Below are 118,336 nucleotides of genomic sequence, written 5' to 3'. Positions count from 1 at the left end.
TTCCTTTCCTCCTTCATCCCCTGGCCTCCCGTAGTGCCCCTCTTTCTGAAGCAGCGGCCGTGGATTACACTGTGTGATAAGCTTCCTATTGCTTCCAACTGTCCAGATTATCTCACCCCATATCCTACGAATCGGATTTTATAAAAGCTTTATTTAAGAGATTTTTTTTCTTATCCGAAATAATTAGCATTTAACATTGAGCGTTTTTGTCCATAGAGGCTCACTTTTAGCACTCACTTAAGAGTAGCAAACAACAAAACAAGCTTAAATTTGAAATGATTTAATGACATGATAAGTAAAGTTACATTTTGTACATCATTGAAAAAGTGCTTAAGCTTCATTCAATTACTGAAGACAATTCACCACACACCATAAATTACAAACTGGATCGTGAAGCTCATTTGATGCTGTTGTAGTGTTTTTTCAATCACCTAATTACAAAATCATTACCAAATGAAACACATTACAGAAGCTTTTTTGTATCTATTAAAAATAAATCATTAAAAAAGACAGGCATTTATGATGTAGAAGTGTGGACAAGTGGGTACATCCCAACTTGAGGCAGCAAATGGGGCCAGGGCCAATAAAGTCTGGTGGGCAAACAGGTAACAGTGCGACTTTGTGGGCAGCACCAACAAACTGGTCGGCGTGGTCCAAACAGATGATGGTAGGGTGCGCTAAGAGGCACCTGTCCCTCCAGTCTCCGCACCCTTCGCCTGGCCCGCCTGCACTGGTAGTTTCCCTTAGAGAAGTCGTGGTAGTTAGATGGATGGATGGCCCAGAAGTGACCTTTGCCATTGTCGCTGCGGCCAGCTTTGATGAAACAGTCATTCAGGGACAAGTTGTGACGCACGCTGTTCCTCCAGTTTTTGTCCTGTAGAAATAATATAAAAATGGTAAGAACATTTTGAAGAATTGCTCGATTTCAGATGACATCCCAACATTCAATAATATTTAATACAGATGGGGACAGCTAAAATTAGTATTGTAATTCAGTGAGGTCTTGAGTAGGCCCGTAACAGAAATGACCAGGTTCAACTTCTGTGCATTTACCTTTTGGATATTTCATGGCAAAGTACAACAACTTGCCCTCATTTGGGAGGATAACGTCATCACGCTGTAGAATTTGAAAACCACCAATGTCTACCTGTGGACAACTGTGAACAAAAAATATTGCAAGGATTTGGGGAGCGCATATCTGCAAGGTCTGAACCCCGACTCAAATTTTTCTCCTGGGTGAGACAATGTACTTAAGCACATCACCAGTCAGTCTATGATCGCTGTTTGGCACAACACCATCGGTACCTTTTTAGTGTGTCAAACCTGATCGTGAGTAATCCATCAATCTGTTTTTGCACCTGGCGAAGTAAGTGGCAGTTTGCAACCCTAGCAACCGGATTATCTTATTTAGTTGAATTGGCCAACAAGATCATCCAGTGTCCTTAGAAGAACCCAATTGTCTTAGGACCGGACGTATAACCTTTATATACTAAGTAAATTTAAATTAACGGCCAATTTACCAACAACTGCATGTAAGCAAAGTGTTCTGTTACTGGGAAATTGAAAGTTTAAAGACCTACCTTGCTTTTGAAGTAGGGGTAATGGTCCATGATCCACTGGTAGATGTCACATAGAAGGAGTTTCTTTTGTTCAGATGCCAGAATTGCATTTGATATGAGTGCAATATAGGATTGATTAGGCTTTTCTTCAGACTTGTTTTGTGAGTAACTTGAGGTGGTTGTGGCCAGCTCCTCCTCTTCTTCTTCTTTGGTGTTGTTTTCTTCTTTGGTGTTTCTTTTTACAATCTCAAGATCAGAACTTTGAATCATCTCATTTTGTCCACTCGTCCTTACCTCTTTGGGTTTGGGATTTTGATGAGTTGACAGATTGTTCAGCGTTGCTTGTTCTATGGTGGGACGTCCCGGTGGCTCTTCTTCAGACCCTTTGACTCCTTTGTTGAAGAGAAGATAGTCAATAGTGAAGCTCAGTCCAAGTCTTTCTCTGCTGTTGTCCTCTTTCATTTCCGATTACAATTTTAACTGAGAATGAGAAAAATGTAAGATCTCAAAATATAGTTGCGATTCCTTGTTGTATTTCAAATCATGTTCAAGATTCTAGGACCCTTCATTGGCAAAGTACTCTATGTCCAAGTCATTTGACAAGATCAGAGATAATGATGAGCCTCTCAACTGTTGTTAACCTTGATGCTCAACATCGACACTATCTCAATGCTTGGAAATTACGTCAACTTATTGGACTAAATGTGTTGCTAAGAGTAAAGCCTAAAACTTTGAGGCATGCAAATGTACTGTCAGCCTCTCTGAATGTCAGCTTTTTGATCTTCAATTCAGTATAGGCGCTGCACTTGACTCCTTATATATGAGTGTGGTGCTATCCCTCACAGAAGGCTGTCGTGAAGGCACAGTGGTGGTCCAGGTAGGGGGTCTGAAATCAGGCGGATTATTTTTATTAACTTCAGCAAATCTTTGTAATTACGAGAGATTAAACACTCAAGATTTAAAATGACATTGTGTAGAACGAGTGGACACACTGACCTCTTCTGTTTCACCCTTAGACATAAAAATATGCTGTATTTCTTTTGTGCAGGTATTATTTGCACCACACAGCCTGCTGATTACATGTATTTTCAAGATTTTCAAAGATTTTATTTTGAAAATGTGCACTTGTAAGCCCAAGGTAAATTTATTCAAAACTAAATTCTCAATAGATATTATTCCCTGTCAAGGTTCCATAAAATGAGTATTAGCAGAAAAGATGTCTGTTAGAAATGCCGAAATGCCACAGGTACTTTGATACATGCTTTATGGGACTGCACTTTGATTTTTATGAAGGAAAGTGTGAACTTTAGGGGGTAATGATACTTAGTTTTGTTTTTATTTTATTTAATTTATTTTTTTATGTTTTGTTCTCTCTTTGTTTTATATCAACAAAACAATTAAGTAATATTTAAAAACAAAACAACAAAAAAACAACAACAAAAAAACCCCACATTTTTTAAAAGCCATTGAAGATCCCACAGAAACTCTGTTAGCAGCAGTAGACTTCATTGGAAATCTTTTTTTGTACATGTAACAAGTAAAATCACATGCACTAACCCTCATTACAGATAACAATGCAAATAAATAATTTTATTCATTTATTTATTTTCACAATTCATAAAGTTATGTGCAAATGTCATGTATAAGGTGGACCATATGATAAATAGCACCTAACCTGGGAAGAATAGTGGCTGCTGACTGTGTTCCTAATAATACATAAATGATACATGCTAATAATAATAATAATAATAATAATAATAATAATAATAGTAATAATAATAATAATAATAATAATAATAATAATAATAATAATAATAATAATAATAATAATAATAATAATAATAATAATAATAATAATAATAATAATATACAAGTAAGCCTGTAGGTCTACCTGAGGATGCTTGTTTATACAATTTTGATGACATACAAAATTTCCAATATTTTCTCTTGTATTATATGGGCATTATGCCTCCCACAACATTCCTCTGAACAAAAAGAAAATACTTTTAAATGTTTTATTTTATGTGTGTATTTTTTCAGCTGTTAACAGCAGTAGTTACAGAATCATGCACATGATTACATATTTCTGCAATGATAGTAGGGTGAAAATAAGTGAAAGTCAATGGGACCTAAAATGGGATTATGAAGAAGAATGTGTTTTCACCCAGTGTCTCTGCCATACAGAAATGTGGACAATGTGAGAGGCATTGCAATGAATGAGGTTCAGTTTATGGGTATTGAAAGAGTTCAGTGCACTCATGTTCCTACAAGGTTTCAGTGATGTATCTATAGCTGTGTTCAAACTTTCCAGATGTAGCCTTAAACACGTTTGAGTAAACATGTTAGCCCAGGATTATAATAACATACTGCTAGGCCTAATTCTGTTACCACTTTACTGGAGGCTTATCAGTGATATTTTGTTATGGTCTTAATTGTCTTCAGTGGAGAAAAGATGGAAAAGCAGAACTGGATTCTCACAGCATCTGCTTGAATCTTATTTAAGTTCCATATTTTTTTTATCTTTTAATGAATTTGCATCGAGCAAATTGTCTTTATGCCCGTGTTGATCCATATCCAACTTAAGTCAATTAAAGACAACATCGCTGTTTACTTAAAAAGGATACACATGCATTTTTAGACACCATCTAGAGACAAAGCACACGCTCCTCATCCTCCGGCTGGACACAAACTGTGGAGTGGAGTAAATTGCTGGATGGGGTCTGAGAGGACCATGCGAGCCTGTCCACTTGGCGCTCAATGTTTGGCTTGTACGTTCAAATGAAGCGAGATTTAAAGTTACCTTTCAACATGCCCCCCTATTATCAAGGAAAATCACAATGGATTCAGAGACTTTTTGACGTGTAGTTTTGTTGACATAGACTGAGGCCTATTTTGGTTTTTAGACCTGCCTCTGAGTGTTTTTAAAAAGTTATACTGTAACTTTAAATGGTCATGACACCGCCCATTTTGTTTGCATCGCTTTGGGCGCTGGGAAAAGTCGTGCTGTGATTGGACAAACAGAGCTGTCCATAAAGACTCCCTTTTCCCCTCATTGGAGAAAGACGAGCCTCTGCCCGGCTCTCGCGGTACTGATGCACGAAGATGGCGGCCGAACTGGTGGAAGCGATGGCAAGTACAGCTCTGCCTGCTTTGATTTGACCAGACACACACTCTACGGGAGTATTTTTACGTTTCTGCGTGGTTAAGAGAGCAGGGGGTTCACTTTAATCTTCGCAGAAAGAGTCCACTTTCACTTGCATATCTTGAAGCCGAAACAAATTAGCTCGTGTGGCTAACATTAGCTTGCTTGAAAATGTTACCTCGCAAAAGTGCGCTGGTTTCGATGGCATTCCGGCGGCACAGAGGGAACACAACAAAATACTGAAAGTTTAAATGAACACGATTAGTTTATCTAACGAGCCTTTCTGTTATTTTCCAATGTTGTACTGTCAAACAATGAGGTGACAGTGAGGTGCACCTGTCAAAATGCACACTAGATTTGATCGAGAGCCTGTAACATACAGTGATTAGAATAGTCCTTTATTCATTATTGTTTACTTCAACAAATACTTGGTACTCTTAATACACCAAATGTTAGTTCTTTTCTCACTAAAGTCAGACATGTTTATAAATGGAGATCTAAACAAATGCACAGAAAGATGTAATAACACGTATCAATGTTGTGTGTTATACATTCTGAGCGTTCTCAATGACAATATGAGTATAGTTATACCTAGAGATCAGACCTACAATATAAATGTAAATAAGGTTGTCCAATCATTTCACTGTACTTTTCACACTGTGCTAATCCTATGCTTACACTGTCCCCATTTTGATTCTAATGTTATTCTTTCCTTTAGAACATGGTGAAGAGTTTTCGGGTCTCAGACCTGCAGACGCTCCTCTCCTCAATGGGGCGCAGTAAAAGTGGTTTGAAGCAAGACTTGGTGGGGCGTGCGCTGAAGTTGGTGCAGACTGAGTACAGTCCAGAGCTCCTCAAGAACGTGAGGCAGCTGTATGAGTCACGGTTCCCCAAATCATCTGGGTGGCTGGCAGCGCGGCGTCCCGAGGGTGTTCCAGTTGCCTACTCTTCTATCAATTCCTCCAGCAATCTCACCTCTCAGGGTGCAGACTACCTCAATGGCATCTCCAAACCATTGCCCACACCTGCGGCAGAAGTAAAGCTTGTGCCACTGCCCTTTTACCGCACTTTGGACACATTACTACCACCAACAGAGCTGAGTGAGTGAAAACGGTCTTACTTTGTCAGTTCCACTAAAAAAATACTTACTTAATTTGTTAATTACTGTTTCAATAGTTGCCCATAATAATGAAAAACTGCAGGACAGTCCACACATATTTGAGTTATCGCCCAAACAAGCTGACCAGATTAGAAATGCCAGGTAAGGAAATTGCATATATATTTTTTTTCTTGACAGTAACGTGTGTAATTGAAAGTTTTTCTCCTCTTCCGCAGTGAAATTCGTCCTGGAATTGGATCGATCCAAGTTGTTCTAAGGTAATTTATTTTGAGTGAATCTAGGAATAACTTGTAATGGGGAAATTATGAAATGCCAGACCTAAATTCTTAGCTTTTATATGCAAACTGAAAGTTGACCTGCATTCATAACATTGTGCTGTCAACATTTGTTCTGTCACAGAATCTGCTACACAGACTCCATTGGTGTTCAAGAGGACCAATACCCCCCTAACATTGCAGTCAAAGTGAATCAGTCCTATTGTCATGTGCCGGTAAGATATTTTTATTTGAAACATTTTATTTACAAAATGATCTAATTTCAGTGTTTTTATGAATGATCTACATTCTAGAATAATTTAATGCTGTTTGCTGTCAAAATAATGAAAAATAATCACTGACCATGGTTTCTATGTTGTTTTGTTCCAGGGTTATTATCCATCAAATAAACCAGGAGTGGAGCCCCGTCGGCCCTGTCGCCCTGTAAATATCACTCCCTGGTTGCACCTTTCCAGTGTACCCAACAGAATCACCGTCACCTGGGGAAACTTTGGCAAGGTCAGAGTCTAATGCAGAGTCCCACTAATCCTCCTTAACTTTGTGCCATCAGGCTGACTGGACATGTGGAAAAGTCAGTTGTCTTGTGATGTTCAACTAAGTAGAGCCTACAAAAAGAATATTGCATAAAACCTAATGTGGACTACATTTTAAAAGATTACGACACAAATGTCATAAACCTTTTTTTTCCTCCATTAATACTTTAAAAAAATTTTTACAATACATATAGGCAACAAACAAATTGCGCTGAGAAGCTAAAATATGTGTGTGAAGCTTAATTAAATCACTCACTCTTTATTAGGATGAAGTTGAACATTGGCCACTATTACAATGTATCGGCAAGCTGTGTTGATCAGGACGATACAAGGAGATTCTATAGTTAACAGTAACTTGACTAGGGAGACTTGAACACTTCTTCCAATTCATTTCCTGAATTGTTCAGAGTCATTTATGGATTAATTTATGTACCTTTAATTCATGTTGTGATTCTGTATAAACTGTCCCATATAACGGTGTACCAACACATTTGTGTTGTCGCAGAACCATGTGGTGCGTACAATTAGTTGGTTTGCGAAATCCTAATACGATGTTGCCCCAATCTGTTTTTCAGCGATACTCTGTGGCTGTGTATTTGGTAAGAGTCTTCACTGCGGCTGACCTCTTCAACCAACTCAAACTCTGCTCTGTTGAAAGGGCAGAACGCTGCCGTGAACGCAGTAAGTTCAATGTGGTTAAAAGAACTTGCTTTAACTTAAAGAAGATTTGCAATTGTATAATGCTTTTGTCATTTTCATCAAAGTTCAAGATAAACTAAGGTTTGACCCGGAGAGTGAAATTGCTACCACAGGTCTCCGTGTTTCACTTATCTGCCCAGTAAGTAGCAATGTTAAAGTTGATCAATCTGGTTTTCTTTTGTATATTGTAAATGTAACATTGGTTTTATTTTACAGTTGGTGAAGATGCGTCTTGGTGTGCCATGTCGAGTCCTAACCTGTGCTCATCTTCAGTGTTTTGATGCCGTCTTCTTCCTGCAGATGAATGAGAAAAAACCCACCTGGACATGTCCAGTGTGTGACAAACCTGCTCCTTATGAGTTGCTTACTATTGATGGGTAAGTGACTGCCTTTTATTAAATTTGTAAATCTAATTAATTAAATTAGTAAATTTGATTATTTTGCCTCTGGAATTACTTGGTTATGCTTGGTTTACATGTAAGCATGCCAAAATCAAAATTATTTGTGTGATTTTTGCCTTAAGAAAAGATTTATACTGTTTTTTGTGACTTAACATTTTTGTCTGTTTGTTTCAGGCTGCTATCAGAGATTCTAAAAGAGACAAGTGAGGATATTGAGGAAATTGAGTATTTAACCGATGGCTCTTGGCGACCAATAAGAGATGACAAGGAGAGGGAACGAGAACGAGAGCGCAGCAACACGCCAGAGTATCCTGTCGTTGATATATGTAGGTACCAGATCAATAATTATCTTTCCCATCAATCCTTAGCTACTGTTCTTATACTTGTTTTCTGTGTGTCTAGGCATTCCTGAGGCTAACGGGCACTCCCCTGCCCACAGCAGCACAAGTCTGACGGGCAAGTCCAGCAGTGGTTCGGTGGGAGGGGCAGGTGTCGCAGGAGCAGCTGTCCCACCGGGAGGAGGTGCAGTGGTAGATCTAACTCTGGACTCCTCCTCAGAGGAGGAAGGGGGAGGGGCTGGAGGGGACAGTGAGGACACAGAGGACAGTGCTGACAGTCCAGCCCCAAAGAGGGGTCGCTATAACTACGACAAAGACCTGGTCACTGCGTACTGACCTGCTCACGAGTGCCCTCAAAGACTGACCCGCTTACAGAGACGGGGCGACAAGACAGGATCACAGTAATCCACTAGATGCAAATATGCCCTCCCTTTTGACACTTCATCAGAGTTTTTTGGGTAACTCTGATTTCTATCCAGACAGCCAATCATGCACTGTATGGTGTGAGTAGGATACTTATTTGTACTGTACACCACTCATCTCTTAAGTGAGTTCAGCGTTCCCTTACAGTGAATATGTGTAATGTCCAAGGAGACTGAATGGATCAAGCACCCTCCTGCCCAGACTCCTCCGGTTTGACCACATCACTCCCTGTATTTGGATGAACAGGTTAATTTAGCTGTGGGCATGCTTTTATTGTCACATTTGTGATGGACAGGCATGAAAAACAAAGGGTTATCTCAGCTGTGTGTGGTTGAAGAGCATATTTAAAACCATTGGCAAAATGTCTGAAAGAATTATTTTCTGTTTTCTTCAGGAAATTAGTTGATAGCATGAAAGAGATTTTCAGGAACCTGTACGTTGAGAGGACAAATGCTTTCCACTTTTATTTTGTCCTTTTCAGAAGAAAAACCTACCTCAGTCATAAAAAATATTAGACTGACCAGGGAGATGCTTAGAAATGTGATCTGAAGAATTGTTGAGTCTCTTTCAATTTTACACTGGACAATTATTTTATCATTTGTTTATTTGATGGTTTTAATGCAGCTTGGTGCCCTCTCAAGATATAGCTTCATCCAACAATGTTTTAGTTTGACAAAGTAAAAATGCATGCAACTCTTCAAAATCACTGTATGGCAGCTGTGCCAAAGCTGTCTGTATTTGGGAACAGGCTAAAATGGTTCAACTCAATGGTTGTAGTGTTGGTGCCTTGGTTTCTTTGTAGGAACTAGACTTTTTGCTTTGAAGCTGGCTGTGCTGGCGAGCAGTTTTGGACCCCAGTTTTGTTGGTTATGAAGTTGATAGGCTCTTTTTCTTGATGAGAAATAACTTGCTTTTAGCTTCACAATCTCCTTGCTTGTATTCAGTTGAGTTTTCATAATGGTTGTTTAGGTCAAGTCTGCTTTAACAGACGCTTGTTCAGTGTCAGGGAGCAGTAAACTTGCTTATGTTTTAGGTATTGCAGGTCTGGACTTGAGGCTGTGTATGTTGTAGTTGCTTTTTCATGACAACACAAAGCACTACACTCTATTTCACTGTGTTGGTTTCAGCGAGTCTGATACTATGAAAGATACTGAAGACTCGATACGTACACAACCTCAGTCTGTCTTAAGTCCTTATTGGACGTTGGGTTGTCCTGTCTTGAGACAAGTGGAGGCCCCTTTAGTTCCTGTGTGTGCTTTCAAAGTAGAAACTGTTTATTTTATCTGCTGCATACAAAGATACATGCTGAATATTGACTACTAGGACACCCTAGCACTAGTGTTTTCAGTAGGCCATGCAGTGCCAGAAGTAATGTCTGGGTGTGCTGCTCTCTGAATAGTTTTGATTGGACATGTGTTATTAGAGCTCTTCACACTTCTACCTGCTTCTTCATCCCAAATTTCCACTTCTTTTCATCCATCTTCTGCATGTTTTGAAAATGTGAAAGTCAATGTTTTTTTCCTCAATCATAAACACGGTTTCAACATCGCTTTATTTTCTTTATTATCACACAGGCTTGATGATTGAAAAACTAGGCCATGAGAAATCTGGTCTTCCATTTTTGCTCCACATTGTTGAAAAAATAAAATCAATATAGGAATAAAATATATTCAGTACTCTTCAGAGCTTTGATTGATGGTACTTTGCCTATAAGACATCAGTCTCCATCTGAAACAACTGATCTATATAAAATGCAATTGTGGAAAAAATACACTTCCCATTTGTGGAATATTTTTATCTGTAAGTAACTGTAAAGAACAGCACCAACAATTAAGTGTCCCAAGTTGTAGATCGTCATTATTTGTACTTAAAATTATAATTTTTTTGTTAATGAAAGGCTGCCTCTGTGGACTTGAGCTTTGCCATACTGCATTCTTTGGTTACAAGAACTAAATCTGGTATTTTCGGGGGACATATTTAATATTACATACAGTAGCATGGGCAGAGGCTTATAATCCATGATGTAAATGTTTTGTTTGTGTTTTTATATGTTCATATTATGACAATAAAATTTAAATAATATTTTATGAAGTGTTGAATTGCCTCTAGTTGTTCGCTAGACAAATGGACAATAAAAACCTCATGAGGACACCAGCACATAGCCAATACCACAAGAGAAAAGGGAGGACTGGTGAAACTGATCATTTCCTGAATCCACAGCTCACATCTGGGGAGATTTTAATGCCTGTTAAGGGTTACATGTAAAAAATCTGAAATGCTCATTATCTAACAGCTGTTATTAATGTGTGAAATAATTAAAAGTCTCTTCTTAACTTGTCTAATATGGTTGTAATTTTTGGTCTATTATGTTTGTTTTGTGTAAAATGCAGATGGCATGCATAGGCCGATAGTGATTTTATGATTAATCTGTTAATCCAGTACATAAAATATTTCTATTTCAAAATATTATTGCATTATATGAGTTACAGGTTAAATTAACATGTAGCCTACTTGATGCGATGCATGCAATATCAGTTTAAGTACTGCTAACACTGGTAAAAAAAAAAACCAACTTAATATAGTCTATGATTTGGGCATACACCTAATCATAATACAAGTTTATGTACATTGCTTCTCACATACATGGGCTATAAGTAAATGTAAACTTATAAGAACACATGTAGACTTTTATTATTTACTGTGTCTTTCCATTGTGTCAGTGCAGTCTCTGGTGTTACCACTGGATGTCAGTAATATCGCTCTTGTATCATTTTGATGTACTGGACCTAAGGTTAGCTGTGAGAAAATCTTTGACTTTTTGGGGAAATCCATTAGGTACCACTCAGTCGATATTATATGTATTATTTAATCCGAATAATCACACTTTTTTCACTTTTAACTCTAATCTCGCGTTATGTGGAGGTCTCAGGCACTTGTGATGCTGCACTGCTGCTTCCTGTATTGAGGCTACACTCAGCCCCACACCCCGCACAGTACATACGGAGAAGAGGGCTCCTGGGATCCGCTCTTTTTTTACAAGGAAAACAGACCAGTTATTTGTCCGGAATAGAAGACTGTTGTCCAGTCAAATCTGGAAAGGCAAAGGACCATATATTCAAGAGGACGCAGTGAGGCGCTATTTAAAGGACTGGGGCTAGCTAGTGTATGCTAAAGTGGCTAATGACTTGTAGCAGCAGGTAGATTGCCTCATAGACCACGCTAAAAGATATGTGTTCTTTGCTGTGCTTTTAGGTACACCGGGAAATATTTAAGCTTATACAGAGCACCACGGCATGGTCTAAATTTAAAAATAGTGGTCTGACATGCTCCGGAAAGTATACTTTTTTGCTAACGTGTGCTAGCCAAGTTACTAGCAGAAGAACGGTTCCTGTTGCTCTTTAAGATTTTTCAACAGGGACACCATCACATCTCCTGCTGCCTTGTATCGTGTATTTATGTTAGAAGGGTTGTCTGAGAAAGTGCTTGAACACATCTGAATATGGCTCCGAAAAGAAGACCCGTTCCCCTAAACATAACGCCCATTGGGGAGGGACAGACCACTTCTATTACCTGTGATGCTGCATCCGAGTAAGTCCTGCTTACATCACATTGTCATTCACGTTGATTGAAGGGCTGATTTCTGTAGATTTTGGTGAATGCCAGAAAATATTGATAATAGACTGAGATTTGAAATACTTATTGGAGTAAAACACCGGTGTATTGTCATTGCAGAGCAAACCTCGAGGCCTTACAAAAGAAACTGGGTGAGTTGGATTTGGATGAACAACAGAAAAAACGCCTAGAAGCTTTTCTCACCCAGAAAGCCCAGGTTGGCGAGCTGAAAGATGAGGATTTTGATCCTATATGTGAGCTGGGTGCTGGAAATGGAGGAGTGGTCAACAAAGTCCGCCACAAACCCTCAAGTCTAGTCATGGCAAGAAAGGTGCATATTTACACACATGCTGACAATGACAACAAAATTTCTATTGCATTGTTAAAGGGTACATAAAATGTAAAATCAACTTTTATTGGCTTTTAACCATGTTGGGAACCTCATTATGAGCTTTCCCAGAATTATATTTGAATTTGTGTATGTTTGAGTAATCCTCTATTGTCCTGCATTTAATGCTCAAAAATCATTTTTCTGTCCCTGCCTACAACCTTATACATACTTGCAATTATTTTTACAAATTCTGACTCCATGACATGTTTTTAAGTAATGAAGTAATTTTCAAATGAAAAAAATGTGTCAATGAAAATCTACTGCTTGCTACACTGAAAGGCCACTGTGACTGAAATGGGGCTGTTTACAAAGTGTAATCATCTATGTATGTTATAGTTTAGTACAAAATACCAGTCTAATGGACTAAAAGCTCAAACATAACCAACAGAATTTAGTCATTATTTAAATTTAGATTCATCATATTTAGTTGTGTTTTTTCTGTCTGGATCAAACTCATTGTGGTGTATTTTGGTTCCTCAGCTCATCCATTTGGAAATTAAGCCTGCCATCAGGAACCAGATCATCAGAGAGCTGCAGGTGCTGCATGAGTGCAACTCTCCCTACATTGTGGGCTTCTATGGGGCCTTTTACAGCGATGGGGAAATCAGCATCTGTATGGAGCATATGGTAATGTAGTAAACACTGTTGAGTAAATTGAATATTGAATATATAACATTTATTTTATTGTTTTATTCCATCTTTGCAGGATGGGGGATCCTTGGACCAGGTCCTAAAGGAAGCTAGACGAATCCCAGAAGATATTCTAGGAAAAGTTAGCATAGCTGTAAGCAACAAAAACACTTTTAGCCCAAACTGTTAATTAAGTATGGTGGCAATTGTCAATTAGTATTTGTACAAATTCTTAGGTGTGTCTTTGTGGTATTTCTTTTTAAGGAATGTTTTCTTTTATCATGCATGTGTCAGAATCAACAAACAGCACAATATTTAATGTTCAATTCTCAAGCACCCTTATCATTTGCTTTTAACAGGTATTAAGAGGACTGGCCTACCTGCGCGAGAAACACCAAATCATGCACAGAGGTGAAGTTACATACATGCATTGTCCAGCAATGTGGTCTATTGTTATTCAGAAAAGCTGTATGAACATTGCATATTAACAAGTGTCCCACTTTTATGCCCATTTTTTGTCTGACTTTCTCATTTTATTCTGAAAAGAAAGACAGTAGCCCCATAAACCAGAGAAATATTATAGCTGTTTATCTGTTTCTTCACCAAGGTTAGGGGGTAGTGGCTCATATATACATCATTTAATGTATTTTGTGTGACAGATGGAGAGGAGTGTAGATTCTCCAGTCACCCCAACAGTTCACCTATAAATAATGTCTTAATCTTGTTAACTCATACCCTTATTGTTTGAACAACTTGTTAGAGAGAATTTGACAGTATACATGGGCATATTTTTAAAATTGGTATTTTCATGCATTGCTAAAGATGTCAAGCCCTCCAACATCCTGGTAAACTCACGTGGTGAGATCAAGCTCTGTGACTTCGGTGTAAGCGGCCAGCTCATAGATTCCATGGCCAACTCCTTTGTTGGGACCCGTTCGTACATGTCGGTGAGTCAGCTCAACCCTCCTGTGCCCCCACCCCGTTTGCCCTGGCCCTATCCCCACTTTCCTTCTGTTTTCACATTTCTCTTGTTTATTGGCCCCACCCTCCGCTATCCCCTCCCTCAGTCCCCTGCCAGCACCTGCACATTGTGCCCAGAAAAGGGCCCTTTGGCAAACATATGAAGACAACTGTGCATACTCCCACTCTTTCTGTATTTTCCATTCACACGTAAAGGTTGAGGGATAAAATGCTGCTACATCTACGCTCTCCCTTTTGACTTTTGTCTGTCCTTTTGTACACTAACATTGTATGAACACATGATTCTTTGTCCCCATTCCCTATCAATGTGCTTTATATATGTCTACCCTTCTGGCTTCTTGGCTCTACCCGCACCCTCTGACGCAGTTGTCCTGTGTATGTGTTTGTCAACAGCCGGAGAGACTGCAGGGTACTCACTACTCTGTCCAGTCGGACGTGTGGAGCATGGGTCTGTCACTGGTGGAGTTGGCCATTGGCCGTTACCCTATCCCCCCACCAGACGCTAAAGAGCTGGAGGCCATCTTTGGACGAGCTGTTCTGGATGGGGCAGAGGGAGAGATTCACACCAACATTCCGAGGCCTAGACCACCAGGCAGGCCAGTCAGCGGTATGAAAAAGCAGAGAAATCAAAAACAAGGATATTGAATTTGATTTGTATTGCCAAATATTAGAATTATTTTTTTAATTTACTGATCTTTGCCTTTCAAACAGGGCATGGGATGGATAGCAGACCGGCTATGGCCATATTTGAACTTCTGGATTACATTGTGAATGAGGTTCGTGCAAAATATACATATATTAATATGCATAACTTGCATTAAAAATTGCTTATAATTTATTACTTCCTCAGCCACCACCAAAACTACCGCATGGGGTGTTTACGAATGATTTCCAGGATTTTGTAACAAAGTGGTAAGCACTTATTATTAGATGCTGTTTGTGGTTTGTGACCAACTTTAATATACATCTATACAGTAATTGTTTTCCCCCTTTGTGCTTAGTTTAATCAAAAACCCAGCTGAAAGGGCTGACCTGAAAATGCTTATGGTGAGTAATTATTCCTCAATAGGTGAAATAGTTTTGTATTGTCTGTACAATTAATTTTTACCTCTGGTCTGTTCTCAGAGTCACACCTTCATCAAGCGGTCAGAAGTGGAGGAAGTAGATTTTGCCGGCTGGTTGTGCCGCACCATGAGCCTGAACCAGCCCAGCACTCCAACACGTGGCACTGAGTGAACAAATAACACTGCCCTAAACACACTGGGTCTTGCTTTTATACATAAGCATCTGCCGACATAAGCCTTCACTCACATTGGCTCTTTTTAAAAGTCTAATTATGGGTTAAAATTGCTTTGGTTTCCCTTCTGTTTGTCACCTATAGGGCCCATCTATCTGTTGTACTGTAAGACCACAGCTTCACCATGCCAGTGTCAGAGTAGTCACTGCTCATGTTTCCACATTGCTAAGGATGTAAAGCACTTAAGGGCTGTCAGTGTGTCAGCTGATTTGCATTTATTGACAAAGATCTTTTTGTATTGTTGAATATTCTGTATTGATCTTTTCTATGGCTACCATTGATTACTTGTTATTTTAATAAATTACGTGCTACAGAGAAATGTTTGGCTGAGAATGACAACAAATCAAAACAAAATTGGATTACAAATTGGAAATTATTTTTACTGATCTTATCTACTTACCTTTTTAGGTTTCAATCCCCTTAACTAGTGTCAATAAATTTCACAAATTGGCAAATGCTTGATAATGTTTAAAGATCATGTTGTAGACTATTCTCAAACCAAAGAGGGTACTAATATGTCTGACTAATGCAGCTTTGCCATTCACATTTCTGAACAGTATCGCTGTACTTTGAATGTTGTCATTGGAGTCTTTTATAATGCTTAATGCTCATTCGTTTTCTTTGACATGCAATTGATTTCAGCATAGCATACATGTGGCAAATGCTGTGCAGGCCTGTGTTGGTCTGAATGTTAACACTCATAAAACCAAGTCGGATTCATTCAAGAGAAGATCTAGCATGGCTTATTATATTTGTATGTGTATTTTTTGATTTTTCAGATCACAATAGAGATGATCCGAAGCCCAAGTCTCTGCAATTTCAATGTCAATTTGAAATTTCTTTAATTATTATTTTATTGTGATGTTTGTTATTTTTATTTACTGTAAAGCTACTTGTTGCTCTCCAAGCTTTCTTTTGGGATCTTACCTGGAAAGATCTGCTCTTTAAAAGGATTTGGGTTGAAATACAGTTGAAGACATTGATAATACAATATTGAGTCTATAAAAATAACAGACATTTAAAAGACTGGCTTAAGTAAATGTCCTAAACTGTGCAAAGGGTTTTACTAAGCATTTAGCCCAGATCAGTGTAGGTCACATGATGGTGTTATTTGCTAGCCTGCCTTCTTGCTAGAGCTCTTGTATTCTGTTTATGGCTGCCCTTTCTTATTACCCAAAATGTGCATTCGTTCTTAGCAAAATGGATGCATTGTCACTTGTATGTGTAAAAAGCTATATACAAAAATGACAGGAGTACTATTTTGCAGTCTTAATATACAATTTTGATTTATGTAAATGACAAGGGAGAAGAGTCATTTTATTATAATATAAAAATGTGTTGGATATGGTTATAATGTATAAAAAAGATTAAAATAAATCTTATTTGTGAATGTATTCCAGGCATCTTCATAATTCATTTAAAATTGCGCGATATTATAAAAAAAAGCGCGTGATTTGACAGAATATGGCGTTTGGAGTGTTTTTTAAGTGTACATCATGTAGGCCTACTTCATGGTGCACATGGTTATCTTTGGCATCAATCATCTAAGGTATGTATGTTATATCTTTACATTATAATTATTTAAAGTTGGGCTGAATTTACCAATTATTAGATGCTCTTGTAAACCTCCAAGATTTGACTGTTAAGATCTAAAAGACAATGCTTGAAAATGTAAAAAAAAGAAAAACTTATTGTCTGTTGACATGGTTGGCCTACATAGTTAAATAAAACTAATTGCTGGCGGACACGTAAATAATGAAAATGTTTTATTTTCTAGTAGGAGGAGGCATTGATGGTGCTTTATAGTGCCCTCTGCAGGGAGTGTTTGTTAGTGTCTGCTCTTCAGCCTACTTTCAATTTAGCCTGTGTGGTTCATTTAATGCCTAGAGAGTAAACCTGTTAATAGAATACATCTTATATCATCTCAGCTTTTATTGCCAAGGATGGCCTTTTATGTTGCCTGTGCTTAATTATTATTATTACAATGATAAAATTACACCACCTTTCATCTTGCCCCTAAAGCATAAACACATTTTCATTACATTCCTGCTTTATTCTTGGTGTGGGCGGGTGAAAGTGTCAAGTGCACAAGCTGTAAATCCACAAAAGTTAACATGCAATTCCTGACTGCAGATAAGACACTGGCTCTTCAGCTTTCTAACGTCTTCTGTGACGTCTCACCTGTTGAAGCTTGGCAGGTTGGTGTGTATTGCAGAGGTGAGGGGGGGCAGCCCCTACTGTACGTACTGGAATGTGCCATGGCTTGTTTTTGGGGTGGGACACAATGACCTCAGGCAGTAGGATGGGTGGGTGCAAGTCCCATAAGGAAAGGAGTTATAGAAGATGAGGCAAAAAAAAAAAAAAAACTGCCAAAATGGTTTACCTGAAATGTGGGGGGTGGCGTTCCGACAGTCAACATGCTGCTGTCAGTCTGCAAATAAAAATGACATGGTTAATCATTTGTATCCTATCTAATTCAGTTTATGACTTCGACAACAGCCCATTTATTTTGCACCAATAATTTTCCACTTTGCTTCACAGAGAATGGAGATGATGGTGAATACTGTGTCTTTAAGAGAGACAGAGCGAGTGTGAGAGAGAGAGAGAGAAAGGGAGGGACCTCTTTGCCCTCCAGAAACCAGGAAGGGAAGTGAGTTGATCTGCTGCTGCTGCTGCCTGGTTAGCGCATACGGGGCTTTAAGCTGCACAACATTGTGGGAGAGAGAGAGCTCCGGAGAGAGGAGGAGAGGGCAGAGCTAAACCCCACAACAAGCAGCACCACGGCCATCGCAGGTGAGCAAAAAGGGACCCTGACATCCCATAGCTGGCTGCCCTGGGCCTGTCAAACCAGAGGGGAGTAGGGCAAAGGAGGAGAGCACAGAGACAGGAGTGAAGGAGGGGGAGAGAAGAGCAGAGTGGGGGGGCAGACCGGACAGGAGAGGTGGGTCTCTGCTACTATAAGGTTCCTCTTTTAATCTTTCTAAAGTACTTCCTCTGTACTGGCGTGTCCCTCTGGGGAGTCCTGAGATAAAGTTTATAGGATGTGTTCAAGGCATTAACTTTTCAGGCAGGTGGAAGCACTTAGAAGAGGAGAGGAGGGGGGGTTCTTGAGAGAGGGTGGGGGGTACTGTGCAAGAGAGAAAGGAGATGCAAAAATAATTATTTTGAAGTAGTAATAACTTTTAGAACATTGACATGCACGCAGCATGGTGAATTTACATTGACATAAGGTTGTTGTGGTGACAGAAAATTATTTAGTGTTTGTCGTAATTAAAGAATTGCAGTCATTAAAATTAAAGTTGTAAGCATGAAATGTCATCTGGCATGTCTGATGTAATCTACAGTGATGAAATGAAAATATACTTGAGCTTGAGTTATCAATGTGTTTTTAGCATGTAAGACTGTGCCCTGGCTGATGGCTGCTCTGTACTTTAATACCTGGCAGACTGTTAGCAACATACTGTAGTGTATAATTCAGCCCAGAGTGCTTACGTTAGAGCAGGCTTGGAGACTAAAGGGGCGGTGAGGACATCCAGTGCAGGGAACTGTAGTTCACAACAAGAGACTTAAAGCAGGTCAAATGAGGTTTTGGAACTCTATATCCCAGAGTGCCTTGCCTATGGCCATCCAGGAAAGGGAACTGCTGCCAGCCTATCCCAACAAGGAGGTGTGGTGATCGAGGAGCTGTCAGGCCAATGAGAGCAGAGGATGCAAAGCCCAGTTGTGGGACGAAAATAAAGGGGGGTGGTGTGGTGTTTGGATGGGAGGGGGTAGGTGTCTGTTTGTGTGGGATCAGGCAAGGGCTTGCCTGTATGACTAGGGCCACTCGCAAGTTTCCTGTCTGGTAAAGCTGTCGTCCTGCCCAGAGACGAGGTAACAGGGCTGGCCAGCAGGCAAGGGAGGCACACAGGGCTAGAGCAACACTTTCTTCCTATTCGGTAAGCACTCCAGACACTGTATTGCCAGAAAAAAACTTACAGAGAATGAGAAAGGGAACTTAATAATTTTTAATGTCATGTGTTTTTAAAAATTCTGTTTGAGTTCAGAGTTCTTGACCCACTTGCAGATAATGAAAGGAATGGCAAATGGGTCAATGCAGAGTGTAAGATGCTGCATACAACACAGTGAGAAAAGTTTTTACTGACATCATAATATTTTTTCTATTTGTTTTATTGCCTTTGGTTTATGATCATTGTATTCTTGAAATGTTTGTAACTAGTATTTTGGACTAAATAGCTGGTAATGTGGTGTTCAGGTAATTCTGTGAAAACTGCCGCATTTATTGTTCCCCTGCCAGTTTAGTCGTGCCCATAGCTCTGACTTAGTCCAGGTAGGTTTTGAGTAACAGCTATATGTGTTAAGAAACCTCAGTAACTCAGTGTGACACATTTATTGTTGGCTTAAAATGATGCATATGTCATTTTAAAGTGTGAATAAATTATCATCTACCTTCAGAGACTCAGACACTTGTTGGTTGAAGCTATAGTCAATCTCATGACATCTTTCTCCGGTTCACTCCCCTCTTCCTTACCAGCATCTTGTTTAAGTTCGATCCTAATCTCCACTGTCATGTCTTTTTAGCCTGTGGCACATGGCGTAGCGACTTCACCTCCTCAGCCTTTCTTTTCTAATATAACCTGATGCATATTTTTTTGTTTTGCATACTTGACGGACTTGTTTTTAATCAGTACATTATGAACACAGACCACAATGACGCCCTGTTCCCAGGAAAGTGTCTGAAAAGCCTCTTAAAACTTTGCTGTCTTATTGACGTGATTTCTGTTACTATGGTACACATTGTTCTAACGTAGTCTTCTGGCTTCAGGTATAGAAAGAATATAGTTTGTAAATTCCAGCATGGGGTTAAACTAGGACGCCATATGTGTTTTTGAATCGACTCACTCGCCATGCATGTGTGTCTGTGTTACCAACAATAGACTGTGGGGGAATTGCAGGGGACTTCAGTGCCTGTGGGCTGGTCCAAGACACCACCCATCAATTTGGCGGTGAGGCTGAATACAGTTTGATATTCCTCTATGTTTGTGCCTCACCACGCTGGTCCAAACGAGCAGGTTCAGGCAGACAGAGGAGACAGGTTGCGTGATGTCTCCGTGGCAGTTTGAGGCTTCATTTGAGAGTGAAATGCTGGCTCTGTAGTACGGAACTCCACATGTTACAGCACTGCATACATCATTGTTTGTTTAGAACTAAATTTAGGTGGTTCATGTCATGTGTTTTGCCCACATGGATCAAATATTTATCTTGATAAGTAGCCTGTAACTTGCTTTAACTGATTCACTTAACATTTAATGTTCCCACATAATTTTTTAGATGAAAAATTAGACTAAAACGAAAGCGTGATTTTTGTCTTTTTTATTTTGAAAAATATTTTGCACTGAAAGACATAGAAAAACATGTGTCCTTATAGTGAGTGGGCTTGCATCTCCACAAACCTGACTCTGACCCTGGAGGAGGACTGCCAACTGTTTATGTCCATAGAACTGTTTATTTTGGCTATAATATTCTACAATATGGCATAAAACAATGTTCCAAGTTTTATGCCATGAAAGTATGGTTTTAACTTTTTATTTCCATGTAATCATGCATGTGACGTGCCACCTCCAGAAAGTTACACAGTGTTACTTTAATATATAAATAATATATTAAAATAACACTGTGTAACTTTCTTGGAATTCATCTAAACTGCATTTTCTTCCAGTTACACATGCATATGCTTATAATCATGGTTGAGTAAAGTGCCCACACATAAGCAGCATGTTGGCTTCACTTCCCACTTATATTCAGTTCCCCTGGTCAGCTGGTCTATATACCACAGCTTCCAGACTGGTTAAACAGGCAGACAGACCCCTCTCTGTTGTTTTTCTGTTGTTTTGCTCAAGTTTAGGGGCAGTAAAGGGGCTTCTTCTGTTCTCTTCTGGGGCATTTATTATGGAGAGGCCAACACAACCTGATCGAATTAGACTAGGGAGGAGGAGACCAAGATGTGTTTTTCTAGGAAGCTAAGCCTTACATTTAACACGTAGCTATGTGCTGATTTAACAGATCAATAATATGTAAAAATGTGTTTCAGTTGTAATTGACACGCGATAGAAGCCTGTGTTAATTAAGGAGAAAGGCCAGTGTGGGGTAAGGTGACCAATCTGACACTGTCCGCTTGTCGATTTGGCTTGGGCAGACACTTAAAAGAACATGAGTGGGTTGTATTGGAGGATATTGAGACGCAGGGTGGGACTGCCATGATTTGCCATCTCAGCAGTGGAAAGGGGAAGTGGGTGAAGCGGGTGAAGCGGTGGGTACAGTGCAGTTCAGAGTTGGAGGCAGAGATAGAGCAATGATGAGATGTGAGGGACAGATGAGAGGAAGAGAGGAGGAGTGAGAGAGGGAGAGGGGGTCAGACAGTTGGGACAGCGTGCATAGAGCTGGTCATCTGATAACACAGTGGGTTCTGTTACACGGCTGCCACACACTCACAGGAAGTCTCCTTGTGGGTTTGCGCATGCACACAGCTGTACGTGGACATGTTGGGCCACCCCATTAGTAGGCATGTTGAGATTAATCAGTTAATTGTGATAATGGATGCACAATAAAATAATTCAAAAAATTTGGAGCAATTAATATCTAGTAAACAATGCAAATGCAAAATGACTTGAGGATTTAATTGTTTCTAATAGTATTGTCATGTTTCTACTCATAATAATTGTAACACTACAGGTTTTTTTTTATAACATTGTGACATCCCTACCCACAACCAACCATCTTGCATTGGTCCTGCCTGTGCAGCGGCTAAAGATATGCTCACACTTCCTGGTTGGCAGCGAACCGGTGATAGAGCCTGTTACTCAAGTTAGAAGGAACTGTTGATGTGGTTTTATGACAGAGCTACTGTTCTGAAATCACATGCAATACCAAACACTTTCGAACAACCATTTGAGACTGACAACTTTATTGTATTTAAGTTGAAAGTGTTGAAAATTGTGTTTTTGTGTGATAATTGTTATACATATTATAGTGGCTTGGTGACATTTAGTTGCCCACGGCTGGAGGAGTGGTCTTGTATGAGAGGAACAAACACGACAAGCTAATGAAGTATCGGTAATAATCACTTTCGATTTCATTTTTTTATGTGCAGTGTGTTATAAAACCCCCACTAGTTCTGTCACATCAAACTTTGCCCCACTTGTGTGTGGTCAGCTCCCTCTCCTCTTATTGACTGAGGTTACTCCAGGTAACTCAATGAAAGCTGAGTTTATCATTGACATCTGAGCCAGATTCCTAAGCCACCATAGGCTAAGGACTTATGAGTGTGATTTTAACGCCCTGCCTCGCCCACTACCTTTTCACTTGCTTTGTGTCAGTATCTTGGCACTGCTTCCTGGTTCGTTTTTTTAGATCAGCTCTTACAACTAGAGTTTTATCAGCCTCTTATTCTCTTCCTGCTTTGATGCCAAAATGACCAGTCTAGTTTCCTTCCACTACTGGTATCACTGAGTCACTTGGCCATGATGCTTGCACAAAATCCACTTTTCATAGGAACGTTGACCCCTCCCCATTCTGATTATCTTGCAATATCCTTTTGGTTCAACCTTGAACCCTCTTCATCTGAATGAAGTAGATCCCTCGCACAGGGGCGTGTTACAAACAACTGTTGCCATAGAAGCAGTAGAGATAGGGAGTGAAATGAGGACACAAGACCAATAGACAACCATGATAGGAACATTGTCAAGGGCTAAACATCTTGCACTGTGCTTACATGACAGTCACTTTATCTGCCTCCTTACCTAAGAAACATCAGAGGTTGCATGGGGTTAACAGCTGCCTTTGTATTAAGGAATGAGTGGTATGTAACAGTGAAGCTATAACGTACTGATGGAAAAGGTGCTCAAGACTACTATTTCTACTTTTGTTTTTTAGGTTAAATTATAAGTAGATTGAGGGTATCAGAAATTGGTATGCATATGATGAACACAAACCAATACAGAGTCAAAGTGAAAGTGCTGTCTGCTACAGAAGGCCGTTGCTTGTGGTGTCCCTGCAGTCTCATTGTAATATCTCTTAGCAGATATATATGGTAAGGGGTAGAGGTACGTTAAGGACAAGGTGGAGGTAATAAGGGCGGGACGAGTTGAACTGAAGCGATGGTTTGACTTGCAAAGCAGGCTCAAACGCCCATAGCCCAGGCGTGAGAGGAGGGCCCTACATGAAGTCCAGTGTCAGGGACACAGACAGCTGGGAGCTGTATTGTGCTGGGGCCTTGTCACCCATAGGCATGAATTAGTGATAAGAAATGTTTCAAGCCATGAGGAGGAGGTGTCAGGATCAGGTTTGTTGCACTGTTTCCTTTTCTTGGTCGTCTTTGCAGGTTATTCGGGGACAAGTGGCTCCTCCTTGCAGAGATGTCGTCCCATGCTCTGCTGGCAGTGAGTGTGTGCGTGTTTTATCTCAGCTCAGCGTCTTTACCCTACAAAGCCGTGACCCAGGGTCAGCTGCGTATGTAAGGGGGATAACACACACACAGCATTCAGTGCAGGTGCTCTGTTAGAGAGAGAAAAGGAGGTTGCCTCTGGACTGGATGGGCTCACACAGATCTATTTCCACCTGCAGAGGACATGACCGGTCGCCATGCGCTTGCCCTTTCTGCTGCTCTCCATTGCCTTTCTCTGCCTATCTCTCACTCGTCACACCATGTTTCTTTGTCTTTGCCCTTGGTCTACTCGCCACATATTCAGATGAGGAGAGGATGGTAACGTTTGCTTGTGTCACTGCCACGTTTCACCTTCTATTTGAATTAGTTTTATCTTTATTAGGTCATAAAGTCATCTCCCTATCAAGCTGAAACTGGACACAAAAATCTTGTGGTAATTCCACTACAGACAATAAAAAGAAATTAAAAAAAAGTTCCATGGTATAAAATCTCTGTTAAAATAGTTACACAAAGTAATTGGGGTAATGAAAAGTATTAGGTACTAATTAATAAACTTTTTGGATAATGCTCTTTTTGATATTAATGTTTTGCGTAAATGTAAACAATATTGGTGGCCTACTTAAAGGATCTTAATCAGGAGGTTCTTTGAGATACCCCCTTCCACCTGAAGTCTTTTTAAAGACTTTACCTAACGCTGACCTGCTGGCAGAGCTGCCTCTGTGCCAATTCTAAAGTAGTGGAGGTGTTTAGGCGTTTTACACAAATAAACCAAAGACAGCAGTGTGATACTAGAAAAAGGTGGTGTTCAGCAACAGCAACTGGCAGCCAGGTTAGGCAGGTTTGGTACAGGGGTGTAGCCTACAAACATACCAGGGCAGAACTGAAGGAATGCCATTGGAACGGCTCATCTGTTCAGAGCAACATGCACTGCACCACCTGCTGGGTCTAACAGCAGATGAAGCTGGCGGTCCTGTACATGGACTTCTGTGCGCTGCGATGCTATTGACATCTCTGTGATGTTGCTGTATTTGCTTATGTGATTGTTAATGGAGAAATTGCTGTGCTGAAACCCCCCTCCCACTGCGTAGGCTTCAGACGATCATTTTAATCTCCCCCCACACGTGAGCAAGGGGACAGCCTTTCCTGAAACTTGGCACACAGTACAGGGTGGGGTAACCAGCTCAGACCGGATTGACAACCTCCCTTTTTAATACGGTTCCCTCGCAGCTTGTTGCGTGTCCTCTTCCTCTGTTAGTTTTTACCACAGGGTCTGTTCTGGCACTGGCAGCCCCCTCCCTTCTTTACTTCAACTCGCACACCTCCCTCTCTGGCTCTAACCAACACACAGTGTACAAGCTGTACTGCCCAACTCCCAGCATGCACGGTAACCCCCCCTGCCCTCTGCCTATCTGTCCTCCATGACCTCTTCCTTGGTTTCTTGCCTAAGTGCATGCACACACCCCTAGAAGAAGGTGTGTATACAAGGAAATAGGCTATAGTCACCTGTGCAGGCAAGTGACAAATGGCTGTGTCTTGAGGAGGGGTTCTAACTTAACCTGCTGGGTAACAAGATAAATAGTTTGAAATTTACAGGAGCAATGTGACACTTATTATAATCTCAAAGTCGACAAACCTTTTTGTTAGCCCATTGCCCTTTGGTGCCAGTGAATTCCTGGAAGAGACCCCTCCCAATTGTATTTACCCTTATGTCACATCTTTACCCATGCAATTAATTTTTCGATGCTGAATATAACTATGACATGATATTGCAATTATTTCTTATAACGCTTTTTTAAAAATATTGACAATCCAGAACATTTACAATTGCACATGTAATGTATTATACCATGGGCTGTGACTATTCCAATGCACATGTTATCTGGCAAGTTAAATCATGTCCTATATCACTGCACAGCGGACATCATCATAGTAAGGGATATGAAATGACTCGAGTGGTAGGCTTCAAGTAAAACAAACTTCAATGAAAAAACTCAGTTTGTAGGGATATAAACAAATCTTGGATCCGTGCATTACGCAGTTTTAAGGCACTTTGCTGAGACTCCAGATCATGCGTTATAACACTCTTTGTTGTTTAATCTTTACTTGTACTTCTGTTGTTATAGTGACGTATGTACTTGATATATTATCTCCTCTGCAATACATTATATGGACTATATATATTAATGTTCTTTTGTCTCTCTCTCCCTCTCTGTTGTGAGTGCAGACAGGCAGAAGCACAGACGGCAGGACGGATACGCGGGCGGGGGCTGTGCTGGGCGGCTCGGCGGCAGGCTGGTGGAAGATGTCGTCCGGAGCCGGAGGGAGGGGGGGGCAGGCGGCTCAGGGGCACGGTGAGCGGCTGTGGAGGAAGCCGAAGTGGGTGTGGAGAGGCTGAGGAGGGCTCGGGTGGGGATCCCTTTCCCTGAGCACAGCGCAGACATCCTGGGCAGCCTCAACAAGCAGCGCCTCACTGGGCTGCTGTGTGACGTGCTCCTGTCGCAAAAAGACCGTGAGTTTCCCGCCCACCGTTCCGTTCTGGCCTCCTGCAGCTCCTACTTTCATAAGCTCTTCACTTCGGGGGCCGCTGCTGACCAACAAAACATCTACAACATTGACTTTGTGGCTGCTGAGGCCCTGGGCGCACTGCTAGAGTTTGCCTACACAGCCACACTGACGGTCAGTCACAACAGTGTGGCTGACATCCTCGAGGCCGCACGCCTTCTGGAAATCCCTCCGGTCCAGGATGTCTGTACTCACCTACTAGACACGAAAGTGCTCTCCCCATCGGTAGGAGACAATTCCTAACAATTATTAGAACAAGTAATTGACACACATAATTACTAGCATGTTTTCACCTGAAACTTATCAAAACACCATTTTCTTTAATATGTCAACACATTGTATTTAATTTAAATGTAAAGAATAGACAGGTTAGTCCTACTTTAAGCAGTTAAACATGAAGATGAAAATAGATTGTAGACATTCATGTGCAAAAGCTGTAGTTTAGTGACTTTAACCTCTATGGTCATGAGGCGTCTGCCTGGTGTTTACACCAACCCTGTATTAGTCAAGCAGAGGAGAGCTTATATCATCATTAGTTTTTCTCACTAGGCCTGAAACACGCCCCCAGCTTTAGGGTTACTTTAACACTTACTCATGCTGAACCAGTAATGTGTTGGAGTGTGTAAGGACACTCTGCTCTTCAGCGAACTGCAGACATATCAGGGCCATACTCACTATCATATCTGAATAAAAACACCACTTTGTAATAATAAAGACTTTAATGCCTGACCTTCAGTGGCACCACTGTAGTAAATACTGTATCTTTGGTTTGTACATGTCTGTACAGATACAGATATACCTCTTTATACAATAATCAGATGTTTGGTGGTTTGATCCTCTAGACTCTTTGCTACTAGTGACATAAGCAAAGGGATGTCAAAGAGCTAGATCGTAAACATTACTCTTTATTGACATGTTCCTTATTTGTCTTTTTTATATATATATATATTTACACAGATGGATTGTGATCTGAAGGATGGTGATGAGGGCAAAGGCTGTGGTGGCCAGGACAAGGGAAACCATGTGCGTGCCCGAGAATATTTAGAGTCTTTCCAGAGAGTGGTTCACTGGAGCAGTAGCTGCAGCACGCCGGAGCTCAGGGACGTGCCCACACACCTGCACTTTAATCATGGTAACGGGGGAATACCTAGTAACGGGGTATTCAGTGGTCCGGGGGAGTACTGCTCACCCCTCGCCTTGGCCCTGGCCCCTGCCCCCACACAAGAGCCAGAAGACGAAGATGACGATGAAGAGGATGATGATGATGGCAATACAATTCAGGGCAATGGAGCAAGCCTCACTTCAACATACTACCCTCCACCTCAAAATGGTCACTACTATCTTCCTGCTGAGTCCAGGCTGGGGCAGGAGGCAGAAATGGAAGATGGGAGCAAAGAGTTGATGGTGAGAGAGAGGGGTCCAGCCAGTGCCCTCCTGCAGCAGATGATGGACTCCATAGAGAGGCAGAAGAAGCGCGTACTGGCCGGCGAAGACCTGGGGGACGGGGATGAAGCTGATGTGGAATTTTACTTGAATTACTTTAACAGCACGCAGCATGAGGATCCTGCTTCTTCTGCTGTGACACAGGGACAGCAGCCGCTCTGGTTGTCAAGGAGCAGCACAGGTCCTGATCGAGTAGAGAAAGCCACAGGGGAGAGAGGTGGCACGACTGGAGGGGCAGGGGGTGAACGAAAGATGCGCTCTAAGGCCTTCCAGAAGTGCCCCATTTGCTCCAAGGTCATCCAGGGAGCAGGCAAACTACCCCGTCATATCCGAACACACACAGGAGAAAAACCTTATGAATGCACCATCTGCAAAGTGCGCTTTACCAGGTAAGGCCAATTAATGAAGGGACTACCCCATGTCACATGTACTTATAGTCTTGAACCTGGCACAAATCACCCAGCAGTGGCAAACACAACAAAGCCAACAAGAGGGATTATTAGCACTAACCAACTTAACTTTGCATTAAGGAGGCATTAAGGTAGTGTAGCCATAGAAAGCTTTTTAAACAGTGTTAAATGGGAGCGGGACATGGGTAGTTCAATATTTAAATGCTGTAGTTATAATTATGTTCTATTTTATTATCAGAGTTCTTTGCAACGTCCTGGGACAAGGCAGGGCCTCTGTAATTTTATCTAGAGGAGGGCAGCTATAAAGCATTGTGCCCTGATATAGAGGGGACTACTGGCCCTGGATGGTTCATGTTCTCTATTGAAGTCATTTGAACTTTTGATCTCTGGTTATGTTGATTATTGCCCATAGGCAGAGCAAGTTGACACACGCCCCTCTCTGTCATTCCTTTACCTCACTAATGTAATCTGCCATGTGCCTCTCAGATAAATGTGGCCACTTTCAGCAAGGGAATTGAACAGCTTCCATTTATTTATTGTGTTTTCCTAGAAATGATTCCTTTAATTAATTAATCAGTAGACTTGTGCTGGAAATAGATGTGGTTGGCTACAAATACTTAGAAGTTGAACACGTGAGGGAGGGCCAGTCGTGTATCTGAATCGACTGGCGGTGGGAAGGGGGTATTGTAATCTTAATCCTGTTTGATCAGGGTTAAGAGTGTGCCTCACACGGTAATAAATCACTCCTGTCCTTTAAATAATTCACCTCTGTCAGTGTGCCACATCGTTCCTAAGCTTCTGTGTGTGTCCATGCCTCCAGTAATGTTTTCTTTCTGATTTCTCCTATTGTTTTGCAGTCATGTGAGCAGCAGAATCTGCTCACTGTCATGTGTGTTAGATCTAAATGAACTTGTCTGGGTACTTTTAAAACCTACTTGCACTAAAACATACTCTTTTTACTTGTATTAATATTATCAATTTGAAATATAGTATGGATGACATGCTCCTAATGATGTTGGAATACTACAGTTACTGCAGATATTATATTAATATGCAAGTCTGAAAATGTACAGTATTTTGCTAGGTCATTAAGTTGTGAGATGTTGACATTAAAAGTAAATGTAGAAATGACTTTCAGATATATTTGTACTTAGACTGTCTTTATGTTGTTTAGTGAATCATCTTCTTATCTGCTCTTCTCAGGCAGGACAAGCTCAAGGTCCACATGAGGAAACATACGGGAGAGAAGCCTTACCTGTGTACGCAGTGTGGAGCCGCATTCGCTCACAACTATGACCTGAAGAATCACATGCGCGTGCACACTGGCCTGCGGCCTTACCAGTGCTCCAGCTGCTTTAAGACTTTTGTTCGCTCCGATCACCTTCATCGCCACCTCAAGAAAGACGGCTGTAATGGCATCCCCTCCCGCCGCGGCAGAAAGCCCCGGGTGCGAGAGCCTGATCTCCTGGATGCCCCTATGAGCCTGCTGAGCCCCAGTTTGGACTCTGGAGCAGTGCCTCGTGTTGCCCGGGGGCGGCGGCGCTCTGAAGCTAGCTCTGTGGTGGAGCGAGAAGGGGGAGCTGAGCCCCACGCACACAGTCCTTTGCTTCAGCCGCCAGGACGGGACACAGGGCCCTGACTGAAACAAGGACGTACTGCTGGACACCAGTCACTCTGCCCCCTGTGAGACAGGACAGAGTGAACAGAGGAGAAACATGTTCGAAGACAAACTGAAACAAAAAAACAAAATATTCCTCTATAAACCAAATCAGGGTGTCGGAAAATCTAATCTTTATAGTTTTTTTTTTTGTCTTTACTAGGAAATGGAGTAGATTTGCAAGCACTTGAGTTTTCTTTTGAAGAGCAAAAGAACGCTTCAGAGCTCAAACCCATGACGTCCACTTTCTGGGTCATTGTGTAGACTTTATGATATTTGGGGTTTTATACATTGGCACTTATATGCTTAGGCAAATGTATATTCATTACAAAAAACTCAGCAACTATGCAGTTGATTTAGATTTTATTGGTTTTGTCCTCAAAGCCTTCAAAGCTCTAAGCAAGGTGTCAGGCACCTTCTGGCTGCTGTACGGGTGAAACGAGGACAAATCCGTGAAAACTCTTTTCTATTCTTTTGCAGGTCTGAAATGTACAGTTACCATAGAAACTACATTGCCACAATATGGCATATGCAAGAAAAAAAATCTGATGCAACAGTTCACTTAAAATGTTCCAGAAAGAATCAGAAAAGGGTATGATTATGAAGTGTTACTTACTCCATAAAATCTGTTAAGAAATTGATCATAATTGCGAAACAAATTTGCATTGAGTCGAATCCACATCATTGGGGGCTCGCTAGTTGCAGGGTGGAGGGTTTGTGTTTTAAAAGCACTACCGTTGTATATTTTGGTTTGACTATGTTGCCTCTTTTCCCTCCATATCCTGCAATTTCATAATTTCTTTTTTCTTTAATGTTGTCTTAATTTTTTTGTTCTTTATTGTGCTGACTGCTTTGGGTACTTGACACTTTATAATTGTATGTATATATAGCGAGTGGTAATATGACATGGGACCCTCTTAATGCTGAGGTGTACTTACTAATCGGGTTTTTCCTCTTAGGCTTGATGTCTTATTTCACTTGTGTGAACAAGGCTAACTGTATGAATGTTTGAGCTTAAAGTTGCCCCGGTAGATAAAAACTGAACACTTGATTATAGAAAGGATGGGAATGAAGAGGCTGAATGAATGTGCATACTATTTGCAGTTTTCGGTCCTTGTGTGACAAGGAGCGGGTAGCATTTAACCAAAAGCTGGTTAAGAGAATGGCAGGGAGCCCCAATGAGAGAATTATAGAGAGTATGAGGAGTACATGCGTAGACAAGCACCTTTTCTATGTTTGCACAGCTTTACTAAAGATATCCAACAGTGCAAAGGTATATTTAAAGCAAGCGGGCTGGTGCTGGAAGGGAGTGAAAGGTAGGTTATGTATCATGCTTATTCCAATCTTTTTGCCCTAGGGACCACACAACCGTGAGGCAACCTGTATGATGAAGAGAGCAATAAATACCTGTCCAAGTCGCTTGGCCAAATAGGAGTGCAGCTGCAGCTCGCTGAGGGGGAGGGGCGCAGGGAAGGGAGGGGGATCTCACAATGTCTGTTGCATTCCAAAAAATAATCTCCCCAGCTCACTCAGCCACGTTTCCAGGCAGGAGGGGATGGGATCAGGCCTTTTCTCTCTGCCCCTGTAGTCCTGTTATGCCCCCGAATCAGCCTGAGGGCAGTTATTAAGGCCTGTGTCAGAGAGGGTGAGATGCCTGGTCCCCTGTCTTTTGTATTTATATGTGTGTGTACATTGTGTGTACATTGTGTGCGTGGCAGTCAGGGTCCCTCTGGCCACATCATCACTGTTTGAGTCAGACACAGCCTGTTCAAACATGCACCCTAAGCTGCTCGCCCCCATGCACTTTCTCTGTTTTACACACACGCACAGGCACTGGGGCCAGGCATGCCCCTGAATTGTGGGGAAAGTGCCACAGCCAATAATCTGTATATTGTAAAATTGTTTATCCAAAAATCTTCTCAAATAGCAAATGTTTATGTTCAAATGGAACATATGAACCTTTAAAAAAAGTTTTGTTTCCCCACTCAGTTGTATCTGTAGAGCTGTAGTTCGACCATCAGTCCATTGCACCTTAATGGAAAAGCAGGTGAATGCACTTTGTTACTGAGGAGGGAGCGCTTTTGACAATGAAACGGGTACTTTAAAGTGATCCAGTTGCACATGAGATCAATAGCATCTTCTGCACTGGTTTAGTTCAGGTTGTATTGATGAGCTGCCAAATCATTTAAAGCTGAACTGTTCAGATCTCTTAAAGAGAAGCCAGTTCAGATAAATGTTGGGTTTGTGACCATAAAAACAAAATTATTCCAACTGATTGCACTTGAATTTAGAGACGAAGAATTGGACCATTTATCTATATATCTCAATATAAAGTGGTGGATCATGAAAGGGCACTATGCTAGTGTGTGTGTGTCTGTGCACTTGCCTTGCATGTGCACAGGCGTGCGTTACTGGCTGGCAGGCTGGAGGGTCTCAGGACAAGCTTGGATAAACAAACTTCATGTCTAGCCCATCTGTTCACCAGCTCCTCTCATAACTACACTCTCTCTCAGAGGAGCAGCAGTGATAATAGACCACGGTACCACAGAAGCAAAAATGCTATATCGTAAAACAGTTAATTGAACAGTTGCTTGTTTACTTTACAGTTCTCTGGGTCCAGATTTGCATAATTTATCTTTAAAGCTTGTTGGCCATTGATGGGAGTGTAGTTTCTATTTGGATGTTATGATATACATAGTCTGAGGTTTTTGCACAGTGCGGCAGACCAATGCAGATCTGTTCTTCTTTGATCTTTGTGGAAGGCGGTACTTGGTATGGGTCACACAAGCCCATTTAGTCTCTGCATGTCTTTAATTTAAGAGCACCTGTTGGCACTTTTTGAGCCGCATTTGTTTCTTTGGACTACGTTGTCATGTAAAAGTCTTACATGTGTTGATTAACCAAAGCCCCTGTCCCCAACTATTGTCCATAGAAAGGACTTACATAGAGACGTGTGTAGAAGAATGTTTATAATTTATCCAGACTGGGCCTCGCAGATAAAGCCACATGCAGTTGCCCTCCTCTTGAATATATGCTGAGATGTGTGTGGAGTCAGATATCTACTTGAGTTTACTTTCTAACGGTCTTTTTGTCCTTGTGGACGATAGAATCAGAGGTGTAAGGATGTATAGTTATTATTTCTTGTTTTCTAAAAGTTGAGTTGTGCTACAGCTGTTTTTATTTCTTAACAATATGACATGGTTGCATGAATGTGTGTGCGTGTCTGGGTCAGCGTGTGGATTGTTGTGCCAGGAGGGTGGGTTAAAGGGTGCTTGGGTAGGGTTATGGATACAAAGCCTGAGAGCACTGGAAATGGTGCTTAAGCTGGGAGAGCAAAAATTTGCACTAATGTTAATGTCCTTGTCCTGCTTATGGGAGAAGGCCAAGAGACCACCAGCCACCTTGCTAACTAGCATTAGCTTACAGCAGTGTGGTAATACTCAGTGGTCTCACAAAGAGTCCATCCGCTCCCCTATGGAGATGTAATCAAAGACAGATCATATGAAATTCACATGCAACAATAAATACCAAAGCATAAAACACTTAAGCTAAATAAATAAAATGGTTCACAGAATGTCAATGTATGTTTTATCTCAATAAAATATTAGTACAAATAAATGATCACAAGGAGACCCTCACTATTGAGTCATAAGTGCATGTTCAGTAGTCATTTAGGAAGTGTTTATCTTGCTTTTCCGTAGATATTCTTTTCAGCCCTATTGAACTTTGTGTATATCCAAGCAGACTCTATGTAGATCAATGGTTACACATCATTTATACAGTACATGATTGGGTGACTTTGAGGAAAAAAAAAAAACTGTTTCACACCTGGAGCAGTCTGGGGCTATATAAATGTCTCTGAGCAGCTTTAAGCTTGTGTTTGTATTGATAAAGACAGTGGTATTGTGCAGTGTGGGGCTGAGGCTCACTCCTATGAAAACTACAGAAAACTGTGGTGTGCCTTACACACAAAACTACACATTTTGTCCAGTGTTTATACTATAGACCGTTGATTGAAACCAAATTATAAAAGCTGCTTTGGCTTAGCATTGAGATTGTTTCAGTCAATCTTAACGCTTTACTTTGGCAACATTAATGAGCAACCACAACTCCAGAGTTGTGTCTGTCTTGCCTCTGTGGCTCCAAACGCCTCAGCCCCAGACCAAGGTTACTCTGACAGGCTATACAGAATGTCTCAATCTTTATTCTATGTGTTTGTATTGACCTTGGTGTTTTGAATCTATCTGTAAGGCCACAAAACAATCAACATCAAAACACTGATAACTGACAATAATGTGCGTGGTGACACAACAGGGACTGTTAGCTTTGCAATCTTGCAGACACCTGATACTGTGTTTTTGTGTGTTTTCCATTGAGCTTGAGATGCACAGCAAGATGAGTGCAGCATATGCAGGACGGCACTATGCACAGCATGGCTCTGGCACTAGCACAGGCAGCCCTGGGTCCTTCAGAAGGCCGGCAGCTGTCTATTGGCCGCTTTTAGCCAAGTGGGGGCAGTTTGCACTTGGAGTCTCTCCCCATCTCTGGGGATGCAAAGGTGGACACAAAGAGATGAGGGGGTTGGGGGAGGGGGGGGGGGGGTGTAGATTTCAGGTATGACTAAAGACAGAGCAGGTGACCGACTGTTTACTGACCAATACATATGTGTCTTGTGTTTTAAAACAAGGGGAATCATGGCCACAAATTTGATAACAAATGTAAAACACAGGAGGTCACCACAGAGACTGCTGATCTCTTTGTTGTTCCATGTACTTCTCAGGTGGAAAAAAATACACTGCTATGCATTTAATTTGATGTCTGCTCATTGTATGGCTCATTGCTCTATGTTTATGCCTTTCTTGTTCACAAATATATTTAACTTATTACCTCCCACACAAGTTGAAGCTAGATTACTTTTGCCCAGTGGCTGTAACCAGCATTTCTCTCTATTGATTTAGCGATATGTTTGCTGGAAGGAAGGAAGCCATGGGAGAATCCTGTAAAAGTCCATTTACAAAAGCTATATTAGAAAAGCACAGAGCATGTTCTCTTACTTTGCTCCTGTCATTTTTCTCTCTGGATTTGTAGCTCTGTGGCTTCTTTGATCCAGGATCACAGACCAGCCAGGAGAAAAACACCATTCGCAGTCATTTAAAGTCATTTAGGAAACATTCCATAACTTCATACTTGTGATTCCCCTTTTTGTAGTGTTTGGCCGGTGAATTGGAGGCAGCAGACACATTCGATAGGTTCATGCCTGTCTGCCCTGCTCATTCTGCATCTGTGTGCAAAACACTCATATAGACACTTCAAAAGGCCTGGTGTACCGCTGTCCAACTGCCTTTTTCAGCTTATGCGATTGTAACTAAAGCACTTTGTCAAAGGCCATCTTGATTTTATCTGCTTTTATTTATGGGTTATCACTATTGTTTGTTGTTCCTGTTATCGTTCTCTTACCACAACTTATTTAAATGCAAAGAGTATATTTAGATCTTAAAGAAACTTGAATATGTGGTCTCTGGATGGAAGGTGACTGATGCTGCCACATCATCTGGACATTAACACAACCACCCTTGTGAATTATAATGCATATCCACACAGCATACCTGTCTCAAATCTGTTTTGAAGAAGGCTGATTAATCTGATATTTGAAAACTCCTTTGTTTTAATTACAAACCTTTAAACAGTTGCAAAACCTTTTGAAAAGGCTATCTGTTAAAAAAGCTGTGTGTGTATCCACTTAATGCAGTTTATCCTTTTCTGCAATAACACACTATTTGTACTCAAAGACTGGGTTGGGGTCCATGTAGATTTTGATGGTTATGAATCAGCCATGTACTGGCAAAATTGTTTATATATTTATGGCCTTTACATCTGTCATATGCCAGATGATAAAGTATTGATAACAACTATACTTTCAGTGAGTTTATAGTGCTTACATTGGTTAAACCTAGGAGAGAGACATACTACAGGTTTATTTGTAACTGTGATTATAACAGAATTTTTTTATACATGTACATGTATACACATGCAGTGCTTTCTGGAGCATTACACATGTATATTTTGAAAGCATAAAAACAAAAATTCAGTCTACAATGGCAAAAATGCTGTTTATTTTCAACTGAATTGCAGTAATAAGCACTTTTGCTTCATTCTTCCCCAGACACTTATTTTTTGCATTTCAGTGTGCATTTCCTTTTTATCAACCACCCCTTTTCCGAATTATTTGTTATTAATGTAGACTGTCAGTTCATACATGTTGAAAGCTGCAGGGGAGTAATTTGCACTTTTTGGCAACAAAAAGAACTTGTATATGAGACCACTAAATCCACACAGTCTAAACCATATAATTCCATTTTGTGTCATTTTTATTGATTTTCTTTTTTTAATGTCTGGCATCTGGTTGTCTGGTTTAAAGAATATAACATCTTTCTATTAAAAACAATGGTTGTAAAACATTTGGACTGTTTGTGAATTTATGCTCAGATTTGTGTGTCTTCTTCATTGTAGGCTGTACAACTGTTCCTATAGAAATAATTGGCTGTTTTAATTAAAGATGTCTGTGTAATCTCTCAGTCGTAGGTATGATCCATAGCAAAAGAAACATTATATTCTGTTTTAGAGTGAAGACATCTTCACTCTAAAACTTTTGTCCAGTTGAAAAGATTTTTTTTCTTTTGCTATTTTAATTAAACGTTCTATAAGCCTTAATATAACATGCCTCCAACACCAGTGCACACAGACAATAAGTACAACTCCACTAATATATTTTTACAGAGTTCTTGCATTTTTATACACAATGATTTGTTCACCTCTAGGCCCTCTGCCCTCCGCCCTCTGCTCTTCAGTATTACAATTCCGCACATCCGCCAGGAGGTGGCAGTATAGTAACTGTTTTGATCGGCCAGGGCTAGGCCACACACGCCACTGTCGCTTACAGACTCCTTCTTGTGTTCTCCTTTTAAATTATCTTCTTTTATTCTGAGATCACGCCGACGATGAAATACAGCCAGGTCAGGAACCATCCAAAATCATTTCCAGTGATGTTGAAATGTATTAGATATTTAGATATAACCTATATTGTATGTAGGTTAGTACTAACAAAATTGCATTGCGTTTACATATTTCATTGTTGTTTTTCCCCTTTTGTATCACATAGGTACAGTGGCAGAGTGGGGATGGGTGACAACAAACCACAAGCTTGTTGTCACCCAGTCTTCCTGTTTGTCTCAGTCCTTCTCCCCAAGGCGATCCTTTGGGGTGACAGAGGTCATCGAACAGCTCATTAACCCCACCCCAACAGCCCACACAGTGCTGCAGTCCCGGGCCCCTCATACACACATGCACATACTCACGCACACACACATACAGTTATAAAGCTTCACTAATGGCAGTTAAGTCGACTTAAGCCCACTCTGTGAGCAGGATGCTTTCAGGGATCCACCATGAGACACACATGTATAATGTTGTATGTAGTATCCATTTTGCTCAGTACTTTTGTAAGAAAAAAAAAAAAAAAAATTTTATCACTTTTTAAGCTTTTAACTGTACAAAAGCTTAGGTCATTCACACACCTCACTGAGAAAGGATCAGGGTTTACTTTCATATTTATATCAAAACTGCACAACAGAAATGACCTAAGCCTTAATCCACATCTCTGATTTGGAATGGTAATCATTTTCACCATCTCTTAATTATACTGTCCGTTTACTTTTTCACATTAAATATTCATCTAAGGAACATAGACATGTTATTTTTGGTGGGTGTTTATTTAGTGACTACTTTGACAAAAGAAAAAAGCATGAAACACTATGATAATAGATAATGATAGTATATATAATAGATATGATAATAGTCTGTAATATACTTTTAGCCACAACTGTATGAATATGAAATCTTTTATACTATGTGATGGAGAACCTGTTGGGCAGATTCTTTGGGCTCCAAATCATTAATTGTTTGTGAAGCATCTAAAACACAGTGGGATAGTGGTATTTTCCATGTTCAGACATCCCTGTTGTAGTCAAAACATATTGGATAAGAGGAACAGCAACCCTTCAGGGGCTACAAGATGCCTGGGAGCTGTTGTCTGCTGTCCCGAGGTATTATTCACTTTTCACTGTGTACCTAAATGCACACACAAGTGTTATTCTGCAAAATGTACAGTTTACATGTTGGTGTGAAGCGCCTATATGTGCTATTACACACATGAAGATTCACAGTAAATGAGCATGTTATTCCTCTCCCAACAGCACAGACTGCATGCACGTAAAGCAGAACGCTGCATACAATAGGCTCCTTCTCTCACGCACACCTTTCTCCAGGGATATAAAAAGAGCCCTTCCTCTGCACACGCTGGGACATGAGTTTCATCTAAACTAGCTCCGTCCTCAATAAACCCACGTGAGCGTCTCTGCAGTATACATTTCAGCTCATCCCGGGGTGTATTTTGTCCTGATCAGGTGCTTAAACTGCTCAATATGACAATAATTAGGCAGCACTGGAGACATGTGTTCTTTCTTATGTTGATAAGGGACATTGACCTTTAACCTGTGCCCCTTGCAGCCCCCCAAGCACACTCTGGCGCCTCAGATGCCCCTGGCCAACTGCCCCCCACTCCCCTGTCCCCTGGCAGTGTCGAGCTCTCAGGGAGGAGAGAGGAGGACTGGCCAGGCTTGGAGCCTCGCCTGCGGCCATCACTGCCTCTCCCTGGAGAACAGGGACTGAGGTGCCTTTAAACCACTGCGGCAAAAACCTAACCAAAACCCTGCAGTCATTAATATGCAAAAATGCAAATGAGAAGGTAATTAAGAGCTGGAGCTCTCTGGAGGCTCTTTGATTGCTAATGAATTCTAATCTGCAAAGAAAGGGGGAGGGGAGCCGAAAAAAGATGAAAGAAAATTGTAAAACAACAAAAAGAGAATGTTTATCCTAATGTTCTTCTGTGAGAACATTACCTGTATTCTCCTGTTGGCCAATGAGTTCAAGATTCATATGTATGTGTATGTTCTGTACTGTATGGAAAAAGAAGTGTCATTGGAAGAGAGTATTGCTGAAGGTTAACAAACAAATACATGTTGTTAGTGCAGTTTTAACAGACGTGCTTTTGTATTTCGTCAGCTTTTCCGTGCTCGTAAGTATATTTTGATGTAGATGGCTGTTGAGGATACCATCAATAGACAGATATGTGTCTGTCTTGGACACAGTGTGGTCATTGTGGAGGTTTAACTAATTAGAGGAGGACATGACAGGCAGGCAGACACTTCTGACCAGGAGCGGGCAGAGAAAATAGAAGGTCAGATATCTTAACAGTGTGTTCTTTGCTGCAAAAGCAGCTGTGTGCTGAAGTAAAGGAGATGTCATTTCATCACTTGTGTGAGCCATAACACATCCCTACTTCCAGTGTGGTTCATTCACTGTGTCAGTCGCACAAACACACATGCACACACTGCTGTTATTGTTGTTGCAGTGCTCCCACGACACCAACAATCTCCCCCTCCCCCACACAGCCCCACATCTATCTCCTCTCCCCTCCTGTCCTGGGCAGCCCTGACATGCCTACTTCAATTGATTTAGAGGCAGTTCAGCTCCTGATCTGATTGTTATCATATGACTTTTTGCAAGCTCCCACTTTAATAAAACATTGCTGTGTTATTCTTTGATTTGGACAGAGATGTCTTTGACACTCCTGGTGTGCTCCGTTAGCTCCACCTTCCCATTCTTCATGTCTGTGTCCATCTAAAACTAGTTTAACCCCGCTCCATGGTCTGGTGGTGGGCTTCTCCATATCTCAGCTTGGTAAACAGGAAGCTGCTTCTCTGTTCACTGTACCTGACGTGTGGGTAACAGAACAGGGGCACCCATAAAAATGCACAATAATGGGAATCCAAGATGATAGGGAGGGGTCCCATAAAACCACCCTGAGAGAGCAGAGGAAGAACGCCATCCACAAAAGCCATTGTCAAATGAGAATAGACAAAAGCCAAAAGCGATGTTGATTTAGTTTTTCCTTTTGTAAATAGATTGTTGATTTGCTTCATGCTTGTCTGTCTGAATTGGATCCTGACTCAAACTGTAGTGTTTGGGAGGATTAATGTCACGAACAATCCCTCAAACTCATTTTCTTTTGCACTCTGCGAGAATTACTGTTTGGGATGAGAGAGAAAGCACTACATTTTCATCCAAACCCTTCATTTTGAGGATGCCTCAGTCACTGGTGCCGCTAACTTTTCTGTTTCGAGAGCAGGAGTATACGCAGATACGCAGTGGTCGTTTGTTCCAAAACAATTGCTCTTCTTCCCAATTATTGCATAACCTAATGGACTATTGCCATGGTTTGCTGTTATTGTTAGCTGTCTGTTAATATTGTATGCTGAAAGCTGCTTTTTAAAGCAGTTTTAAGTTTTAAATTCTCAAATAAATCTTGTAAAATGTACAGTGAAATATTTATGTCAAAAAACATTGTCCATTTGTATTATGGTGGGAGATTGTGTTGTTGCTTTACCTAACTGAAAAAGGCTTTTACATTTTCTATATTAAAAAAAAAAAAAGTTAGACATTTTGTCAATTAAACCTCAAAACAGTGACTATTTTTATGGAAAAGCACACTTGCTTTATGCTCTATAAATTTAGCTCACACACATTTTTTATTTATTTCTGTATGGCAAATTTTGATTTTGTTTCCAGTTCATGTGTGGGTCTATAACACATTCACTCTTGTCCATGATTGTTCCTAACTTTTGCATAGAAAGTTGTTGCCTTGTTTAACTCTCAATGCAGTGTGTTTGGACAGAAGTTAGTGAATGTTGTTTTGTGCCAGGCCAGCTGTAATGGGGAGGGGGGGGGGGATGCTTGGAGTTTATCACAAGCACAGCAAGTACAACACATAGATTCTTCCCTGTCTCCTCCCCTTCAGCATAGATAGACTCTGAGCATGGGCACCCAGCCAACACTATCAATCTATCCACTCCTACCCCCAGTCTCTGACTCTCATTGGAGGACAGCTTCCAAAGGGGCAAGGAAGCATGAATCATGGCTCGACTATGAGAAACCTCCAAATACATGTGTTGTGCTGGCCAAAATCACTTTGTTACTTTGCTGTTGATAACATTCAGGCATTTGCCATTGCAGCTGTGAGCGGAAGTGTTTAGGTGGAGTCTATAGTGAGGAAGGAGGGATTCTTCTTGGTCTTGGCCTAGTTTTTTTTTTTTTTTTTTTCCTTGTCTGATGAGAAACCTGTGTGCACCTCTGCCCTTCCCCCACCCAAACCTAAGCCTCTACTATTACAGGCTGTGAGGGGCGCAGTATGGAGTGAGGTGAGCAGCTTGCCTCAATAGCGACCACGGAGTGCATATGTGCTCTGCCTACTCTGTCTTTACGGCCAAATCGTCTTGTGTAGAATGTGTGTGGTGTGATATAACCCAGTGATGTAGCTTTGGCGCGCATGGCTGGTTTCATACGAGCTCAGTGAGGAGGATGCCATTGGGTACTAAATATGTATGTGACAGTGTAGAGCCAGGTAGAAATATTACAGCAATAATACCTGTTTTAATACAGTAAATATATGCAAAACAGGTCTACCCTTGGAACCACATTGTAAAGAAATTAGCAAGCTTTCTCACAAAATGAAATAAGCTTATAACAGACATTCAAATGTGTATTAAGAATTATTAAGTAAACAGAATAATTAGCTCGATAAAATTATACAAATTATAAGTATTAATGCTTTACTATAGTATTCAAAGTATATTTGACATACAACTGGTAAATTATCCGCTGTAAAAATTGTAAAATCTGTTTATAAATCAAACAAACAAATTTTATCAATTCATTTTCATGAGAAAAATGGATGACAGCATACTTCTAAAAAAATGTTTTGTTTTTGTTAGTCCTCAGAGCAAATGTATAAAGAGTGACCCTATTTAGCACAACCTATTATTACTACGATTTTGTTCATAATATTATGGATAATATTTGTACAATGTATAATATTTGTACAATGTATATTTGTTTTTTTCATTTCTGGTAATGGCAGCCTACAGAGTAGAAATTATTTCTCAGTGATGCTTCCTCCGTTAATTTATGTGTCTACATTTATGTGACCCAAAGTGTCAACATAAATAGATATTTCATTAATATGCACAAATATGACCGATTAGCACCAATGTGCCAAACATATGCTAATTTTCAATGTGCATCTGTTGTTAATTACAGATATGGAGCTGGGAATGGCTCGAAGGAATCACCCAGGGCATGTGCGACAGTATCCTCCAGCTCTGCACCCATGTCCATTGTGATGTGAGCGTATGTCCAGATAATAGATGACATGGTTAGTTGTTTTTGTTTTGTCCAGGCGGGATAATGATGCAGTCCTTTTGAGGTTACCATGTGGCACATTACCCAGAGTTATACTGGGATTACAGTAACATCCTTTTATCATCACAGCATGCTCCGGCCACTGTGTCTTTCTGCTGCTAATTTATATTTCAGGATAAAATGAAGGATGCAGCTGCCATGGAAAATGAATTCAAGTAAATTATAATTTTTGAATAAGATATTATCTGTAATGTAAAAAAGTGTTCAAACTGGAACATGACTGCAACAACAACACAATAATTTTCATCCTTTCCTTTTAGCTTCCTGTTGCACAACTCATTTACATAAGAGTTTAGTCTTTTGTATCTGTTAGATGCACTCAGTGTGAGGTGGCTGAAGTATCGTGTGTTTTTATTCTTTTTCTGCTGGCCCTCCCTCCTTCTCTTCAGCCTGGCTGCCCTTGTACATGCACTCCATGTCAGACCCAGCTGTTACTACAAACTACTTGGAGGGCTTACAAGCCTCATTGCTAATACTGACAACAGCATTCTTAGCTTAACGTCTTCTGGAAAAAGTGAGAATATGAAGGATTTTTGTGTGTCCACTAAAATAATCATTTTCCCTAACAGATGTTTCCACCTGTTTAAATTTAAATCTTTGGATTCTTTCATCCCATATGTTGCATGGCTGAAAGACTATATAAATATAAAGATGAATAAAATTAGTAATGTATGAGAATCCAAGTAATCTGTGTGCTTCATGATTGATATTGCAAAACATGAAATCCATAAAATAAAATAAAACAAAGAAAGCTGCTTTTTTAAAACCTAATTTTCCACAAAAAGAGTGAACCTATAAAATTATAATGTGTATATTTCTGTTTATGTTTGTGTAATGGTATTTATGGACCATGTGCCTTGCTTCCTTGCTCTAACCCCATTACATTCCTAAGACGTGAGGCTAATTAATGTTCTATGCAGAGGCTTTCCTTTTACCCAGGAGAACACCCAATGGATTATTTACCTATATGTCCTATTGACAGTAAATCCTCTATCCCACAGGTAACATTACAAACAGTCCCAGTCTTAAGGATATGCTAAATATATTAGCTTTAGCTAAACATGTTCAATTTAAGAATATTTTGTTGCACAACCCTAATATGGTACTCGGAGTATAGTTTAGTGAATAAAATACTACCAATAGGTCTATATTTTATTTGTGGTAGATAAATGCCATGTAAACAGTTGACTCTTCTTTACTGGTTGTGTCTCAGAAAGAAACACTTTATGAAAACAGTGCACAGTGATTTTGGAGGTTGTTGACAGGAAACAAAGAGGGGTCATTTGAACTTCCCTTTTCTTTGACAAGGTTTGCCCTCAGGTTAAAAACAACAGCTGTCTAACACCTACATACACTTTTCTATAAAGCCCCTTGTGCCTTTGAGGACCAGCAGACTTTCATATACAAAAGAAAAGTATTTTTTTATTTATATTTATTGTGATATTTAAAGCACCAATTTGATTTAGCATTTATCCACAACCAACCTTTGGCCTCATCAGACAGAACTATAGTTTGCTGTTTTTGGCACAAGCCCTCACCCAATCGCATCTAGTCTTTTTGCGAAATAGATTTCTTCTGAAATATCCCAGGAGCACTACATAAGAGTCCTATAGCTTCCCCTCGTCTTCCACTCGACTCTGGAGCAGGCTGGGTTGATCTGATGGTTGCCAACTCCTTTAAAAACAATGAATCTCAGGACGTTATTTCCACACTAATGTGTTGTTTTCAGATGTAATGTCACAACTGCAGCCAGGGTCATGGAGGCATGCTATCTATCTAGTGTATTTATAAAGTACAGCAATAACAGATCATATTAAATGAATGCGCTATGCTCACGAGCTATTCAAGGCTACTTATTCCCATCTCACATAGATATTAGGCTATTATAGGGTTATAACCTCACTCAGGTTTGTTTGTTTGAAAAATGGTGAAAATAAACAAAGCCTCAAAAGTAGAGCTAGTGTACAGGTTACTTAGTAAAGTACGGAAGTGAAGCAAGTTGTCATTAAAAAATAAATAAAAACAGGTTAATAAATAACCTACACACTGATGATGTCTACAGACTGTAGACTGCTCTTGTAAGGTCCTTTAGACAGGCCACAGTTTGTGCAACATAAAATAAAAGCAGAGAGTTCCCTGCAACCTGCATACTAAAATGATGTCAGCGGGCATGTCGGAGCCCCACAGCCAACCTCCCCGAATACACAGGGAAAGTGAGCGTCAAGAAGAAGGCGGGAGTAGAGGCCATTTCCGTGCGATTATTGGGCGTTAGCGTTGTCAATCACCCCACGGTGCGCTCCTATTGGCTGTACTCTTTCGCATTTATCGTGCCATCTCGCCGAGCTGCTGCTGTGTAATCGCAGGTAACTTTCTTACGATAGGCTTCCGCGAAATAACCTAGTTCTCGATGCGCGGTTTCTTTTAAGGGTTTTATTCGCACTAAACAAGGATTACCTTTACAGTTAGGTAGTTTCGTCCCTCAGACAACTACAGTACATTACCGATCCATTCTCTTCTTTGTTGGAGCAACCGATCTTTCAAAGGCGTTTGAAATCGGATACCCCTGGCGTTGAGGCCCTCACTTTGGGCGGAAGGATACGTTGTTGCGTCTGACAATGTGGACGGAGGTGGTGAAGATGTCTACGAGAAGAATGAAATCATCTCAGTTGTAACAACAAAAAGGGAAGACGCGAGATTAGTTACTATAATAGATTTGTTTGCTCACAGACTTGTTACACTGAAGCAAACACGTGGGTGCAGCGTGAAAAGCGGGCTTACCGGGACAAAAGGAAGACGTCCACAGTGCCCCAATGCGTTTCATGCGCGGAGGTCGAAATTCTCTTGAAGTTTTATGTTTTTTCCAATAGGAGACTTGGTTTTCTTTTTATTGTTGGATACTACACGCTTGGACTGAGGTAAACTAAGCACAATATGTTTGTGTTGTTGCACATTCTTTGCGCGTAATTTTGCCTGCGTTTTTCGAAAAGTTTTCGGGAATGTGTGGTTAAAGCGGGGGACGCAAGTTTTTGTCTGGATTGAGGTGTCGAGCCAAGTGTATGATGGTCTCCACACAGCGACCACGGAGGAAATTACTCCTTTGTTCTGCGAGCGGTCCAACATCATGTTTTACTCATCCACATGAGCCTACATTGTGTTTTGGCGTGTAGCTCAGCTGTTTGCGTTACGCCTAGTGAAAATGTGAAATATCGCCATAAGGGCCGTATTTTGGCTGAAGTTAAGTGTTGTAGGTCTCGGCTACATTATGTAGCATAGCTTATTAGCTATTGCTATCGGGGAAACAAACTTTCAATAAACGCCCCTGTGGCTTTTAAAACATCCCTTTATGGATGTGTCTGTGTCTGGCCACCAGCTAGACTTTATTTTATTGCACATTTGGCAGGAAATTCCTCTTGCTCCCACCCCCACCATCTTCTCCACTGAACTCCTAATGCTCGACCTGAACCCTAACATGAGAAAGAAAGAGATCAGTTGCTCGAACTTTTCTGCTTTGTCCTAAACACCAAGCTTGTTTTACGCACGTGTTTATTTCACCCCAGACCGCTAACCATGACTTGGTCAGGGTTTGAGCACAAATATAAGGCTACATTTATTGTAAACAGCATAGATGGTTTTGCCAGCATGATCAAATGGCCTTATATCGGCTCTAGTAGCCTATAGATTTAATGTTTCTCTCACAGGAGGACCACAGGCGTTTGTTTGTTGTCGTGACATTTGAATAGGCTATATCTGTAAAATCATAATATTAATAAGTCAAGACCAATGCCTCGACTTGTTATTGGGGTTTTTAGAATACTTTGCGTAGCCTGGATTATGATTCTGTAATATAGGCCTGAGTTAACTTTTCAGAGACCTCCAGATATTGTGTTTTTTTGTTGTTTTTTTCTTTAGCTGTTACAATCAGGTACCTAACTTCTAATTAAATTGTAGGATGACCTGTCTTCCCTGCTTGTGTTTGGTGACAAAGGCCCCTAATGTGCAGGCTTCAAATATTGATCCAGCAGAAGCTGGAGATGCCATTTTGTTATACTACTCCTCAAGTGTACGGATTAGGAGAATGGATTATTTTAATATGGCTACTTGTTTATGTTTATATTTTCAACGGCCTAGCCTACATCACCTAGTTTGTCCAAGGGATAACTTGCAAAGATTGATGTAGGTTTAGGTGTTATTTTGTGATTTTTGTGAAAATGACATTTAAAAATTTGCAATTGGTAGATTTTGGAACATTCATAAATATTTTTGGCTGTTGGCATATTTGAGAGAGGCTGTAAAAGTACACCACCTGTTGGTGTCCGAGTGCCTCTGTTCTCCTTATCGCTGGTTTCCTGTGAGCTGTGGAGAGGCGCTCTCTCAGCGGCCCTAGACACTGGAATGCAAAACACAGGGTAAATCCTGTGTTTATTCTCCGTGTCATTTGACAAGTTTTTTTTTTTTTTTTACTTGCCTGCAGTAATTTAGTAATAATATGTTAGCATACAGTCATTAGTTTTGCCTTTCACCCTTATTTCCTTTAACAAATTGTCCTAATAATACATCCTAATAATAACTGTAATGCAATGTACCAGTGATGGGCTGACTTGCCTTACTTGGTCTAAAATCAAATACAATTCATTGATGATTTTGTAGTGAATTTGACTAAAAGCTTTGTGCTTACTCCATGGTTGTGTCTTCCTCTCCTCCAGCTTGAGTTAGTCTTCTGATGATTTTGAGCTTTTGGGGGTGGGACAAGAGCTAATATGTTTATTATGGCTACACTTTGTTTTGCAACAAGTCTGTGCTGTCAACCCAACCAGAAATCAAAACAAGAATGTCATAATTATCTGTATTATCTAGGTTATGCCAAAGAGAAGATGAAATATGGTTTAGTGCTAATATTAGTGAGGTGAAAATGCAGGTAGACTGATTTGAACCTTTAACTGCTGCTTGTACCATTTCTGCTCTTGCCAAAGCCACTAAAGTCTGTCTACGCACATTTTCTCTCCTAGGGTTTATTAAGGCTAAGGGTTATGAACGAACAGCAGCAAAGAATGGCTGCAGTTGGAACAGACAAGGAACTAAGCGACCTCCTGGATTTCAGCGCGGTAAGACTGGGACAAAGCTTGTGGAGATGGGGGGGGTGATAGGTGGGCAAAATTGGGGTAAAGGGGAAAGGGGGAGGCAAGGGGCACAACCAGTGTGATTTGTTTTCATTGTGTTGTTTTTGGCCTTCGTTCTAGTAGCTGCGCAATTGGTGACGTTCCATGTGCTGACTTATATGAAATTTCTTTGGATGAACATGTAGGCCATATAATAACAAAGCAATGAAAACGATCAAGTAAAATTTCCAAATTATAATGGTATTCTATTCTGCATAACTTGCTTTAGACTTGATTGATAGGTTCTCATTGCTTTCTTTTCTATATTTTTGCCATTGTCAGATTTGCATGGACAAAACTGTTAGTGTATGGAAAATGGTACAGAGCAGCGGACCCCGTTTAAAAAGACGGAGACTGTTGAAGGCAAATTTTGGCTTTCGAGCTCCATTCAGTGTTGAACCTCTCGGGGTAGAGCGCTTCTTGTGGAGGGGCATGTGGGCGGTCCTCATTAGACACTGGGGTTTGTGTTAGAAATGCTCAGTCAGATTGATCTGCTGCCAATTTCCATCAACAGATGTTCATCCTAAATTTAACATTGAAAATGGTTGAAACTGTTGACAACTGAATGCACTAGAATTTTCCTCTTTGTTTGGTAGTTGGTCAGCCATGTGTGTTAGCTTAGGCAAGTCTAATCCAGTAGAAATAAAAGTTGACACAAGGTTCAGTTATTGGACAGATATTTTTCAACTGAAATGTGAATTGTCCATGACCCATTTTCAGAACGCTTTTTAATTTGGCTCTAGTCAGACATTTATAAACTAATTGGATCAAACCCATTTGACAGTATTTGTATGTTTTGTCTGAATATAGAAAATGTACGTGTAGACACTGATGCCTTTGTTGACACAAATCTGTCTCACACACTGAACTTGATACCTTTATTGCCCCTGAACCAATGTGTGAAGTGTGCTTGCCCTTCACTAAGAGTGCACTTCCTTTTGTCTTTTAGATGTTTGCCCCACCAGTAGCCAATGGAAAGAACAGGCCCATGACCCTTGCCAGCAGTCAGTTTGGTGGATCAGGTGAGTGCTTATGTATTTCTGTTGTATAGTAATTCAAAATCTGAAACCATTTCTTTACTCAAAACACAAATATAAATGATGGCTCAGGTATTATTTCTTTTAACTTATTTCTATACCCTCACGTTTGCTTTGTTTTTGTTGGTGCTGTGATGTGGGGCTTATAATCAAGCTTTCATGCTGTATTTTGACAGCTACCCGATTATCTCACCTCAGCCTATTCTCCTGTGTTTTGAGTGCAAAGTAGCAGCCACAAGTGAACCACTGTGGGCACCTTTAGGCCTTTGAGTGAGCGCTTCCCTCTTCCTGAATGTTATTAGTAAGCCGTGTTACTTTCATTCTGTCACCCTGCCAACCTTGTGTGTGAAATGGAGTCACACTCCCGGTGCTCCCCAGAGTGAGAACTTGGCCACTAAGGAACAAAGGCAAAAAGGGCTTATGGACTTGAAACGACTCCCCCACCCTGAATTGTAAAACACTCCTCCCCCAACTCTGCACAGGCCCTCACCCCCACTGATCTGCAGGAAATGGCTGGAGTTTGAGACAATGTCCCTCACCCACAGCTCCGAGCCTCTTAAACAGCCCAGCATGCCGCGAGTGGTCAAAGTGGAAGAGAGCTCTCAGTGAATAGAGGGATCAGCCAGGGAAAGGCCCAATCCTGTTTGTTTCTATTACAGCAGGCAATTACTCAGCACTGAGGAGTTAATTCCTCTGCCCCTCCTTATGTCCAAAAGTGTGGCCCCGGGTCATTGACACCCATTTTAATGTGATACTTGAAGCTGTCACAATGACTGCCTCATAGCCTCGTGCAACTTCAACCCTCAGTTTAACTGGACTTTAGACACAGCAGGAGCTGCTCCAGAGAATCTGACACAGTCCTGTGTGCCCTGACAGATGAACCTATGGTCTCCCGGTTTTATATCAGACTTTAAACATGTTACACCTCATACATGCAGCTGTGCTTCTCCCTATGTGTCTGGATGTCCCATCTCTATTCCACTTTTTAAATTTGGATTACTTTTCTTTTTGGACTCTGTCATCAATCTTCACCCCTCACTTCTTCATAAGAACTATATGCCTCAATTATTACCTTAAAACAAATAAGCTTCTTTTCTGATTTTGTTTTTTGAGGACATTTTCCCTCTTTTATATCAATTTTTGAGATGGCACTCTTGGCCCTGCTTGCCCAAAAGTTATTCAGTATAAAAGAACCAATATATAAAGAGGATGTTTTCGATTCTTCTCCAAAAATAATGTCCAAAACAGAGCAGCGACCGCCTCTAACGTCACATGTGCCGCTTGTATATTCAGTGACCTGCAGCGCGGGAACTGCAGCGAGCAGCTAGTGGCCGACCAGACCACCTCTATTCATCAACACAAAAGTGCTCAGAGGGGTGCTAATTGCATTAGGCGTCCTTGGCTCTTCCTCAGTGGCCAGAGTGGTGGTGAGCGGGAAGAGTGTGTCGGGAGAGGGCGGCCGTGCGGGTCATGGGCCTCAGGCGTCTCCTCTGTCACCTCTGCAGCTGCTGGCAGTGTGGCCAGCCCCCGACACACAAACACAGCACTAAATCACAACAAGATTGTGAATTTTGCATGTCATGGAAACAGAGCTGTCTGTAATGATGATAATAATAATAATGCTTTGGATTTATTTAGCACCTTGTAATCTACTTTTGTAGCCACATCTGCCCTGGCAAGGCTACCAATTTGAGCCATCGCCACTGATCATTCAGGTCCACACCACATTCATACTGGTAGGATAGATGTCTTGCTAAAGGACACAATAGCAGTATGCACAGGTTAAAGTGTAACCTATGTAACTTTATCTTCTATCCAACAATCTTATCTTCCAACTTTTGAGACAGTGAACAAGTGCTTTACTTATTGAGCCACTGTGTCAGTCCACTGCACTGTACACAGCAGGTTTAATGAAGTTGAGCTTTAAAAAAAAAAAGCCTGACATTATGGTTATTTTCTTGCAACCTTTAGACTGAGCAGAGAGACAATACTTTGAGTACAGACATCAAGCCTGGTTATTTTTAACTACACATTTTTGATATCAGATAATTAATCTTTTAACAACATGCAACATTTAGCAAAATGTATTTGAATATTTTTGGCTTCCTGTAGTTGCACTAAATAGCTCTTAAAAATAAGCCACTGCAAAACAAATGTGTGTTTTTGGCAGAGCGTGGTTCTCCTGGGTTGGCAGTGTGTCAGTGTCACCTCAGCAGCTCTTCACCTTGTTTTAATTGGCTCCAAGTTAATTACTCCACTAAGTGTGAAACAATGTTGTCAGACTTCTCCTGCTCCGCCATGTTTTCACTCCATCCTCTGCACCCCTGCTGACCAAATGGGGCTTCACAGCGTCTTGGAGGCTGCAGTGAGCCAGTAAACATGAAGTTTGCACTCTGTGGAGTTTGGAGTTTACATTTCAACAGGATTATTAACAAAAGATGAAGATGGTTACGATATTGTGTGTATGATACTGTTGTGGCATTTTAAGCAAAGGTGCTGCCTTTGGGCAGTGCTGACCGTGACTGAGGCTGATGTGTTGAAGGCCTTTCTCCTTATTGTGGATGCCACGAGCATCGGCTCCATAGATCAGGGCTGTCGCAGCACGTGTAGGTGCTTGCACCGCTCTGTTAGTCTCATCACTCATTCTCTGTCTCTGCCGGCTGCTGATCTGCCTGGACCCCTCTCTCTCTCCCCTTGCTTTTCCTTCCACTTGCTCCAGCCCTCTTTTGCTTTCTCACACACATTTTTTTAATTAGGCAAAAATCAAAGACTAAATATGAATATTCATAAGGAAGCCACATTAATATGCACAATTATGCAAATCAGCATGCAATTAAGCCTTGTGTCTCTAGAGAGCCTGGATAGCATTAGTGCAGAAGACAGGGAGAAAAGGATGATGGGGGTATTTTGGAGTTTTCTGCTCCACTAGTCTTTTGGCTCAGTGTTTCCTTTGTGCCATTTGCGGGTTGTTTCTTTACCTTTTAAAAAAAAAAAAAAAAAAAACAATAAATTATGTTTTTGTTGATGGTTCAATGGATTGAGATTGAGAGTAAGACGGTAGCTCCATAACTGCTGAAATGCAGCCAGTACTATGTATATTTGTGTAATATTCCTCTGTGCCTACTTAATAACATGATATGTTTAGAAAAGGACATCCTAACCATAGGGATTTTTGACTTACCTGCCTAGACTTGTTGTTCCCTTGTTACCCATTTGACCTTCATAATAACAAAGATGTTTGAATGTTTTATCTTTTTCAGCGATAGATGAGCGCAGTGGCTCTGGGTCCTGGGGATCAGCTGAACAGAACAGTCCTTCCTTCAGTCAAGGACGGGTAATATATACACACACAATTCTTAATGTTAGAGAATTGAATTGTGCTACTTAAAACATGCATTGCATCGACTGACTCAAACGGCTTTTTGCACAATTTGCAATTAGATTTTTAGTCAATTTCTTTTCTCCCTAAAACTTGGCTCGCAGTTCATACTTGGCCAGCTCCGTGCTAGCCAAGAACCTCAGTTGAAGCCCACCGGTAATTGCGGTTTTACATTCACCGTAACCATCTTGGCACAAGTTTGTGTAAATACAAGGAAGAGGGGGGTGAAAAAGATGCAGGAAGCTTTGATTACCACAAGTTGATAATTAAGGATGTCTGTTAGAATCTCTGGAGCTGATGTAGATTTATTTGGCATTGATCCTGTAGAAAGTAGAGTTTTAGGTGTGCTTGCAAAAACTGCCTCACCTCGAGGGATTGTTAGCATTTTCTTTTCCTTTTTAAAATGCAGCGCTGAGCTTCATCTTTCTATAAATTTTTCCAGGGTTACACTGAAGGATCTCACTACAGCGAGCATGAGGCCTTGTCCTCTCCTTTCCTCAGTTCTGGCATCACAGGTACATACTTCTTATTCTTTTAATTGGAATAAGGTAAATAAGTAATAAGTAAAGACAATATGTCCACACTGTAACCAGGGCCTTTATTTTGTATTATTACACCTTGTTCTAAACAGCATTTTATTGCCTTTATACAATTGTCAATGTTTTACCTTAACTTTGTAAAAAAAAAAAAAAAAAAAAAAAAAAGGCATATCACATGAGTATAAAATAAAAAGTTGTTTTAAAAAAAGCCTTTAGACCCATTTAATAGTAAGTATAAATAGAATATATGTAGATAATAATAATAATAATAATAATAATAATAAGCAAGTTAATTTATAAGCATGAAATGTTTTGACCCAAAAAGTGTTTTCTGCATGGCAAGCTATGTATGTGTCTACATGTGTGTCTGTGTTCATTCGTTAAATGTTAGGGATGTTGGTGCATTGACGCGGAAACCTTCCCCAGGGTTTTGTCTGGCAGGCTGCTTTATGCAGCTGAGCGAACTGAAATAGGGGATCTTGCGATAAAAAAATGCTGACAACTTTTCATAAGTTTAATAATTTGGTCTTGGGCAAGTTAAAATTGTTATATGTATATATTTTTATTTTTAGGTAAAAGTGAGAGGCCACCTTACCCTCCATTTGGAAGCCAGGTAAGTTTGTCATCATGCATGGCCAAATTTATTTTAATTAATAGATAATGGCATTGATTTTAATTTATCCTGTGTCCTGTAGCCTGGGTTTCTTCCGAGCGACATAGCGTTGCCAAGCCCGGATGCCATGTCTCCCTCTGGTCTGAAATCCAGCTCCCAGTTTTACCCCTCGTACACTAACAATCCAAGGAGAAGGCCTACCGAGAGCAGCATAGGTAGGTGGACATGCACAACATTCATTCATTTGCATTTTGGCGTAATGGTCTTTCTTTTTATATATATATATTTTTAGATGGATATACACACACACACACAGATTATTATAATTTTTTATTTATTTTATTTTTTTTCGTAATAGCTATTTTCAATAAAGTTCCTGAGTAATGGACATACATAAAGCTGTGTTTGAGGACTGTAGTGCAGCATTGGCATCAGTAATTGAGATGATAATAATTTCTGCTATGTTGTTATGCTATGTTGCTGAAAAAGAATGAGTCCTACAACATGTCAGCCTCAGAATATTGGCCATTCAGAGGTTTAAAAATCACTAAAGACATCGCCCACAGAAAAACCTCTATCGATTGCTAATATCTTTTCACTGATTTCATGGGCTTTAACACCATGTATATTGTGTGTATTACTCTCACATGTGGACCAGTGTACTACATTGTTCTGTGTTTTTTTTTTTTTTTTTTCTATGCCTGGTGAACAGACTCTCAGCCAAAGAAGATTCGGAAACCCCCTGGCCTGCCATCCTCGGTGAGACCTTTTTTCTGGTCGTCTTCACAGCATTTGGCTCCTCTCTTTTCTCTTTCTCTCTTCGCTAACACTGTTCGCTTATGGGCTCTGATCACGCATTGCAGATGCACACATGCACAGACAGCTCCGTTGTATTACTGAGTGAGGCAGTGATATTGGGCTTGAGCCCGGTCTGACAGAGTCTGGTAGTGGTTGTTTGTTTTTAGCAATTTGAGGTAAACTTGTCGTTTCATGTAGCCTACTATTTGCTATCAGGTTTCAGTTGGGCATGATTAGCCATTTTAATGTCACTATTGTGAAGTTAATTTCCATCCACTTTCTAGTAATACTTTCCATCGGAATGAAAAGCTAGAAGTTTTCAATGTGGTGGTACCTGGTGGTAGAGACTGTAGAAAGCTCTAGAAAAAAGCTGTAGGCGTGAATTATGGACTGTCACCGTAATTATTGTTAAATGTGTCCAAATCCAAATCTGAGCTGTCCTCTTTGTTGTGATTAACTTAGAATATTGTTGCTAGTATTATAACTATTATGAATAATATTCAAGTATTTTGAGTATGTTTCCAAAAGTTTAAGATTTTATATCTGGGCGTAAATGTGCAGTTTGTTCTGCATGACTCTGATAATTCAGAAAAGTTAAGTATTTTTGGACAGTCCAGTGCTTGTAGACAAACGTTTCCTATTCTGTGTGTTGTTTACCCTACTATGTCCCACCCCTTGCTCTGGGTGTCTAAACCTCAGCTGTTTGGCACAGTGTGAATGATAGCTGCGTGCTTTTAGTCCGAATGATGAGTTATTTGTGTGTGAACCCCCCCTCCCCCACCCTCTGCCAGCCTCCGCCTTACCACATGATGGCCTGGGTGGGCCTCCCCCTGTGAGTGACCCAGTTGTGAGACGCAGTGCTGCGAGGCCTCTTACCCGTGTCTGAGCCCAGATTAATGACTGCTGATGATCCACTCCTACACTTACATTGTGCCACCTTTAACATCCATGCATTTTTTTTACTCAAATGTAGCCTGTCATCCACATCTCGGACTTTTGTATCCTGCTCAAACTACACCCAAGTGTCACCTGCAGCAGCCCTCTGTGGAGGGACAGTCCTCTGGTCACATTTAGACCTTGTGCGTTAATGCTTTGAGTTTAGTTTGTTAATCTAGCCCCGGCCCCTGCTACTGCCCACGCTCCTCTAGCGCAGAGATGGTTGCATGGTCATAACCTGAATTACATTAAACCCCTATTAGTGGAGGATTTTACCCTAGAAATCCCTTTTCTTCCTGAGAATACAATTATCCTGCAGCAACCATCATTGTGTAGAGCTCTGTTCACGTATAAAGCAGCAGGAATCACTCAACATTGTTCCTCATGAAAGAACAACTCAAAGCCTATTGTTAAATGAAGCCATCTCCATCATGTTTTCCCCTGAATTAACTGTGATCATTTAAATCCCTTGTTTCCTTCACACTCCCCTGGCCATATCAGGCTTTGTTTAAGTCATTTAGATTACCTTCTCCTGTCCCCCTCAACAGCCCTTATCTCCCTACCATTTCATAAATCATCAGGGCTTCATTTTTCCCCTCAGCCCCCCTTGCCCCTTTACCACCCCCTACCCACCGCAATCTCTCTTCCTCCTCTCCTTCTCCCTCTCGCAGTGACTGGATCCCAGCCCCCATCTCTCTGCCTCCTCTCCCTCTCCTCAGCCCAGCTGCCTGTGGAGTTGGATGTGGTCCAGGAACAGGCAGATGGCTCTGTAATTAGAAGTGCATCTCTCCATTCCCTTTCCACTTCTCCCTGTTAAATCAAATTACAGAAAAAATCCCTTCTCTGGATTAGCATTCTTTGCAGCATAGCATCCATTCTCTCCCTTCCTCTTTCCGCCATTCTAAACGGAAGGGAAAGATGGACCAAAGTGTCAGGAAATGTAGGACTCTGCGTCCGTCCCGAATCTGATTTATTTTAAGAACTGAAGAACAATAAGTCACTTCCATGGGCATTATTTAAGTATTTAATGTATTATTGTTTTTCAGTGTTGTTATGGCAGTCCATTTGAGTGAGTGAATATTTCTCCTGGTTGTCACACGCCATGTTGTTAGTTGGACGGTGGCTGTGGAGTGAGTGTTGCTGCTGAATGCATGGTATGTGTGTAGCTGATACTGCTGGTCAGAGGGAGGGGCTGCAGTGTCACTGGGTCTTGGGCTGAGAGGAAGTGCTCACTGTGCTTTGGGATCTGCTCGTCAGTGCCCAGCGTGCCATGGCCGCTGTGTTCTTCGTCACAGGCCCAGCGCCTGGCTCTCCTGCACATGGGCTCCTTCTTGCCATCTTGTGGCCACATGCGGCTACAATTGATTTTTTTTTTGCTTGTAGATTCTCCCTTTTCATGTTGATTATTGATGAAACCAGAAAGTAAATAAATAATTGTGCACTATTACACTGTTCTTAGGTGTATGCTTCCACATCTGGTGATGAGTATGCCAGAGACAGCAGCGGATATCCTGGTGCTAAATCTGGAGCTGTCTACCCAGGCTCTTTCTACATGCAAGGTAATGCTCCTCTTATGTAGATGCCAAAACAATTCAGTAATGATAATAACATATTTTAATGTATTAATATGTGCTCCACTAAATATGAGGCTGCATTTATTTACAAATATTTCTGACTCTAGAAGATCCCTGGTCATCTTCTGGATACTCTGCCATGCTCGGCAATGCCCACCTTGGTCAGCCAGGTTCTTTCTCTGCGTTAAATCCACAGGACAGGATGGTGAGTAGAGCTGGATACTTATGTGATCAGATGTCTTAAGAAATTTATCCTAATGAAGTGTTCCCCACAGAACTATCCTCTACATGGCAGTGAGGTCAACGGCTTTCACCCAGCCCCCACAACCTACAGTCACACACCCGCTATCAACGGGGAAGGCATCATGGGTGAGAACCTTCTTAATGTTTTTGTTTGTCACTGTCAGAATGACCAATATTCCCACTTATTCTGTAGATTTCAAACTTTATTTGAAATGTTTTGGGTTTTTTTAAATTTTATTTTGCTTGCAGCTACTCGAGGCACTACCGCTGGCAGCTCAGGCGATGAAATTGGCAAAGCTCTTGCCTCAGTAAGTGTTGTTATACAGAATGTTTGGTGTTTGCCGTGTAAACGTGTTTGCCCCAAATATATACTTTCAATTTTGAAATGAAAGCAAACTAAATTATGGATGCAATTTTTTTTTTTTAACCTTCAGATTTACCCGTCGGACCATAACAGTAATAACTTCTCATCAGCCCCATCAACACCTGGGTCTCCTCAGGGAATTACAGGTATTCTCAGGTTCACATGCATATGTTTTTGCTGATTATGTATTTGTAGGGTTGATTTGTGTGTGAAGTTTTAAAACAATTGTACACAATGTTTACTAATTTAAGTAAACATTGATTCACACTAAAGACACACTTGACAAACCTTTTCCATATTTAAAGCTGAATGTTTCGTTGCTGATTGCAATTGTGTCATTTGGGTAATTCAGGTGAATCTAATCTGTTCTTGCTCTCAGCTTGTCAGTAAAATTGGTTATAAACCGCCATATTTTTGGCATCAGATCTATTTACTTAATGTAGCCAGTTTGATTGCAGTCTTGTTTTTGGCTTACAAAAAAGGGTGGAAATTGAATAAAAAGCACATGAAGCACAATAGTTTGAGTGCAGTGCCACCTGGTGTTGAGTAATGCACAATGTGCCTGCACATTTCTCTGTAGGAGCTCAATCTCAGTGGCAAAGGCCTACCACACCCAGCTATGAAGGGCAGCCTCATGCACTGGTATGTAATACTTATGTAGTACTCATTATAATGATTTAAATTGGACACCAATCTCACTGAATATTCTTGTATCTTGTGTCTGTTGTAGCAGAATAAAATGGAGGATCGTTTAGAAGAGGCCATACATGTACTGCGTAGTCATGCTGTTGGCCAGGCCCCTGGTTTGGAGGGTGCCCACCCCGACATGCACAACCTGCTGTCCGCTGTGCACAATGGGGCCCTTGGGGGCCTCTCTCCAGCTTTCCCCAGCGCCAGTCTTGCTTTGAGCAACAGACATCCTGCAATGGTGAGTAATTTCAAAATTGTTTGCAAAAGAAATCAAATTTGTCACCTGGCCATGGTCTGTACTTATTCACCTACGCTTCAGATTTAAAGTTTTGAATTTAAAAGACCTTATTGTGAATTTTCCATTGTTTTTGTGTCAGGGTGGAAAAGATGAGGAGGCCGCAGGTCTTCCTCCAAGCAGCACTCTTCTCCACGGTCATCACGCATCTGGACCCACACAGTCAGCTGGGCAGCCTGAAGGCTTTAGCAGTAAGCCACAAATAAGTGCATAATATTGAATTCTTCTGCATGGTTCACTGTGTAACCCCTATGTGCGGTGGTAGGTCTCCCTGGAGGCATGTCCCGCTCCACACACTCCTCCAGCAGCTCTGACATCAAGAGAGAGGACAAGGAAGATGACGAAAATTCATCAGTGGCAGACAAATCAGATGATGAGAAGAAGGATTCTAAAGCCCGCAGCCGCAGCAGGTAAGAATGGATAAAATTAGCATAATTATATTAAGGCAGCTATTTTATCCCACAAAGGTGGAATGTACATGTTTAGTGAAACCATACAGAAATCATTTCATTTGATACATATTGGATTCCTAATGTATTCTGTTTAAAAACATAAGCTAACTTGTGTGTGCCCGACTAGTATCCCAGTCATTGTTAAGCTATAACTGTGTTGACAAACCCTTCCCTCATGTCACGTTACAGAAAGGAGGCGTTCGCCCTCCAGATGATGTCTGCCCTTTCAGATCCGAAAGATGATGAGTAAGCTTCTTTACTAGAGAATAATTTTCTGTGTTTATGGGCTTATGCTGCATTTAAAGTTTACTTACATTTAGTATATAAACACTTTTTAGTATCTAGAAAATGACAGACATAGTCAAATAACATGTGACAATTCTTTACACCAATTAGTAGTGAACAACAACAAAAAATTTAACTACCATGAAGAATCACAGCCACCACTATGTAGAATACAAAATGCTTCACAACAAATTCACATGCAGTGTTCTTTAAAAGAATTATATCCACCTTTTGTGGGATGAAAATTCTGCTTTTTCTTCATCAGTGGGACTTAGTGGTTTCCACTTCTTTCACTTTCCTGTAATATTCAGTCATTTTCACACATCATTTTAGTGACTTGGGTAGAGATTGTAATTCTCTAGCCCTAAAAACATTTGTGTTTAATTGCATTGATGGCTTCATCACATTGCTCATATCTGTGATCAGTCAGTGTAATGAAGACGATGAGGACTTGCCCCCTGAGGTGAAGCTGGAGCGCGAGAGGGAACGGCGAGTTGCTAACAATGCCCGCGAGCGCCTCAGAGTACGAGACATCAATGAGGCGTTTAAGGAGCTTGGGAGAATGTGCCAGCTGCACCTCAGCCATGACAAACCTCAGACCAAACTCCTCATCCTGCACCAAGCTGTCAACGTCATCCTCAATTTAGAACAACAAGTCAGAGGTCAGTCTGCCAGCAGCACACAGTGATGTACCTGTAGGATTGTTAAGCATCAAGCTTTGTCCTCCTGTTCTTTTAGAGCGCAACCTTAACCCTAAGGCAGCATGTTTAAAGCGTAGAGAAGAGGAGAAGGTATCTGGTGTTGTGGGCGAATCTCAAATGCAGCTCTCAGGAGGTCATCCGAGCATGCCAGGCGATGGCCACAACTCGGTCGGTCACATGTAACACAAGGTGGGCTTTACGCTATTACTGTTGTCCTTCAGAATATACGTTCTATGTTGTTTTTTGTTTTTTTCTTTTTTTTCCACTTTGCTAATGCCATGTTGATTTCTGCCTTTTCCAGATCTGACGGTGTTTTCTAGCCTGTTGGAGGATGTGGCCTTAACAGTTTGCTTCCACCCATTATTCTGTGTGTAAATGTGGACATGTATGTGTATTGTCCATTCAAGTCCCAAGATACTCATTTACACGCACACATGCATACTGCCAAACTGACTTAGCACGTTCAGCGCACTCCCAACCATAACTACAAACTCAAATGTGAAGAACTTTTTTAGTTTTGCTTTGTTTTATACATGTAAAGCGTTTTGGTTTTCATATTTGGTTTCCACAAATGGAGGGAACCCCAGAGTACTTTTGTCCTGCCACAGATTGGGACTACACACTGCCAAGAGGTACTCTGACCAGAGAGAGACCTGAACACAAATTTAATCAAGGATTTGTGCCTATTTGTTACATGTTTTCTATTTGACATTTAAGCAAATTGCTTTACATGCGAGGAACATTTATTGTGAGGGATTGCTTATATGTATGAGCAATTATTTTTAATGTATGTCATTCCCAGTGTGATGGTACAGTCTTACATATGTTATGTAACCAAGCCCATTGTTTATTGTCCTATTCAGTTACTTTTCATAATCTTGTCTACAGAAGATTGGGAAACATGTTTAAAGGGTCAGAAGGGAAAAGGACAATGTTTTGATTGTGCTAGTAGACACCCTGGCCCAGAGACAGTCAGAGATTGATCCCCAGTGTTTTCACAGATGTCTGGAGACCACAGACTAAAGAGGATAAATTATTCATATGGTAGAATAAGTCAATAACAAACTGTTTTTACTTTCCACTGACCACAAAAGGTATTACATCAGTAATCTTTATATTAGGGTCATTTTTGTATCGTGCTTGCAAGCATACAAATGTAGTTTGTAGGGGAAAAGGTTGAATTAAAAAACTGCATATTTCAGTCCTTTTCACCCTGGAAATAGCCAATGGAAATGAATTGGGACTGATTTCCTGCTAACTTTTACATCAGGTGCTGTTATTTCCCGTGAATCAAATATATTTTGAGAAATTCCAAATTATTTGGTTTTAAGATCTACACCAGTTAGTTTAGCCTCTGTGCGACATTGGCTTACATTAACAAAATGAGCATTCCCAGAAAAGGCTCGACTTCTTATGAAGTTTGTCCACACTTTGGTGTGAAATGTAAATTCACTTACGCTAACATTACTCAGTTATGTTTCTTTGTCAGATTTAAATATATATAAATATATATTTTTTGTTAGTCTATACATTGTAGATTTTTTACATAAATGGCAATATTAGTTTGAACTTTAGTGTATTGTAGATGAGCTGAAAAAGGGGATATTTCACATTTTAATGAAATTGTAAAAAACATTTGAACGTGGGTGGCAGTGGAAAAAGGCAAACAGTGATAAATGAAAATGTATTGAGTATAGTGTATCCTTTATTCCTGTTTAATTTTAAAAGGCCTATGAGCAGTGTCCATGTCCCACTGTGGGGTGTGAGCACAGTGAAACACCAAGGCAAATGCAGAAAGGGATTTTTCTCAAACATTATGCAACTGGTTCTTGAATGTAGCTACCATAAATATTAATCGCCTTGAATTTTTTTGTTTGTTGTCTCCTTGGCGTTTTTGTCCATCTTTTCCTAATCTCTGCCCTGACCAAGTGGCTTATAGTGGGGCAGGATCCTGCACACTTAAGGAGGTGGATTCTGACATTTGGTTGCAAGGTAAAATTATAATATGAGAACAAAACAGTATTATTGTAATGTTATTCCCATTTTGTCATGTTGTAAATGATTTTACCAACATGTAATCACAAATGGGAGTATTTTGTGTTTAATTTCTACAAAAGAGATGAAGACCTATACAAATCAATAGTGTGGCCTTTTCATTCTCAAGACTTAAGATGTCATGATGGGAGAGTGATACCTTATCAGTGCCTGAAATTGTATTTTCATTGAAAACAAGTTTATTTTGTGAACCATATCATTTCATTTATCTTGGAGATTAAAAGGTACTTGTTCATTCCCAACTTGACTTTCTCCTAATGCTTTTTCAGTTTCCAGGAAGAGGTTTAAATCTTTAAATGAGATTTTCTTTCTGTGTATCTAGTAAATAAATGTTATGTAGAGCTTGTTAAGTTTTTATTCATTTGTTTTCAACTGGATTAAAACTGCTGTTTAAGTTAAAGGTCATGGGTCCAGGACAAGTTCATTTTGTGTTGGTAAATCACTAAAATGACAGGGTTCAAGAGTTGCTGATTGCTTTTCATGCACATAAATTGAAAGTATTGCATCTGTAAGTGACTTTCTGTAGTAGCTCGAGCCCCTTAGAACTTACTGCATTTTCTTTATATCAGAGTGCAAGCCCTCTGCAGTGGTTTCCAGTTTTTTTAGTCCTATGTCAAAAAAGTTGCAAAGTTCTCTTGTTTTGTTAATTCTGAGACATACATTTTTGTGAGAGGATTTGAACGACTATTTTGAGGACTTGTCCTTTTTTTTTTTTTTTTTTTTACTTTTGTATTACAATAAATGAGTGTAATGAATATTGCCATTTGTCACAGGTCAAATGGTCTTGACTTGATATCGTTAGTATTCAGTAAACATTGCTTTAAACCCACTAATTCATTGTTAAATTTCACAAATTCCATGTCCAAACAATTTTCACAAAAAGTATCATCTGATAGGCACACAAATTGTTGGCAACTAAATAGTATTTATACAATTGTCTAGCCTAATTTGTATGGGCCTGGGGTCATTTGGAAAACAGGTCTATGCAATTTCAAATATTGTTGGTCATCTTTGAGTTAAGGGCGGTAAGAGTGAAGGTGGGACTGACAGTCTGAGGGCTTGGTGACTGACTTCCCATTCACTCGTGTTTTATATACATATAAATAAATATATATAGTTGAACTGTCCTGTATATAACAGTAATGTAGCAATAAATGTGCCATTTTGATGACAGATTATACTTTTTCCAGTGTGTGGCATTTGAACATTGTATAGCCTACATAAAAATAAAAGAAAAAAATAAAACAAATTGTATCAAATGTGTTGTAGTTGGTTACATTCTGTTATGTTTGCCTGAAATGTCCTACACTTGTAAACAAAGGAAATGAATGGTGGGGACTTGCATGAGGCAGCCCTAAATATTGCCTGTCTGTAAAGTGCTTTTAACACAGGCAGTAGAACGGGCAGACTGGGGTCCTACTCTGCCATTAAAAACAACAGGCGCTGGCAACAGAAATAAAAGCACAGAAGGTCAGAATGGTCCAGAGTATTCTTAACAAAATCATTGGGAATAAATATATTTCCATCGTGAGGACGTGGTAAGTGGTGTCCTGGGAGCATCGTTCTGGTTTTGTCAGGATACTTGTGTGTCCTTCTGGCTGACCCGTGCGGAGCGGGCACAGGGGGCGTGGGGTTTATATCTAGTACTGTAACCTGCTTGGACAGCTTGACTAATGAAACCTCCCATTAAAACGTTGGCTGTCTCTACATTCAATGATTTTTGACAGGTGATTCTTCCAGCCAGTTTGTTTAGTTACCAACACTGATGCAATGGTGTCTCCAGGTATTATTAAAGCTAAAGCTAATCATGAACATTTTAGGGGGGGACTTGGATTTTTCTGTTAATTTCTTCATTTTTTATTTTTTTTTTATTTGTTAATGATTGTGAATTTTCGTTTTATGTATATTTTGTATGTGCCTACATTTTCATGCCTAATTTGCTCCTCAGGGTCCCAAACATGGTGGCCTGGGGAACAGTGGGCGGCGTGGCCCTTGTCCACTTCACAGACTGGCGGTTAATCTTGGACTATGTGCCATACGTTAATGGGAAGTTTAAAAGGGATGAGTGATGAATTATAATTTCAAGTGGTAAGCATAAATTGGCCACATGATCAATATGGTAAAAACAGAACACAGTGTAGACATGTAGCCTGGTCTGCAGCATGCATCTATTCTAGACCTATTCTCTAGACCTAGTCTTACTCAAATAGTTTACAATACATACAAAATACATCGGTCCTATTTCACAAAGCAAGTTCAACTAACCCTGAGTTTAAAGCCTTAGTCAGAGTTTACCTTTTCTGAAAGCAGGTTTGGAGCTGAGTTAGACCACTCAGAGTTTGTTCACTTTGGGTTTAGCTGAGGAGAAAAGCCATAATCAATGGATCACAGAAAAAAAGATTCCCCATGGCAACGGTCACGTGACTGTGGACAGGTTAAATTCAGGTTTAATATTAAAATGGGTGGTTAAGTAATACTTTAATGATTAATTGGTGTGATGCAATAAATCACAAATTTGTTTTTAACTTTTGTAATTTATTAAATACTATTTTAAACAAAAAAAAACAAATTTTACACACTATCATTTTGCACATGTAGCACATAAAGGTCTGATATATATTTGAGCATTTGGTGTAGTAACACATACTTTTATATGTGATATTAAATACATGAGATGAAGGCAACTGTTAACTTAATTGTTTTGCTTAACAGCTGATAAATGTGACTAGAGTAATTTAACAAGCTATATGTAGTGATCTGTGCTCTAAATTACTAATTGAAACAAAATGTAAAAAGGTGTAAAATAAATTATCCACATGATTAAATCTTGATCTTACTTTTCCTACCTCTATGAATGGGGACTTGAACTGTCCAATCAGAGCTCTCCTTCAGCAGCAGGTTAAATTCAGGGTGAGAGGAATAAAACCTGCTCTTGCCCAGGTTAGGTTCACAGAGTGAGTTAATGTGGTGATTGACTCAGGGCTTAGGTTCACTCTCCGAGAAGCTGAAAACTCTGAGGTGACCTCTTTTAAAGGTTAACAAAGTCTGAGTTTGGACTAAACTTGCTTCTTGAAACAGGGCCATCATCTTGTTGTCCACTGTTTTCTTATTTTCCAGTACCTATTTTTCAAGTACAGTTAAAATGTGCAAAATTAAGCTGCGTATAAGCCCTAAGCCTTATACCCTTTTGTTTTTGCAGGACCACATCTGAAGATGGGAACATGACTGTTTTGTCAGTGCAAGCTCAGTGTCAAATCCATAGATCTACCATTGGTCTCCCCAGACTCTTTGTAACACAAACTGTAATCTGTTGTATTTATGTGAATCTAAAATTATTTAAAGTATATGTCAGTAAGGCCCATGTTCAACATTAATCTTCCATAATTGTGTAAAATGTATTATAAATAAAAAATATATTTTTTGTTTAGCCGGTCTATTGGTCTGGTTATTATGTGGTAATTATGGTAGCTATGCACCTGTAGCCTGTTGTAAAGCACAAATTAGACCAAGCTGCAAATGCTAATAGCTCTGTTAATGGTTATTATTGATGAGGGTATGGTGCAGCTTTTGTTGGTGCACCTCAACCTATGTCTGTTTTTACAGACTGTATTCTCCTTCTGTGGAGGCTGCGCTGATAATGCCTTTGATTTGTTCTGTGGAAGGGGGAGGGGACTCTGAAAGAGGAGAGGGGAGAAGGGATTTAACAGCGAGAGGGAAAGGAAAGCTACACTGTCTTCAAGATGGATAAAAACGAGTAAGTACATCTCTCCACACGTCCTTACGCCGTTATTTGCAAAATCATTTAGGTTAATGCATTTAATTCGCAACGAACCATTTGCAAAGACTGAGCATTGCAGCAGGCTGGCAGTGTTTATCATCAGCGGGTCGTTCACTCGGTGCGCTTACAGTGGAAATGTCATGCCGCTGTTCTGTGTCTAGATGTAGATAATTTATAACATTATTATTTTAGAGGCCGACCATAACGCTGCATTTTCTGGACTGCGTCGGGACGGTGTCGTTTGTACACATAAGAACAGAGCAGACATAGTAGTTATTAAACGTCTTATTTAAAAGTACATTTCAATGACCACATGAAATGCTTGAGAAGCTGATAGAATGGTATGTTCGTCTGATCGTGAAGATCTACTTTCTTCATTCATAAAAGCCGGCTGCAGTGCAGGCTGAATGACAACGGCAGGCATTGTGTTTCGAGAGAAGCCAAGCTTTAAAACTCATCTGAATAGCAGCCTTCCGTACACGGTGCACAATGAAAATGTGTCATGGATTTGCTGTTTTTACTCAGTAATAACACATTGTCGGGGACTATTCATGGTCTATATGTGGAAGTGGTTTTATTTATGTGCAACATGACCGTCCTTTGCGTCTTTTTGAAAGACAGATTAAGGGGCTTCCGGTTTGCATGTCAAAATAAAAATAGGCTATAGCCCATTCATTGTGTAGACTATTACTGCAGGCGAATATTCGGAAAAATTACCTACTAAACACAATAGACTGAACAAATCACAACAACTTTGTCTTTCTTACTACCAAGGTAGGCCATATTTTTGGTAGACAACATCACTCAGGCCTTTTTGCACCTGTTGAATAATCACAAGAAAATATTGTATGAGTAGCATACTTATAAGAGACAGCTGAGGGTAGCTAGTTCAAGATAAAGTGTGGTTGCATTTTAGGTCTTCAAAATGGGGTGAGTAAGAATGCTATGAGATGAAAAGTAAAGCACTTCCCGTGTGATCCCATCCCCTCCACGCTGCCTTGACGCCGTACATGTCCTATGTTTTTCCTTGCGGATGTAGCCCTCATGCCCCACAAGACAGGCAGGTAGTGATGAGGCTGAGGTCCGCGGCGGAGCGATCTGCGCCACGACAAAGAGCCGATGTTAGCCGCAGCTTGATCCCACTCAGGGCGCGCGCCGTATTATGCTGCAAACAAAAGCGTAAAAGGCGAGAGGGCTCACCGTCCACTTTTCACTAACTCGGCCTACTTCTTGGTAGTTTATTTTAGTTGAGTAAAGATTTCGTGCGTGGGCCAATGGAGAAGAAAAGGTGGGATTGTACTGCTCTTCCCAAGGGCTGGAAAATGGAAGAAGTGACCAGAAAGTCCGGTTTGTCAGCTGGGAAAAGCGACGTGTATTATTTTAGGTACTGCACGCACAGGGGTTTGTAAAACTTACACAGGACGACAAAAGTTGGACAGTACTGGCATAGTGACGCGTAAAGTTTGGGATGAGGGTGGGGATTGGTTGCAGCAGGCCCCCGCTGTGGTTGGCGCTCGTGTCAAATGAATAAACATTAGTGTCATTTCAGTTAATCCTATTCATTTTCTATTGAAGTGACCCAACCACGATTTTTTATTAGCAGAGGAGAAGAGCAAGATGAGGAGCAGAGGCAGGAGAGGGGGGAGGCGGGTCGGTTGTATAGTTTGTGGTAGGACAATTGCACATTTATACTGTGTTAACCATGGTGTGTGATGTACAATGCATTTGCATGGATTTCTAGCACGTATCCATCCACAGCTGATGGTCATTGCTTTCAAGATGCCTTTATGGTTACTCCCTCAAATGGAGTTTAATTTTATTTTTGCAGCATTATCATGTTTACATTGTTTTAAATGGTGTGTTATAGTGTGCTATTCTGCTCACACCTTAGGACTATCTGCATTCAGTGGATAGGACTACATTGTGCCAGTGTGCAAAGCATAGTTCTACACATTGCTCATTAGCTGCATCCCTCTCACTATAAAAGTTTTTGAATTCATTGAACATTTGGCTTCTGCCATTTTTGTGAACTCATTTACAGCATGTAGTGGTGCTTGTCTTTGTGTTCAGTTTGTGATCTGTTTTAGCTTTTGTGTTTTGGCTAAAGGTTACCTAAGTACCTTTTAATAATGCTGTTTTATGTCTGTATTTTTGCTAGTCCATCTGGGAAGAAGTTTCGGAGCAAACCTCAATTGGCTCGTTACCTTGGAAACCAGATGGACCTGAGCTCCTTTGATTTCCGCACAGGAAAGATGCTGATGAGCAAACTCAACAAGAACCGGCAGAGGATGAGGTACGACAACAACAGCCAGAACAAGGTGAGAGTCCAATACTGCAGATTTCACTGCCACTGTTAAAAGACAAGATCTCTAACTCTTCCTTCCTGTTGGTGCGATAAGGGCAAACCAGATTTGAACACATCCCTCCCAGTCAGGCAGACAGCTTCTATCTTTAAACAGCCTGTTACAAAAGTCACCAATCACCCCAACAACAAAGTGAAGACAGATCCTCAAAAAGCTGTTGACCAGCCGCGACAGGTGAGAAAGAAACACAGAACGATGATGGTGTCATCTCTTCTCAATGAAACCCACCTCACGTTAAATAATACATTATATCTGAATGTACATTAATTTTGCAGTTATTTTGGGAGAAGAAACTTAGTGGGCTCAATGCTTTCGACATTGCAGAGGAACTTGTAAAAACAATGGAACTCCCAAAAGGTTTACAAGGTATAGTATTTTTATTATATTGTATTTGAAAGGATTAAAGACATTTCTATTCAAGTACTGATCTATATAAACATGATCTCCTCAGGTGTTGGTCCAGGCTGTACAGACAAAACTCTTTTATCAGCGATTGCAAGTGCTCTTCACACGAGTGCGGCTCCCATCACTGGTCAGCTGTCTGCAGCAGTGGAGAAAAACCCTGGCGTGTGGCTCAACACAGCACAGCCACTGTGTAAAGCATTCATCGTCACAGATGAAGACATCAGGTTAGGCAGAAAACTCCTAAACATCCAGTGTCTCATCTGGTATACATGGACATGAGAATATGCATTCCTTTTAATTGGCAATTAGTTAAAATGTAAAAAATAGCATGTTGCATTAAATTATAAATCACAAATACATATTTTATAATGGAGGGGTTTACAGCCAGTGTGTTGTCATTTAAAACAAGTGGTTCAAAGCACATTCTGAGGAGGTCATTTGACTCACCTTTTGCATTAAATTGCGATAAAGTCACTATTGATTGTCATCAAAAAATGTATATTGAAAGTCATTTTAATTTTTTAAAATGCTTTCATATTTTGTCATATTGCCCAGTGCTGAGTTTTCTCAGAAGTGTATTCCGTAGATGTTGGTTGAAAGGCAGAGTTTAACGGTTTCCTGTTGTTGGTGAGCGTAGGAAGCAGGAGGAGCTGGTGTACAGTGTGAGGAAAAGGCTGGAGGAGGCGCTTATGGCCGACATGCTGGCCCACGTCGAGGAGGCCGCCAATGAAGGAGAGACTCTGAAGGAGGAGGGCAATGGCAGTGAGGACAGTGAGAATGTATAGCACAGGTTGGTCCAATGAATCGATAGAAAATGAAAACGTCCTTCAAATGTATTGCCAAAATGATTTAACTATTACCATTGTGTCTTCTAGGATTTGAAGTTCAAAAGTTTTGGTTCCTGATTATTTTGTCACAAACAAGTACTGAAGTCTCTCTCTTCATCATTGTCTGAACTGCATCATGGATGAATACTTTTTTGGACAACAGATAATTTAAATGACTGGGGTTTTGAGGTCAACCGATTTGGATCATAAGATGGTTTTTAATCCAATTTATTTGAAATATGATATTTAACCTCTGTGAATATAATCAGTGTTTGCAAAAAGGTTTGTATGTTGGCGACAATCACCCAAATTGTTTTTTCTGGCGATAGAATATGTGGTGATTTTGTGTTATTGACACATTTCTATGTTACATTTTTTTATCATGCACTCCAATATTTTTGAGCCAGGCAGACTTTTTCAAACTAGATTTAGCAGTACGAGCTAATCTGAAAGAACTGTTGAAGTATATGCTACAACCACAACTTGTTTTTGACCTCAGTTATTTTGTGAGTCATTTTCAGTATTGACCAAAGAGGAGACATTTTGTTTTGTAAGTACAAAAACGATGGAAGTTAACCTGAACGTAGACTGACTATAATGCTAAGGGACTTGATACCTCCTCTTTCTGTTCATTGTAATTACAGGTGCTTTATTGGTGCTGTTTCACACTGCATTTTTGTACCAGGATTTCACAGCTTCACCCCATGTTATTTCAACTTTTTAATGTTACTACACACAGACTGCCTCCTCTACCCACGCACAAAACTGGTCATGAGTAATTTTGTATTTTTATCCCTGTTGATTATTATTATTTCTATTGGATCCACTGAAATCCTGTCATATTGTGTATCAACAGGCTGTATGCAGAAATTGATTGTATTATTAAAATTAGTCCAAATGTCACCAACTATGTCATCTTATATTTTTTTTATTGATAAAACCTTGACATCTTAAGTATATTTGTAAAGCAAGTGTCTCTATCCAATCCGTGTATCCTCCTCTGGATTAACAGTTAACTTAATAGTGCTCCTGCCTTGTTGAGACAGTGAACAAAGTACAAGCAATGTGACTTAACAGACGCCGGCTTGGGACTGGATGAATGAAGGACAACTGCTCCTCCAGATCAGTTTTTTTTTTTTTTTTACCACAACACAGCTCCTAAATATTTGTAATGGGACCACTGGAACTATACTGCAAGGTACAACAAATGATATACAATACAATATTTCTATGTTTTTCATGGACTTCATAAAGAAAGGATTCTAATTTCAATGCTATGGCTAACTACTTTTAAGGTTATTGCATATGTTCCTATTATGATCAAATTAATGAGTGATGAGTACATTTAATTCAAATTAAAGTTGTAATCTGTAGGCTGAATGACTTCACTATGTTCTCTAATGTCTCAATTATAAGAATGTGGCGTTAATCTTTAACACTGTCTGGGAGCATTTATGCTGATGTAAAAGAAATATGCTGTGGGTGGGATCCCGAACAATATACCAGCCATTAAAATGTAACATTACACAATAATTAACAACTATATAACATGGAAAGATATGTTGCAAAATGTATGTTTAGTTATTTTAGTGCAAAACTAGATATGATTTGATATGTATAATTAAAATGAATAGCCCCTAAGAGGAGGACACATCCAGATAAAAGTTCTAAATGTGTTACTTATAATGAAATGAATGTTGTCATAAGCAAAAGCAACAAGAGACTGGTTTTATGTAAAATAAAAGATTGTAATGATGTGCGTTTCCTCCAAGGCCTGTTCAGGCAAATGGGAATAAAGGCAGTTTTTTTTTAGAGGTAGTGGATTTATTTATTTTTAATATTAATGCTATTTTTATCTGGGCCTAATTATTATCAAAAATAATTATCATGGATATTCACAAACTTTTCACTTGTTCATAGTGTTGTGCTTGTTTACTACAGGGAGCAACTGTGTGGGTTCCTGATGAAGATGCAGTGTGGGTTTCAGCTCAACTCCTCCGTGACTACAACCCTGAAGAAAGACTACTTTGTCTACAACTCGGCAATGGACTGGTATTAGACATTTTCTAAGTGGAAATAAAAGATCAATAACTAACAATCACAGTCTTTCCTTTGTTAGGAGCTACATTACACAGTGGCATCCCTGTCTGACCTGCCACCTCTGGGGAACCCGGATATTTTGGAGGGAGAGAATGACCTCACAGCTCTGAGCTTCCTCCATGAACCTGCCGTCCTACACAACCTACGAGTCCGCTTTCTGGACTTCAACAGTATCTACACTTACTGTGGTAAGACATGGAAGAGACCAAAACTACTTAACTACTTAGACTTAAAACTACTTCCCAGAGTTTTATATTGTATTGTAGTGGAGGGTATATTTGCACTGAACTACAAGGGTCCCCAAACCTTGATCTTCTGGAGATCCACTTCCACTTATACACTACAAGGAGGATTAGGCGGGGCTTTAATCATAAAAAATCTATCTACATTTACAAATACACTTAGCCTATTCAATGCATGGTGGTCAGATGGGCACAAGTTAAAACAACTGATCATTTTATATCTTCACTGATCATTAACTGCAGTAACCATATCTATATCAAGTTTCCCTATTATTCAGTTCACGATGATTCAGTCCTCTTAGCTGTGCTGGCCCACCACCCTTGCCTCCAATGTCAATGTACACTGTTGTATTAACACTGTGTGAATGGTGGGTTCCTTAATTTAAAGGACAGTGACTAATTAAAGTAGAATAGAGCTATTTACATTACATTCCACCAGATGTCATCAAAAACACTTAACATTTTAATATCTCTGCAGGTATTGTTCTTGTTGCCATCAATCCTTATGACCAGCTCCCTCTGTATGGGGAGGAGGTGATTGATGCATACAGTGGTCAGGATATGGCAGACATGGAGCCTCATATCTTCTCTGTGGCAGAAGAAGCATATCGCACTATGACCAGGTAAAGACATAGGCTTTACTCACAAATTAAGTAAACATTTATGCCACCTGGTAATGCATCTTGGAACATAACAACAACATTTGGGTTCAAAGATATGAAATAATAAATATTTAATGTTTTCAGAGAGGAGAAAAATCAGTCAATTATCATCAGTGGAGAGTCTGGCTCAGGCAAAACAGTTTCTGCTAAATTCACCATGCGTTACTTTGCTGTGGTGGGAGGAGCAGCGCAGCAGACCAGTGTGGAGGAGAGGGTCCTGGCCTCAAATCCCATCATGGAGGTCAGGGATATTGTGCAACATTTTACCATATTTACACTATTATCACCAGTAAGTGTAGCTCAATGTAGGCCTGTTTGTTTTGTAGGCTATTGGCAATGCTAAAACCATCAGAAATGACAACAGCAGCAGGTTTGGGAAGTACATTGAGATTGGTTTTGGAAGAAAAGGGGACATCATTGGAGCTAACATGAGGACATATCTGTTAGAGAAGTCAAGGGTGGTTTTTCAGGTAAGTCCTGTTATTATTATTATTATTATTATTATTATTATTATTATTATTATTATTATTATTATTATTGAAACTCATATATTGTACATTTGTGTGCATACCAGGCCTCCTCAGAGAGAAACTACCATATCTTTTACCAACTTTGTTCTGCCCGAAATTACCCTGAGCTGAGAGAACTCAAACTGCGTAAATATGAAACCTTCTTAAAATTTTGATTTCTTAGTTTAATTTAATTTCCACTGACACTCCCTCTCTCTTTGTCATGTAGTTGCACCTGAAGATTTCTGCTACACTCGTCAGGGGGGAGACATGCATATTCCTGGCACTAATGATTTGGCTGAATTAAAACGCACATCCGATGCCCTTACTATTTTAGGTAAAGGATACTTTACACTAAAGATTCAACTCTTATTGTTATGTTATTATTGAACCTTTGTAGTATGTCATAGGCCTATCAGTTTGATTTGTTGACTTGCAGGTGTGCAGGCTGACCAGCAGATGGAGCTGTTTAGAATCCTTGCAGCAATTCTTCATTTGGGCAACGTGAACATCCAGGCCAGTGGGAGGAATTCAGACAGAAGTTATATTGATGTAAGAAACGTTTTCTTCATGATTCAGCTATAACACGTTGAATCATTTTTTCATGCAAAGAATTCTAGGATTTGGGTGTCTACTGTCTTGTAATATGTGGCCCCATATTGCATTACCAATATCATATGATGTTATAGCAGTTATTATCTTAGAGCTTAAATTTCCAGAGTCTGTCCCTCCATTTCCCACCTCATTGAACACACTGGATTTTTGTTTTTTGTTTTTTTTTTTTAACAATTTGAGGTAGTCACCCTAGGTCCACTTCTAGTCCTATTGTTTTAGCTCCAACTTTTTAGGTCATTTTACACTGTAGCAATTTGTATGACCAATAACTGAACATTTTTATTATCTTGTTTCCAGGCAGATGACAGCTCTCTGGCCATCTTCTCTAAGCTCTTGGGAGTAGAGGGCCCTCAGATGGCTCACTGGCTATGTAACCGCAGACTGACAGTAGGAGGAGAGACGCTAGTGAAGCCTGTGTCTGGGCAGCAGGCTGTGGAGGCCCAGAACGCACTGTCCAAACACATCTATGGACAGATGTTCACATGGACCGTCCACCGACTGAACTCAGCCCTAAGGAGTCAGAGAGGACAGCCCAAGAGCTTCATAGGAGTGCTGGACATATATGGGTCTGCAACAGCCGTCCATGTTGAGAAGATGTTTTCATTGTTTTTTGGGATTCATTTGTTAATGTTGTTTTTGCTCTGTTGCAGTTTTGAGACCTTTACAAAGAACAGTTTTGAGCAGTTTTGTATCAATTATGCAAATGAAAAACTACAGCAGCAATTCAATAGGGTAAAATCCACTATTGTTTTTTTTTATTAGACAAATAATCGTTGCATTTTGACCAAACTCAGTTGAACGGTCTGTGCGGCGTAAAAGATCTCCTCCCACAAGACAGATCAGACAGTTACTAACTTGATGATTTGATAGACCTGCAATAGATGGGCTCAATGCATTTTCCACAAAACACAAAACCCTACGACACATATGTCAAACTCAAGGCCCGGGGGCCAAATGCGGCCCTCCACATCATTTCATGTGGCCCTCGACAGGGTAAACTCAAAGGTATGATGGTATTAAAATGTAATTTTATCAGGAGATACGCAGTTATACAGCCACATTTTTACATCTAGGCTAATGCATATGCAATATTTGTAACTTGAACAAGTAATAATTACAGAAACAGTTAATTAACAAGTTAAAAAAGTAGTTAGATTTATTTTATATCCGGCCCTTTGAAGGCAGCTATTTTGCTAATGTGGCCCCCGGTGAAAATTTGTTTGGCACCCCTGCCCTACGATATCAACCGCAGCAGTGACTTTGGGCTGGCAGAGGCCCAACGGTTAGAGCAGTCAACACAAACCTAAAGGTTGACGGTTGAATGCCCGCTTGAATCAGTGTGTACAGTTGTTGTATCGTTGAGCAAAACACTTCAACCAGCTTGCCTCTTATCAGTGTGCAGTGTTTGCCAATATGATGTAGTGCCATTGTTTTCTTTTGGCTTAATTTTAGAGTAGATATTATCCAGATAACGACTAATGATTGACTGTCAACTAGTCAACTATTGCATGTTATTACTTTGTGTTTCCTACCAGAAGAACCTGAATTTACTACACCTTAACTGTTTATCTTTATTTATTTTCAGCACGTATTCCACTTGGAGCAAGAGGAGTACATCCGTGAAGAGTTGGACTGGCGTCGAATTGAGTTCAGTGACAATCAGTTGTGCATCAACCTGATCGAGGGGCAGCTGGGGCTTTTAGACCTGCTGGACGAGGAGTGCAGGGTCTCTACAACTCTCTTGTACACTGAAAAAAAGAAGTTAAAATAATGTTAAAATGCCTTAAATTGAGAATATTACAATCGTGTTTTTGTTTTTTTTATCTTCAAGTTTAGATGTATTTTTAGTTTGTTGCTATATCTTAAGTTTTGACTTGTTTCATTATTGTTTATTTCTTTCTCTTTTGTCTTAAAAACGTTATTTAAACCCGACCTACAATCTAAACTAGTTGAAATGTCCCAAAATGGATATCTTAAAGTGATATTGACAAATGCATACATGAACATTGGTGTCATTCATTCAGTATGTTCATTATCAGATGCCTAAAGGGTCCGATGAGAGCTGGGTAAGGAAACTCTATGACCGGCACTTGAGCAGCACACCTCATCCTCACTTCCAGAAACCCCGTATGTCCAATAGTGCTTTCATTGTTCTACACTTTGCCGACAATGTAAGAGAAGTAACAACATCACACAGTTTGTCTCTAAATCTCATCTGAACTGTGATATCTTTGTCTGTTTAAAGGTTCAGTATGAGTGCCAAGGCTTTCTAGACAAAAACCGAGATACAGTCTTTGAAGAGCTGGTTAACATTTTGAAAGCAAGTCAGGTAAGCGAAATAAACCTAGTCCACCAAACTTGATTTGAGTGAGTGACAACATCCAAAGGGCTATTGAGACATCTTTCAAAATGCAGCTATATCAAATTTGCGTTTGTACCCTCATATTATTCTTTCTTGTGTCAGTCAGAGCTGGTGGCTGAGCTGTTCCAGCAGCAAAGCACTTCTCCCTCAGTCGCCCAAGAAAGTATTCACTCTGGAAGAAGAGCTCACAAACTCACTGTGGGATTTCAGGTAGCTGCAAAACTGTTCTCTCCTCTGTAATTCTATCAAGCTTCATGAGTTATCAGATTGTGTCTGGTTTAGTTTCGTCAGTCTTTACAGTTGTTGATGGACACTTTGAACAACACAACACCTCACTATGTCCGCTGTATAAAACCCAATGACTTCAAAGAGCCTTTTACGTGAGCCTACTGCAATAGCTTTACTACATGTTACTCAAAAGTGTGTACATTTGACCTTACATTGAACTTGTTTGTGTCAGGTTTGATCCAAAGAGGACAGTCCAGCAGCTGAGAGCTTGTGGTGTACTAGAAACCATTCGCATTAGTGCTGCAGGTTATCCATCCAGGTAAAAAAACAAAACAAAAAAAACGTATTTAATCACTCAAATTTTCATCCACTTTACAAATTTTTAATGACCTTCTTGGAGATGCAAAAAAAAAAAAAAAAATGCTGTGTTTATACTCTTTTGATACTGACTAAAACGTTTAGAGAATTTTTAATAAACAAATAAAAATAAGGGAATTGAATGATAAATTATACATAAGATCATTCAATTATGAAAGACCCCAGTATATGAACATCCTTGTAATCTCTCCTCTTCCAGATGGACATATGAGGAGTTCTATACTCGCTACAGAGTTCTGCTGCGTGGCGCTCATGGCCAGGAGCAGGCTCAGGTCTCGTGTCAAAAGGCTTTACCCAAGCTCATACCCGACCCGGAACAGTACCGCTTTGGGAAAACCAAGGTGTTTTTCCGAGCGGGACAGGTGGCTCTGCTGGAGCGTCTGCGGGCGGAGAGGCTGAGGGTTGCCACGGTGATTATCCAGAGCTGGGTTCGGAGGTGGCTGGCTCAGACCTGCTTCCACAGGACCCTATGGGCTATCATGACCATTCAAAGATACATCAGAGGAGCACTGGCAAGAAGGTATGGGCACTCTTCAAATCAATTGTGTTAGAGGCCTCTTTAAAACCACATGTTTTAGGGGCATTATGTTTACCCACTTGTATGGCTATAGTGTAAAGAAATGGCATATGGATTTTGCACATAAGAGGTGTTTGTATACTTAAAATTTTAACTAAAAGGTTATCTTCTGTGTCCCCAGGCTTACAATGACCATGCGTTACACAAAAGCTGTTCTCATCATTCAAAAGACGTACCGCATGCTTGTGGTCAGACAGTTATTCCAAATGATTCGACAAGCCACTATCACCATACAGGCTTTCACCAGAGGCACACTGGCACGACGGCAATATAGACAGGTTTGACTTCTTGACTTCTTCTTCTTCTTCACAAACGTTATTTTACACTTTTATTCAAAATTGTGTTGTTTAGCTTTTGGCAGAGCGAGCTGCTGTGCTGGTGCAGTCTAAAGTGCGTGGCTGGTTAGCAAGGCGTGCCTACAGACGTGTGCGGGCTGCTGTGGTCTTTATGCAGTGTTGTGTGCGTCGACGTGCTGCCAGGAGAGAGCTGCTCGCACTCAAAAAAGAGGCAAAATCCGTGGAGAGGTACAGAGAGCTCAACAAGGGCATGGAAGTAAAACTGATGCAACTGCAGCTACGACTGGACAAAGAGGTAAACATAGGATATGGAGTTTTCATATGTAAAAATTGGTGGAAAGGTTTTATTATTTTTTATGTGTTAGGTTAAACAGGCCACATTATTGGGAGAAACCTTAAATGCAGAACGAGATGCCAGGAAAGAGGAGTTAGAAACCCTCCGAGCGACTTTACAGAAACTACAAAGCCAAAAACCTGAGCCTCAGCCCAGTCCAGAGATCATCAAGGAGGTAGAGGAACAAAGACAAGCCAATGAGAAGGCTGTACAGGAAATAGAAAGATTGACACAGGTGCATTTCTCTTATCTACAAAATACCATATTGTAAAATGTGCACTGGTTAAACTACTGTACTGTTTAAATGACTCTATTAGGAGTTAGAATTGCTGAAAAACGAAAGAGAACATTTTATGAAAGAAAAAGAGAACCTGTCAGCTCATCTCCTTACTCAACAACAAGCTGGTGAAGGCAAGTATTCAGTATGTTTTTAAAATATTTCCACTTTGCACGTCTTAACCACATGTCTGTGTGTCCGCAGAGAGCATACATGAGGCGGTGTTGAAAGCGACAACTGCTATTAAAAGTGATTTGGATGAAGAGAGGAGGAAGTACCAGGGTCTTTTAAGGGACTTCTCCAGACTAGAGCAAAGATATGACAACCTCAGAGAGATGAGTCTGCTTACAGAGGTCTGACATAACATGTATTTAAAACATTTTACGGCTTATTTATGACAGTATTAAGACTATAATAAGTGCATATCTCCTCAGCGCACCAAGGGTCACAGGAGGACAGACTCCACTCAGAGCCTGAGTTTTGAGCCTCTCTCTCCCTCTTTCACTCCTCTATCCTCTCTTTCGACCACCCCACTCTCTGCATCCCCCTTCCCATCAGGGCTGCCCTCTCCTGAGCCAGTGCGCAGGATAAGCGTCACATCACCCACCTTTGAGAGGAGATCACCATGGAGCTCAGAATCCAATCCAATGGTACTATGAGCTAAATATAGAGTAAAGAGACTATATAATATTGTCCAGGGTAGGTAATATTAAATTGGCAATAGAATTACAATGTGTATGGCCTGTGTTAGGATCTGCTGATGGAGAGCCTGGCTGTGGCCAAAGACCCCACAGTGAAGATGAAAAGCGATGACTTGGCTCATGCTTATGATGCTGTCCGTGTGGCCAACAAGTCAGTATGCAAACAATGTGATATATTATTATAATACCACCAATACAAACACATCCAAATGTGTTTGTTTTTTAGATTTCTGGAGAATCAGTTACATAGTCAGCACATTCAGTGGCAGAATGAAATGGAGGCTTTGAGATCTCAGCTCAGAAAAGTATCATCTTCTTCTGGTACAATACCTCAGGTACACATTGTAACCTATAATATCCATGTTTTTACTAAAATGTATGTAGTGTAACAATATGGTTTGGTAGGATTTTCAGGACTTGCTTGAAGCTAAAGAGCAGGAATGTGTGAGACTGAGGCGAGAGCTGAGAGACCTTAAAAACACCAGCACACTCAGGAGACTCCTCACTCAAGGTCTGTTAAATGACATGTCGTATTGTGCTATTGGCAGCTTATATTATGGAAACATTTGATCATTAAATGTTATCTTTTTTCAGTTCTGTCTGTGTCTTCGACAGCTCAGGAGAGCTCATGTGTAACTGAATCACCAAAGTCTGCCCCAGTTGCAGGTTTACTTGAATGTAGGAAAAAAGATGAAGGGAAACTTCTAAAGAATCTTGTCACTGGTCAGTGCTGACTTTGTTTTTGTTTAAATGTGAGACATGTGAGACACTGTAACTTCCCCTGATGTGTATCCAGAGTTGCATGGGGACTTGGCCCTGACTTTACCTCCAGGTCTCTCTGCCAGTGTGCTCTTTTTGTGCCTGCGTCAGATCGACCAAACTGGAGACCAGCCACGAACTCGATCCTTCTGCACTGCCATTGTCTCTGCTATTAAAGCTGCTTTAAAAGTAATTGCACTTTGTATCATGTTTGGAAAATGTGTTGCTTTAAATGTTAGGCACTGTATATTATAGTATAGTAAGTACTTCATTCAATTCTGTTGAATTATGTGTTGTCCATAGAAGCACAGCAATGACCTGGACATGACAGCACTTTGGCTAAAAAATGGCTGCTTGCTGCATGACCTTTTGGCCCAGCACTCTTCAAAGCAGGTGAGGAGAGCTTTAAATATTACTAAATAATGTGAAAATTACTCAGTATTTATAAAGACTGTTATACTTTCAGACGTGTGAGTCAGATGAAGTGGTGTCCTTTGTGGTAGACCTGAGTGACCAGATTCGTGCCTTGAGTGACCTTTGTATTCAGGCCTATCAGCAGCTTCTGTCCATCACTGAGGCTCGGCTCCAGAGCGTCATTGGTATGAATGCACTGGTCACATTGCTGCTAGTTCTTTATATTGACCTTTTTTCCTCTATGCACTAGTGCCAGCACTGTTGGAGAGTGAGAGCCTGGCAGGCTCAGCTGGAAAGCTGCCATTATCCAGGAAGGGTGCAAGCTCAGACTCTCGTGTGGTGGGGGGAGAAGCCCCCAGCATGGACTCATTACTGAGAGAATTAAGGGCACTATACACGGCCATGTCCCGCCAGGCTCTGCCTCCTGAGCTCATGGAGCAGGCCTTCCATCAGCTCACCTACCTCATGTGTGCCTCAGCCTTCAACAGCTTGCTGCTCCGCAAGGACATGTGCAGCTGGAGCCGCGGCATGCAGATACGGTAAAAATCATCTCATAGAATTAAAAAAAAAATCTAGATAAACTAGAAAAGTAGCAAACGTAGTAGTCCTGCATGAGCAATGATTAATCTAAGTATTTATATGATATTAGTTTTATAATCTTATTAGCTGTGCACTATAAACTAAATATAACTGAAAGATTATACATATATGAGGATATATGTTTAACTGTAATTGATTTTATAATGTGTGCTTCATCACTCAAAGTTACAACGTAAGTCTGCTGGAGGAATGGCTGCGTAGTCGAGAACTGTCAGCAGGGGGCGCTGTGGCCACATTGGAACCCTTAATCCAGGCAGTGCAGCTGCTGCAGATGGGGAAGAAAACTGAAGGCGATGCAAAGTCCATGGTTCAGACATGCACAGCTCTTTCTAGTCAGCAGGTGGTGCACTTTTTCCCCCTCTATTAATACAACAATAGTATGTGCATTATAATAACTTGTGCCTGTTTTAACCTTTCAGATTGTGAAGATTCTGACCCTCTACACACCCCACAGTGATCTTGACGAAAGAGTCACTTTGAACTTTATACGCACTGTCCAGGTATTGGTTGTTATTTTGTTAAAATATTTGATAACATTTGGTGATATAACCATCCCTGCTTCTTTTTAGGGGCTTCTCAAAAACCGCTCTGACAGCCAGGCTCCACAGATCCTTATGGATGTAAGACAAGTCTTTCCTGTGACATTTCCATGTTTGCCTTCACCAAACCTCCATGCGGATCAGCTGAAGATCCCAGACAATCTTAAGATCTCCTTCCTACGCAGGGCCTAAGAGTGTATGAATTTGTGCCTGATTGGCCCAAACTATATTCTAACTTACTTTGACTGATTTTGATATAATTAAACACAGACATACATTTAGACTTAATTTCATATTTTATTGGAAGCAGAATCACATTGCAACTGCAATTCAAGTCCATCCCCAATAAGAACATCCAGAATAAAAAACAAAACAAAATTAGAAACATCTCAAGTATAAAAAAATTCTCATGCGAGTACTTTGTACCACTACACTTCATCCGTAATACATATTTATATATTCACAAACATCAGAGAAATAGAAAACAATAATGACATTTGTTTTTTTCAAAGAAATTTGACAACTATTGGCATTTAACATCAAATAATTATGCGTGCTGGCACAATACATGTTTGACTTTTGTTTTATTGTTCCTATCATGCACCATTTGTGGAAGTACAGGTGGCAGTGCAGAGAAAGGACAGAACATGCTTGTTTGTCTGTCAGCTTGAATCAGTGTACTGATCTTTGTGCTTCTATGTCTATGATCGTGCAACCTCGCCCACATGCCAGCACATTAGCCATATCCTCTTACGTCCTCATACATTTCATTGTCAACAGCAATAAATAAAGATTTTTCGTGGCATTTTCGGCTCTAAATAATGTGTTGTAAAACTCCTCTGAAGAAAAGATGAGATCCACATTTCCATTTTCTTTTGAGAAGGTAGTATCATCCATAATATCTACAATTATACAACTCTGTTCAACCATATGCTTTGAAATACCGTTCACATAAGCTACATATCCAAGTGGGTACCCATATGAAGCAAAATGTAAGTCTACAAAAGAGCAGCAAACTTCACATGACGAGGTTTATCATTTTTTAGATATTTACAACATCAATAACGTTCTTTCTCAGTATGACTACAACTGCAATATTTGGCCTGTAACAATAGAGACAGCGTCAACAAGATATCAGACAAAACACTTGTGCTGATATATTAAATGCACAATGTAAACATTTTAAGACCATCTCAAAATCTACAATATTTCAAAATTAGATGCATAGAAATCAGTTACATCTTGTTCAAAAGGGGGTAGAAATTATTCAGTTCTAAGTGCTTCTCAGTGGCAACGTAAAAACACCCTGACATTTCCCATTTAAAACACAAAATTTTACTTCAAGATCAAACCTTACAGTGCACAGATGAATAATTGAGTCAAACTTTAAAGAACAGGGCATCCATAAAACACTATTCATGTTCTGTGACAACATTGGATGCAATGACATGCAATTCCTGTATTTCCATAAAAAGTAACAACATATAACATTGTTTTGTTGGAAATGTGTTATTATTGGTGCAACAAAGACCCTGTGCTTAACTACTCTGACTAGAAGATTTCATATGTTAGTTGTCCAAACCTGATGCAGTCTGGAGATGCAGCCCTTTATAGGTAATCTGGGACTAAAATTGTACCCACTGATCATTTCAGTCTAGAAATGAATTCATCACCTGTTTAAGTGTTTAAGTGTAGTTAGGCAGTCGAGGGCAGTTTGTGGAATGTCTGTTCACATGTAAAATGTAACTACCATCATGGGGAAACACTCCCTGGATGTGTCCTTCCCTTAAATGGCTTTCAGTGAATACATTTGTAGGTAACAGGCAGCACAGGTGACCACATGAGGTGGACATGTCACACACAGATTCTGATGATCCACGCTCTAAACAGGCACTATGGAAGAGAGTACACACAAGGGCCTACGAGACAGAAGGCATTGGGGTATTAGGCAGTGTGCTCTGTTACACATAGAGACAGACTACATGAAATTTCTCATGTACCAAACGTAAATCCATTTTTTTTTTACATAGGACTTAAAATCTGTCTTAAATATAATTTCTCTATAATAGATATTTGATTATAATATAAATAATTTAATAAATACAAATATAATCTGGAAGAAAGAGCATTAATAATTCCACACATCAAAATGATGAATGAAAATGAGAGACTTTTGGAATGTCAGACTTTTGGAATGTCTGAGGCCTTGCAGCCATTGTCGGTCATTTGGACAGTTTGACCTGTTGTGCTTCTTGCAGATCTTGGCATCATTAATTATCTTTTGGCACTTATGGTCCCTTCTGAGCAGCTGCAAGGCAGAAATGTGACAAAAGAATTCTAAATGGGGTGGGGAAACTAAGTATGGGTCATATGAGACATAGAAAGGCTACTATTTCTCACCCTGATCGCCATATGAAAATGATTGTAATGACACACTATGAAATATCAAATACACTCTAACGTAATGCTATGCCCTGTTCACTTTGATAAATGTGTTTTCTCTGTGCTTGTACAAGGGCAGTGGTTAGCAACAGCTCATGTGAGCTCTAGAGGGCAGTATGTAGCAGTGTAATAGCTCTTAGCTGCGGCCCTCCTCTGCAGAGCGTTGGTCCGACTTGAGCTTGACAAACTCTTTGGCCACATCATCGTTGTTGCGCTGGGAGAGGATGCGCAGTACGGTCAGACCTGTCTCATCCATGTTGATACGTTTACCTAGTGGCAGCCAGCAGGCCACGCTGCCCTTAGAGGCTACGTCTTTGAGCTGCAGAACGGCCATTCCCACTGTGCGGTCCTCACGGGCAAAGCAGTAGTCCTTCACACACACCTGCAGCTCGTAGCACTCAGGGCCCACTTCATTACTCAGAGTGCTGCAGGAGAGACATATATGTTACTGTGGGATTAGCATTACACATGTGAATCACTTTTGTCAATACTTACAATGTGAAGGTCTCATTATATTTAGGAGCCCAGCTGTTGTTCTTTGACTTGGTGGCATACTTCCTCTTCTTGTCACTGAGGTGTGGCCCGATAATATAGACCTCCACAAATGGCCTGAATATTCCCTGTGTCTGCCACCTCAGGTCATTGGCAGCAACGACTGTCACAGAGGAAATGAGAAGAAAGACAGAGGGATGGAGTGGGTGAGAACAGAGAGAAAGTCATGTGTGAAAATGAGCAGCAAAAAACAAGGACAGAAGCCACACATTATCTCTGTGTCTGCAGAACACAACATTCAGTGCTTAAATACTATGGGAATAATTGAGGGCTGCATAAGACATTTTCCCATAAAGCCTAATTGTTTAAAACTATTCCACAACAATAGCACTTATTAAGTTATTTCTTACCTTTGACTGTAACCTTGTGTTCTCCAGTGCTGGGATGTGTGAAAATCTCCACATGTATGGACACCTCTCCAACTGCGTCATCCACACCTGAGCCTGGTGGAAATAGAAAAACATTTCACTAAGCATGTATTCTCCTTGGACCTTAGCACTCCTTGAATCCTGCATGCCATTTGGAGATTGGTAAAATCCCCCTCATTATGATACAGAGCATCGGCAGAGATCGGATTTCAATTATCACTGTGTATCAGCAGGACCCAATATAAGGAAGTGAAGGATGTAAAATGGCAGGCAAAGCAGCTATGAGTAGGTACATGGTCTTACTATTAAAGTGGAAAACAGTGGAAAATAGTTGTGTACTTAATGTACTTGTTAAGATGGTAACTGTTCCCACTCATAGCTGGTTAATGTCTGCCAGGATGCAGGGGTTAGTTCAAGTCTGAGTGATTCCCCCAAGAACTAAGTCATGCTTTAAGGGATTTCAAAAGTGGGAATGGTGTTGATAAAATGCTTTATCAAGTCAGAAAAGCTCCACTTACAGATTTTCTGTAAGACGGAAATAAAGTTTTATGATATAGCCAAGAGTTTGCTCAACAAGAGGTTGGGATTTCCGTTTGCCTGGAATATTGAGACAGATGGACATGTATTTCAAATGTTTTAATTAGTGTTGTCACTCTGTCAACTGTATCTTTGTGGTAAGGACCAGCAGCCTGTCGACATGCGAGTCTTCAGTACTGGCCACCCACTAAACAAGGTGTCTGTTCCTGGCACGGCGCTCTCCGGGCAGCAGTGTGAGATCCATGGTCTCTGTGCCAACCCGACCAAAGAGAGCAGCAGTGTCCATCTGGCCTCATCTAGTCTATGGAGGACATCCACCAGACATGAAAAACAAACTTTGCTGATCAGGAAGCAGCAATATGTAACCAAGGTAAGTATTCTGCCATCTGATGTGCAGAATAATAAAAAAAAATACTGGCAGATATTTCTTGGAATTTTCCTTCAATCTCAAGATGTGTACTTATCTCCAATGAAAACTCAGCAACAATTTACTGTGCAATAAGAATGTCATGCAACTAAATTTAGCATAGCAGTGCCTAAAATGTTGCAGCCTATTTATACTTCATTAATGAAGTATACAAATGTGTGAGAGTTGGTCATGTTGTTTGACATTAACATCAAGTGACAAATCTGATCACCTGACCTAACAGCATGTTTCTGATTGGCTGCCCTAGGTCAGTCGTGCAGTCTGCTGCTGTAAGGGGGGGGCTCTAGTGCACATGGAAGCTTTCAGTGTCTTTCTACACAGCATATCAAACAAATACAAGGGACTCCCAAAGACTAACTGTGAAACTGTGAAAATATATCATACTAGAAAATCCAAATATTTCTTTAATCCTGAGTAAAGGTTGTCACATTGTCTTTGCTCAGTCTCACGTTCATGCTCGTCGGGCCCTGGGGCTTGAGTGACATCATGCTGGATTAGGATTCCTTTACACTTTAATGCATTTCTCTTCTGTGCTCTGATGTCCACACTTCATGCTTTGGTCTGCCCATACATACCCTCTGAGTGTATGTATTGTGTGCAGTACCATTCACACAGACATCAGTGTGTACGTTTCATGCATCAATGCATAAAGTCAGTGTCTTTATTGTAATATGCATTTGAATAAGGAGTGAAAGAGGGAATGTTTAATAATCTGTCTTTTGACATGGGTCAGGCAGGGCATCAGGATGTGCATGGTGGGGTGGAGGGTGAAGGGAGCTGGGCTTTGGTCTGAGGGTTTCTCTTCAATGTCTCAGGCTCTTTGTCCCGAGTGTCACATACCCTTGTCTGGGTAAATATCCTCACTACTGGTGAACCTCACCCCCTTCCCGCCGAACACTGGCCCACAGAGAGAAGACACACGAACATACAGGAAAATTACACAGAAGAAACACACACACTCATTCATATTCCGTGACATATAGTGTTGTATGTATGTGTTCAGTCCTAAACATAATTTTTGATGTTCAATGTGTAATGTCAAGTGTTTTAAGTGTTTCAGACTTTTTTATTGACTTACAGACACAAAATGGAATAATCATCCTTTGTAAACTGTTGTTATGTATTTAATTGTGACAAAGGAAACAAACTAGAACTGAGAAGATAACAGTAAAAATGTGTGTGGTTGGGAATGAGTTTGAGTGTATTACCTTGTGCGTTTTGTGATTGGACAAAGGTCTTTATGAGTTTGTCTGTAGCCTGAGTGTAGAGGGACAGAGCATAGTGAAGGGACAGTAGATCAGGACTCTTCTCCAGGAATGTCTTCTTCAAACCCACACCACCAGCATGGAAGTATTGCTACACACACAAATAAAACAGAAATAAATGACCGACTTTACAGAATTATTCTTTCATTTAATGACTTAAAGAAGACATAGGGTATTTAGTAAATTATAACATCATTACATAATGTAATGGCTTAATTAAAGAAACAGGTCCATTGAAAACTACTACTTTTCTGACCAAGCCTCAAATTCAGGGCATCGAATTACACAAATGTGCATCAATTTAAATTCAACTGAGCAATCAAATGATTATCTATAAAAGTACAGTTTACATAATATATCCCCTTTAAAATCCTAACAGTCTATATTATGTAGTTATTCCTGACCTTAATGGTGTCTAGAGCCAGCTCAATGACAGCACACTGCTTTGGGGTGAGAGCCTTGGCCTCCTCCCGAACCATGTGTTCCTAAAATCAAACAATGCAATTCAAAATCAGTCAGTTTTATATTTTCAGCAGTAACTTTATCTATAAAAAACATGTTAATTGCATAACAAACCTTCAACTTGGACAGCTGCCCGAGCTCTTTGGCAGCATTGAAGATGAGCTGTGTTCCCTGAAATGTGAAATAGCCACAGATAAAGGAAGAGACAGACAGGCAGAGGCAGACAGGAGAAATACACCGTTATTAGCATGAAAATGACTGAACTGGAGTTTTTATTGTCACACAGAGGACAGTGACATCTCTGACACGCACGTTTACATAACCTTACTCTAAACAGTTTTACTGTTGTCAAGGTACTTTCTCCTTCAAGCCCTGTTATCAAATGTACGTGTTGTTCACCACATTACACTGCTGAACACATCCACACACACAGAGACGTCTCGGTATAAAGAAAAGGGAAAAGCGCTTCAGTTCATTGTGAAGGTAGGACAGGTAGACAGAACTGTGCAGACACAGATGCATGCCCACAAGGTTCAACCTAAACACACAACATGTAACTGGATGGGGCTTGCTACATAATCTCGGAGGCTATACAGAAGATATTGATATATTGTAATAAAAATGTATTAAAGAATCTATGTGAGTGACTGCTACTATTGTAGTTGGCAGCTTGTATATTTGTGGTATCCGGCAGTATCAAGGAAGATATAAGCAGTGAAAAAAAAAAAGAAATATTCCTCTGGTTTGTCTGACAGGAGAGCTGAGGGAGAGAGACAAGACGTGGACATAAAGGAGAGACGAGACACACTGATCTGAAGGTTTAGTCCTTACATCACTGTGAGACGCGCTCTTCAGTCTCCCCTGGAAAGAGAGCATGGGGTTATTATGATAAACAGTGGTCAGTCCATGTCTGATTTCCCCTCAACATAACATGTACATGTATGTAGAGCATGTACAGCAGAATAAACCAGAGGTCCATTTTGCTTTGCGATAACCTGCGCAGTATACCAGACACAGCAAGGGGGAGACCATAACATTTGAGTTGCCATCTGGGTACAGCAACAAACTGTTTCCCTTATAGAGATGAAATCTATCAGATACCATTTGTGTCACATAATACTTGGCATTAGCTAGCTCCTTATTCATATGAATAGCTGGTTTCAGTGAAGTCAGTCCTTTTACTTCAGCTGTTTATAGTAACAAATGAATGATTTAGAATTAAAGTAAATAAATAAAAACTTAACATATATTTTGTATTAGACAAGTCATTATGGTTCACAACAAAACATCAAGTCAAACCACAACAGACCGACAGCCTGCATAGAGACATACAGTACAGTGTAGAGTGTGGTACAGTATACTGAGGAGACTGCGCTGTTGAAATAGATCAGATGCAAGCAACAAACCCACAGGAAGGAGTAAGAGGCAGGACACAAGTCAAACAGAGAGAAGAGGGGAGAGAGGGAGCAAAGGCCTATGTCAAACCACTAAAAGATTCACCCCACCAAAGTCCAGGTAAAAGGACACACTGCAACGCAATAAAGAGCATGACCACTTCTTTTCTGAAGAAGTGATGGGAAAAAGGAGACAGCAGAGGTAGGCATTGATTGGTGGAGAATATTGAGGGGCGGGACCTATTAAAACCAGTCAAGAATGCACCATGCTTCTGTCTCTATACAAGAGAGACAGGACTGGATTGAGACAAGAAGGTAGAAAGATAATTAGGAAATAAAACATTGAGGGTGAAGAGGTGTGAAGTGGGGTAGTAGTCATAAATAAATAGAGGGAGACTTGCAGCCACATAGAGCAGAGACAGACGGACACACACGCAGGAGTGATGTACTTACAATCATCTGTGGAGGGAGAGCGGTGGGAGCAGGATGTCATAATAATCACAACAACAACCAGAGAGAAGGGTCAGTTAAAATGTAAAGAGCCCCACATCAATCAAAAAATACATGTTTGGGCCCAAGTCAGAGGCGACATCACACCAAATCACTCTTTTCTAGCTATGGTACACACAAATTAGTGTTATACAACCAATAGGTAGATTACAATACATCTAGACTCCCTTCTCAATCCAGTGCAGTGATATGAGGCTCTTTCAATATTAAATAATAATCAAAAATAAAAACACGGAAACCCAAAAGAAAGAAAATTAAGAGGCTGCTTTCCATGTATGATTTCTTTTTGCAGTGATCCAAGGAAATTGCTGCAGTTTTGTCAATGTAAAAAGATCTGTCCAAGTGACTGTTGGGTGACATACTGAAGAGCAGCCATGTGTTGAATGATATGGTGCACTCCTATTGTCTATATTTGGAGTTTTTATTGCTTTGCTCAGTGAAAGCTCTTGAGGGGTTGCTGAATATGATGTGTGCGGGGGTGGAGATATGAACACGAAGCATGAGAGATGATGTAAAGCAGTTTAATCCACTGTCAGCTGCCATTTGTTTATTGAGATGACAACTTGAAACAAAAGAAATGTCTGCCTTCAAAATCCTCAGTTGCATCTTTCAATTCCTCCTCCAGTTCTCTTGATGCAGCTCCTGGAGTTTGAGTGTGTTTATGAATTTGTTTTATTAAAGACCAAGAATCCAATGCAATATCAAGTGAATTAAAATTATATCTGATGTAATCACATAATAACTAATGAATGGTGCTGAGGGTCTCACCGTTTGGTCTGTCAGTGGAGGCAGAACAATGGTCTTCTCCATGGTGTTCATGACCAGCTTCCACAGCTCCTTCAGCACACGCTTTAGCACAGTCTTCTCACAAATCTTTGCAAACAATGTCAGGCTGCCAGGATAGGAAGAGTGAGTGCAAGATTGGGGAGGGAAAGAAGATGTAGAATAAACAAATCAAATTGAGTTAATATAACAAAAACAAACTTTTTGTGTATTCAGTTGGAAAGTTTTCTAAGCTAAAACAGAAACTTTGAGTAAATTTGCTCACTTGCTGTCCAGGAACTCCATGATGGGCTGGAGAACATTGTCCGCATCTTGGGCCACACTGCTGGCGTTACCCACATTTGAGGTTCCCTTTACCTGAGCCAGGATGTCTCCCATCTGCTTCACATTCTCCTCAATGTGGGGCTGGAAACTATAAAAGATAAACAAAATGGAGCATTTCATTTAAATGTTTAAAAAAATCTAAAACTGATGTATTTACGGTAATGACACAACCTAACATGCAGCCCTGTACCCTGGAACCTTAGGTAATTGTCTATTTGAGCAACAGTACCCCAAGCCCCTGTCAACAAGTCACAGCTTTTCTCTAGCAACAAATATAGTAGTCATTAATTGCAGTTTGGAAACATTTTGTTTCAATCTCCTATTCTAGTGGTTACAATTGGGACTTTTGGTCCTCATGTTGCTCCATTTGATGCCGTCTATAAGAATATATCCTAATAAACAATAATATCATATAAATCTATATTTTCTGCTACAGTGGAACTGGTGTGATAATAAAATGAAAGGTATATGTGTACAATTACCTGACAGCAAAGACTCTGCTGAGGTCATCCATTACATTGTTGAGTTTGACCTGCAAGTCTTTCAAGATGTCACTAGCCTCAACACACAGCTGGCCGAAAATAAAAAGACATAATATTAATACACTTTTAAAATTATTAAGAGAATTTAAATACATTGAAAACTGACATCTTTTCCACCCATTGCTTCGAACATCTTCTCTAGCTGGACTCGCAGTTGTTGGATGTTGTTGATCAAGATGCACGGCTATGGATTAAAAGCATACTCTTAATCCAAAATCAGTTTATCAAACAGGAAGGTTGACCAAGACAAAAATACTAAAACAGTATCACAGTAAATAAAATTTGGATCACTCACCACTTTCTCCATTGTGACATAGTTTGGAAACAACCTGGAGATGACATCAGCGTAGGACAGAAGAACATTGCTGATAGTCTATAAAAGATTAAGAAGCACATAAAAATGACCATTAACAATATTTCTAAAATTTTAACAAATTTCATTGGTTTTAAGTACCTTGGCAAATCTCTTCATGTAGTGTCCAACTATTTGTGGATCAGGACACTCTAGTTTCCGAATAATCTCAAAGCTCTGATTGAGCTGAGAAAACACATCCACCACTGAACAGGAGAAGAGGGCGTGTTCGGAGGTCACCTGGAACTATAGGTACATATAACATATTATCTAAGTTAGTAAAATATAATAACGCTGGATATATTTCAACATTTTTGCTTCTGCTTTCTCTGTTTGGACAAATTATTCTAGAGCTTTGTGTATTTTTAAAAACAGCATTATTAGTTTCTTGTTTCTTTAAAATAACGGAGTTGATTATCCATATCAGACAAAAATATGTTGAGTCTGATTTACATGAATACCTAAAGTAAGCATAAATATTAGTTATATTGTTATGGAGTAATCAGAATAGTTATACAGTTTTTTTATTTGACTTTTTTAAAGTTTGCTGATGTGTCTATGGCATAGGTTATGAGCATCCACTAACCACTATCTGAAAAATATATGTATCCTCTGAGGACGGCTCCATAACTCAGCTGGTATTGTTAGCTATTTTAATCCGGACCTTTGATTTCTTTCTGCCACATGCACAGAGCCTTCAGACCCACAGAAATGGCAGAGCCTGCAGCTAGTTAGACAGCTCTGCGGTGACAGGTGAGAGCACTGCTGTCTGTCTTGTAATTGGCTGCAGGTTTGAGACAGTCTCAAATTGGCTTGAGGTGTGCAGGTGTTACCCCGGGGAGCCTGGGTAATGAGGTGAGGACAGATTTCATGCTGCTAAAACTTTAGAGTAAACGCATATGCTGCTGTCAAAAAGTTATCACACTCCAGTCTAAATCACCTCAATGAGGCAGTTCTTTACGCTGATAGGGCGTCTTCAAATACAAAAAAGAACTGAATAACAGGCCATGACTATTTTTAACTTGGATTCAACTTAATACCTGATAATAATGCACTGATATTTCTATATAGGCAATGTTCTCACCTCCTCAAAAATGTAACAAAGCAACAAAAACTGATGATCACTAAGTATTTTATCTATTCACTGTATCTTTTTGTATGTATAGACAGTACATATTACGAGCTGTTTGTGAAATAGAATTGACTAAGTTCCTAATGCTTCAACTTCAGACATCTTGATCACACAAGAACTTAATATCTTAATAGTTACATCAATTGGTCATAACATATCTTTTTCAGAGCAGACAGGACTGTGCAAACACATGGATCGTGTGGGAGGCAGACGATACATTTGTTTGGCTCATAAAATGAAATCCATCAGAAATATGATGTGTTATACTATATTTGCCAGAGTTACTTTCTGAGCTCAGTATCTAAGGAGGTGGAGATAAGGTACAACTGTTTATGTTTTACCCCATCCTTTTTGTCCCTCTCCAGAGCACCATGTAGAAAGTCACGTGACACCTCCTCATTTTCATCCAGCCACTGAATGACGAATGGTTCAAACCACCTATGACACATGGATCAGCATTGACTGTCATGCCACAACATTTAAAAATAGATTCAGAAAAGATTTTTACTTACGCAGGATATTCAGGCACTCTGCTTTTGAAAAAGGGAAGGTCTTTGCAGTATTCATTGTACAACCACTTGACTTTGAAATGTAGGTTCATGTAGTCTGCACTCTTGCACAAGCGATTTTTCTCATGTTCTATAAAACAGACACTTCATTGAGATACACCTTTTATCAGTATTAACGGTCCTTGTCAAACCTGCTCAAATTCTTATGTGACCATGTCCCTGTTTCTATAACAACTTTGTGGACAGCGCAGTGTACAGTGTATCTCATCTATTCCACAATAAAGAGAAGAGATATGTGTTTTTATACCTACCCTCCATTGCATACTTCATATCCTGAGCAAACAGGTTCCACATGACTTCAGCACTGATTTTACCTACATTAAGTTCTTGTGGAAATCTGGATATGAAACACAAATAAATTAGACATCAGATCTCAATCACAGTAAAATGTAAAAGATAAAAATAGGGATCTTACTGGTTAAGACAGGGAGTATAAGAGTTCTTGTCTTCTTCAATAATGGACACAATTAGAGTGATCAGTTTTGACCAGAAATCCAGATTCTTGATGCTGGGTCCCTGCTCTTCTGGGGGAACTGCACCCTGTTTAGCCTGAAAAATTGCATTTAATTAGATCCAAATGTACTGGTACCCTGTATATTCACTACATGAGAACTTCTTCATTAGAGACATTTTCTACTGCAATTTATTTTGTTTCTCACAGTAAAACAGGGGATGAAAAGTGAAAAATTATCTTGCAAAGACTGACAAAATATGGCAATGTCCCTGAGGATGAAATCTTTAATTCAAAGTGAGAGTGCTTATTTGAAATCCTCGAGGGAGTCTGAACGGCACTTGTGCTTTAATGAGGACATGAAGCACTTTGAGAAATCCCTGGTGAAATCCACATCATGCAGAAGCATCAAAGAGCAGCCAGCACGGACTGTGACGGAGACTGTGGACATGTGTGTGCTGTGGAACTGCTACAGCTTATAGAACAAACTGTAATCCAGACGATATTATACCAAACAGATTACTTAAAAAAGAGTGAACAACTTGCAAAATTCAAGATCCAAAATCAGATAACATGTCAAGCACTACAAAAGTAAAACTTAAAGATATTGATAAAGAGACAAAAAGATGATAAAACACTAAACTGTATTGTTAATGAGCAGCATAATAAATAATAATAAAATAAAAACTGATCGTGTATTGCATTGTATTGTGAATCAGGCTGGGTTCTCACTGTGTGTAATGTAGACTACATAACCTTATTTACTAAACATCAGCCTGTCCAGGGACTACAGGTGGAAATTAGCATTTATGCTATAACCTGGCACCAAACATCTCTCCTTTTTTTTTTTAAGGTCAATGTAATGTTGTGCACTGTCCCTGTTTCAAATAAAAGCATACCATACCATACCATACCATACCATGTACTTTTACTGCACTGTTAACTTACTGGGTCGGTTTGATACTCGCGGCTGTACAGCTCATGGCAGTTGTTGAAAATGTACTCATAGGTGGAGTTGAGACAGGCCTTCACGCAGTCTTTCACCACCTGACTGGCTCTGGGTGGGGATTGGAGCTCTTGAACCTGAAATGACATCTAAGTAAGAAAGCACCAAGCAAAGAGGGATCCCTACATTTGGAAACAGATGAACTGTACCTTCATCCTGAAAAATGTGATACTGGTGAGGAGGTCCACTGTAGACTTGAGATCTTGGAGCCTCTCAGGACTGCTGGCTGGGAAATTATTCTGTTTTCATAGATACAAAATCAAAGTATGGTATCCCATCCACCTCTGTTTGTGTATGTATGTGTATGTATGTGTGCGCGTGTGTTTTATGCTGGAAATGGAAGCTATCATGGCCACACAATTTTGCATCAAAGCTCTCCACTTATTTGTGTGTGGGAGGACTGTGTCTCCAACACTAAATGTGTCTGTGCATTTTAAAGAGAGGATGTCTGCATAATTAAAACAATTCCCTGCTCAATTACAATAAAATACATAAAAATAAGTGAGTGTTCAGAAGTAAAATAAGGGAAAAAAGAGGAAAATAGCAAATAATGATAAAAGCTTTCTCACTCTGTACATGGACAAGTCAATTCTCAGTGAGTTGTGCAGTTGATCCAAGAGCTTCACAAATCTTTCTTTCTGTAAAAGTCCCAACAATCCCCCACATGAATGACTGTATTCATAATCCATTCATAAATTATATAGTAACATGCCAAATGTTAACTTACCCCAAAATTAGAGGCAGCAAATCGGTCAGAGGCTGACACATTGTTGGTGGCCTGTGTGGTGTGAGCGTAGTAGGCATTGATATTAGCCAGTAGAGTACTCATTACTGCAGGTACACCAGGGCACATGTACTTGGATGACAGGCAGGCAAAGTGACTATCAAAAAGCAAAAGATATTAAACATATTAAATTATAAGAAAGCTGTGATTGTAAAGCAATAAGGAAGGTGCACAAAACACACGTCATGGCCTGATAAATGGACTCCACTCCGTAACGCATGGCGAATTCATCCACTATCTCTTGGGGAGTCTCCTCAAAATAGACCTTCCACGCATCATCACCTTTAGCATCAGGGATTTTCACCACACCATTATTCTGGATATCCGTTACATAGTGGAAGAGGTTCTATAGAAGAGAAAATGAGCAAGTCGTTTCAGGGGAGATGCACAAAGGATTATAACTCAGAGGCAATCCATTTAAAATCATTTAAAGTTTATGTGCAGATTACTTTCTCATAGACTCACAAAGCAATAAAGCTCACTCAGAAGGACTGTATTAGGTGCTGCTTGGGTTCACAAGCCATTATGCATTATGCAGCTATAAACATTTAATACCGGCTGAGTGGTTTATAGCCGCATCTGTGCAACAATAACAGAGGTCTTTTATTGTTTAAGGGCCACTTCTGGTGAGTAATTGGTTAAGTGAAGAGTTCAAGCCTGTGGAGACCCACAGTGAGTCAGAGCAAAGTGAGTCGAAGGAATAAGACTTTAAATGCTTTATAGTATTTCTTTAAGGTTTAGAGGATTTACATGTATATTGCATATGTAAAGTGCAGTTTTGTCACAATACTAACATTTTTACTTACTTTTGGCTCAAAGGAAAAAGGTCGATACTCAATACTGATGATGATAATAAAAAGAGACAATGTAATGTACTTTTCAACACAAGAACGATAGGAATTTCTTTACTTCTCCAAATAAGTATCAAGTTTTGACACAAGTTTTAGTATTAATAAGTATATTGGTATAATTTTCCTTTTTTAGAGAGTAGAGATGTTGTAATACTAATATTAATACTAATAATTAGTGTATACTTATGAGTTTATATTATTAATAAAAACTTACCTCATGCAAGCAGGTATACTGAACATGATATGGTGCCACAGTCTCCTCTCCTTTGATTTCAACACTAATGTGCATGCGGATAGCCCCAGACACAGCTGATTTGTCAGTACGCTTATCTACATACAGCAAAAATATGATAACGATTATTACAATTGAAGTATAGTCATTCAATAATAAAAGTAAAATATCAAGTCTATCGATCAATTTACCAAGATTGTACCACACATCCATCTCTCCACTCAGAGTGCGAACTTCAATGATAGTTTGACCAAGGAAATCATCTGATTCTCTCTTAAATTTCTGCTTCACACGAGACTTTATATCGTCATCCTCATCCCAAACTCTCACTTTTATGCGGTCAGAGGAGTTGTGACACTCACTACAACACAAAATAACTAGTTGTAATATTGTAATGGTTGAAATCTTAGATAAAAAGTTATTACTAGGACTTACAAATTGAATGTTTCCTCCCAAACAGGGTTGAGATTGCCATAGATAGTCTTGGTCCTCTTCTTTGTCTTTCCCACTTGGACGGTGACATAAGGATCACTGGAGCCTGTTTTGTCCTTTGCTTGTAAACCCTGGGCACATAAAACTAAAGAAAGAAAAAAAGAGAAAATCTATTTTTATATCTTCAAATATTTGTCACAAGTAAAAATTACTTTCTTGAGTGCAATGATCTTTTATTCTGGTTCTGGTATTTTTACATATAGGCAAAAATATATACACTACTGACACATACGCATTTTAATATAACTCTATCTTACCTGTGATACTGATTTTAGCCGACCACTTGGATGTGCCATCAAGTACGCTCTGTTTTATCTGCTTCATTTGAGTGACATGGAGAGATTTAGCCACAGCGAAGACTTCTTGAATCAGCTCAAAGATTTCAGGTTTGTTTCTCTCCCTGATCTTCATGCGGTCTTTAAGGACCATTATAATGTTCTGGGTGCGATCTTCTGCACCATGTTTGGAGCTCTTCTCCGCCGCTCCTTTTTTCAAGAAGGACACAACAGAATAAGAGTTAGTCCTATCCAGCTTCATGTTCTTTGTATATCCAATTACAATGGATCTAAACAACAATGTGTATACAACATTAAGCACAAGTCTGTAACATTTTATAATACGCTATTTTATTAATAATAATTCAGGCATAGTAACTCTTTAATTAAGGAGTTAGGGTTAGGAGTTACGGTCGGAGTATTAATTAAGTTGTTATTAAGCTCGAATCATTCTTAAAAAAAAAAAAAAAAAGCTTATTATGAATACAATTTTTTCTGCCCTTTGTCACCGGTTCTGTTCATTATATTTATGGACAGAATTTCTAGGCGCAGCAAGGGGCCAGAGGGGGTCTGGTTCGGGAACCACAGGATTTCATCTCTGCTGTTTGCAGATGTTGTCCTGATGGCTTCATCGAGCCAGGACCTGCAGCAGGCACTGGGGCGGTTTGCAGCCGAGTGTGAAGTGGCTGGGATGAGAATCAGCTCCTCTAAATCCGAGGCCATGGTTCTCGACCGGAAAAAGGTGGTTTGCCCTCTCCGGGTGGGTGGTGAGTCTCTGCCTCAAGTGGAGGAGTTCAAGTATCTCGGGGTCTTGTTCACGAGTGAGGGAAGGATGGAGCGTGAGATTGACAGGCGGATCGGTGCAGCGTCTGCAGTGATGCGGTCGCGGCGCACCCTTAGAGATAGGGTGAGGAGCTCAGTCACACGGGAGGAGCTCGGAGTAGAGCCGCTGCTCCTACACGTTGAGAGGAGCCAGCTGAGGTGGCTCGGGCATCTGCTCAGGATGCCTCCTGGACGCCTCCCTAGGGAGGTGTTCTGAGCATGTCCCACCGGGAGGAGGCCCCGGGGAAGACCCAGGGCACACTGGAGGGACTATGTCTCTCGGCTGGTCTGGGAACGCCTTGGGATCCCACCGGAGGAGCTGGAGGACATGTCTGGGGTGAGGGAAGTTTGGGAGTCCCTGCTTAGACTGCTGCCCCCGTGACCCGGCCGCTTAATAAGCGGAAGAAAATGGATGGATGGATGGAATTTTTTCTTTATGTTTCTTATGGCTAATTAAGGTGTATTTAAGTCCACTGCAGTTAAAATGCAGTGAAACTTAACTTTTAAGAGTAGTGTCATTTAAGAAAAGGTACAGTATATTCTTACTTTGAAGACAATCAGCATTGAGCAGGTCTTGGCACTTCTCATGGCATTTGACGCCACACTCAGTACAGCGCATGCCCTGGCGAGCGATGCCCCACAGCAGTCCCTCACACTCATAGCAGTACGTGGGAGTGGTGGCGGTCCACACTTCAAAATTGTGTGGAGTGGTGCAAGAAATGGGATATATCAGAGCCTGGAGTGTCTTTTTATAGACATGACTCTTCTGCGAGCACATGAGGAAAGCTTGTTAGTGAAACTTGATTTACAAAATTGAAGCTTTGGGAAATGAGGCAAACTCACCAGTTCTTCATTGTGCAAGGTGCTGGAGGTCAGAGCTGAGGTGATGCCTGCCTTTCTGGAGTTCTGAACCAAAGACTGTCAAAGGGAAAGATGTAGTTGAGTTGTAGTTTATTTCATATTCTTATAGTCATTCTAGGTCTTAACTGGAATGAGTTTATCTCTGGTAAAATGTAAAACTTTGCTCACCATAGCCTGGAGAAGATTACCGAAGGGGATGGAAACAGAGAAAATAAATTGGATTTTATTTACGGCACTGAAACGTGATAAACTAGAACCTAACTTTTTTGTTGTTGATATTGCCCCAGTTCCCAGGAAATGTACATTTGAGTAACTTAAATGATATTATGGAAGAACTTACCAAGTCTCTAACTAGAGGCATAGCTTTTCTCTTTCTGAGGTCTGGCATACTGTCAATACTATACAAAGCACCACCCATTCTGTAAAATATGAACATTGAATATGTTTCATTTTAATGACAATGTTGGCTTTGGAGCACCATCAATTTTACTGTAAGGGTAAATCATTCATGCAGACTTACCCTGCTGATAAAAGAAGAGACGCAATGCCCACGGATTCTCCTCGAGCCTACAAAAAAACAAAGGCATGAGGACAGACAGAAAAGCCAAGAATGTTATTTGCCCACCACCTGCAACAATTACAACAATGCCTTTTTAGTTTGGAGGCCATTTTGAGAACTAATGAGAAATCTTTTATGGTAAGACCTGATAGTAACAGCAAGGAACAGTGAGAAATAGTCCAAAAATAATTAAATAAAAATACACAGACAACAAATAAAAAGTGGAATTGAATCTTAGTGTGAGAGATCAAAGCTGTGATTATTGCCACTGACACTTTCTCATAGAGACAAGTCTACTGATGTCCAAGTAATTCATAAGAATTACAGTTATTGAAAGACAGCATCTCCCACTGACTTAAATAATGAAATAACAAATAGACAATAGGAAACATTATATATATAATGACATATGCAGATTAGGCTAAATATGGCCACAAATACAGTCATATTGTCTACATGGAGACAAAATTTTAGTCACCAATATATGTCTTACTGTTTCAAAAAAGGAAAAGCAATTATACTGTATGCCCATAGTGCCTGCCACACCCACCTGAGAGTCTGCTCCAGCCATGAGTAATCAGAAAGGACAACATGCAAATCGCTACGAGGATGGCAAATAACTGAAAAAAAATTACGAAATGGCAAAACAATACAAGGGATAAGCATAAACATTTACATTTACAATCACAAAAAGGAAAAACAAAGTGCACAAAACATCACACATCAGGACTGAGTTTTTCATGCAGGTTTTGAGGTTTTTTTTAATAAAATATGGGCTGAACAAAAGCATCTCAGTCCTCACTAGCATATCTATTCTCAATGGAAAGACTTTCATGCAACAAAGAAATAATACAGACATAGTGTACCTCCTGAAGCTGGAGCCGTACTCTGCTGTACAATCTGAGCCAGTTAGCCTTGGCTCTAGCATGACCCGGCTCCATCATTTCTCTTCTTGGGAAGCTATGGAAGATAGACAAAGTGTTAACACTGAAAGTGTTTGATACTGCATTGTCAACAAAAATCTTCCATTTGAATACTTTTCAACATAAACTATAGGGAATAATATAGATTTATGAAGTAATAACATATCTTTGTCTGTATTGCTTTATGTGGAGTTCAATGCAATGTTTTATATTGAAAGGTATAAGTGTGTGTTGATTTTGTTATTTTGCAACAAAAAAAAACCTAGAATGCCATGCTATTCATATGTAACATGTAATGTGCAGGTAAACTGTTAATATAAAATTCAAATACTGACCTTGGCACAGGGCGTTCCTCTGGCTTCTCCTCTGTCATCGGTGGAGTACTCTCTGGTTCCGGGGGCTTTTCAGGAGGATGGGGCTCATCTGGGGGCCCCTCCAATTTAGACTCAGTCTCCTCATGTTTCTCTACAGCTGGGACCTCTAGGGTAACTGCAGTAGTTGTTGTAGTTGTGCTGGTACTTAAATCTGACTGGGCTGTAGTAAACATAGGCTTGGAAGTATCTGTAGTGAACGAAGGCAGTGTATCCTCTTTTGTTACTTGCAGCAGACCCATGCTTGTACTTTGGGGTTGGAGTTGGTCTTGTGAGGGTCGCCGCTGATGTAGAGATGCCTGTTTTTCTAGTGGTGGCCTTGTGGAAGACAAACCATCTGAGGGGGGCATCAAAGTTTGGGCGGTGCTTGTGGGTGTTGGCGTATATGGTACTTCTTGGTCTTCAGTAAAAGTAGTGTCCAGCGGATACATCTCCTCATCTTCCTCATATGCTATCTCCTCCTCATAGTTGTAGTCCCCTTCCTCTCCATACATATCTCCGTCTTCATCATAAAGTGCTCCTCCTTCCCCTCCATCTTTGATATAGCCTCCCTCATCACTATAGACACCCTGTGCATCCTCTCCTTCCCAGCCTGGGGAATCCTCTTTGCCGTAGCTGACAGAGGAGTGGCAGGAGTGGTAAGAATCATTCTCATCGTAAAACTCAGATCCCCGTAAGCTCTCTCCGTCCTCTGGGACAAACTCCTCGCTGAGCTGGGAGCTGCCTCGGCTCAGCTCGCCGGAGGATGCGTATCGACTGTCTGTTGGGCTGAAAGAAGACAGATTGTGCATTTAAATAAGGATTAAGGATTTTTCAAGATAGGTGCAATAGAGTTATGAAATTCTACATTTAGTCCAAGTAAAGAGGGAGAATAATCACAGGCAAAATTATTTAAAACATCCAATCAGATTAGTATCATCCAGGCAGAGGATTGGATTTGGGAAGAATGGTTAATAATAATACTGTATATATTATACATATATATATATATATTAAAAAAACCTGAATAAAATAGAAGAACATATAGTAACACTTAAAAGCCACAGAGACATACAAGAGCACAATTACACTGCAAGATTTATCAACACACTTCACATCACTTTAAATAACCAGTCTGGCAGAGCAAATAGCCACAAACCCAACAAAAAAGTACCATAATATATCAATTTATATAATGGAAAAGTCAATGGCCCTGTTTTTTCACCCAGCTCAAAACATCTGTCCTCAACAGGCAAATGAAGATAAAAATTAAGATAATCTGTCTAGGGTCCTCTGCAAGATTCCCATTAGAGGGCTGAAAGTAGAAATTAACTGTGCATAATTACCAAGCGTCCCTGAAAAGCCAGGGTTCACAGAATGATGCACTAATAAGTGGCTGTCAGGACAACAGAGCTACACATAAGACATTTTCACACACACTTAAATAAACTCTGTTGCATAATAAATGACAAACAGGCATAAGTCAACAAAATGCAAATACGCACGTTTTAATATTTTCTACACTGTGAAAAGTAAAAGTATGCAGATTCAATTGAAATATTTAATACAATACAGAGATAAAGAGGGTATGAGCGCATGCAAGCAACAGCGAGCGAGGAGGACGGGACAAGTCCACCACTGACGTCACAGCGGGACGGAGTCACAGGCCGGAGCAGGAGAAGAGTTTGGAAAAGAGGAGGTACAGTGCAAAGACCCACCTATCGGACAGCGAATGCCTACTGTCTAGAGAATACTGACGACTGGTGCGCCGGCTTGACCCTGAGCCTGAGTCCATATCGCTGCGCCCGTTGGTGGCTGAGTCTAAACTATCAAAGTGCCTGGTGGCAGCAGCAGAGCAGGTGGGAGGAAGGAAGAGGCAGGAGAGGCGCGTCAGTACAGCTCAGAGCGGGCAGATTTGGTCAGAGTGACACATAATGAGCCAAGCCAATTTTGACCTTGCCAAAATGAGAATAAGGGTCTAATCAAAGTCAGTCAATTGTACTAACTAGATTTTAAAGACGTTATACTTATATAAGTTACATATGGATTAAAAAAAAAAAATGTTTCTTGAAAAGAGTAGCTAAAACTGTTCTCTTTTAGGTTTTTATTTTGCATTCTTCTCTTGTAATGTTCATTTTATAGTGATTATTTGTGACTATTGGTGTTTTTATTTGTTGTATTTTAATTTCTTTCTTATTCTGTAACGCACTTTGAATTACTTTGTGTATGAATTGTCCTATAGCAATAAACATCATAACAGCTGTTGTAGTGATAAATAAGGATAGCAATAACCAATAATAAGTGGTAGCCAAAGCAGCTATAGTAGTGGAGATTTTTTTTAACATATGGGTAAGCTATATGTGCAATACTATACACTATATTAAATTCCAGCTATTGCTTCTGCTTGGGTGTAATTATTTGAATTCTCTAAGCTTTTTAGGTACTTCGTACATATTTGCAGTTGTTTGTTTTGTTTATAATTTTAAGATTAATACCAAAAGGGGGCATGGATGTCCACATACGACATAATGGCTATTCATGCACTCTTACACTACTCTTACACAATAACCACAGTGGCCCCATTCACACACAGCCTGTATACAAGAGGCAAGGTTGTATACACTGAGGTCTGGGTTAATCTCTAGGGGAGGAGAGCACAATGGAACATGTTAAAAAAACACATCAAGACAAAACAATGCCACTGGGGCTTGGCTGTACCATAAAATAAGCTTATGAATAAATAATCTCTAAATACATTTGTTTATTCCTGCATGAGATTTTTTGTATTTTGATAATGTCACATGCATATAAAAAACAACTTGTGTCCCATTCGTACCTCATTGCTCTATGGTCGTAGTCTAGGTCGTGCATGTCGTCGCTGTAGGAGTGTCTGTAGTGCTGGTGCCTCATGGGATACTGGTGCATGGAAGCATTGGGCTGTGATGTGGTGTAGTATGGAGGGGGGATGCTGTTACTGGTCTCACTGCGGTAGTCACTGTCCCGGTCATCAACTGCACTGTCAGGGTCATCGTCTGTTGAAATAATTAAAAAAGATAATGAAAATTAACATTGTGTTCTCATGGCTTGTTAGGATAGTAGCTTGCATTTTCAAATCAAAAGTGCATGGTCAAAACTTACTTTGCTGATCACCCCAGAGACTCCAATTGCCTGCAAGGAAATAAAAGATTAAAACTCTAAATTGGGTTTGGGGATTTGAGACTTTGAGATGAAATCAAAAACTTAATTAACAAATATATTGGGATCAATGGTGTGAAGAGGTATTATTTGAAGTTAATTTAAAATGTGAGCAGGATCAATAACACACAAAAGAATTATTAGTCTACATCATATCCAGCGAAACAACATGCGCATTTCAGCAGACCCGTGCTGCTTAAAGTGGGACTAAACACCTAAATTCTGGCCACAGCCACAGTCCAAACAATCGGAGGTGTGTGATGTCACAGGCCTCTTAAAATGAAGTGACAGAGTTTAACCATAGGTTAGCACTTCCTCTTTTTTGACATTTTTCCACCATAAACCTGAAAATTCACCTAGTTTGCACTACAGTAACAAAAAGGCACAGTAGAGAATGCAACTATGCCTCGTACACAGTTAAGTTGATTTAGTGTTTCGTCCCACTTTAAATAAAAGTTATATTACACTACCTCGTCCTCCCCCCAAAAAAACAATAATAACAGACAGACTGGTCAGAGTGTGTCTGACAACTCAGCATATGTCAGATCACATTCATCACACATCTAACACTTATAAGTCATTCTGGTGCTCAGACAGGCCTGTTCAAGTGATTCATCAAATCAACTCTCCTCTCTCCTGTCTCTGCTTCATCTATCAGCCCAATTTCTTCCTCCTGTCTGGCTCTGTTTTTGGTTTCAGTAATAAGAAGCAGTGTGAGACGAAAGAGAAAGGGACAGACAGGATTAAACACACAAGGATGTACTTACAGCACTGAGTGGATGGAGCATGGAGGGGCCGCTCCTGTTCCTCCTGATACTGAAAAACAGTCAAGGGTAACTACACTGCACTAACAACACGGAAATATAAAATGGTGTCTGTCAATAAATGAATGTGGTAATGCTTGTAGTTATGTTGTATTTTTACTTTTGCATGAGCACATAATATGAACATGTTCAATAAAACAAAAAACAAAAAAAAACAAGACAAAATCCTTACATCTTGGTCCCTCATTGCATTTAGCTGCTCAAGTTTCTTTGCCCAGTAGCGAGCCTCCTCTTCTGGAATGTCTACAGCAACATAATATATAGGTTATTGTAAAGATTATTAATAATAACAATGTATAAAAATGTTGAAAACAGAATTTCAAACCTAGTGGCAGCTCAAATCGTGTGTCCAGCAGCAGTCTGTGAAACGTTGGGTCTTTTGTTCCACAGATTTCATTTTCAGACATGATCACGTTAGAATCCAAAGTCAGCCATTGACCTGGACCCTCCTGGAAAAGATATTATTCACAGGTTTGGTCAGAGCGTTTAGTAGTTCTACATTATAATACTGTCACATTTGATTTGTTACATGCTTGTGCACACGTCTGACATTTTCTAATTCACTGTACAATTTTTTCATAACATGCAAATAATGTTTTTTTCTTTAAATGTGATACTGTGAGAAACAATCAAATTTGACCAGTCAACATGTTTAATGGGAATGAATGGACAAACAGCCAGTGTACCTCATTGGACTGCCGTATGCTGCTCAGAGGGATCCATAAAGTGCCCACCATGGTGTCCCAGATTAAACCCTTATTCCACACCTCCACTGTGAGGCCCAGATCCAGGCGGTTTATTTCACTGCAGTTAAAGAAAAGCATAAGTGGGTTAGAGAGCGCAGAGACAAGGAAAACTCAATTTGATAAAGAGCACTCTACAGAAGAGTGCAACGTCTTCAGAGAAGTCCAGTACGTCATCTTTTGAATATGGCCATGGAGTATTTTTAATATAGCCCTGTTTTCCAACAAGACAAAAGCAACTGAATCCAACAAATGGAGAGAGGGGGGCTAAAAGCAAAAGAACATACTGGATTTTGATTGATCTACTGTTTTTAAAAGATCGTCATTACTTTTACTTCAAATAATGGATATACATTATACACTGTACTGGACAATTTTATATTAAAGTATGTCTTAAAGGCGTACGCCAGAATGGAATGAGCTGATTTGAAATACAGCAGTTCACGGTCTATATTTTATTTCCCTATCGTTATGTCAAATCCTAAAAAAGACTTACAACATGAAGTCCTGCTCCCAGCTCGGCTGACTGCCGCGCACCGCGATAGTTGTGCTTTTGACATTCTGCACCTTCAGTGTCACGTATGTATTAAATTTCTCTGTAAAGTGTGAAACACAAAAAGAGACAGATCTTTTTTTACTTCATGTCTCAAAAGAACCAATAAAAGACAGTTCACAACTAACCTTGTGGTCCATCAAGCTTTCCTTTTTTTACTGAAAGAATAAGTAAAAAACAGTGTGTCACAAACAGAATCTTAAATAAACAAAAACAACTTCTGTCAGTTATGTGTTTTGTGACAATTAGTAAGCTACAAAATTAGTGACTTTCTAAATGAGTCAAACAGAGAAACAAATACACTCCCAAAATAGAACATATAAAACTTTAGCAAAAATGCTAATCAGCTAGATAACATGCTGCCAATTATGGATGCACCAATCAAGCCTTTTCTGTTCCAATACAAATTCTGATACAATACCAATATCCAGTCAACCAATACTGGTGGAGAGACTGAAAATAGCATTTATTTCCTTTAAACAAAGTTAACATTTGACAAAACTGATCCAAATGTGTTATGTCACATTTTACGTATTACTTAAGTTATAAGTCATTATAAGTAGTTATGTAAGTAACTACAGTACACCTTTGTATGAACAAAAGTTCAAAGTGAGACTTTCTGGGTCAACTATGACCAGTAAAATAAATTGGCTGAATCGATATTTGGAAGCCGATATCTGATCCAGCATGCTTTTCCGGATCAGTGCTGATATTCTATACCTATACTGGATTGGTGCATCCCTACTACTAATTATTGTTAGGGCCAGTGTCAAGGTGAAATTAAAACAAAAAATACTCATTGAAGCTGACAAGTGTGTTAGTCCCACAGAAGGTGAAATTTCCTAAAAGAACTGGAGCTACAGGCCAGTTAGTTGATCAACATTTGCACAAGTAATTCCTATTGTTTAAATGGACAGATGCATGACACAGCTGCCATGACTCTCTCTCATACATATTCTGCCTCTGTTGCCCACTCGAAGTGAGGCATGCCCCTCTGCATCCCTCACAGCTACCAGCCTCCCCCTGATGCCATGTGGCAAGCAAGCACGTGTGCTCCCCTTCTATCTCTCCTGCTCGTGCTCTATTAATCTCTCCATGCAGCCGGATGCAAGCAGAGCAAGTGAGCTGCATCCCCAACACTAAAAATAACCACTTGAGTGTGACAGCGAGGGGGGTGCCAGAAAGAGATGGTGGGCACTTCCAGCTCACAGGCTTATAGGAGCGGACCCACACGGTGCAACACAAAGGGCTGAAAATTAATATTAACTTCAAGGATAGCTTATGTTAGTCGTGTACAGGGAATTGACATTTACATTCCCCGTACCAGGAATCACTGTACATCAAGATATGCTTGCACACAACAAATGTCATTGATTTCAAAGGCTTGTCAGTTTTTCATGCACAATTTGTATACAACTATAAAATAGTGTTCTTTTGTTTATGATGTCTTTTTGTCATCTTGATCCAAGATGGTCATTCTAATTTGACCTCTGACCTCTTCAGCAGATTTATCTAAACATGCTTATAATGCCACTGGCATTATTTGCTGACTGGTCAGTATGTCAAATTTGTTGTTGTTAGTATATCACACACCATCACATTGGAATACAACAATAGAAAATGCAAAAACTGTAAATATTATTGCACTAGAGGGAAGACCAGAAATAGACAAGTAAAATGCTTGTTCAGCTTTTATGCCATACCATATCACATCAAGAACTTCTAACATCAGTAGTAGTATGAAAACACACCTCTTAGAGAGAATAGTTCTCCACAATCCCACTTCATAGGACAGTAGAATATGAGGGAGGATTGGCATGTGAATAAAACATTAACGAACAAATAAGATGATATTGTAGCCTACATTCTGGTAGGCTGGCGTGGTCAAATTAACCATCATAGACTATTGTTAAATCAGTGTCAATTATGCTATTTAATTGTCACAAATGGCCTACAAATGACAAAAACCTACAATAGTGAAGTCGGGTTGTTACTCTTCCTTATTGCAAAGATTTCCAATGAAGTCCACAAAAAACCTCAGGATTAAGAACTTATTATCAATAGAGTAAATAGTAGTATAAATATCCATATGCATACAGCGATTTACTTACCTCCAACACAGAGCAATGACATCTCTTAAGGGGCCTTTAGTTGGTGGTTCCAGCTTCTTGTCCAGCTCTTGGTAGCAGGCAATTTTCAACCAAAGATTGAATGGGTGGGTTTGAGATGGACCAGCCTCCTTACGGTAAATCAACAAAAATAGCGAAATGTAGGCTATAGTCGCTGGGTTTAAGCACGTTCGCTAGTGTTATAGCCACCAGGTGTATTTCTGAGACGTGTCCTTCGGGTTTGAGTCTATTTCTCGGGTCCTTCTCTCAGTTCTTGCTCCAGCCAGCGCACAGCCATCTTGTTCAGCCTCAGCAGCGCTTCTCTGCTGATGTGAGTGACGCGCTGCGTGGACCTCGGGTGACGTCAGGTTGGTCGTGTGTGGAGGGGGGTAGGGCAGGTTTACCTACATCTATTAACACCATTGCAAAATATGGAAATGTGCCTTTATCGCCTGATTAGCTTATTCAAGGGGCTGGGAGAGTGTGTTGGTTAATATGGCAGTATGTTTATGACCATTATTAAACATTTTTAAATGATCATGTAACATTACTGGAATGCATAGATTATCTACCTTACTGATTAAACCGGAATAATCCTTCAATATCACAGCAATATACTTCTAGCAAAGATGCTTAAAATCAAGCCCCATGGATAACGTCAGGCATGTGTGGACCCACAGCGTCCTCTACTGGTGTATACAGGTATAAATAATGTTAAACACTCAGTTTTCTTTTACATTACAAACATATTCAGGAAATAACATTTCAGATTAAGCTTTGTGCTAAATAATGGTGTAATAATAAATAAAAGTAAACAACACATTATTTTCTAAAATCTTTTTAATAAACAATGCAATACAAAATTAAACCCTGCTCACATTATTACTGCAGTTTCACATTATTACTTCCAGCATTCTCACAAAACCATAAACTGTAAATCAGCCATAATTTATACAGACATTTTCAAGGCAAATACGATCTCAATGGAATTACTGTATTAAAAAAATGGTGCATGGATTTATACAACTACTTCAAAATTAAAAATGTATACCAAAGGCTGTCTCCTGTCAAATGTCAACCTAATCAGGTTGCTCTTCTGCATTCAGAAAACTGAAGTAGATTATAATTTGCACCAGTTTACCAAAACTAGACAGTAGATGTTATAGCAATTTCATTAACTGTCTAATATCCAGTACAAGAGCCTGGCAAGATGTGATAAAAGAGGAAACAATAATTGTATCCTAGTTGCAGTTAGGAACTGATACCAATATATAGTAGTCTGGACCAAAATGAAGTAATCTGTTTTATACATATTATAAAAATGTAAATATTTAGAAGGTTATGTTGCTAATGCCTAAATTATCTTAGCATAACCCTAACAGAAATACTTAACTAGGTTTCCATCATATTTTAGTACATGGTAAAAAATAAGTATACTATAATAAGTTGCTATCTTATCTGTCTAAACACAAACTGACAGTACAGCATATCATCAACTTTTTTCATTCCAAAATAACAAAGGGCTATAAACAGGCCGTTTCCTCTGGTATGTTCATAGTAGGTAATGTGACAGTCAGCTTGTCCACGTCAACTTTATGGCACAGAATTTGTAACAAAGCAAATTATTTTGATCCTTGAAAGACTCCTTTTTATAATTTCTCACTGTCAGGAAATTCAAGATTGCATTAAGATTAGATTGGAGAATTTTACAGTACAAATACATTTTGGCAGTTGTTTTGTGTCGTATTATACTCAGATTATCTGATTATTTACCTGTCAAAATGTGATAAAACCTCACAAAGTTGTCGTAGCAAGGCACGGTGTCTATCTGGGTTTCCCTCCAGGACTCCACTGAGACGACTCAAATATGAATCCAAGTTACCAAGAGATGCAGTTTCACCTGAACCTGTTATACAAAAGACATAAGATTGGAGATCACATCAATCATATCCCTTTGTAATAATAAGAAGGTGGCTCCCACCTGGTAAGGGGACTGTTGATAGACTGTTGACCAGTGTTTGTTTAATGGCCTGCAGGTGTTTCTGTAGAGCTTGAGTTCTTTGCTCATCCTGGCCCAGCTCTGCCTCCAGCCGCTCCTTGGCATTGTACATGTCCTTAATGTGTCTCTGCAGCACTGCATTCTGCTCTTCAAACTCTATATTTGCCTTTCGGAGACGGCGCAGTTCAGCCTCTCGAGCTGAAGTTATTATTTAAGAAACAAAAAGAATGAATGAAATTATAATATAAACAATTTCAAGCAGAAATATTTCACCTCATAGCAAAATAAAATACAAAAAAATAAAATATAATTCACTTTGGAAACAACTAACAGCCATATCACCATGAGATAGATAATTACATAGTTAGGCTAATTATTATCTATGTTCAGCAAAATGGCATAAAATATGCAAAATATGTCATTCTCCATGGAGATAAAGATGATAGACCAGTAAACATTTTATTGTCTAGAAATATACCATTCCAGGCAATAACATTTTCATGAGACGCATATAATGGGTAATGGACCCTCCACCCGAAAACTTGCATAGTGAACCCTTTGCCTTCAGGTTCAGTCATATTACCTTTATTCTGATCAAGAAACTCCTCGGTGAAAATAGGAACATCAAATCTGCTGGGGAGTTCAGGGGCCTATAAGAAATTGAAATCTTTCTTTATAAATCAACCTCATTAAAAGTACAATGTAAAAATAGCAAACTTGATATTTTAAGCACCTTTGATAAAGAGAGTCCAGAATTGACAGTTACAGAGGCTGATGGGGCGTCTTCTTCTCCCATTTAGCACCCACCCAAAAAAAAGAAAAAAAAAAGACTTTGTTAGTTCAAGCACAAGTATAGGCTTTGAACAAAACTTAGATATTGTCAAATCCTCATATATGAATAATAAGTACAAGTCTACCTTTTTTTACTCTCTTGTCTTGTATTTTGGCATTTGTGAGATGGAAGGCCTCTGTCTGCTGATACTCTTTCAGCTCCTGAGCATACTGCATTTTCTCACGTTCAGCTTCATCTAGGTAGCGCTGCCAAATACAAGAAAAGTATTAATGTTCTATCCTTTTTTCAGCATTACAATATAGTATTATTAGTATTATATAGTATTTTAATCCATAACTTAATTACCAGATTTACCTGTTTATCATGGGGGGGTAATCTTGTCCACTCAGCTCCAAGTCTCTTGGTAATTTCTGGGAATGGTAAATCAGGGTACTGGGCCCGCATAAGTTCTCGCCGTTCATTTAAGAATCTTACATATCCAGTGACAGGAGCTTTAGGGCCATTTGGTAGTACCTTCTTTCTTTTTTTCCCCTTTGGCCAGCCTCTTTTCTTTGGCTATGAAATAAAAGTATTAACAGTTTAAAAATAGGCCTTGATTGGTCTACAAATTGAGCTATAATGTATCTAGGTTTGTGGACAATTTTGTGATTAACAACAATCTATGACAAGGGTTAAAGGTCCTATACTATGCAAAATGAACTTTTGTGAGCTTTTAGCTATGTTAGAGCATTGTTATCCCTTAAAAAAAAACGTACCTAGAGTTGTGTTTTGTTTCTTTCACATAAATTTGAGTAATCCTGCATTATTACTGTCTACATTTCCAAAGCTCATAATGCTCTGTTCCACCTTGTGATGTCATGAAACAATAGTTTTCAAGTTAACAGCTCCTTTTACCTTTTGTTCAGAACAACTGAAATTATCCAAACGATACTAGTGAAGGTTTATGGAGTTTAAAAACACAGTGGAGCACTTCCTGTATTAACACATTACATCACAAGGTCGAACAGAGTGTTTTCTTTCTGAGAGAAGAACTCAGCCTAAATATGCAGTTTTTGTGTGTTAAACATGTGTGAATGAAAGAAAACACAGGTCTGTTTTGATGAGGAGACAATATTATAACATAGATCAGAAAACACCGTAACGTGGGCCTTTTAAAAGAAATTCTAAGATTGTTGATGTTTCTGACATCAAACTACAGGTAATGCTTATTAAAATCCGCAGACTACCTCTCAAAGAAACACAGGCCTGAGCTTACCTCTTCTGCCGGCTGATCGGGTGAGTGTGAGGACTTGTGCTGCTGCGCATCACCATGTTCCTGTTTAATTCCTCCCATAATGATATGCCCGTGCCAATGCGTAATGGTTCTCTGTTACAACACAGTGCAGACACCAACCGTGTTATCGAAACTACAAAGTCATAGTATTTACCTTTTTGACAATCTTTTCACGCTAAATGTATCGTTAGCAGCGCTTCCGTGCGCTTCCTACGTACAGAGAATCAACCGAAATCATTCCACAACAAAATCACAAATCATCAACCGTTTGTCGACGGGAAAACATCTACACCACGAACACCAAATATGATCTTTAATTTTACATCTTAAGCAACAGTGAATAAAACTCACCCAAGGCTTTGATCAAACAGGAAGAGTTTTGTCTGTGGACGCTCTGATTGGCTGAAAAGGAGCGTTTCTGATTGGTTGAAAATCAAGGCCTCAGTGAAAGGGCTCGTGCTCTGCTCAAGGAGCGAAAGGTATCCGACCCTCTGGGATGTAATTTACATTTTAAATCCTTCCATGGGCTGTTGTAGTTAACATCTTTTCACGTAAGTTGACGTTACTGATGCATTGCAGAGATTGTTAAACCACAAGGCTATGGTAGTGCCACAAATACGATGCAGTGCATTCCACTAGCTCCGACTTCGTACTGAAAAAGTCGAACCATAGCCCTCCTAAACCTTCCACACAAATCTCTAAAGCAAGCAAAAGACTGAGTACCACCAGATCTAAACCTTAATAGTACAATTTTAGGTCACACGTACAACACTAATGTGATCCTAACAATACCTATAGAAGTACTGCTAATGCACTCGATAAAAACACTACAATTTAGTCCACACTTATTAGAAACTTGTGTCCCATACACTAAGCAACATACGTACCAAAGGCCTAATCATTTACTTTTACTGGACAATAAGCTCCTCGATATAAACAGCTTATATTCCATTCAGACATTTGCGTAAAGCTTTAGATTAGTACACCTCCCCCCAGAAAACAAAAACAAGGAACATTTAAGACATGTAGTTTTGATGTTTTTATTATTTATGAGGTTTACAATTTTTATTAAGTTTTATCCCTGTCAATTGTTTTGGCAAACATTTCACTTTTCTGTGCAGTCCCACAATTTTAAGTAAAATCTAGAGGCGTGGAATGAGTTAAGCCAGGTTTCTAGAGTTTGTCCAAGTAGTTGTCCAAGGGAGGGATGCCCTCCTTGATCCCCTTGCGCTTTCGTGTTTCAGTGACAACCTGCCCAGGCTTGGATGCGGTGTCAAAGGGATTTCCATCAAGGATCTTCCAGTGGTCAAATACACACTGAGGGAAGGCCTGTCCACCGGTATTTGAACGCAGATCAGCTGTGAAACCTGGGGAAGAGTAAAAGTGCTGGTAAATTTAGCTGTAAATGGAGACCTTTAAATTAATTTTAAGCCTTACCGAATGATTCATTGACAGGAAGGTATGCCTTGACTACATGCATTGGTGTTCCAGTAATATTGCCCTCCTCAAACACAATCCCTCTTCTCCTTGTCAAGACACTGTAGCTTCCTCCAATTGCATCACTGGGACACTAACATTGAGAATTTTTGTTAGTATAAACAAACAGTTACGAGTTAGCACAAATTTTAAATGATCATACCGAGATCTCAACCAGATAGACTGGCTCCATAATTCTGGGGTTAGCCGTAAGTTGACAGGCATAAAGTACTCTGCGGGCAGTTGGGATGATCTGTCCACCACCTCGATGGATTGCATCTGTATGCAGGGTCACGTCGTGGATATCAAAACGAATGCCGCGCATGTTCTCCTCACAAAGCACACCCTAAAAGATTGAAATTATTTTAGTACCTTTTGATCAGTGCAACAAAATGTACTAGACAAATTTGTTTACCTCTTTGGATGCCCACTGGAATCCAGCCACAACACTGTCCTTTATCTCATTAAGGTACTGAACTCCCTTGGTAACATCCACCAAAATGTTTGGTCCAGTTCCATCAGGGCCAAAACACCAAATCTTACGGGCCTCACCGACATCCCACTCATATTTGTCAGCAAGGTAACGAGCACGGATCTTTAGCTCCTGTCGAGAAGAAACTTCACCCTTGTCAATGTCTTCAGGAAGGCCTTCCTCAAGAGGACGTGCCTTCATGAACAAACGGTTGTGCTTGTTTGGAGATTTGGACAGACATGTTTGAGTGGATTCTGATTGGACCGTCTCTCTGTAGGACACCACAGGGTTCGATTTCTGGAAAGATAAATGGCAACTTAATATACACTTAAAAATAAAAATAACACAGTATTTAAGTGCTCAAGTTCTTTACTTTAAGTGGAATGCCAGCATGATCCTCTTCCAAATCCTTTAAACAAATCTCCAAATGCAGCTCTCCTGCCCCAGCAACAATGTGCTCTCCAGATTCTTCAATGATGCACTGCACCATAGGATCGGACTTGGACAGGCGCTTCAACCCTTCAACCAGCTTGGGCAGGTCAGAAGGATTTTTAGCCTCAACTGCAACTCTCACAACAGGGCTGACACTGAACTTCATCACTTTCAAGTTGTGTGCATGCTCAAAGGTTGAGATTGTTCCTGTTTTCACAAGGAACTGGTCCACTCCAACCAGACCGACAATGTTCCCACATGGTACATCTTCAATGGGCTCAGTGTAACGTCCCATCATCAAAATGGTCCTGAAAGTAACATTAGGAGTTTTAATATAGCTAGTCAAAAATTGTAAATGGATGCAAATTCAACTGTACCAACCTTTGAATTGGCTTAAGATAGAGATCCTCCTTCTTTCCAGGGACATAATTTGGTCCCATGATGCGAACTTTCTGGCCAGTTGACACAATTCCAGAGAACACACGCCCAAAGGCAAAAAAGCGACCCTTGTCAGAAGTTGGAACCATCTTTGAGATGTACATCATCAATGGAGCCTTGGGGTCACAGTTTTTAATACCTGAGGGAAAACAACTTGTAAAATGAGAAGGACTTTAAATATACCCTGCACAATTTTTTAATCCTTACCCATGGCTGCCTCATCATCATTGGGTCCTTCATAGAGAAGCTCACAACGGTACTTCTGTGCAGTGACAGGAGACGGCAGGTGGATGGTTATCATCTGAAGCAAAGCCTCACCAGCAGGCAGCCAACGGCGCATAACAGCCTTCAGCAGAGGTTTGCCCTCCTTGTCCTTGTCCTCAGAATCCAACTTTATGTTCAGTTTATCAATCATTTTGGCAATTTCCTCCTTCTTGAAATTCATGATGGCATCAAACATCTAGAATGAATTTACACAATGTTACCAACAATGTATAGATCATGGCAACAAAGCCAATAATTTTCATGCCATTATCAGACAAAGATGTATCACCACTATTTAAATCAGGTCAAAGTGAAGAATATTTTGTTCATCAACTGCAGGCAATTTATTCTAGAGACTGATCACTCATTAGCACATGTGTATATTGCTCAACAAGAAAAACTCACCTTGTAGATGGGATCCAGAACAAAAAAGACAAAGGAGCGCACAAATTTGCCATCAGGATTAGTCTTGCTAAACTTGCCAGTAGATGGATCGCACCACCTGTAAAGTAGTATTATTATAGTATTAATCCAACTACACAAGACAGCTGAGAATGTGAGGTCATATTGTACTGCTGAAATGATCATTTAACAGAAAGTTATATATTTGCATTCACTGTAAACAAGCAACACTTTCAAGAAGCCAAGTGAATATGCATGCCTCATTCAGTGCAAGGCCAAAGTCAGGATAAGCAGAATACCATCTACAAAGCAAGCTTACTTACAGATGGTAAACTGCTTATGACAGGTGATTACACTTTATCATGGGAACTTTGATTTTTTTTAAAGACCAAAGGAAAGCTCACCTGTCACCCCACATCTTTTTCATCAGGTCCTCTACTTTTTTGGCCTTCTCTTCTGATGTTGGTTCAGCCTCACCTGGCTTAACAAATTTCTTTGCATATGTCTCAGCAAACTGCTTTAGAGTAAATGCCCAGCCATGGAGCCCAGAGCCAAAGCCAACAGTACCCTTAATAGGGTCAATCTAAGACAAGACACAATTGTCAGTATCAGACAGACTCAAAGCCGACACCACAAACATGCGTAATACACAAGGCAAGTATGCAAGCTTACCTCAATGTCTCCCATTGGTCCCCCTTGTAGCTCCCCGTATGTGGCAATGATAACGTTTACATTTTCAATGATACGCTGGAATGTTTGGAAAAGGTCCTCTGCCTCAAGCTGCAGCTCCAACAAGGCACGGTCCATTTTGTTCATCATGAGGACAGGCTTAATGCGTTCAGCAATGGCCTGACGGAGCACCGTCTCAGTTTGCACACAGACACCTGGCATTAAAAAAAAAAAAGTTATAACTTGCACAACATGACTATTTGCTTCAATGAACAGGAAACTATGAAGTGGTTACCTGACACACAGTCTACAACCACTAGGGCCCCATCAGTTACACGCAGGGCAGCAGTCACTTCCGAAGAAAAGTCCACGTGTCCAGGGGAATCAATCAAGTTGATCAAGAAACCTGAGCCATCCTTGCCCTGTTTGATGAAGGCCAAATCATCATTGGACAACTCGTAGTACATGGAGATTGCACTAAAGAGATAAAACCCACAAATAAATAAAAGACAGCAAAAAAGAATTAACATTTTAATACTGCAAAAAGTTTACACACGTTGACTTGATTGTAATGCACCGCTCTTGCTCATCTTTACGTGTGTCAGTAAAGCGAGTTTCTCCAGCACGAGCTGAGGCGATAATACCAGCCTTAGACACAAGCGAGTCAGTCAATGTAGATTTTCCATGATCAACGTGCGCAATCACAGACATATTACGGATGTTGGCCTTCTTGTCCATGATGGCACGGATCTGGTCTATGGTGAAGTTCACCTGTGGAAAAAGAAAGTCTCAAATGAAAACAATCCAATGTCAAGTAATCACAATATTGCCATTTAGAACCATGATCAGTATCAGCTTTATTATGTGCAACTACAGCAATTATGGAGTTCATCTTCCGGTTTAGAAGTGGATTTCTGCCGCCTTCATAGGTGTATCATAAGGCTAAGTAGTGTGACGACATGATCCCTATTGCGGCATCATTAATGGCAGGGCAACAAGGAAGCTGAGGTCTTGTTCAGGCTCAACTTGGATTGATACCAATTAAACACCAGATTTGAACGAGTTTTAATTAAATCCTAGAGCATTCGCAGAAGTCTTCATGATAACCGGCTTCAAAATGTTATGGAATACAAAAGGGATCAAGTCACCATAGGACCAGGCCACGTGTACAGTGGTATAAAGCTAGCGGCTAACATGTTAGATAACGCCGCTACTAGGCCGCAAGAAATGCCGGTACATACAACAACAGCAAAAATGCATACATACATTCATTTAATACAACGTCTGTGGAGCTACAGACAAGATAATAGAGGACACCTTGTTATATGTGCGGTTAAAAAAGAAAAAACATCACATTTGGAGATGACATTTGATTTTTCGTTGACTGGTTGAGAAGCTAAAGCCGCCTGCGCCCTAAACGGCCAACACCCGCAAGAAGAATCACTGATGCAACAGCTGTAACACAGTGCAGTGTATAGCACTTTAGACGCAACTTTAAAACTACAACAAACAGCTAGAGCCTCAACAAGAAAACGCTTTAAAAAGGCAAGACTAAAACACCCAAAGGACAAAATGGTTGCCATTTAGCTAATGTGATCACCACTGGATATTAGCCTGCCTCGCACTTCCCATATAAAACTCTCATCAGTACCCTGTATTTGCTACATGGTAGTAATTAGAATCTCGGTAGTATATGACATTATATAATACAAAATGGGCTTACCATTTTTGCGGATGGTTATGGATTCGCTTGGTAAAAAACAGAGCAAGTTTTACACTGCCCACCTCACAGCGGCGAAGGCAGGGAAGAGACAGTTGACGTCAGACAACAAGACTTTATACCGCGTGCGCAAGAAACGTCCCACGTCACGCTGCCGTCGAGCGCCAAGACGAGAAATGACCCGGCAGGCCGGCAGATGGCGTTGCAAATCAATAATTGGTCACGGAAAACTAACCGCTCGTCGCCCGATTTAACAAAATTCTTCTCAACCAGAGACACTGTTAATCGAAGACATTTGAGAGAAGATGTCTTCCACATTTCGGAGACATGCATAAAAAGCTGTGATTGAGTCGTCCAAAAAAACAAAAAAAAAAAAAACGACGGTTCTTTGCTGTGTTTCTGGTCCAACACCGCATTTAAACGGAAGTAGGAGGCAGTGGATTACAAGTTTTATAAATAGGCCTGTTTTATTTTGTTTTTGTAAAACATGCTGTTGAAAGCACTTAAAGTTTATTTGTGGATGCAGATGATGTCTGTGCTCTTCTCTTACACTGCTATGGGGTAGGCCTATTTATTAAGACATAACATATTTAGTTCACCATATTGCATTTTATTGTTTTGAAAATGTTTTAACCATCAACAACACACATAAAACTCGCAACCAACAACATATTAACATGTTTAATGAGTTTAAATTTAGGTCTGATGCTTTGAGTCCCCCCTCCGCTTGACACTCCCCTCCAGAGCTCTATCACAACACAATCAGCATGCATTCACTAATTAAACTACTGCACATTGCATCGGGTTTATGAAGTTATAGTGTATTGTTTTGTATCCTGTTTTATATATATGGAAAGTTACTGTGCAGGGGCATGGTTTTGTAGGGTTTTAGGCTAAGCATTGGACAGAATCATACTGTTAACCATAAGGAGGATTTGCTAGATCGCTCTATAACTCAAGCATGCATGAGTGACATCTAAGGCATGTTTTTGTTGAAGGAACAAGTTTATAACAAGGTAGAAAAAACTTTAACTGGATTTTGCAATAGTTTGGTTTGGACATATACATTTTGGATCAGTTTTGTCTAATTTTATTTTTGTATAAATGAAATAAATGTTGTTATTAGTCTCTGCACTGGTAACAGTTGATATCTAATATCAGCAGATACTTAAAGCTAATATGGAAATCATCTATAAAGAGTTTACATTGTGTTGAAATAATTTGTCATGCACTAGACACTCTAGCTTTTCCTTCAGTTTTGCCAACCAAAGTGTTTTAAATTAACTAGTTCTGTTCTTCATAAAAAAAATAAAAATAAAAAAAAAAGTTCTGTTCT

General features: G+C 40.0%; 11 protein-coding genes across 20 annotated transcripts; 7 read left to right on the top strand and 4 right to left on the bottom strand.

Moving 5' to 3' along the window:
- Nucleotides 1-517: 517 nt before the first annotated feature.
- foxq2 (forkhead box Q2) lies at nt 518-2,021 on the bottom strand. Its single transcript, XM_033964721.1, has 2 exons — nt 1,581-2,021; nt 518-874 (listed from the first exon to the last, which is right to left on the bottom strand). The coding sequence occupies exons 1-2, from the start codon at nt 2,019-2,021 to the stop codon at nt 518-520; spliced, it is 798 nt and encodes a 265-aa protein (XP_033820612.1).
- A 2,571-nt stretch (nt 2,022-4,592) lies between these two features.
- pias4a (protein inhibitor of activated STAT, 4a) lies at nt 4,593-10,832 on the top strand. The gene is made up of 11 exons (XM_033964853.2): nt 4,593-4,688; nt 5,420-5,801; nt 5,878-5,962; nt 6,037-6,078; nt 6,221-6,311; nt 6,466-6,594; nt 7,205-7,310; nt 7,394-7,467; nt 7,545-7,705; nt 7,904-8,055; nt 8,132-10,832. The coding sequence occupies exons 1-11, from the start codon at nt 4,662-4,664 to the stop codon at nt 8,401-8,403; spliced, it is 1,521 nt and encodes a 506-aa protein (XP_033820744.1). The 5' UTR covers nt 4,593-4,661; the 3' UTR covers nt 8,404-10,832.
- Nucleotides 10,833-11,280: 448 nt separating this feature from the next.
- On the top strand, nt 11,281-16,351 carry map2k2a (mitogen-activated protein kinase kinase 2a). Its single transcript, XM_033964798.2, has 12 exons — nt 11,281-11,325; nt 11,420-12,078; nt 12,223-12,433; nt 12,974-13,120; nt 13,200-13,277; nt 13,483-13,534; nt 13,946-14,070; nt 14,498-14,711; nt 14,816-14,880; nt 14,955-15,016; nt 15,106-15,151; nt 15,230-16,351. The coding sequence occupies exons 2-12, from the start codon at nt 11,990-11,992 to the stop codon at nt 15,338-15,340; spliced, it is 1,200 nt and encodes a 399-aa protein (XP_033820689.1). The 5' UTR covers nt 11,281-11,325; nt 11,420-11,989; the 3' UTR covers nt 15,341-16,351.
- Nucleotides 16,352-23,479: 7,128 nt separating this feature from the next.
- Nucleotides 23,480-36,374, top strand: zbtb7a (zinc finger and BTB domain containing 7a). The gene is given in 6 exon segments (XM_055221076.1): nt 23,480-23,742; nt 26,069-26,170; nt 26,172-26,249; nt 26,251-26,631; nt 27,364-28,238; nt 29,463-36,374. Coding segments are annotated over 6 exon segments (1,908 nt in total). The 5' UTR covers nt 23,480-23,706; the 3' UTR covers nt 29,899-36,374.
- An 8,262-nt stretch (nt 36,375-44,636) lies between these two features.
- tcf3b (transcription factor 3b) lies at nt 44,637-61,754 on the top strand. Of its 7 annotated transcripts, none has more exons than XM_033991978.2 (21): nt 44,637-45,206; nt 47,298-47,393; nt 48,397-48,469; nt 51,745-51,818; nt 52,306-52,378; nt 52,975-53,015; nt 53,098-53,230; nt 53,728-53,774; nt 56,209-56,308; nt 56,431-56,528; nt 56,599-56,692; nt 56,816-56,874; nt 57,001-57,076; nt 57,511-57,572; nt 57,661-57,858; nt 57,998-58,106; nt 58,181-58,325; nt 58,557-58,613; nt 59,079-59,314; nt 59,391-59,542; nt 59,655-61,754. In XM_033991978.2, exons 2-20 carry the CDS (start codon nt 47,319-47,321, stop codon nt 59,534-59,536), a joined length of 1,896 nt encoding a protein of 631 aa, XP_033847869.1. In that variant the 5' UTR covers nt 44,637-45,206; nt 47,298-47,318; the 3' UTR covers nt 59,537-59,542; nt 59,655-61,754. The 7 variants fall into 7 exon arrangements, with proteins under 7 accessions (XP_033847869.1, XP_055077037.1, XP_033847872.1 ...); XM_055221062.1 differs by having other exon boundaries at nt 44,655-45,206; nt 56,434-56,528; nt 57,664-57,858; XM_033991981.2 differs by having other exon boundaries at nt 44,656-45,206; nt 56,434-56,528.
- A 1,056-nt stretch (nt 61,755-62,810) lies between these two features.
- Nucleotides 62,811-64,778, top strand: LOC117393989 (cytochrome b-c1 complex subunit 10-like). Its single transcript, XM_033991988.2, has 3 exons — nt 62,811-62,946; nt 63,357-63,496; nt 64,608-64,778. Exons 1-2 carry the CDS (start codon nt 62,885-62,887, stop codon nt 63,475-63,477), a joined length of 183 nt encoding a protein of 60 aa, XP_033847879.1. The 5' UTR covers nt 62,811-62,884; the 3' UTR covers nt 63,478-63,496; nt 64,608-64,778.
- Nucleotides 64,779-65,069: 291 nt separating this feature from the next.
- On the top strand, nt 65,070-69,688 carry mbd3b (methyl-CpG binding domain protein 3b). 3 transcript variants are annotated; one of them, XM_033991987.2, is made up of 7 exons: nt 65,070-65,162; nt 67,345-67,504; nt 67,586-67,723; nt 67,825-67,915; nt 68,001-68,178; nt 68,592-68,744; nt 68,830-69,688. In XM_033991987.2, the coding sequence occupies exons 1-6, from the start codon at nt 65,149-65,151 to the stop codon at nt 68,737-68,739; spliced, it is 729 nt and encodes a 242-aa protein (XP_033847878.1). In that variant the 5' UTR covers nt 65,070-65,148; the 3' UTR covers nt 68,740-68,744; nt 68,830-69,688. The 3 variants fall into 3 exon arrangements, with proteins under 3 accessions (XP_033847878.1, XP_033847877.1, XP_055077034.1); XM_033991986.2 differs by lacking the exon at nt 65,070-65,162 and adding an exon at nt 66,244-66,570; XM_055221059.1 differs by lacking the exons at nt 65,070-65,162; nt 68,830-69,688 and adding an exon at nt 66,248-66,570 and having other exon boundaries at nt 68,592-68,753.
- A 164-nt stretch (nt 69,689-69,852) lies between these two features.
- On the top strand, nt 69,853-80,599 carry si:dkey-110c1.10 (unconventional myosin-Vb). Its single transcript, XM_055221058.1, has 34 exons — nt 69,853-69,979; nt 70,723-70,833; nt 70,901-71,069; nt 71,602-71,746; nt 71,870-72,026; nt 72,112-72,255; nt 72,360-72,441; nt 72,524-72,631; nt 72,734-72,846; nt 73,207-73,641; nt 74,495-74,635; nt 74,949-75,080; nt 75,155-75,238; nt 75,374-75,481; nt 75,554-75,651; nt 75,732-75,818; nt 76,077-76,397; nt 76,576-76,732; nt 76,806-77,045; nt 77,116-77,319; nt 77,402-77,499; nt 77,570-77,714; nt 77,796-78,011; nt 78,113-78,213; nt 78,289-78,397; nt 78,468-78,573; nt 78,657-78,785; nt 78,859-79,010; nt 79,125-79,214; nt 79,288-79,420; nt 79,486-79,774; nt 80,001-80,175; nt 80,255-80,335; nt 80,405-80,599. Exons 1-34 carry the CDS (start codon nt 69,953-69,955, stop codon nt 80,564-80,566), a joined length of 5,049 nt encoding a protein of 1,682 aa, XP_055077033.1. The 5' UTR covers nt 69,853-69,952; the 3' UTR covers nt 80,567-80,599.
- A 52-nt stretch (nt 80,600-80,651) lies between these two features.
- unc13a (unc-13 homolog A (C. elegans)) lies at nt 80,652-107,151 on the bottom strand. Its single transcript, XM_055221060.1, has 41 exons — nt 107,066-107,151; nt 105,083-105,112; nt 104,898-104,997; nt 104,345-104,462; nt 103,984-104,107; nt 103,831-103,901; nt 103,602-103,650; nt 102,778-102,807; nt 102,476-102,671; nt 99,625-100,428; nt 99,233-99,326; nt 98,328-98,374; nt 98,148-98,226; nt 97,790-97,864; nt 97,493-97,712; nt 96,107-96,334; nt 95,793-95,934; nt 95,549-95,718; nt 95,340-95,455; nt 94,457-94,620; nt 94,218-94,371; nt 94,060-94,128; nt 93,640-93,729; nt 93,433-93,567; nt 92,449-92,582; nt 92,285-92,370; nt 91,977-92,103; nt 91,806-91,902; nt 90,435-90,578; nt 90,276-90,353; nt 90,087-90,164; nt 89,921-90,009; nt 89,380-89,526; nt 89,100-89,223; nt 86,542-86,598; nt 86,370-86,450; nt 85,909-86,056; nt 85,541-85,597; nt 83,719-83,811; nt 83,312-83,471; nt 80,652-83,241 (listed from the first exon to the last, which is right to left on the bottom strand). The coding sequence occupies exons 1-41, from the start codon at nt 107,085-107,087 to the stop codon at nt 82,953-82,955; spliced, it is 5,316 nt and encodes a 1,771-aa protein (XP_055077035.1). The 5' UTR covers nt 107,088-107,151; the 3' UTR covers nt 80,652-82,952.
- A 740-nt stretch (nt 107,152-107,891) lies between these two features.
- Nucleotides 107,892-111,519, bottom strand: hmg20b (high mobility group 20B). Of its 2 annotated transcripts, XM_033965609.2 has the most exons (9): nt 111,479-111,519; nt 111,110-111,220; nt 110,209-110,409; nt 109,979-110,099; nt 109,795-109,847; nt 109,645-109,711; nt 109,044-109,259; nt 108,836-108,968; nt 107,892-108,724 (listed from the first exon to the last, which is right to left on the bottom strand). In XM_033965609.2, the coding sequence occupies exons 2-9, from the start codon at nt 111,185-111,187 to the stop codon at nt 108,712-108,714; spliced, it is 882 nt and encodes a 293-aa protein (XP_033821500.1). In that variant the 5' UTR covers nt 111,188-111,220; nt 111,479-111,519; the 3' UTR covers nt 107,892-108,711. The 2 variants fall into 2 exon arrangements, with proteins under 2 accessions (XP_033821500.1, XP_033821499.1); XM_033965608.2 differs by lacking the exon at nt 111,479-111,519 and having other exon boundaries at nt 111,110-111,295.
- A 634-nt stretch (nt 111,520-112,153) lies between these two features.
- On the bottom strand, nt 112,154-117,158 carry LOC117370309 (elongation factor 2-like). The gene is made up of 13 exons (XM_033965703.2): nt 117,004-117,158; nt 115,837-116,051; nt 115,576-115,757; nt 115,284-115,495; nt 115,016-115,194; nt 114,615-114,711; nt 114,153-114,405; nt 113,889-114,084; nt 113,449-113,815; nt 113,019-113,372; nt 112,767-112,949; nt 112,565-112,697; nt 112,154-112,494 (listed from the first exon to the last, which is right to left on the bottom strand). Exons 1-13 carry the CDS (start codon nt 117,004-117,006, stop codon nt 112,301-112,303), a joined length of 2,568 nt encoding a protein of 855 aa, XP_033821594.1. The 5' UTR covers nt 117,007-117,158; the 3' UTR covers nt 112,154-112,300.
- Between the last annotated feature and the right edge of the window lie 1,178 nt (nt 117,159-118,336).

Source organism: Periophthalmus magnuspinnatus, chromosome 4 (assembly GCF_009829125.3).
Source record: "Periophthalmus magnuspinnatus isolate fPerMag1 chromosome 4, fPerMag1.2.pri, whole genome shotgun sequence".
Classification (NCBI taxonomy): Eukaryota; Metazoa; Chordata; class Actinopteri; order Gobiiformes; family Gobiidae; genus Periophthalmus; species Periophthalmus magnuspinnatus.
Note: the sequence above shows the minus strand (reverse complement) of the source record. Positions and strands in the feature narration are given on the sequence as shown.

Excerpts from the sequence above, each read along its gene's own strand:
- foxq2 (XM_033964721.1), bottom strand. The coding sequence starts at position 2,021 with ATGAAAGAGGACAACAGCAGAGAAAGACTTGGACTGAGCTTCACTATT. Across the intron at positions 875-1,580 it reads ACCCCTACTTCAAAAGCAAG|GACAAAAACTGGAGGAACAG; the intron begins GTAGGTCTTTAA and ends TTATTTCTACAG.
- pias4a (XM_033964853.2), top strand. The coding sequence starts at position 4,662 with ATGGCGGCCGAACTGGTGGAAGCGATG. Across the intron at positions 5,963-6,036 it reads GACCAGATTAGAAATGCCAG|TGAAATTCGTCCTGGAATTG; the intron begins GTAAGGAAATTG and ends CCTCTTCCGCAG. Across the intron at positions 6,595-7,204 it reads CCTGGGGAAACTTTGGCAAG|CGATACTCTGTGGCTGTGTA; the intron begins GTCAGAGTCTAA and ends TCTGTTTTTCAG.
- map2k2a (XM_033964798.2), top strand. The coding sequence starts at position 11,990 with ATGGCTCCGAAAAGAAGACCCGTTCCCCTAAACATAACGCCCATTGGG. Across the intron at positions 12,079-12,222 it reads ACCTGTGATGCTGCATCCGA|AGCAAACCTCGAGGCCTTAC; the intron begins GTAAGTCCTGCT and ends TTGTCATTGCAG. Across the intron at positions 13,121-13,199 it reads GCATCTGTATGGAGCATATG|GATGGGGGATCCTTGGACCA; the intron begins GTAATGTAGTAA and ends CCATCTTTGCAG.
- tcf3b (XM_033991978.2), top strand. The coding sequence starts at position 47,319 with ATGAACGAACAGCAGCAAAGAATGGCTGCAGTTGGAACAGACAAGGAA. Across the intron at positions 52,379-52,974 it reads CCTCAGTTCTGGCATCACAG|GTAAAAGTGAGAGGCCACCT; the intron begins GTACATACTTCT and ends TTTTATTTTTAG. Across the intron at positions 57,077-57,510 it reads GTCTCCTCAGGGAATTACAG|GAGCTCAATCTCAGTGGCAA; the intron begins GTATTCTCAGGT and ends ATTTCTCTGTAG.
- LOC117393989 (XM_033991988.2), top strand. The coding sequence starts at position 62,885 with ATGGTCCAGAGTATTCTTAACAAAATCATTGGGAATAAATATATTTCC. Across the intron at positions 62,947-63,356 it reads ATTTCCATCGTGAGGACGTG|GGTCCCAAACATGGTGGCCT; the intron begins GTAAGTGGTGTC and ends TTTGCTCCTCAG.
- mbd3b (XM_033991986.2), top strand. The coding sequence starts at position 66,461 with ATGGAGAAGAAAAGGTGGGATTGTACTGCTCTTCCCAAGGGCTGGAAA. Across the intron at positions 66,571-67,344 it reads AGCGACGTGTATTATTTTAG|TCCATCTGGGAAGAAGTTTC; the intron begins GTACTGCACGCA and ends TATTTTTGCTAG. Across the intron at positions 68,179-68,591 it reads GTCACAGATGAAGACATCAG|GAAGCAGGAGGAGCTGGTGT; the intron begins GTTAGGCAGAAA and ends TGGTGAGCGTAG.
- si:dkey-110c1.10 (XM_055221058.1), top strand. The coding sequence starts at position 69,953 with ATGGGACCACTGGAACTATACTGCAAG. Across the intron at positions 72,632-72,733 it reads CGATGCCCTTACTATTTTAG|GTGTGCAGGCTGACCAGCAG; the intron begins GTAAAGGATACT and ends GTTGACTTGCAG. Across the intron at positions 77,046-77,115 it reads AGCTACGACTGGACAAAGAG|GTTAAACAGGCCACATTATT; the intron begins GTAAACATAGGA and ends TTTATGTGTTAG.
- unc13a (XM_055221060.1), bottom strand. The coding sequence starts at position 107,087 with ATGTCATTGCTCTGTGTTGGAG. Across the intron at positions 95,935-96,106 it reads GGCTAAAATCAGTATCACAG|TTTTATGTGCCCAGGGTTTA; the intron begins GTAAGATAGAGT and ends TTCTTTCTTTAG. Across the intron at positions 94,372-94,456 it reads TCCATTTATCAGGCCATGAC|TCACTTTGCCTGCCTGTCAT; the intron begins GTGTGTTTTGTG and ends GCTTTTTGATAG.
- hmg20b (XM_033965609.2), bottom strand. The coding sequence starts at position 111,187 with ATGGGAGGAATTAAACAGGAACATGGTGATGCGCAGCAGCACAAGTCC. Across the intron at positions 109,712-109,794 it reads CTGGACTCTCTTTATCAAAG|GCCCCTGAACTCCCCAGCAG; the intron begins GTGCTTAAAATA and ends AATTTCTTATAG. Across the intron at positions 109,260-109,644 it reads GTTTCTTGATCAGAATAAAG|CTCGAGAGGCTGAACTGCGC; the intron begins GTAATATGACTG and ends TAATAACTTCAG.
- LOC117370309 (XM_033965703.2), bottom strand. Across the intron at positions 114,712-115,015 it reads AAAAAGATGTGGGGTGACAG|GTGGTGCGATCCATCTACTG; the intron begins GTGAGCTTTCCT and ends ACTACTTTACAG. Across the intron at positions 112,495-112,564 it reads TCCTGTCAATGAATCATTCG|GTTTCACAGCTGATCTGCGT; the intron begins GTAAGGCTTAAA and ends ACTCTTCCCCAG.